At 43.9% G+C, this 144,179-nt stretch overlaps 3 protein-coding genes across 13 annotated transcripts; 2 read left to right on the top strand and 1 right to left on the bottom strand.

The window, feature by feature from the left end:
• Window positions 1–1,351: 1,351 nt before the first annotated feature.
• ESYT3 (extended synaptotagmin 3) lies at window positions 1,352–55,104 on the top strand. Its single transcript, XM_024566166.3, has 23 exons — window positions 1,352–2,013; window positions 21,559–21,600; window positions 23,713–23,847; window positions 27,135–27,211; window positions 28,758–28,824; window positions 29,458–29,547; window positions 29,975–30,030; window positions 31,451–31,571; window positions 33,508–33,678; window positions 34,375–34,457; window positions 36,200–36,248; window positions 36,722–36,811; window positions 37,297–37,359; window positions 37,480–37,542; window positions 38,104–38,172; window positions 38,737–38,823; window positions 39,807–39,956; window positions 41,746–42,242; window positions 42,929–43,027; window positions 43,530–43,661; window positions 51,303–51,408; window positions 52,229–52,278; window positions 52,603–55,104. The coding sequence occupies exons 1-23, from the start codon at window positions 1,669–1,671 to the stop codon at window positions 52,637–52,639; spliced, it is 2,679 nt and encodes an 892-aa protein (XP_024421934.2). The 5' UTR covers window positions 1,352–1,668; the 3' UTR covers window positions 52,640–55,104.
• Window positions 55,105–62,871: 7,767 nt separating this feature from the next.
• Window positions 62,872–127,878, bottom strand: CEP70 (centrosomal protein 70). Of its 7 annotated transcripts, XM_024566157.4 has the most exons (18): window positions 127,741–127,878; window positions 120,012–120,216; window positions 103,132–103,254; window positions 100,942–101,032; window positions 100,695–100,818; window positions 100,214–100,394; window positions 99,272–99,441; window positions 96,014–96,070; window positions 85,563–85,647; window positions 85,384–85,472; window positions 84,181–84,255; window positions 75,076–75,181; window positions 71,870–72,040; window positions 68,025–68,171; window positions 67,681–67,849; window positions 67,391–67,505; window positions 66,370–66,449; window positions 62,872–63,418 (listed from the first exon to the last, which is right to left on the bottom strand). In XM_024566157.4, exons 3-18 carry the CDS (start codon window positions 103,144–103,146, stop codon window positions 63,357–63,359), a joined length of 1,737 nt encoding a protein of 578 aa, XP_024421925.2. In that variant the 5' UTR covers window positions 103,147–103,254; window positions 120,012–120,216; window positions 127,741–127,878; the 3' UTR covers window positions 62,872–63,356. The 7 variants fall into 7 exon arrangements, with proteins under 7 accessions (XP_024421925.2, XP_045056004.2, XP_045056002.2 ...); XM_045200069.3 differs by lacking the exons at window positions 120,012–120,216; window positions 127,741–127,878 and adding an exon at window positions 118,835–118,955; XM_045200067.3 differs by lacking the exons at window positions 120,012–120,216; window positions 127,741–127,878 and adding an exon at window positions 116,598–116,699.
• A 62-nt stretch (window positions 127,879–127,940) lies between these two features.
• On the top strand, window positions 127,941–143,950 carry FAIM (Fas apoptotic inhibitory molecule). Of its 5 annotated transcripts, XM_045200079.2 has the most exons (6): window positions 128,008–128,067; window positions 131,779–131,837; window positions 133,197–133,329; window positions 133,684–133,912; window positions 140,680–140,729; window positions 143,489–143,950. In XM_045200079.2, the coding sequence occupies exons 2-6, from the start codon at window positions 131,794–131,796 to the stop codon at window positions 143,633–143,635; spliced, it is 603 nt and encodes a 200-aa protein (XP_045056014.1). In that variant the 5' UTR covers window positions 128,008–128,067; window positions 131,779–131,793; the 3' UTR covers window positions 143,636–143,950. The 5 variants fall into 5 exon arrangements, with proteins under 5 accessions (XP_024421969.1, XP_045056014.1, XP_024421968.1 ...); XM_024566201.3 differs by lacking the exon at window positions 131,779–131,837 and having other exon boundaries at window positions 127,941–128,067; XM_024566200.3 differs by lacking the exons at window positions 128,008–128,067; window positions 131,779–131,837 and adding an exon at window positions 128,170–128,489.
• The last annotated feature ends 229 nt before the right edge of the window (window positions 143,951–144,179 follow it).

The following is a 144,179-nucleotide window of genomic DNA, read 5'->3' as shown; positions in this document are numbered from 1 at the left end:
ATGTGTATTTTATCAGAATAAAATTTTTAATTATACAGATAACGCAGAAATACATTCTTTCTGTAAAATCTCAAATAATACAGACAAAAAACTAAAGTCTTCCTTAGCAACTTCCTGGTTTGGCTATACAGCTTTATACACACAGTGTCTTACTTCATCCTCATAACTATCCTATGATTGAAGTATTACTCTGACCTCTGTCTTAGAGATGAGGAAACTGAGCTTCTGAGAAGCTAATGACTTTTTCTGGAGTCAGTAAGTGCTTGGGTCTAGATTAAAACTCAGGCAAACGAATCACAAAGACCCTGCCTTTACCCAGTGCCCTCTTACTGCCCCCTGCCTGTCAGACTCTGCACCAGGCACTGAGAACAGATGTATGAGATAGAGCCGCTGCCCTTGAGGAACCCCCAGTCTGACAGAGATGGCAGACACAGATCGCCCTCGCTGGACAGCCCTGCTCCCCACACCAGGCGCTGTCTTCACAGCCCTCTTCCTAGCCTGCTCTTCTCTTGTTCTTAGACCGACTGTGGTCTGTCTTCCCCTGGTAGAATGTCAGCTCTGTGAGAGCAGGAAGCCTGTCTATTCTGTTCACCCTGAATCTCCTGTGCCTGAATCGTGCCTGATGCTTAGCTGGTGACTGTTAGTTTCCAAGGGCTGCCAAAACAGTGTACCACAAACTGGGTGACTTAAAGCAACAGGACTTTATTCTCTGCTGTCCTGGAGATTTACTGTCTGAACCTGGAGATTCAGACCTCCACCCACTCTGATCATTCACAAAGGATTGGATAGAAACTCTGGGCTTCACGACTGACCCTCAAGCTCCCTGGGGCTCGCTCACCATTTCTGTTATCGTTCCCCCATCACCTGTGGTGCTGGGTGCCTCAGAGATGAGCAGGACTGGCCTGGCCCTCGGAAAGTCCTGGTCTGATGATGCGAGGAATGAAGATCCAACACAACACCGGCACAGAGGGTGGGGAGTGCGGAGGCAGAGGCCGTTCTGGTCACAGGAGGGTCCTTGAGCCAGGTTGGGCTGGGGACTAGGTCTAAGATTTATAGTTACTAGAAAAGGGGGTACAGGCCTCTAGGGCCCACCCTGGGGCTGGGAGGCCTTAGAATGCCCAGCTAAGAGTCTACACGGGACTGTATATTGTAGACTGGGTGTAGGAAACAGGTTTTAGGTGATGTTTATCTATGGCAAAACATTTGCCGACACGCCTCGGTGAGTCATATACCTCCTGGGGCGGCACCTGGTTCACCCAGGGTTCTAATTGGGTGTTGCCACTGCACCCTCCGCTGACGCCTGCACGGGGTGTTGAGGTCCGAGGGCACCCAAGAAAACAGTACCATTTTTAGTACGAATCGCCCGCCCCAGGGCCTGACCTCGCCCCCTTCAGCCTGGACCAGCCCCTGGGGGCGGAGACATCATCATTGGCTGGCTGGGAGCTGAGAGGCACTGCTGGCTGCGCATTCCCAGGCCCCCTGCGCTGGAGTGCGCCTTGCAGGAAACCAGGAGCTCAGAGCACCAGGAAGGCGACAACGAGTCCCGCAGGGCAGGTGCGGCTTGGGAGTCTAGTACTTGCCCTTGAAAGACAGATGTGCCCAGGCGTCCGGGCGCGCGGATCTGAACCCAAGTGAAGCTTTTGGAAAAGGCAACACGGCAGCGATAAGATGCGAACTGAGAATCCCTGCGCCCCTGGCGCTCCTGGTGCTCCAGGTGCCCCTGGCGCCCACCGAAAGCAGCGCGCGCCGGGCCCCGAGCCACGCCTGTCCAGCCAGCTGCTGCCTGAGCTCTACACCTTCGTGGCGCGCGCACTGTTCTACCTGGTGCCCGTCTACCTAGCCGGCTACATAGGGCTCAGCATTATCTGGCTGCTGCTGGGCGCCCTGCTGTGGATGTGGTGGCGCAGGAACCGCCGCGGGAAGCTTGGGCGCCTTGCGGCCGCATTCGAATTTCTAGAAAATGAACGCCAATTCATCAGCCGCGAGCTGCTGGGCCAGCACCTGCCAGCCTGGGTGAGCCGGGCCGAGCTGGGCGGGAGTCGGAGATGGGGTGGATGGTCTTGGAGGTTCGGAAGGAATCTGCGGTCCACCGCAGGGCGGGAGGCCAGTGACCCGCACACCTGGTGCCCCACTGCACCCAGCTCACATACTCTGGGGGTCGTGTCCCTCAGTCTCATCCCCACCTCTGATTCGCCTCACTGCCCCTCAGTCTCATCCCCACCTCTGATTCGCCTGTGCTGGCAACCTGGGTTTCATTTAGGGGCCCATAGCCTGGGAGAAAATTCACAATTGGGCCACACCCAGGAGAAAAAAACAAGGGCGTCTGGGACTGCGGAGTTACCCGGAGGGAAGCAGAGGGCTTTTCTCCCCACCACCCACCTGTTGATTCAAAGAAGGAACGCGGGGCGCAACACTGATTGGCAAATACAGTGACAGAAACTTCAGATTAGTTGACTCACAGAAGTCGGGACAGAGGGAGGGGCAGGGCTAGAGATGGGAGTGCGGCAGTGGGCTGAGAAGGGGCTGGGAGAGGCTGGCAGGGCTGGATCACCGCGGTCTCTCCCACCCTCTGCCCGGTAAGGATGCTCAGACACCAGTGTGATGCTCAGAGGGTGTAGCTGCACGCACACACCCCCACACTCCTCCTACAGCCCCTCTACAGCTACGAACCTGTCTCCTTGACTGGGGTTGCCTGGACTACGGTTTCTCACACCCTTCTGGTACTGAGAATCACCTGGCCCACTTAACAACTCCCAGGTGGGACTGAGGCACCCTGGCCTGTGGCAAACCAGCCCCTCTGGGTGCTGGGGGCTCCCGGCTTCTCTAGGTTCTTCCAGATGGACTCAGGCCCACAATGGGAGGTGGTCAGTGGCCACCAGACCCCTCGTGTCCTCTGGCTTGGGGCCCATAGTCTAGTCAGCCAGGCCATCAGTTCCTCACACCTGCCCATGGCGGCAGCATCCAACGAGGGTGAGAAAAAATGTTAGAAAGTCCTGTAAGACTTACAGCATTAGTTTGTAGTGTTTCTGTGGTACATAAAATACCACAGACAAGGTGACTTAAAAACAAATTTATCAAGATCAAGATGCTGGCAAGGTTGGTTTCCCTTGAGGCCTCTCTCCTGGCTGGTAGACGGCCATCTTCCCCTTTGTCTTCACTTAGTCTCCCCTGTGTACACACCTGTGTCCAAATTTCCTCTTATCAGGTCATTAGACTAGATTAGGGCCCACCCCAATGGGTTCACTGTAACCTAATCACTCCTATAAAGACCCTGTTTCCAAATACAGCCACATTCTAAGGCGCTAGGGGTGAGGACTGCAACATATGAGTTTTGGGAGACACAGTTCAGCCCATAACACTAATATTTAATATATGGATTGACTGTAAACCTTTGTAAATAGATTTACGCATATTGGGGATGAGAGGCCCAAAGACTTTTACCGTTAAGTGTGTGCAGTCCAAAGACACGGTGACCGCTTTGCTAGGGCAGCGACCCTGGGGTCAGTGTGTGGGGCCTGTCTCCTCCAGACCTTGTCATCCTGGTGGTTCTGCAGGGCTTTGCGTGGGCCCAGAGAGCAGGCCATCTGTCCACACTCCTTGCTCACTGTTGAGGGAACCCCGGTCACCTGTCAGACCTTTGCTGTGACCCCCATGGTGGCCTCAGACCATGAGTGTGGGCCCGTGAGACCTCATCAAGGGACAGCCTGTCTTTCTGCCCCTTTTTGTATTGGGGAGGCAGTGTTTCTGAAATCGGGGCAAGAATCAGATCTGGTAGGGGCATGACACCCACCCATCCTGCCCCATCCCGACGCACACAAACACCATAGAAATTATTCTGGGTTTTATTGGGGGATGGAACCCCGCCCCCCCTCCTCCCAAGACTACATGTCCCCAGCCAACAGGGTGCTCAGCCTGATAGCTAAGACAGAATACAAAAAGGTACCTCCTGGGTTTTCATCCCATCAACCTTACGGCAGGCCTGACCCAGCTGGATGTTGGGACACAGAGAGGAAGGCAATGATGTGTCTCCAACCTACAGGGCAGTCTGGGGCAGGCGGCAGATGCATAACAGGTAACCGCCATGGAGGTCTCAGGGAAGCTGGAGATAGGAGTCTGAACAGGGTCCAGTCAGGGGGCACAGGCCTGAAGTGAAGGACACCATGCCTGGTTTCCATATCAGATTGTGCCCAGACCACAGCCTCCTGCTTGCTGGGCAGAGTCCTGGGAAGGCCTGGCCTCAGCCTGCATCTCCAGACTCCACTGGCTGGCATGGCTGACTAGTTTGGCATCCCAGGGCCTGGATAGCCTTTTGGATTGAGGCAGTGCTGCTGCACTGGGCCCCCAAGCAGGAGGAGGCTGGGGCACATCTTGAAGGTGGCGTGCCCGGTATGTGAGGGAGCCTGGTGTGGTCTGGTCTGGCGGAAGTGTTCGGGATTGGCGCAAGCTGGATGGAGGTTGGGCCTGATTCTGAAGACCACAAGGAGCCAGTGGAAGGTTTTGGAAAGGTCCTGTAAACACAGCACAGGGGGAGGGGTGAAGCTGGAGGAGAGAGACCAGTTGAAAAGTTGATTTGAGCCAGCAGGCTGGTAGTGTCCCTGAGAGGAGGGGACGAGACTCCCGGTGTTTAGTGGCCTCTAGCGTAGGGTGAAGGAGGGATCCAGGGGTCTTGCGGGCACCTTCTCATTTGGGGAGCTGGGTGCCCATTACTGGGATTAGGGATTCAGAATAAGAGGCAGGTCTGGGGAGGTCGGTTGGTGCGTGAACACCCGTGAAGAGCATGCAACCTGGACATAAATGTGGGCTTTCTGACCTGCCTCATGAAGGTTCACAAGCTGGGAGATGATGTGGAAAACCTGAGACCTACTCGGTCGAGTAGCCTCCATCCTCCCCCTGCCTCCCGAGGAACGCATACTGTCTACACAGGCGAAGAGAGACGTGGCTCTGAGCACGGTGCGGCAGCGTGACCCTCGCCCACAACTTTGGAGCCCAGTAGTCTCTCTCCTCACATCGCACCGTTCAGCATGCCGTCTTGCCTATTTCGAGAACTGATTTCCTCGCATGGAAGTAGGGTTGATGGCTTATGACCTCCTTTGATATTGAGAAATATTTTTACAAATTCACATGGCAAACCTAGAGCTGGCAGAGTGAAGAAGAACTGAGGGTCTCCAGGACCTTGGGTGTGGCTACCACACTCGGGCCTCACACCGTGTGTGAGTCATCCCTGTAGAGCGGCACCCAGGGAGTGGGGGAGGGTATCCAGCCCACCTGCTGCTTGGAAAGCACACCTCCTGAGTCACACCAAGTCCCCGGGAGGGGCAGAGGCCAAGGCCAGGTGGAGTTGAGCAGAGACACCGTCGCTCTCCCCTGCCAGGACATGGTGGTCAGTTCTCAATCGAGCAGGCTTTCCCGCCCTGTCAGGCGCCTTTGCCAGACATCGTTCCAAGCTGCTGCCTCTGGGTGATCTTAGACATTGTTTTCCCTTGTTGGGTCTCAGCATCCCCACCTGTAAAAACCTGTAAAAGGCGGTTGCTTCTAGTCAAATTTCAGACAGCCCTCCTGCTCCTCCCTTGGTTCCCTTCCATAGAACATACAGCTCAAGGAAGGGATTCTTAGCCTTAAAAAGGGTTGGGAGTAAAGAACCTGTGGCCCTCCTTGTCTTATGAATGTGGCTGGGATACATGGAGAGAGAAGGCGGGGTCCCTCCACGAGAAGCGGTTGCCATGTTTCCATGTGAGTGTTCCTCACAGTTTTTAGGTCTGTTTTTGAAAAGAGTTAAGAGCTGCCTCAGTCAGCCCTTCTTGCCAGGGCTGGGGACTGTGGGGACAGCACAGTGACAGGAGTGGATTCCTTGGTGCTGAAACCCGGCTCACCCCTCCTCTAGCTACAGGCCTCCGCAGCTGTTGCCACACGCAGTCGTGGTGAGTGGAGCGTCAGCAAGGCTGCTTGTTCAGAGCCAGGCACAAGTAAGGACTCAGCGGGGACTGTTGCTGTTTCTCAATTTCCCAGGCCTCCTAACTCCACCTTTTCCTACTGTGAACCTATCTCCCAAGTGTCCGAGCAGTGAATGTGTCCTTCTGGAGCTGGGTGACCACAGCCGGTGGAGCAGGGGCACTGCCTGGGACTGCCCTCTGGGTTCACGGATTCCTGCTGCGGCGCTCGGAACCCACTTCCCTTCTGATCTTCAGCGCCGCTCCTCCGTGCTCTGGGCTCCTCACCTTGTGGGGCAACCTTGGCTGCTTCTCTGCCCCCACCTCCCGTGGCAGGGCCCTGGTGAAAGCTCTGCAGGCCGCACTCCTGGACTCAGGACTGCGTGCAGAGACGGGCATTCAGCAAGCCCTTGGCAGCACTCAGGTGCTGATTGTTTTGTTTATCAGACGTTTATTTGCCCCTGCGGTGAGTGGGCCCATGTGAGGTGGGCAGTTTGATGAGAGCCTTGCCTAGCTCAAGATCAGGTGGGAAGCGTTTGGGGGATAAGGGCCTGAGGCCAGATGGAGAGAAGAAAAAACTAGAAAACTTGGCATTTTGTCTGTCTGTGGTCTCAGGTCTGGCCAGGCTGGCTCTTCTGCCAGCTGATAGCGATCAGCTGGCAGCCTTGTTAGGGACAAATTAACCCTTGTGTATCTGCTGGGGTGGGCTGATGTGATGTGGCAGGTCTGGACTTGGAGTCTGTGTTCATTCACTGGGTACCTTGCCAAGGCTCCCTGTCTTCTCTGGGTTTCTGATTTCTCTCTGGAAATGCTGAAGATTTAGGAGGTGTCCTATAAAGTCTTTTTAGCTCTAAGTCTGCCGTGATTAATCAGTCCCCAGTTGGCTTTTCTCTGGTGCCCACAGGACCCTTTTTGCCCCACCTTCTGCCTACCCTCCACCTGATTGAGTGCATCTGAGGGGTGATAGCTGAAGGCTGAACTATCCCCCAGAGCGGTGAACCTTCTGAGATGCTGGTCCCCTGGGATGGTCCCTGGAAGCCTCTGTGCCAGCCGTTCAGGCAGACAGCCAGGGTTGGGTGCTTTCCTGTCCTGAGAGTTTGGCATTCCTTCTATGGGAGGAGCCCCAGTCTTCCAGGGCCCAGGCTCTCACCGTCTGTCCTGTACTGAGACTTTTGTTAATTAGGGGAAGTAAATGCGGTGACAGCTCTGAGCTCGGCCGGGCTCTCTCAAGTCAGATTACAAAGCTCAGTTCTTGGAGCTAGTGTGTGGAACCTGGTTTTAAACATCAGGACTGGTTGGGGGCCACTTGGAACTGGGGGACTTCCTACCCGTGAAGTCCCCGAAGCCCTGTGAGGTCGTTCATATGGCTTGGAGTCAGGCCTGTCCTCAGGAAGCGGGAGGCATGGCAGGTTTGGGTCATGCCCCTGGGTCTCTGCCCCATGTCTTAGTGATGCTTCATGGACTTATGTCCTGGGCCAGAATTGGGCAAGAGAGGGACAGAATGTGGGCCTCCCTCCCTCCAGGCCCAGCACAGGGATCTCAGGCATCCTTTACTCAGTGGGCAAACATCCGTCGAGGGCCTGCAGTGCGTCAGGCGCAGCTCCACAGGCTGGCCCACAGCACAGGTGACACAAAGTTCCCGCCCTGGAGGAACCCTCGGGCTAATTGAGATTCAGAGCCTCAGGAACAGCCTCTTCTGACACAGGGTGATTAGTCCTATAGGGCAGTGGTGCAAGGCTCTGCAAAAGCCTGGGGGAGGGCATGTGACCCAGCTGGAAGTGGCCCAGGTAGTCTCCCCCAAGGAAGTGGCACTTTGGTGTTCCTGGCTGCAGTAGGAGTTGGGGGTTCTGGGCCCAAAGTTTCCCACAGGTCTGGCCCCTTGAGCTCATCATCTCGTCCTGGGGTGAGCAGATTCTAGACAGCAGTGCCTGATACCCACACTCACATGAGGATGCCCAATGCTTAATTTTTAAGGGCTGGATCTTTCTGGGACAGTAGTGTCCATGACAACCTTTTCTCCGAGCCAAGTGCCTGAGGACCTGAGTAATTGAGAGGTTACCTGGCGGGTGAGGATCAGGGCCAGAGGTGGGACAGCCCCTGTCCTTCTCCTCTGTGTGTGCCCCTGTCCAGTGTGGAGAGCTGATCTCCAGCTCCCATTGGCCTCTGGCCTCCTGGACCAGAGCTACAATAGCACCTCTATGGAAATGTCCCCAGTGACTTTGGGGTAGGCATTGGGAGGTGTGGGCTGGCTCCTGATGGTTATGGGGCCACACGCAGCTATATGGAGGAACTGGGGCCCAGCCTTCCCTTCCTCCTTCCGGCCCCACGCCCCCCATTCAGCATCACGTCTGGCAGAGTTCTAGGGATTTTTAAATCTCAGGAAACCTAGAGTTTATAGCCCCAAAGTGCTCACATGTGCTTAGGGTAAATGATTTCCCCTTTCTTCTTCCTGCCATACTGCAAATAGCAGAGAGAAGTTAAGATGCCTTCCCCATGGGAACTGTTAAAGGGACAAAGCCCCATACTCTTTACATACCCTGTCGTTTCAAGCCAAGGGTCTGAGACTGACTCCCTCCCACCACACTGGGAGTCAGAGCCTAGCTCCTGCAAGCCCACGCTCTGTGGGAGTAAAGGGTGTGCGGTCCTGCCTCAGAAGTCCCTCCCACTGTGCCAGGAGTCAGTCAGGAGTCCTCAAACAGGCAGAGTAAAAAGCCAGGGGACTTCTCTAGGATAGGATATTTCAAGACCCCAGAATTGCCCACTCCACTCCTTTGCCCATCTTGTGTATGCTTTTTAAAGTAACTGGTTATAAACTGATGAAAAAAATAGTCTTTCTGGTTATAAAAGTACAAATATTCCCATTGTAGAATATTTGGAAATGGCCTAGAAATGAAAATTAGAATAAGCATTTACAATCCCTCCATCCAGGGAGATGTTGTATTTGAGTGTCCTTCCATCATACAGAAGGCATATACCAAAGCAGTTTTCAAAAATTGTACCCTTTTTTCATATTTTATGTCCTTAACATATTACAAACATTATTCAAAAACATGTGTGAGGATTATGATACCCTTAATATGAATCTACCATACGTTGCTTAGCCATCTCTCTAATGCTGATTATTTCAGGTATTTCCAAGGTGGCCCTATTCACATAGCTGAGGTGGGTGGCGTTTTCTCTGTCTGGAAGTTCTCTTTCTGATCTGCCAGTCTGGCTCCCTTGCCTCTTCCTTCAAGTCCACGTTCAGACACCTGCTCGAGGACCCTTCTTAGGCCCCCACAGTACCCTGAGCATGTCTGTATCACTGCACTTCCCACGCTGACTTGCACCTGCCTATTTTTGTGCCTGCCTTTTTCCTCCAGACCAAATGCTCTTTTACGGCAAGACACATTTCTTGTTCATTGTTGTACCGTCAGCTCCTAGCTCCGTGCCCAGTACTTAGCAGGCTCTAACGAAATGCTACAGTCAGTGCTACGGTCAGTGTCCCTGTATAAACCTTACTTCATGGTGCTCATGCTCCTTACTGTTGATTCCTATTCATTAAATTGATGGGTCAAAGCTTATGAGCATTTTAAAGATTCTTGTTCCTACTTCACTGTGGCCTTATCACCTTGTGTATTATTATTATTATTATTATTATTATTATTATTATTATTATTAGCCTTCTAGTGGTTTGATATACAAGAGGATAAGTTTGTTAACTTCTAGGCATTACCAAAGCTAACCGAATCATTGCACTGTCTGGCAGTTTACCAGTGTACTCAGGCGTCCTTGACAAGATGACGCTGTGGACAGCTCCATGCCCTTATGCCTCAGCGAAGGTGACAGGGGGCTCCTGGCACAGGTCTTCTTGTCTCCGATGGCCGCCTTTGGGCTGTTATCCGCTCAGCTGTCCTCCTGCTGGGTCCGGCCGACTTAGGCCAGTTTGTAGGCTGGGTGTGCTGTTAGCGAATGTAGATTCCAGAACAGCACTGGAGACTATTTCAAGTTGGCAAAGCAATACTTTCCCCTCAAAGCCCTGTTGGGCTAATTTCGAACGGAAGAGTGGACAGATTTAAGAGCAGTTTTCATGGTTGAATGCTTACCTCTCAAGGACAGAGGAAAAAGAACAGAAGGCTGAGCTTCATCAGGAGAAAAGGGAGTGAAATGGAGGGACTGTTTCTGGCGGAAGAGAAACTGCCCTCTCAGGAAGATGGGAGCCCGCCTGGGGTCCAGTGTGGCCTCCCTGTGTGAGGCATTCCTGCGGGACACCCCAACTGAGGGCTCTCCCCTGTCCTCTGAGCCTGGGGAGGACGAGTCAGCAGGTGTGTGTGAGAGAATGTCCTTAGGAGCAAAGAAGGGCCGTGAGGCTTTTTGTTCCCCCCAAGAAAGAGGGAGTGTGGCTTGTGTGAGATTCTGAGAACGTCTCTCTAGCTATGTGTGAGTCTGTATGTGTCCATGTGTCTTTGTGAGTGTGTGTGTCTGTATGTCTCTGTATCTCTGTGCCTGTGTGTCTGCTCGTGGCTGGGAGGAGCTACCGTGCCTGTGAAGGAGCAGGATTCCCCTAGTGACATGACCTTTAAGTGCAGCTCTCCATCCTCTGCCCCCCGTCCCGAGGGCCTGGGGGCAGGAGCTCCTGCCAGGGCTCCCAAGCCCAGCCCACGTCTGGGCCCTGCCTGGGCCTCTGCCCCCGTGCAATGCCACCGTCACTCTGGCTCCACGGTGGAATCATTTTTCCTAAATAAATAAAAGAAATAAACACATAGCCACCTAAAGATTGATGGGGGCCTTGCTGGTGGCCTCTGCCAGCCAGGAACTCTGACTTAGACTTGAGTTTGCTTTTACAGTCTGTGTCTCGGCTCTAAGTGCTCACTACTGCCACTTCCATGCCAACGTGTGAACACGCTGTCACTGAAACAGGAGCCCGCTCTGTCCGGGAGGCTTGGGCCCAAGCACACTAAGAGCAGAGAGAGGTGCATGAGTTTAGGGAGGCCTCAGGTGCGGGCTGAGCCCTGTCCTTTGAAGCTTCCCCGGGGGAGACTGCACCGGCACTAGCAGGCATCGGAGATCCTGGCAACTTGACCTGCCCACTTGGCAATTTCCAGGCTTTCTTTGGGGACATGCTCACACCTGTAATACGTCAGTCAGGATTCGTTCATGTTCCACAGGAGGAACCTTGAGAGACGTGCTGAATTTGTCTCCATTTAGAAGTGGATTTGCGTCCACTGTCTCTCTTGATCGCAGACCTGGGCAGCACAGGAATTGACAGTCAGCGGGAAACCTGAGGCTGAAGGAAGTGAGTCAGGACCAGGCCCTGGTCCTCAGGCCCCGGTATACTTCCTACTCCTGCTGCCTGGCTGCAGAAGGCACACGTGGCGGGGGCGGGGGGGGGGGGGGGGGGGGGGAGGGGGGGTGTTGCGGGTAGTGACTCAGCTTTTAGGGGGAAGGGCAGCAGAATCATGATGTTGTGGCTTTTTTCTGCCTGCTAGCTCTGTATCCCACCCCCACCCCCTTGCTTTTAGTGGCACAAACGATACTCCTTTTGCAGAAGAATTGAGGTCCGTAGACTGCTGGTAAGAAAGTAGTGTTCTCCCCGGAGTGACAGCTAGAGACCCATTCTGTGACTTTGGAGCCCTAGTCAGGAGCCCCAGAGGCACAGGGGCCACCTTCACCCAGGGCCGGAGCCGGCCCTCCAGCCTGGAGCCCTGTGTACTCACTCCTCCGCACCCTCCTCCGCCACCCTCAGAATGACCTGCAGAGCTTCTTAAAGATGTATGTTTCCAGGCCCCGGTCCCAGTGCTCCAGAACCAAATCTTCTGAGGGCCCTAACCAAGAACCCGGGCTTTTATGAGTGCCCCAGGTGGTGCTTTTGTGCAGAAAGTTTGAGAACCACTGCCTGAGTCTAGCCCTTCGCATTGCCAGGGGGTGCGGGTGTCTTCCCCTTGCTGGTCCCAGATGCTCCCCACATTGTGGGGAGCTGGAGCAGAAGTGCAGTGACTTGAGGTGTCACTCTGACCGTGAGCAACTTCTCTTCTTTTTCTGCCTTCCCTTAGTTTGCCTGGTGAGGGAAAGACACAAGACAGAGAGGGCCTGGCTGGGCACCTTTGCTGCACCTCACTATGGGGCCCCCCACCCCTCGGGCAGACTTTCCATGGACACCTCACAGGCATTGGGCCCAACTAGTGTGTGGCTGTCTTTGTCTGGGGCACAGCTCCCTCAGCCAGTCAGCGGAGGCCAGGGATATAACAATCAACTCTGGTGCTGCCTCTGTGGCCTCAGCCACTTTCTCTGTATCATGCTTTCCCATTCCCATATATATGTGTGTATGTATTTATATATTTATAGAGGGGAAGGGACAGAAAAAGAAAGGGAGAGAAACATGGATGTGTGAGAGATACATCAATTGGTTGCCTCTCATGCACCCTCTACTAGGGACCTGGCCCGAAACTCAGGCATGTGCCCTCACTGGGAATCGAACTGGCAACTCTTTGGTTCACAGGCTGACAGTCCACTGAGCCACACCAGCCAGGGCAGATTTCCCATTTTCTATTCTCCTGTCTCAGTGGTCTTCCAAAGTGCAGAGCTGCAGGCACCAAGAGACTCAATAGAGAATTTGCTGGGCTTTGTTTGGGTCAGGCAGAAATAGATGCACAGCCCAGGTAACTTTGTTCTTGGCATGTACCTGAGCTCCAAGGGGTCAGAGTGTCAGAGGGTCTGTTCAACTTCCAAAACATCACCTCTTCTGGAGCATTTACTCCGAGTCAGGAAGGGTACTCAGCCAGGAACACTGTAGAGTTGGCAGTACTGTATACCCATCTTGTGGATAAGAAAATGGGTTAACAGGTTACATTTTAAATGCACAATGAATAGGTCAACAAAACACTAACAAATGCATTTCAAATGCTGACATCTCAGGTGGAGGATGGGGAGGGGAAATAGATGAGAAAAACATTTGAAGGCTGGACTCAAATCACACACAGGTGAGGAGATCTGATCTCTAGTCTGAGTCTTTCATCTGTAAAATGTAGATAATTGTATTTTTGCTGTTCACTTTATACAGCACTAGGAAGATCACATAAAATAGCCTTTGTAAGTGGTAAAGCTTGGCCTACCAGTGAGAACTCAGGACCCATGAGGGAATTACCCCCCTAACCTAGACTTCTTGTCCAGGAGGGAAACACAGTATGTAAAGAAGAGGAGTGAACGGGGTGGAGTGCAAAGCACAGGCAGCCCTGGGTCTGGGTCTCAGCTCTAGCACTCCACAGCTGGTGATCTTAGGTAGCCTCTGAGCCTTACTTTTCTTAACCTAAAAATAAAGGCCTTTCCACGTGGGAGGCAACAAGCATTTATTTGAGATCAATGAATAGCTATTTGGGAAGCACTGATTCAGGCAGAAACCCAAATAATGTTTAGATTAGGAGAGAAAGGCTAAGGGTATTTATGAGAAAGGGAAGAGGAACAACTACATCAATGGAAGGAAGGCACCCTGGCTGGTGTGGCTCAGTGGGTTGAGTGCCAGACTGCAAACCAAGAGGTTGCCAGTTCGACTCCCATTCAGGGCACACGCCTGGGTTTTGGGCCAGATCCCTGGTGGGAGTGCATGAGAGGCAAATGATCAATTGATATTTCTCTTGCAAATCAATTTTTCTCTCCCTCTCTTCCTCCCTCCCTTCCCCTCTCTCTAAATAATAAATTAAAAATCTTTTTAAAAAATAGAAGGAAGGCATTTCTGTTGATGCAGATAAATGAATGTAGTGACGCTAATTCCAAACAATGTTTTTAACTTTTAGTCTGGTAGTTATCTGTCTGATAGTCATAATATCTCCTTTTTGTTATCTTTGCAACAGTTTTGGGGGGGTATAATGCTACTTTGGGCCCAGTCCAAAGGTGATTTTGCCCTGTTCTAACATTCCAAAGGTTTGAGGTATAAGATGTGCAAGTTTCTTCCTCCGGGATGGCAGCTCCGGCCCCATTTATTAGTTTTTATAATCTAATACGGGATTAAGGGGAGTGTTAACTGACATGAGATGACATGAGCTCAAAAGGGTTGAAAATACCGTTGGAAAAGATACGACTCGGCATCTTTGGAACAAAGAGAGCTAGAGCAGCGATTTTCATATTAGACAAAACAGAATATAACCCAAATACGTTTTAAAGACACAGAAGATGTTGTATTCTCAAGAGTAGCCATCATTAAGAAGATATAATAATCACGGCCTTACGTATCATGCGGTATATATTCCAACAATGACAAACAGCACGAAGAAGGAGATAAACCAATGGCTGAGCTTGAAAGTTTTAATACGCTCTTCTCTGGAAATGAAAACTCACATAGACAAAGAGTAAGCAAGGATAAGGAATATTAAAAGGACATGATTAATAACTTGATCATACATGGAACAGAGAAATGGATCACGGACTAAAGCCACAAAGACATGACCAGTATATTCCAATGAATTGTCCCCATACAGGCTGTTTAGACCTCAAAGATGTGAAATTAGAAAACAATAATTAATAGGTAGCTATAGAAATCTCACATTTGAAAACATTACTATTAAAAAAACCATTGTTTAAGAGGAAGTCACTTGGAAATTATCAAAGAAACGGAGACTGGAATAACAATGAAAACACTAGGTTAAAAGTTGTAGGGGAATTTATAACAGTATTCAACAGCAAGATTAATAAGGTTCAACTCTAAAAACAAAAAAGCAACAGATTTGTGTTTGAATTACACTTACGTTCAGTGTTATTTTGTATTAGTTTCAGGTGCACAGCAGCGGCCAGGCAATCAGACACTTCACAAAGTGAGAGCAACAGATCTGGATCAGAGAAATAAAGAAATAATAAAGGATGAAGATAGAAATGATAAAATAAAGGAAAAGGGGACAGAAAAGTATTAACAACAAGAGTTAGTTTTCTGAAGAGATTAATATAACAGGCAAAATCTTTGTCAAAGTTTGATTATGAAAAAACAGAAAAGATGAAAATATGGAATGAAAAGGAATAGATATGGATATAACAGATTTAAAATAATAAAATATTATAAACAACTATACATCATTAGATTGGAAAAGCTAGATGAAATACATTTCTAGAATGATATAAATGCCAAAAGTACCATGACAAGAGATAAGGAGACCTTGAATACACCACTAACCACTAAAAAGAAAAGTGGTAATTTACCACCCCCAAAAGCCCCAGGCTAAGATGGTTTTACTGGTAAGATGCCCTAAACTTCACGGATCAGATAGTTTCTATATTTACAAGTTTCTCTAGGAAAGAGGAGGCTTAGCTAAGCTGTCTCACTCATTTGACGATATATTGTAAAATCTTCATACCAAAACCAGATACGAACTATCGAAGAACAAAAACTGTAGGCATTGCTTTGAATCATGAGTGTATAAAACCTAAATGAAGTATCAGGCTGACTAAATGTCCTACAAAAACGGGTGTCTAGCCCAGGAGCTTGAGATGCTTCTGCGTTACAAAGAAACATCAGTTGACCACATTAGTGGATCAAAGGGAAAAAAAAATAACATGATTACCTCAATGGATATATGGGAAAATATTGAATAGAGTCCCATACTTGTCAATAATGAAAGGTCTTGGGAACTTAGAAGTTGAAAAGAACTTTCTCAATCTGATAGAGGCTGTCCTCTAAAAATCTACAGCAAAATCATGTTTGATGGAGAAACTTGCCTTTGAGGCAGGGGCAGGATCGAGATGCCTGCTGTCGCCACACTGTCCCGGCACAGGATGAGAAGTCTCGGCCAATGAAGTCACACAAGAGAAATAATAGGAAAAGGGCAGGGAGCAAAAGACAAAAATGGTTATTATTTGAAGATTATAAATGTATGTAAATAACCTCTGAGAATCAATGAATGATTACAACTAGCAACAGATTTTAACCAAGTTGCCCAGAAAATGAAATTTCTAACCACAAAGCCCACAAAGTAATCTAACAACAACAAGAAAATGTACAGGACTTTAATAGAAAGCAGTTTGTGATCCTGTGTGGATACAACCACAATGACTAAAGGGAGGTATTCTGTTCATGGATGCACACTTAATATGGTAAAGATGTCCATTCTCCCACAAATTAATCCATAAATTAAAAAAATAGAGCAATCAGGAGAACCAAGATGGAGGCATAGGTAGACACACTGCGCCTCCTCGCACAACCAGAACTGACAGAAAATCGAACAGCAAGGAAGTCCGACACCAAGTAGATAAAAAAGAGACATTCGTCCAGACCGGTAGGAGGGGTGGACACGGGCAGCCAAGGCAGAGCAGACTCACGGACCGAGACTGGCGGAGTGTGGGACGAACGGGGCAGGCAGTCCGACCACTAGCAGACCCTGCAGCCTGACATTCGCGCACAGATAAACCGAGAGGGCCGGACTCAGAGTGGCGGAGAACAGGGCAGGCAGAGCAGTGGGTAGCACCCCGCAGCCCCACATTCGCTCATAGATAAACCAGGAGGAACGGTGAGGGAGCGAAGCAGACCGCGCAACCCAGGGCTCCAGCGTGGGGAAATAAAGCCTCAAACCTCTGATTGAAAACACCTGTGGGGGTTGGGGCGGCAGCAGGAGAAACTCCCAGCCTCACAGGAGAGGTCGTTGGAGAGACCCACAGGGGCCTAGAGCGTGCACAAGCCCACCCACTCAGGAACCAGCACCAGAGGGGCCCAGTTTAATTGTGGGTAGCGGAGTGAAGGACTGAGGTCTGGTAGAGAGGGGAGCTGGTACCAATGTTCCCTCTCGGCCCCGCCCCCACGTACCACATCATAGCGCAGTGATCAACATTACCCCTCCCCGGGGAACACCTAAGGCTCCACCCCTTTAAGTAACAGACGCACCAAGACAAAAAAAAATGGCCCAAATGACAGAACACTTCAAAGCTCCAGAAATAATTCAACTAAGCAGCGAACAGATAGCCAACCTGTCAGATGCACAGTTCAAAACACTGGTAATTAGGACGCTCACAGAATTGGTTGAATTTGGTCAAAAACTAGATGAAAAAATGAAGCCTATGCTAAGAGAGACAAAGGAAAATGTACAGGGAACCAATAGTGATGAGAAGGAAACTGGGACTCAAATCAACACTGTGGACCAGAAGGAAGAAAGAAACATCCAACCAGAAAAGAATGAAGAAACAAGAATTCGGAAAAATGAGGAGAGGCTTAGGAACCTCCAGGACATCTTTAAATGTTCCAACATCCGAATTGTAGGGGTGCCAGAAGGAGAAGAGGAAGAACAAAAAATTGAAAACTTATTTGAACAAATAATGAAGGAGAACTTCCCTCATCTGGCAAAGGAAATAGACTTCCAGGAAATCCAGGAAGCTCGGAGAGTCCCAAAGAAGCTGGACCCAAGGAGGAACACACCAAGGCACATCATAATTACATTACCCAAGATTAAAGAGAAGGAGAGAATCTTAGAAGCAGCAAGAGAAAAGGACACAGTTACCTACAAAGGTCTTCCCATAAGACTGTCAGCTGATTTCTCCAAAGAGACCTTACAGGCAAGAAGGGGCTGGCAAGAAGTATTCCAAGTCATGAAAGGCAAGGACCTACATCCAAGATTGCTCTATCCGGCAAAGCTATCATTTAGAATGGAAGGGAAGATAAAGTGCTTCTCAGATAAGGTCAAGTTAAAGGAGTTCATCATCACCGAGCCCTTATTATATGAAATGTTAAAGGGACTTATCTAAGAAAAAGAAGATAAAAAATATGAACAGTAAAAATGACAGCAAACTCACAGTTATTAACAACAACACCTAAAACAAAAACAAGAGCAAACTAGGCAAACAACTAGAACAGGAACAGAACCACAGAAATGGAGATCACATGGAGGGTTATCAACAGGGGAATGGGAGGGGGAGAGAGGGGGGAAAGGTACAGAGAATAAATAGCATAAATGATAGGTGGAAAATAGACAGGGGGAGGGTAAGAATAGTGTAGGAAATGTAGAAGCCAAAGAACTTATAAGTATGACCCATGGACATGAACTATAGGCGGGGAATGTGGGAGGGAGGGGGTGGGCAAGATGGAGTTGAGTGAAGGAGGGGAAATGGGACAACTGTAATAGCATAATCAATAAATATATTTAAAAAATAGAGCAATCAAAATCCAAGGGGGATTGTTTTGGAAGATTGACAAGATGATTCTAAGATCATATAGAAGTATAAATACTTACTATTTTCTAAAAATCAGCCTGTGAATGAAAAGCAACAAGATGGGATTCACCTTACCCCAGGGAATGTGACAAAACCAGAGTGATTGAACCAGAATGGTACCAGCTCAGGAACAGACCGTGGAGTTCAGTGCCAAGTTCAGAAATTCGCAGAAGCTGGTTTATGAAGGAAGTAGCCTCACAAGTTAGGAGAAAAGTAGACAGCTTCTTTTAGGCGGGAGCGGTATGTGAGCTTAGAAAACTGCCTTAGAGTGTAAGAGAAATGAAATTGTAAGCCTACCTTACCCACTATTAAATATGCCAGACCGTGGACCTAAATTCAACAGCTGAAATATGAATCCAATAGATAAAAACAGAATAACTGAGAATTTGGAGTAGGGAAAGATCCAAAACAGACCCATGATGATGGAAAAATAGACTGATTGGTCTACATCAGACTGAGCATTGGGCACGGGGAGCTGCTCCATAAGTGTCGGTCTCTTAACTTCATTCCCTGGATTCAGAGCCCACTCAGGGACCCAGAGCAGGTGGCCTGGCTCTCCCATTGGCTCCCTGGGGAGAGACGGTAAGTGCTGAGAGTCAGACCCAGGCAGGGCCTTCAGGGGGCCCGAGGCAGAGCGGGGCGACCCATGCTCTCTTATTTTCTTGTTCTGATTTGCTGCTCTGTCTGGGAGTTCAGGCTCACTGTCTGTATAGGATCTCTTAGCAAGAAGCCTCAGATACAGGCGTGGGCGGCCCTGAGACCCGGGGCAAAGTTCATCAGTGCAGGCCCTGGGCATTCTGTTGCTGTCCTCACTGCCAGGGTGAGTGTGGGTCACTCTGAAGCAAGAGATGGGCTGGTCAGTGATCCCTCCCAACCACCCCTGACTGAACTCCAGAATCTTGTTCAAAATAAAACGGAAGGCCCGCCCTGAGGCGCTCTGATTCAGTAGGTGTGGGGCAGGCCCGGAATCTGTCTGACTAGCTCCCAAGTGTGGCCAGGGTTGGACCGGCCAACCTGGATCCCCTCTCCAGGTCCAGTAGATCAGAACTTCTCAGCTCCCAGGGGCACAGAACCGCCTGGGGCAAGGGCTATGCATGTGGTTTACGCTGGGGTAGGATGGGTGGGAAGTGCAGTGGTTAGGATGGGAGGAGAGGAAGGGGTCCATTCAGAGGTGCCCATGAGAGCCCAGCTGTAGCCAAACTCTCCTCTCTGATGTCCCCCTCTGCCTGCCCCTCTTGGCTCTGATCCTGCACTGGAACAACCCGTGAATTGCCTGCTTTCTTCACTGGCCTGGGAGCAAATTGAGGGCAAGCACCTTGCGTTCATTCATTCATGCATTCATTCATTCCACAAATATTTATTAAGACATTCATATGCCAGGGACAGGCCCTAATAGAGATCAAGGCTGAGTCAGCCCACTGGGGCTTCCAGTCTAGTCAAGAGGCAAGACGTGAGAGCAAGCAGCTCTAGTAATGTGGGTGAAATGCTGCGGTGGAGACACCCAGCCCCCACGTGAAAGATCTGAAAAGGCTGCCTGGAAGAAGTGAGTCTAATGTGGTGATGAATGGATCCATCAAAGGGGTGCAGGGAAGTGTGTTTCAGACCCACAGGGTGGTATGTGCGGGCCTTGGTGGGAACGAAGAAGGCCAAGGTCACTGTACTGAAAGCTGGGAGGGGGTGAGGCCATGGTATGGCTGCGGCCCCTCGCAGGGCCCACGTGCAGAAGTTTTTGCTGTAGTGCTGGGCCTGGGGTGGGGGCAGTGAGAGGGTCCCACCCTCCACTCTCCAGATAGCCTGCCTGGACCCTGACTACAGGGACTGTGTGGTGAGCAGGCTGGTGGGCCTGACCCTACTTCCCCCTCCTCCCCCTCTGTTCCTGGGGGCTGGGCCAGCGCTCCCTCTGGGAGCCAGGTATTCCTTCAGCACCTTGGAATATGGGATGCTTCTCCAGGTTAGTATGGGCCACTGCCCAGGGCTGGGGAAACGGAGGCTGGGCGAATGGCATGATGGCCCAGGAGTCTCAGAAGCACTGGGCTCCTCTGACCTCTCAGGCTGTTCTAAACTGTGTTCCAGCAGAATTCGGTTGCTCCATCCCTCCTTTGGGAACCACTCTCCTCCTGGGCAAGAGGTCTCGGCCAGCATCTGAGTTTGGGCCTTTGGGGCATCCCGGGGCTTGAGGGTGCTCATTGGGTGTGTGAGCTGCATGGGCACCTCCCTCAGCCCCTGGACAGTGAGCCCCAACCTCCACTGGGAAGGTCAGGCCCTTTCTCCACCTTGGGAGGTCCCAGGCCCATCTGGAGCTGGCCTGTGCACAGGGCCTTGGGGCATGGCGACAGCGATGGCCATTGCTGACATATTATTGATTCATGTTTTGTGCCAGCAGCCCATACACTCTTCGTCCTTGGTCCATCCCAGAAACCCTGGGCGGGGGGCGGGGGGGAGGGCTGTTTAAAAGTTTGGCAAATACTTTTGGAGATGGAGACTCTTGTGGGGAGGGTGTTAAGCTCCCTCAGATCATGTCCTGCAAAGGATAGACAACAGGATTTTCACTTTGTCTTGGGGAGCCCCGCCCCCCAACCCAGGATGTGTCAGGACTCACTGGGCAGGCAGTGGCTGGGGGCTGTGACGATGGGGGGTCGGGGGAGCAGAGCTCTGCTGTGGACCAGCCTGAGGGCCTGCGGGCTGGGAAGGGAGGGCTTGGGGTTCCGGGAGCTCAGCAGGGTCCCCCAGCAGCCCCACTCCCCACTCCCCAGTGTAAACCACGTGATGCCCTTTTTGATTTTTCACACAGGCAGCAGGTACCTTTAGAGTCAGCACCATCACACTGTATCTTTAGGTCAAAAACAGCACGCTACTCAAAGGGCACTGTGACCTCAATTTCTATAAAAACTACACGTACTTGTTTCTGGAAAAGACTGGAAGGAAATGTATCAACTGGCTAGCGACCGTTACCACTGGGTGGCATTCTCTGTCAAAATATTTTCCCTTTTGCTCAGTTACATTTTTTAATTTTTCTACTGAGTATTACTTGTGTCATTAAAAGGAACAAGGGGGACAGAATTTGCCAGGAGCAAGCTCTGGGGGAGGCCCAAGTCGGGGTCCCTACCTTCCACTGGGAAGGAAGGCCTTACGTGCACAAGTGAACGAGAGGCTTCCAGCCCCTCTTCCAGCCTGTGCACTCAGGTTGGGGGGAGGGGAGAAGTCTCCCCAGAGCCACCCACGAGGGTGCCCCGCACTGTGTCAGTGTCACAGCCGTGCGTGGGTGCTGTCTGGTCGTTTGCAGTCTGCCCCACTGGACGGTGTGATCCTTGAGGGCAGGGCTGGCTGAGTCGCTGGCCAGGTGCCGTGGGTGCTGGGTGGTGGAGGGGGTGGGGACCCGCCCCGCAGCACTGCCTGGCTTACCCTGGCAGCCGGTCTGGTTCCCAGGGGCGTGCAGGTCTCAAGTCTAACTTCCGCTCGGGCTTCTGTTTCCTAGATCCACTTCCCAGATGTGGAGCGGGTCGAGTGGGCCAACAAGGTAAGGCCAGCGTGGCCCCCAGGACTGGCCTCCCCAGGACTGGCCTCCCCAGGCCTGGTCCTGCCCTGCTGTTCGCTTCAAGTCACCTGCAGGGATGGGGGTGGGGCCGCATGTGGACAAAGGCCCTTGCTGGGGTCGCTGGGCTTGCTGGGGTCCCTGGGCTCGAGGCCTTCTGCCTGTCTCTCCCCTTAGCCCTTACCACCCTCGTGGTTCTTCTCATCACCAGGCCATGACTTTTCTTTGAAAAAACATTATTTTTGACTGTGCAATTAATGCACGGGGGCAGCAGAAAGGTTAGAAAATACTAGAGAGCAAAGTGCAGCCTCCAGTGGCCCCCAGGCCCAGATTAGCGCCTCCTCAGGAGAGGAGGGGGCTGATTCCATGACTGCCTCTGGCTGTGGCCTGGCTCCCACCCCCGACCCACCAGCGCAGGCTGGATGACCTGGGCAGGCCACCTGACATCCCAGAGCTGGTTCCCTCCTCTGAGCAGTGAGAATAATTGTGGTCCCTGCCGGCGCAGCTCTTGTGAGGGTTAACGAGGTCACTGACACACCACAGTGCCTGGCGCATCGTGGGTGTGGGGTAGCTGTCACCACAGGCTGACTGCTGTTGTTGGGTCACTCGGGGAACTCCCTGTGGGCTCTGCTGCCAGATGCCCCAGGGCTGGGCTCTGAGGCTCTAGGTCTGCCCCTCACCCCCAATACAGTGAGAAATCAGCCTGATTCCCGCCTGATCTGCCCAAACCTGCCCCTAAATGTGAAGTTTTGCACAGTTTTACGTGTCTCCTCACTGTGTCTACCACAGAGCTTGCCTCTGTTCTGGGTGCAGGCTTGGCCCAGAGCAGGAATGACTTAGGTTAGATATAAAAAGGACTTTCCACTAGTTTTTGACCTACGGTTGCTATGCTTGTGTTACCCCCAATGCCGTTGTGAGTGGGTCAAAACCTGTTCTCAGCCGCTGGGTAAACTTTGGAGGAAGTGGTTTGCCCCTTCAGGAGGTGTGAACAGATTTCTGTGGAAGGGTGCAGGCCCGGGCCACACAGACACACCTTGTACCGTGCCCGCACGGTGCTGTTCTTCTGTGTGCGTGCCCGTTCCCAGGCCCCATGTGCGTGACATCTTTCTTGCCCCAACACAGAGACCAGTGGGGTGAAGCTCCCAGAAGGGGGAACAGTGTGCAGTCGAGCCACACACTAGGGCACCAGATATGTCCCAAAGAGCTGAGTGCTCAAGAAGCACTCAGCAAATGGTAAAGCAGCGAGACAGGAAGATGAGACAGGCCTCTGAGAGAGGACAGGGACAAACCTCATGTCTCCAGGCTCCTCCAGTCAGGGGTTGGAAAGGGGAGGCGCATCTTTAAACTGAGGCCCAAGTCTGAGGGAAGGAAGAGGAAGGAAGAAGCCTTCGTTCCAGACAGAGCCCATCGGCTGGCTCAGCCTCCCTGCGCACCCCTGTCTCATCACCACCCCGGCCACCAGGCCGGTCTCTGCCAGCCTCCCTCCCTGCCCCCGGCCCTGCAGGTGTCCCAGACCAGCGCCGTGAATCATTCTGCCCTAGAAATCTGCTGCAGAAGGCAGCCTTTTCTGACTGCTAGAAAAGAGCTAAATCCACAGGAAACAATTCAAGTTTCTTGTCTGTGATTTTTTTTCTTAAACCTCTAGCCAGCTGCTAGTTATTTATCCCACATTGAAGGCTCAGATAATTTGTTTTTAGCACAGAACTGAAGGGCGTGGTAACGTTAGGTTCGGGGACTGACTATTCCATGGCGCTCCGCAAAGCAGCTCCAGGCCTTGGGGGTCCGCCACCTGCATGCGAGGAAGAACCACTGCTGTAGCTGTCCCACGTGTGACGGACAGACGGACGGACGGGTGGGCAGGCAGGCAGTAGCAAAGAGTAAGGATCCCATGGTCCTCCTTGGTATATACAAGTATTTAAAATAGATTTTTTAAATATAACACTTTAATGTTAAATTTTTGCAGTGAAATTTCAAGTTAGATTTCTAGCAAGGGCTGCGATTAGACCAGAGGAGGCCGTGCTCCACGGCCTAAAAGCTGCAGACAGTCTGGGGTAGGGGCACAGGCCTGCCCACCAAGGCCTCTTCCTGTGCTCACAGATCATCGCCCAGATCTGGCCCTACCTGAGCATAATTATGGAAAACAAGTTCCGGGAGAAGCTTGAGCCCAAGATCCGGGAGAAGAGCGTCCACCTGAGGACCTTCACCTTCACTAAGCTCTGCTTCGGACAGAAGGTCAGTGCCGTCTCTCTCGGGAAGGGTGTCCTGGGCCTGCTGTGCAGCCTTCTCCGTCCGCATCCCCTGCCCCAGGTCACTTGGCTCTGAAAAGATCCCACTGGGCTTCATGGGGGCCTGGCCCCCAGTTGCACTTTCCAGCCCCTGGGCCTCAGTCTAGACCCCTCGGCTTCAGGTCCCTGCCCCACCACCCCTGCAAGCTCTAAGGAATCCGAGCCTGGAGAGAACAAAGAGGAGGGGTGGGAAACAGTCCCACACGTCTTCAGCCAAAGTTTGCAAAGATGTCACGTGGGATGGAAGCCAGCCAGATATGAGATGCACAGGTCACATGTGCTACCCTCAGGCTTCGGCTGGGACAACACACCCCCACGCAGTGGACGGTGTGGGCCACTGTGCTAATGGATGGGCTCTGGCAGTCGGTGTCAGGAGCCCAGGCCAGTTCTGTGAAGATAATAGGTGGCCCGGGTAACAGAAGGTTCAATTTCCCATGCATAACATTCCTATTCTAGGCTGTGCATCTGATTCCAGCCTCCTGCCCCACTCCTCTTGCCCCAAAGTGCCCCCTTGGTGTGAGTCTTTGATCATCTGCAAATGTGCCCCCCAGGCAGAGAGCCACGGTGATGTCCATCACCCGGTAAACTGGAGGCGCTGGCCTCTGACCTGCTCGGGAACAAGCAAGTGTCTGCCAGCTGCAGGGCGTGGGCTCAGCTCTAAACCACCAGGCCCTGACTGAGCCCTTGCCTGCTGGACATTCTGGCCCCTGTCACTCGGATTCTACCAGGGCCGGCCAGTTCCAACATCCGCTGGTTCATTTGTTCATCTCCTGTTTCACTCACTCATGTGCGACTCACCCGAGCAGGGCTGCGTGGGAGGCACCACAGACAGAGGTGGGCGTGGCTGTGTCCCTGCCTTCAGGAAGGTCACTGTCCTGTTGTGCAGGCAGATGCATATACAGGTGGATGACAACATGGTAGTGTAGGCAAGGTGGTGGAAGAATGCATGAATTCAGGAGTGGAGGGGCATGGGCACTGTGGTAGTCAGGGAAGGCTCTCTGGAGGGAGTGCTATCTGAGGGCATTTGTAGAATTCAGCAGGCTAAGAGCCAGGCAGCCTGCACACTGCTGGGTTTATAGCAGAGTCTGCTCAGCTGGGCTGATAGCCTGGTGGTGCCTATGGGATGTGGCACTGCTGGAAAGTGGTTCCCTGCTGGCAGCAGAAGCAGGCCTCACAGTGGCTGGTCCTGAGGAATGATTTTTATCACACCAGGAGCACCTGTCCAGGGACCTGGAGGCTGACTAGACACCCTGGCCCTGTAGGAGAGATACCTGACTCCTGGCATTCAAAGCCCCTCCCATCCTGTCTCCTCCCACTTGGCTTTACCCCCCCCCACTCTGCCCCATTGTGGGGGTCTCAGAGGACTCCTCGGTGATCTTCCTGGGCTTGGCCAGGACCCAGTGCACTCACCACACCCCCTTCCTTATCCCCAAGAGTGTTTACAGCTCCCTCTGATTCCGGGTCCATGCCCTCTCCCCTCTGTGCAGTGATGACCTAGGCCAGCGACATAACCTCTCTGAGCTTCAGTTTCTTCACATGTGAAAGGAAAGGACCCACTACTAAGGGTGGTTGTGAGGCATCACTAACAGGCCGGCCTCAGGGTCGCTCTGCGTGGCTGTGTGAGCAGTGGTGCTTAGGTAGGCACCTGGCCGAGAGCCCCAGAGGGACCCAGTTCCAGCCTTGAGCCCCTCACCTTACCGTGAGCCCTGGGCTGGGAGGGCCGCCCCGCCAACACAGCGCAGACTCAGAGTCTGTGGTTCTCCTTCCTTTGTGGTAGGGTCTCCAGATGGTCAGCCCTGCCCAGGACTGGGCTCCGCACATGGGGTCTTGGGGCCAGCTGAACTGTCACAGGTGCCCAAAAACTGACCCTTGCCTCGGGGGCACAGCAGGCTCCAGGCCAGTCAGTCACCTCCCGCCCCCACCACACAGGCTTCCACTGGCTTTTCTGGGTCTCTAACATCAAGGCCCTGGAGCCAGGGTAGAGCCAGGTGCTGTGGGCCTGAAATTTCTGCAAACTTCTGGGAACCCTCTTAAAGAAAAAGAATGTAAAATATAAAATTAGAAAAAATAAATATAAAATAAATATGAGAATGAGAAAATAAATCATAGCAACTTACACATTAAACATATCACACATATCCAAAACTCTGGGAAAACTACATAATAATTTTAATCAACTGCTCCCCATTTCCCTGTAGTACCTTTTCCTCCCGCATTTTTGGCTCTGTACTCTGATAGCCTTTTCCTGTGGCAGTGCTTGTGTGAAGATCACTTTCTGTGGGGAGAACGGAAAGACGATGGAATGTTTCCTCTAGTAGGTGGATTGCATTGTTTCTTTAATATTTTATTATGAAAAAGTTTTAAAGCCAAAGATTGGGAGAAGTAACCATCCGGTTGTACAATTACCCTTTTCTGTATTTGCTTTAGTTCGTATCCGTGCCTCTATCGCTCTTGTCATCTTTTTGTAAACGTATTTCAAACTACATTCCCAACGTTAGCGAGTTTCACCCCAACCACTTCAGCATGCGTTTCACTTACTCACATTCAAGTGAAATTGATTTTTCACTCTTGATAAATGACACCCAGGCCCCACTGCAATGCTACTGGATGGCAGGGGAAGAGCCTGGGCAGAGGCGGGGAAGAAAAACCATCTAGGGACTCCGCCCTTGGCCCCAGGGGCTGGGGACTGTGGTCCTGGCCTGGGGCACTTGAATTCCCAGAGTCCAGTCACCCAGCCAGGGACTCTGCCCTCTTCCTGTACCCTCAGGGGACCAATCCCTACTCATCTGCCAGAACTGCTTAAATGCCAGCTCCTCCTCCCGGAAGCCTTCACTAACCTCCACCCACCCCAGGCTGGGTTGGAAGGTGCTCCCAAAGTCCCCAAATGCCCATGTGATAGCATAGTATGCCCCCCACACCCCTGCTGTCTCCTTTGCTGGGCTGTGAGCCCATGAGGGCAGGCTCGTCACCTTGCTCCTTGCCTTCTCCCCAGGCCAGCACCTGGTGCAGAGTGGGTGGTAGGACAGAGAGGTACAGAGATACACCTTCTAGGCTGGGAAGTATTGGGGTGACAAAGGCGGACAGGGGCTGTGGGTTGGATTTCTGAGTTTGCACCTCATCCCAGGAGCGCAGGGCCATGTTGCTTGCAGTGGACAAAATCCAGGGCTGGGAAGGGGCAGCGGCCACCCGGGCTGCAAGGCCTTTGCTGACCGCGCCCCCTGGTGTCTCTTCCAGTGCCCCAGGGTCAACGGCGTCAAGGCACACACTAACAAGCACAACCGGAGGCAGGTGGTGCTGGACCTGCAGATCTGGTGAGCCCTCGAGCCCGTGGGGGCCAGGTGTGGGGCGCAGGGGCACACTCTGTGGGAACAGCCAGTTTAAAGCTGGGGTGGCATATACACACTCTAATTTGGAGTGTGAAAGCCCCTCAGAGCACAGCCCCCCTCCCCTGTCCTGGGCTGGGCTGGAGCACAAGTTCCCTGCTTGGGACGGGGAGGAGTGTCAGGAGAATGGGTGGTCCAGGGGAGCCACCGCCCTCTGACCCCTCAGCACAGGCCCTCCGCATGCTCGGGTACCAAGGCCCAGGCAGCAGTGCTTCCTCAGAAGCCAGGGCCAGGTCACCTGGAGGTTCAGACCAGCTGCCTCAGGGAGGATGCAGCAGGAGGGAGCAGGGGGGACAAGAAGATGCCAGGACTTGTAGTAAGGCCCAGGGAGCTCCGAGCACAGGGCTCTGTGTCACCTCAGAAAACCAAAGGATGTGAAGACACATGAGTGACTAGTTCAGTGGGTGGGGCAAGGGCACCTTTTTTGAATGAGGTTTGTAATAGGTTTGAGTTCGTGAGAAAGGAGATTGAAACCAGGAAGTCTTCCTGCAGGTGGTAAGATTTAAATTGTGTTTTAAAGGAACAAGGATAGCTCCTGAGGTTCTAGAATGTTGCCGTTCCTCTCCAGTGTCTCATATTTCCTGTGCTTAGCCCAGAGGCTGGCACAGAGGGCACATTGGGAAGACAAGGAGTCAGCTCTGGGAACACCCTCCCCATTTGGGGGCTGGTCTCAAATGTGTTGGGATGGGATGGCTACTGGGCATCCTGGCCCCAAGGCACTGCCCAGGCCCTCGTGTGGATGCTTGGGGCCCATCACGGTCATCTGGCCCACCCACCCCGCTTCCCAGGCAGCTCCCGGAGTCCCCAGGTTTCTCCGAAACCGTTCAGGGGGTGCTCAGCATTTCTGTGACATCAGCTCCCCTGCCTGTGTCCTGCAGATATTTGATGGCCTCCTCCCCCCTCCTCTTAGTCTACTCGAGTCCTTTCACGGGGTCTCCTGATCCTTGGTCTCACAGGCACTCATTCTGGGCTCCCTGTGCCCATCTCTTGGCAAGAGCCGCCAGCAGGACTCAGGCTCCTGAGAACGTTGCCTTTCCCCCTCCATCACCCCCAGCAACACCCTGGGCTGGATGCAAGCAGTGTGGCTGCTCTGTCCTGAGGAAGAGACCTGGGCAGAGATGGGACAAGAACACAGCAGTGGCAGAGGGGTGGGCACTGTGTTCACCAAGAGCCCCTCCTTCACATCCACGGGGTGTCGGGGGACAGGGTAGTGCCCAGAGTCGCCATCATCATGGGTAGAGGTGGAGGTGTGCTTGGGACTCCCGGTGCAGGGCTCTGCCTCCTGGGTCTGGGCCTAGGTCGGTGTCTGCATAGAGCCAAGAAAAGCTGAGGCTGTGAGAGAGACCGTGTCCGGGTGAGGCAGGGCTCAGGCTGGGCGGCCGCCTGGGCTGGGGGTGCTGGGCAAGTTTCACAGCCTCTCTGAGTGGTGCACTTCCCCCTCTTTCCCACCTTCCTTCTCCCTCCCCACTTCCAGCTACATTGGGGACTGCGAGATCAGCGTGGAGCTGCAGAAGATACAGGCTGGTGTGAACGGGATCCAGGTGAGTGGAGCCCGCAGGACTGCCCCCCATTCCTGTCCCTGGGGTGGGGATTAGAGAAGGGGAAACAGGCTCCCACTAGAGCAGGCTGCGGAAGTGGGTGATGACACCGAACCAGGCTAGTAATGACTAAGGGACTCCAGGCCAGAGGTCACATGGCCAGGAAGTGATGGCTGGGCCTCACCAACCTGCTGCTCAGCCTCACAGCCTGACGCTTGTCTCTGTAAAGTCCCCCAGAGAGACTTTGGTGGCCCAGGGAGGACAGAGGTTCTGTTTACGGGGTAATACAGACCCCGTGCTTAGAAACTAAGGTGGATGAGAAGGTGGAAATATCTTGTAGGAGTACCAGAGCTGAGTGGGACCCACTCCTGGGCCCCTGCTGGCTGGGCCGGCGTGAAACGTGGGCAAGGCTGCAGGCCCCTGGGTCCATTGCACTGGCTCACGGCCCCTGGGGAGCTGGCAAAGGAGTGGCAGGTTTCTGCTTCTGCATGTGGTCCCTGTTATGATAGCAGGAGGCCCTGGCATTTGGGGGTGGCATGGGCATGGGCCTGAGTGAGACAGCAGTGGCCTCAGCCGAGTGCAGCAAGCGCAAGAGGAAGAGGCTGAGGTCCCTCACGGGCCCCCTGTGCCATCCAGTTGCAGGGCACGCTGCGGATCATCCTGGACCCCCTCCTGGTAGAAAAGCCATTTGTGGGAGCCGTGACCGTGTTCTTTCTTCAAAAGCCGGTGAGCCCCTTGGAAGCGAGGCAGGCCTGCTGCTCCCTGGGAGTGAGCACGTGCCTGCTGGGCCCCAGGCACTGGCTGGAGCCAAGAATGGAGGCTGCCCAAGCCCACCCAGACCAGGGCGCCCCACACACCTGTCCGGTGTACTCTAAGGCAGCCTGAGGTTCCCGACTCGGCTCTCTGCAAGGCCAGAAACAGCTCAGAGAGGAGTCTTGCCAGGGTCACACAGGGTCCATGAGCACCGGCCACTCTTGTGGTCATCCTGGCAGGGAAGCAGCAGGGCTGAGCAGGACTGGGAGGTGCCCTCGCCCGCCTGACACCCCCAGCAGGCTGGGCTTTCCATGTGGGTGGGTGTGAGGCACTTGGCAGAGGGTTCTCAGTCCTGGGCTTCTGGCTCCTTGCAGCCTAACAGCCTCCCTCTGCCCCGCAGCACCTGCAGATCAACTGGACCGGCCTGACCAACCTGCTGGATGCACCGGGAATCAAGTAAGTGCCTGAGCACTGCCGAGACCAAGCACGGGGCCCTTGGGGGCTGTGCTGTCGGTGACTGGAGGTGCACAATGGCTGCCCTCCCTCCAGGCTCCCTGTGTGGCAACGGGGAGGCACCGAATTCTCCCTGCTCCGAGGGAGATGCGTTGGGGTGTAGGGGGCTAACAGTGTTGTTTGTGCAGACACCATGCCTGGAACACACACACACACACACACACACACACACACCCCCAATGTGCAAGCACACACATTGTAGGTAAGCAGAGGAGATGATGGGATGAGATGTCCTAGAGGAGCCGTGCAGGCTAATGAGGCTCCTGGCTCTGCTGGCCAGCAACTGTGTGACTTTGGACAAATTACTTCACCTCTCTGGGCAGTTCCTCAGTAAAAGCAGGGCCTGGTTTCTCTGTCTTGGGGTTCCTGGGAGAACACTTAGGAGTGTGTGGTGGTGGCAGAGTGGGTATGGACACATACGAGTGACTGCCTCTCATCCTCAGTGTACAGACAAGCCCATGTGGCCGCCCCCAACCATGGCCCAAACACAGGCTGGGCCGGGGCCGAGGGTGGGGGCTCTTACAACAGGCGCCAGTGAGGAGGAGCTGGTCTGGGAAATCCCACCTTCCTGGGGCTGGTGGGGAGGGGCTGCCGCACTCAGAGTTGCAGGCCCCCAGCAGAGAGGGGCTCCAGCCCATGTGACACACCCCCAGCAGGGAGGGACAGTTGGGCTGGCCAGGGCACGCACCTGCTGGTTCGTCGGCTCGGGCAGCTGCCCCCACCTGTGGGGAGGACCTGTTGCTAGCTCACCAGGGACATTCCCACTGATCTCGGCCCCCTGGGACCAGGATCCAGTCACAGGTTTCTTCACCCAAAAAACGTTTACTGAGCATCTGCTGAGACCAGTCCTCTTCCAGGAACTGTCCCTGCTCCCCCTGGGGGGCAGCCAGCCAGCCAGTAGACCAAGAACATCTGGGTGCGGTGTCAGGGCTGAGGCAGCAAATGCCAGCTGGCACCTACTGTGTGTGCACTAGGCACCGCTCTCAGCACGTTCCACATGTAAGTCAGTCCGTGAAAATGCTAGGAGGCAGGTATGACGGTCCTTGGTGTCGATACGAGGAAACTGAGGTCCAGAGAGTATCAAGCTACCCAAGGTCACATAGCTTCTCACACAGCTTCAGGTCCTCACTCGCAGCTCCCATGCTGTGGTGCCTCAGGGCAGAACACAGCAGGACTGGGGGTGGCAGTGGTCAGGGGCTGTCGGTAGGTAACGCCCACAGGCCTCTGTCCAGACAGGCTGGGTCAGGGCTGTGCCCACCCTGGCGCTCTGCTCCTGTGCCAGCTCCCAGGATGGGTGGAGGGGCAGGTGGCCTGGGGGAGGTAGTGCCACCCCTCCACAGCTGGTCACGCCCACTGTCCCCAGCGAGGTGTCAGACAGCCTGCTGGAGGACCTCATCGCCGCCCACCTGGTGCTGCCCAACCGCGTGACCATGCCCGTGAAGAAGGACTTGGACGTGACCAACTTGCGCTTCCCTCTGCCCTGCGTGAGTACCTGCATCGGCTGCAGAGCACAGGGCCCAGTGTTGGGGGAGGGTGCTGCATTTTTACAGGGCAGTCCTTATTTCTGCCCTGGGGGGGCCTGACACCTCGCTTTTACAGGGCAAAGACTGAGTCACAGGAAGGTGGAATGACTTGTCCAAAGTCACCCATCCAGGGAGGGGCAGAGCCCAGGTGGCTTTCCCTCCCCAATCCTGGTACCCCTATGTGGCCTGGGCTGGGGACTGTGGGCAGTCACCGCCTCCGCCTCCCCCAGGAAACTCCAGGAGCCTCTCATCCTCCTTCAGGGACAGGAAGTTCCTGACTCCATCCTTGGGGTCTACCGAGGAGAATGTTCAGTAGAGCCAGACGTGGGGCTTTCTTGGGTGCTCGGCACCACTGCCCCCTCCATCCTGGGTCCAGCTAGGGAGGCCGAGGACAGTCATGAGGTCTCCCTACAGAAGGTTGTGGCCCAGAGCCCTCTGGGCTGGGAGTCAGGGCCTCAGGAGAGGAGAAAGCGCCCTTTTCACCATCAGCACCAGGTACGGCATCAGCCTACGGAGGCCATGTGGGGTCAAGGGGCCGGCCAGCAAGGGAACCCATAGGTCCTCTCAGCCTTCCCATATGGTGCCCGGGCTCCATCCCACACTACGGGCTAGGCAGTCTCAGAATAACAACACAAAGCCATCGCCTACGTCATAACTACTAAAAACATCGTCCTTAGGGTATACCCCACTCAAGATGCAGTGTCAAGCGGCTGCTCTTTAAACTCACTAGGAACAGGTCTTCTGTGTGTGACACCAACTGCCTGTGAATATTTATATTGATCTGTTTCATTCCTTTTTCTATTTTTTGGGTTTAGTTTTTACCTTAACTTCCTTTTACAATCATGTAAAAACATGTGTATGCTTCCAAAGTCCAATATAATGAAACAAATTATATTTTAAGGAGTTCGGCTTCTATCCCTTGTCCCTCCCCCTAGTCTCCACCTTCTTCCCGTATGTAATGGTTTATCCTTGTGCTATTTCCACCATTTGTTTTCCAACGTGAGCAGACCCGTACATGTGGTGGTGTGCGCACATCTGGTTGTACCCGGATACCCCCTCTTCGGTGGGCGGACGCACACTCCCGCTCTCCCCGCCTTGCTTGGGTCGTGTCAGTCGTCCTGCGGCTTGCCCATGACCATGTCAGCGGCCCCTCCGCGTTCTGGCGGCTGCACTGTTCTTTCACCAGATCTTGATTGACAGACAGTTGAGTCATGTCTGGTTTTTTGCTCAATATACTGTCATGAACAGCCTTGTATATCTTTTTATATTTTTGCGGAATGCCTTAGGGCTAGAAATGGGATTGCTGGGTCAAAGGGAAAATGCATATGTACTTATTTATATTAAAAAAATAATGATTCTAGGCAGGAAGGCTACTAGCCCCTAAACTGCATTTTTTCCAATTCTTGCCTCTGTTCCACCTTAAGAATGTGCTGGGGCCTTTGTGAGCACAGGAACCCACCGCCAGCAGCGAGCAGTGCCCCCAGAGCTGTCTACACCTGGGTACTGGGAAGAAATGACCCTGGAAGTCAGTCTACATGTAGGTTAGAGAGAGGGGCTGAATACAGGAAGAGACCTTCTCAAGTGACTGGGTTTGCCATGTGGTTGGCACAGGAGGAAACGGCTGCAGTTGGATGAGCCATTCACTTGGCAGGTTGGAAAGGCCAGCAGTGTGGGCGGGGCCTTGTGACACAGTGGACAGGGCCCTGGGCCCTGCCCTCGTGTGCTGCGTGGCCCTGGCCAGGAGACTGCTGTCTCTGGCCTCTGTCTCCCCGTCCAGACCATGGAGAGGGTGAGATGCGCGGGGCGGTGTCTGGTGGCTTTGGCTGTGGTACTGTGGGCCTTGAGGGCTGGTGCAGCCCAGGGAGCAGTGGTGAGCCTTGGGCTGGGCCTTTTCCAGGGGGTGATCAGAGTCCACTTGCTGGAGGCGGAGAAGCTGGCCCAGATGGACCACTTCCTAGGGATCCGAGGCAAGTCAGACCCCTACGCCAAGGTGAGCATTGGCCTGCAGCATTTCCGGAGCAAGACGGTCTACAAGAACCTGAACCCAGCCTGGAACGAGGTGTTCGAGGTGAGGGTCTGTCTCCTCAGACACAGTTGGCTACTTCAGTGTCTTCCAGGCTCCACTCAGGGTCACGCTGGGTGCAGACGGGGGCCTTGTCCTCGTGGGCCAGTGCGGCAACACTGGGCCGCAGGAGTGCGGCTCGGGCGCGGGCAGGGTGTTCTGTGGAATCCCACTTCACAGACCCACCAGGCTCCCAGAGTGGGCCGCTGTGGCCCCGCTGGAGGGAAAGTCTATAGATGAGTTCCCACCAGTCAGCTGCATTGTTGGAAGTTTTCAAATCAAAGCAAGAGAGAAAACTCATGCAGTTCTGCCCCAATCCTCTCAGCCAGAGCCAGACGTCAGGAACCTGAAGCTCTTCCTTAAGTTCAGCCACAACCCCTACTACGGGAAGGGTCGGCCCCACAGCCTGTTAAGGGCTCTGGGAGCTGCAAGCCCCATGCGGAACACGCAGCAGCCCCCGCCTCTGAGCACCCACTCTGCCATGGGCTTGCACCTGTTGCCTCTAATTGCTGCACCGTGCAGGGGGGAGCATGTCTCCCTTCTTACAGGAGGGGTTTTCCAGGCACCGAAAAGGGCAGGAACCTTCCCAGGGCTCCAAGCTGGCGGGTGGTGGAACTGGAATCCGGCTGCCCTTGGGTCATGTGTGAGGTCTGCTGCATCGGCTGTTGTGGCCTGCAGGTCAACTTGCCTCTCTCCTTCCAGTTCATAGTGTACGAGATCCCTGGGCAGGACCTGGAGGTGGACCTGTATGATGAGGATCCCGACAGGGACGACTTCCTAGGCAGGTGAGGAAGGCTGAGCCGGGCGTGGGGGTGCTGGGCCTTCTAAACCTCCATCCTAGATGTCTCCTGAGTGTCCAGCCCTGGGCTGGGGCCTAGGGGTAGAGAGGACCCCAAGGTTTGTGTACCATAGGCTCTGCTTTTTCTGCTCTTAGTAATGTACCCAGAGTCCCCAGCTGGAGCAGTGGGCGGGGGCAGAGCTGGCCTTGGTGGCCAGGTCCCCAGTGTCAGGGACCCTGGCTGCTCAGTGGGGCAGAACACAGAAACTCAGCTGTGTGAGGGCCAACATGGCTTGGCAAGGGCTGCCCATCAAAACTGTACACTTACATGTCTTTTGGTCCTGCAGTCCCACTTCCAGACCCTATGAAAGCTATACCTGACATGTTTATTGCAGAACTGTCTGAGGTGGCAAAACAAAAAAGCTGGAAATAGCCCTGGCTGGGTGGCTCACTTGGTTGGAACATTGTCTCATACGCCAAAAGGTTGTGGGTTCGATCCCCAGTTGAGGCGTGTATGGGAGGTAACCAATCGATGTTTCTCACACACTGATGTTTCTCTTCCCCACCTTCCTTGCTCTCTCAGAATCAATAAAATATACCCTTGGGTGAGAATTAAAAAAAAAAAAAAAGCTGAGAGCAATTTGAATGTCCAGCCTCAGAAGACACTGGATGAATGTTTGAGTAAATTTGCCATTGCCGAGCTAGAGGGTACGCTGCAGCTTTAAAAAACGATGAGTGGGGCGTGCGTGTCGACTTGGAGGGCACCCGTTGTGTTTCAGGACGGGGGAGAAAGCCGTCGGGAGGGGCCTGTGCAGTTCGATTCACCTTTCCAGGGGGGACCCTGGTGTGTGTGTGTGTTCGTGTGAGCACGGGAAAAGGTGTGGAAGCTACGCAGCAGGCTGCTGACATTGCTCATCTCAGAGGGTGGAGTGGGAGGCAAAAAAGAATTTTACACAAATCTTCATACTCCTGCAGCTTGATCCCACAGACACAGAATTTTAGAAAGTTTGAACAAGATAAAGTGGGAGGGGCACAATCCCACAGCCTAAGAAACAGCCCACGAGCAAATGGTGCTTATCTTTTTTCTCATCTTAACAAAAAAGTTGCAACTTTTGTAATGTTGTAGATTTGAAATGTGGCTTGTGATTCCTATTTTTTGGTAACTCATTTCAAGTGTGTTTTGAGCTCAAGCACACTTCTAACAATTACATAGAACTAATTGCCCCTCTGGCCCGAGTCAGGGCAGGTGGGAGGCAGGCTGTGAATGTGGGTGTTGCCTCCTTTCACACCCAGCCAGCCATCTATCCTGTGGAAGGCCTGGGGGCGGTTTTGGATCGGAGAGGCATTTGGTTGTTGCAGTGACTGCAGGAGGTGGTGTCACTGGCACTCGGAGGACCCCAGACAGGGAAGCTGAGTCCCTGCGATGCACGGGCAGTTTTGCATGACAAAGAATCATCCCACTCAAGTGCCAGTAGCACCATCACTGAGAATCCGCAGCCGATGCGTCCGGCAGTGTCTGCTCCTTCCCCTAGGGGGACGGCAGCACGTCCGGGGGAAGCAGCACTGATGGCTGGGCAGTCCTTCCTCTGCTTGAGCTGAAAGTGGTCTCCCATGGGTTCCTTGGCAGGAATTAGATCCTGTCTTGAGGGCACCACTAGGATGTTTGACAATAGTTCCCAGGGTGGGCCTCCTGGCTGCCCACTGCTTGCCTCCTGGCAGCTGAGCTGACCCCACTCCTGTGTCTTCCAGCCTGCAGATCTGCCTCGGGGATGTCATGGCGAACAGAGTGGTGGATGAGGTAGAGTTGGTGCTCACACCCCCTCCCCGTGGACAACTCTAGCAGGTTGCTGCAGCCCAGCTAGTGCTGTGAAATGGGCCCCTTCTGTGCTGAGCCACATGTGCGGGCCTTCAGGGGCAAGAGCTGGGGCAGATGGGTCCAGGGAACCTGCCAGGGCCTGGGTTGGGAGAAGCTTCCCTGGAACGCCCACAGAACAAAGACCTCCAGCAGGGAGGGGATGGTCACATTACAGGGGAGAGCAGGCTGGGTCTGGTAGGAGGGTTTTTCCCACCCAAAGTGTAGCACTTCAGCCCTGTGACCCCATCTCCCAGACCCTTAATCCCCGAGTCCACCCTGCCTGAGCTGGTTTCCCTTTTCCCTGAGGCCTCTGTTAGGGGTCCACCGGGTCCCAGAACTAAGCTGCCTGCAGAGGGTCAGTAGCGCCTCAGCAGCCCTTTCCCAGAGCTTTTCTTTCCCTCCTGGTCTCCCCACAGTGGTTTGTCCTGAATGACACCACCAGTGGGCGGCTGCACCTGAGGCTGGAATGGCTTTCACTGATCGCTGACCCTGAAGCTCTGACTGAGGTGAGCATGGGGGTTGGGACTCCCTAGCAGAAAGTGGGGGAGGGGAGGTGCAGTGGGACTGGTCATGTGTGGGCTGTGTGTGTGGAAGGAGGAAGGGGGTAGCTGAGCCCCGACATCTTGCTGAGTCTTCAGGACAGCCCCACCTTTTAGAGAACGCGTCCCTCAGCCCTGTCTCCACAAAGGGCAGCTCCTGATCTCTTTCAAGAGCTGGCCTGAGGGTCTCAGCCATCTTCAGGGAAGCTGGGCTCCTTAGAAGCTGCACGTTAGTACCTGTCAGCTCAGACCATAGGGAAAAGCCACCCTGTGTTTGACTTCAATCTGCCACGCTGCAGTCGGAGGCGCAGCCTGAACCAGCTGGATTGTGAGGGATCACGGCCAGTCTGGAGGGCTGGCTGGCTTCCTCCTGCCATGAACAGGCTTCTTTCTAAAACCGGTCTGTCTGCCAGTGCTGGGGGCACCTAGTGAGGGTCTGTGTCTGCTCACAGGACCATGCTGGCCTTTCCTCTGCCATCCTTGTGGTCTTTCTGGAGAGCGCCTGCAACCTGCCGGTGAGTGGTGGGTGAGTGGTGACACGGTCAGTGTCCCACGGCCCTGCCTTTCGCCCCACCCTAATGCTCACTTGAAATCCACAAATGCTGTGCTGCTCATTTACCCTTCCTGTACCGCAGAGGAGCCCTTTTGACTACCTGAATTGCGAATACCGGGCCAAAAAACTCTCCAGATTTACAAAGGTAAGTGTGTACACGGCTGGAAACTGGAGTGAGAGCAAGTCCTAACTCCTTTCCCCAGAGTGACCACAGCCCCCATCTTCCGGGCGGCAGGCTGTGCACGCACAGCCTGGGGATGACGAGCTGCTGTCACCAAGACTACTGTGTGCCACACACCAGGCTTGGCAACTTGACCCCACATTCGTGTGCCCCTGTCCCATCAAGACTGTGTCCAATTTCACTGCCATTTTACAAATACGCTCCCGAAAGTTAAGTGCCTGGGTCACACACCTGAGGGAGGAGCTGGAACCTGAATCCACCATGTGTGTCCCCGTCACCCCAGCCAGGCCCAGGTCCGGCCCGTCTTACCTGAACCTGCCCCTGGAGTCAGCCCTGCGCAGGTGCCTGCAGTGACGGCGGCCCGGGGGCCTGGAGCTCCCGGGTAGTCTTCACTCGAAGGGAAGCGACTGGCCGGCCCCCAGTCCCACTGATGCTCCCGAGGGCTGGGAGGTGGGGGTGAGGGTGTGGTGTCTTGATGGACCCCGATGGTGCCACCCTCATTGCTGTGGATTTGCCCCCTCACAGAATAAGGTCAGCAGAGACCCTTCGTCCTATGTCAAGCTATCTGTAGGCAAGAAGACATACACGAGCAAGGTAAGACAGCTCAGTGTGTCGCTGTGGGGAAGTGGGGGCCCCAACCCTTCTCAGGTAGAGAAGCAAAAGACAAGAGAATTAGCTAACACCGAATGCCAAGTAGGTGCCAGGACCCTTCCTAGGTACTTTGTATTATTTTATTTAGTCTTCAAAGTAACCTCATACATAGTGTTATAGTTCAAGAATCTGAGGGTCAGAGGTCAGTGGCTTTCCCAAGGACACATGCTAGAAAGCAGAACCAGGGTTCAAGCTTAGGGATGGCTCTAAACTTGTGTCATGTTGTTTCCGCCACCCCACCAGGAGTCCCAGTCCAGCAGCAGAAATGCTCCCCTCCCGAGTGAACACTAATGCTCATATGATTTTCAGCCCCTGGCAAAGCTCTCTTTGCCTTTGAGTCTGGCCGCCCCACCTTGGTACCTCCCACAAGCTGATGTCTGTGGGGGTCTGACTCCTGGGCAGACACAGACAAGACTGCCAGCAGTGCCGGGAGGCCGGGCTGAGAGCAGAGGGTGCAGCTTTCATGCCCAACCAGGCCCTTTAATGCTCTCCCTCTTCTGTCCCCAGACCTGTCCCCGCAGCAAGGACCCTGTTTGGAGCCAGGCATTCTCCTTCTTTGTACACAGTGTGACATCTGAGCAGCTGCATCTCAAGGTTGGCCTGAAGTTGGGCTCTTGGAACGAGCTGAGACGTGTCTAAGCTGGGAGGGGTGGGAGCTCAAAAGAGCCTGATAAGATTCTGCTGGAAGGAAGGTCAGCACCTGTGTGTGGGAGAGGATACTGGGGCCCCGCATCTTTACTGAGGCCAGTGCGCGAGGTCACTGGGTAAGAGGCTGTGGAAGGACAAACCCTCCAGTCCCTTGGCCCTCTCTTTCTGGCTGTTACGCAGCACTGAGTGGCCTGTGTTGAAATCTACTCAGGGCATTAATGATGATTTTTTTTTTTTTTAATCCTCTCCTGGGGACATTTTTTTCATTGCTTTTGAAGAGAAGAGGTGGGAGGGAGGTGGGATGGGGGGAAGAGAGAGAGAGAGAAAGAAACATATGTCACTGGCTGCCCTCTCACACGTGCCGGACAGGGGATCAAACCCACAACCTGGGTATGTGACCTGACTGGAAATCAAACCCACAAACTTTTGGTCCACAGGATGGTGCTCCAACCAGCTGAGCCATACCGGCCAGGGCAATGATGATTTTTAAAATTAGATTTAATCTTCACAAAAGATCTGTAGAAGAGAAGTATTTTTATTTTACACATGAGCAGAGGCTTAAACAATGACTTGTCTAAGACCTCACACCCAACAGGTGGTAGACCTGGGTGGGATCTTTGGGTGGTGGTGCTCAGCCCTGTCTGGATGTCTCACCATGGAGCAGCACAGCTCCCCAGAGCCCCCTCGTCCCTGGGCATTTGACAGACCTACCTCACACAGGTCACAACTGCCTCTACCCTGAGTCTCTCTCTTCCCGACTGAAGGCAGGGACCGGGCCTGGTCCCACTCCCAGTTTTCAGAACAGGACCAGAGGCCACTAGCAACACAGGACATACTTAAGTGAATTTTGACTTGGCTGGGACCAAGACAGTGGTGGCGGTGAGGGTGGAGTGTGGTTATTCTCATTTTGTGACTGGCCCACTGCCCAGGTGCTTGACGACGACCGGGAGTACGCTCTGGGAGTGCTGGAGCTGCCCCTGTGCCAGATCCTGCCCTGTGCAGGCCTGACCCTCGAGCAGCGCTTTCAGCTGGACCACTCGGGCCTGGACAGCCTCGTCTCCATGAGACTGGTGCTTCGGGTAACTCTCTCCTCTCGGCCCCCAGGGGAGGCGGGGGGTGGAGCTCTGGCTCTGGAGCAAGGGAGACTGGCCCAGCACTAAGTGCCTGCTCTATGTTGGGAAGAAGCTAGGAGATGGATTCATATTTTCCATCAGTTTTGGAATACTGTGAGCCATTACCTCTTTAAATATTGCCTCTCCCATTCTTTTACTCCTTCCAGGCTGAAGCCTCTCGTCTATCTCCTCCATGTCTCGGCCTGACCTCATCTTCATATTTTCTATTTCTTCATCTCTTGGTGCTACATTCTCACTTCCTCGGATCTGTCTTCCAGTCCACTCACTCTTGCTTTGGCTACGCCTAGCCTGCTGGTTAACATGTTCATGGTCTTTATTTCAAAGGCTGTTTTTCATTTCTAAATACACCTTATGTTTTGCATTGTATTTTATAATCTTTTCATGTTTCTATTTCATCTTTAATCATTTGAAAATACTTATATAATGTCGGCCTGTGAAGTCTGTTATCTGAAGATCTTGGCAGCTGAATTTTGCTGTTTGTTGTGCCTGTTGATGCTTTTTCATGGTGACTCATTTCTGTGTTTGGCAACTCGGGCTGCAAACAAGTGGTCGGTGTCCCTTTGTAACCTGGATGGAGGCTGTTCACTTCCAAGGAGACTCTGCTGTTGCTGCAGCCAAGAACCTCAGGGGCACTACAAACCTGGGTTCTTTCTCATGCTACTTTTCCCCTTGGGGTTTCAGACACAAGTAGTATAAATTCATAGGGGACGACCCAAATGCATGTGAGAGAGGCCTATAGCCCTCTTCTCAGGAAAGACTTTATTTCCCCCACCCAGAGTTCAGGCTGAGACAGAAATGCTTCTGGCCATCATTCTTTGCTGGGTGGAATGTTTATCCTACGCTACTTTTTCACTAACGAGACTGCACTTCCTACGTCCTCCTTCCACTCCAGCCTCACATTGATCAAGGCCTCTTCTCCTAACTCCCTGGAGTCCAAGGTTGATAAATGACTCTAGGAAAGCTTAACTGTTACTTTTCAGTTTTATCCCTTTTTTAAACCGCATGGATTTTACTTACTTTCTTGTGAACTTGGCTATGCATTTAAAAGGATGTTTGTCTATTTTATTGGGGCATTCCTAACAAGATGTTTTCCAGACTATTTTAACCACCACATCGCTGGCAATGGGGGCCTTAGAAGGGTCCTGATAATGAATGAATGGGGGGGAAAGGAAAGGAGAAACACAATGGCTGAGGTCTGAAACTTCGGTGCTAGGACCACAAGGGTGTGTCTGGATAGGAAACACATTTTAGGGAAAGCAGTGGTGTGATTCACTGTCACCCCAATTGGTGACAGCTGGAAGATGATCATTTCTAGAAGGCAGCTGGTGATAGATGTGAGGTAAAGGTGAGGACAAGACCAAAGGTGTGGCTCTGGGAGTCCTCTGCACAGACGGAGAGTGCGTGCTGAGAGTGGCCAGGTCTCCTGCCGCCACTATGAATACAGAGAAGGGACCAGGACTGAGTCTTCATGAAGACCCACTGGTGAGGCAGGAGGAAGGGAAAAGATAGAGAAGCACTGGTCAGAGGGGCTCAAGGGCAGAGAAAGGTTAAGGAAAATATGGTCTAGGGGCAAAATTACATTGGGTTGATAGGAAGGAACTGAGAGTTTGAGAAAACTCTTCCTCCCAGAAGAAAAGGAGAAGGAACCATTTCCCAGAGGTTAAAGTGAGAACACAGGAGGAGAAAATAAGAGTAGTGGGCCCAGCCCATAAACGTCCCTGTCATCTGCTTGCAGTTCCTACGTGTGGAAGAACGAGAGATGGGGAGCCCATACACAGGACCTGAAGCCCTAAAGAAAGGCCCTCTGTTCATTAAGAAGGTGGCCACCGACCAAGGCCCCAAAGCCCCACCCCAGGAAGAGGGTCCTATAGACTTGCCATGCCCCCCAGACCCCACTTCTGACCACAAGGAAGCCTCCAAGAGCACCACAACAGCCACCAATGCCACCAATGCTGCCACCGAGCCCACACCCCGAGAGGCAGGCCCAGAGCCGAAAGGCAAGGACAATGCCAAAGGTTTCTGTGAGCCCGTGGGGGAGAAGAAGAGCACGCCCACCATCTTCCTGACTGTCCCGGGCCCCCACTCTCCAGGGCCCATCAAGTCACCCAGACCCATGAAATACCCCGTCTCCCCACTGGCATGGCCGCCCACGAGGTCGGCTCCCAGCATGTCCTCGCTCAACTCCCTGGCCAACTCCTGCTTTGACCTGACAGATATCAGCCTCAGCATCGAGTATGCACTTCTCTGCTTAATCTTCTCTAAAACTCACCTGCATGAAAAATAACTCCCTGGACGGAAAAGTACCCATGAACTGGCTTTTCTGTTCAAGCTCTGGTTTTTCAGAGTGGCTTTATGAGAGGCAGCACGGAGTGGCAGAAAGCACACAGGCCGGGGTGGGGGAGGGGAGCTCGGAGCACGTGTGCACCGAGTAGTCTGTGTGGCTCTAGTTACACACCGACTGTGAGGGCTCCTGGACTTGGCTGGTAAGTCTCCTTACAGGAGAAAACCTTCCTAAATTCTAAAGAGTTATACTGATATAATAGGGAAAGTTTAGAATATGGAATTATGCTATCAATGACTGCCACTGAAGTGTTTACTATGGGCTTTAGCATGTTGTGAGATTTAACTTGTTCTTCACAATAACCTTATGAAATAGACCTTACTATACTAAAGGTCAAATAACTCACCTAAAGTCCACAAGAAATCATAATATAAAGGCAGATCCCACTCCAGGCTTCATGCTTGTCCTGTGGTAAAGTAGGATAATTATACGAGAACGCTGGATGGGACCGACTTCCAACTGAAGAATTTTAAAATTAACCCATGTGTTCTGAACGCTGGAAGTGCTCTGTCGTAGGGGTTGGGGGAGAGGCCAACACCTGTAACGGTAACAGAAGTGACAAGCCCTTTCTTTACAGAAGCAGGGATCTCTGGCAGCACAGGCTGGGTGAGATTCAGCTCACCGTGCGCTACGTGTGTCTGCGGCGCTGCCTCCGCGTGCTCATCAACGGCTGCAGGTAAAGGATGCTGGGGCCAGGGAGGGTTCTTGGGGAACATCAGGTGACCAAAAATCGGAGTGGGGGCACTTGGAACAATGGCAGGGGTGGGCAGCCCCTAGGCAGACAAATAATATAGTGAGAACGAGCGAGCTTTGAAGGCTGGCATGCTGTGAGTGACAAGGTCCTCAATGGCGCTGATGGGCTCCAGAGCCAAGGGCTGTGCTCCGACGTAAGCACTGGGAAACTGTCTGGGGTGGTGGGAGCCAGCCCATTTTCTCAAGTGGGAGTCAACCTCCTTTAGATGGAAAGTACTTGGCTCTACTCCAAACTTTACAGAAACGCATGTTTTTGAAACCATGCATCTGATGTTTTGTCCTCCAAATTCTAGACTTTTGTTCTGTTGGTCACCGAGCCTAGGGGGCACTTTTGTCCTCAAGGCCATCTAAAACTGAATGGCTAGTAGAGCTTTCTCCAAATGAGTATTTTCAATGTTTGAAAACCAGGACCTTTTTTCCTTCAGAAACCTGACACCCTGTACCAGCAGTGGAGCTGACCCTTATGTTCGAGTCTACTTGTTGCCAGAGAGGAGGTGGGCAAGTCGTAAGAAGACCTCAGTGAAGCGGAGGACCCTGGAACCCCTGTTCGATGAGACGTGAGTGGGCCGGGTGGCTGGCCTGCCTAGAGTGCCTCGTCCATGCAAGCGCTTGCCGAGCATCTGTTGTGTGTCTGGCAGCCCGCCAGGTCGCGGGAAGGGCTAGGGCTGAACAGGGTAACACGGCCTATGCCTTCATGAAGCTTCTGTGTACTTTAGTGGAAGAAAAGGACTGCCAGGCAGTTTAGCAAAACAGCTAACTCTTTTCTTGCGCACGGGGGCTAAAATCTTCACGATTATGTAGTGTTCCATACCTTTTCTCTTTGAATGAAGCCTCTTTGGCAGTAAAAGGATTTGAATCTGGTCAAATATATTTTCGCTGACTCTGTTTTAAAGCAGCAGTTCATACATACACCTTGAACCTAAGGGCCTAAAATTTCCTCCAAAGCTGGAAGCTCTTTGGCCTGTCCTCCCTCCTGCAACAAAGCCCTTCACTTGGAACCCATGTTTGTGTTGGAGCCAAGATGAGTCTCCTGCAGGCAACATATAATTGTGTCTTGTTTTTTAATCCATCCTGATATTTTGGTTTTTTAATCCATCCTGATATTCTATGCCTTTTGATTGGTGAGTTCAGTCCACTTACATTGAGGGTGATTACTGATACATGAGCACTTACTACAGCCGTTCTACCTTTCATTTTCTGGCTGCTCTGTATCTCTAGTGTTTCTTTTCCCTTGTGTTTCTGTTGGCTATTTTGATTTGGTGATTTGGTGATTTTTCTATGATTTTTTTGGTTTCCTCTTTTTTCTGGTTTCCCCTTTTTTCTGTTACATCTCAGCTCTAGAGTTTTGTTTTGTTGATTATCATTAGGTTTATGTAAGAAAAGTCCCAAACCTCCAATAGTCCTTTTTCTTCTGATTGTAGCTTATCCTCATTCACCTGTGCAAGCTCACTCCTTTTCCATCTCCCCTTTTGTTTTTCTTTTCACAAATTACCCTTTTTATGATGTGCACTCAAATAATTACTTGTTTTAAATACCTATACTTGAGTCTTTTTCGGACCAAATCTAATAACTAATATATTCCTTCAAGAGCTACACTTTGAGTTTATCATTATCAAAAAAGTGTGAGAGAATTTACTTGTTCAATACTTTTTGAACAATTTATGCCAGGCACTATCCTATATTCTAGAGCCACCCAAGAAAGACACTTTGCAATCAAAGAGAGCTCTGACAGAATTATAAAAAGATGCCAGAATTGCTATGTGGAAACATAGGAAGGAGAGGTTTGACATTTGTGATGAACCTAATCTGTTAGTAATTCTCTCTCAAAACTGTGTCAGCAAGATATGTCTGGATTATCTGGAAGGCAGACCTGGCAGCCTCCACCCTAAACCTAGAAGTAAGGAGTCCAGAGGCCTCTTGTGAGTACATAACCCATACCACACATATTATAATTAAAATGTCAAAAGTTAAAGGACAGAATTTTAAAAGCAAGAGGAAAAAACTTGTACAATGGAACCACTGTAAGAGTTTCAGCAGAAACTTTGCAGGTGAGAAGGGAGAGCCACAATAAATTGAAAGTGCTGAAAGGAAAAGAAAAAATACTTCCAACTAAGAATACACTACCTGGCAAACTTATCATCCAGAACTGAAGGAGAGGTAAGTTTCCCAGATAAGCAAATGCTAAAGGAAATGATCATCACTAAACTGGCCTTGTAAGAAATGTTAACTTCTTTAAGCCGAAAAGAAAGGATGCTGATTAGAAACAAGAACATATATAAAAGTTTAAATCTTATGGAAAAAGGTAAACATATAATGTAGGTAATGGATTAATCATTTATAAAGCTCGTAGGAAGGGTAAAGCTCGTAGGAAGGTTAAAAGTATTAAGTATAGTTATAATAATTAGTTAAGGGACACACAAGATGTAAAATGTGGCACTCCAGGCAAAACGTGGGGTGAGAGAGTACAACTACAGAGCTTTACAATGTATTCATTCTTAAGCTATTATCAACTTAAAATAGACTTTTCTAAATATAAGTTGTTATATGTAAGCCTAATGGGACCACAAAACAAAAACCTATAGTTGGTACACAAAAGATAAAGGAACCTAAGCATACCACTAAAGCAAATCATCAAACCAGAAAGGAACACAGAGAGTAAAGAGAGCAGCAGAGAACTACAAGACAGTCAGAAAAAAATTAACAAAATAAGTATCAATAATTAAATATAAATGAACTAAATTCTTTAATCAAAAGACAGAGTGGCAAGGGGATGTAAAAAGATATACCACACAAATAGAAAACAAAAGCAAGCTGGGTTAGCTATACGTGTATCAGACAAAACAGACTTTAAAACAAAGACTATAGTGAGAGATACAGGGATCAACCCAACATAGGAACACCTAAATATATAAAGCAAATATTAACAGATCTAAAGGAAGAAATAAACAGCAATACAATAATAGTAGGGAACTGTAACACTCCACTTTCATCAACAGATAAATCACCAAGACAGAAAATCAATAAGGAAACATTGGGCTTAACAAATATACAAAACATTCCATCCAAAAGCAGCCAAACACACAAATTCTTAAGTGCAGATGGAACATTCTTCAGGATAGATCATGTGAGACCATGAAGCAAGTCTTAATAAATTTAGAGAGACAAATCATATCGAGTATCTTCTCCAACCAAATGGCATGAAATCAGAGATCTTTTTTATTTTTTAACTTTTATTTTTATTGTATTTTTCCATTACCATTTAGTCCCCTCATACTTCCCTCCCCAATCACCATACTATTGTCCATGTCCATGAGTCCTTTTTCCTTTTTGCTCAGTCACCCCCCACCCACAACCTCCTTAGCTTAGCAGTCAACCTGCTCACTAAGAGTCTGTCTCTATTTTGCTTGTTAGTTCAGTTTGTTCATTAGATTCCACATAGAAGTGAAATCATATGGTATTTGTCTTTCTCTGACTGGCTCATTTCACTTAACATAATGTTCTCCAGGTCCAGCCATACTGTTGCAAAGGATAAAACTTTCTTCTTTTTTTTTATAGGTGAGTAGTATTCCATTGTGTAAATCTCCCACAGCTGTTTTATCCACTCATCTACTGAGGGACACTAGGGCTGCTTCTGTATCTTGGCAACTCAGAAATCAATTTTTATGTGGAGATTACACAACTTGCTATTGAACAACAAATGGGTCAACAAAGAAATCAAAAGACAAATTAAAATATCTCAAGACAAAAATGAAAATGCAACATAGAAAATGCAACATACCAAAACTTATGGGGTCCAGCAAAAACAGTTCTAAGAGGGAAATTCATAGCAATAAATCTCTAAATCAATAAACAAGAAAAAAATCTCAACCTAATTTTACACTTCAAAGAACTAGAGAAAGAAGATCAAAGTCCAAAGTTAGTGGAATAAGGAGAAAACAAAGATCAGGGTGTAAATAAATGAAATAGGGACTAAAAGGACACTAGAAAAGACAAGTGGAACTAAGAGCTGGTTCTTTGAAAAGAAAAATAAAATTGATAAACCTTTAGTTACACTCACCAAGGAAAAGAGATTCAAATAAGTAAATCAGAAAGGAAGGAGGAAACACTACAACTGATAACCACAGAAAGGATCATAAAAGACTACAATGAACAATTACACACCAAAAGATTTAATAAGCTAGAAGAAATGGATGAATTCCTAGAAATATACAACACACCAAGGCAATCATGAAGAAATAGAAAATGTGAATATACCAATTACTAGTATGGATATTGAGTCAGTAATCAAAAACCTTTCAACCCTACTTTCCTTGTTAGTTCACTTCGTTCATTAGATTCCACATCATATGAGTGAGATCATATGGTATTTGTCTTTTGCTGACCAGCTAATTTCACTTAGCATAATGTTCTCCATGTCAATAGACATATGAAAAGATGCTCAACGTCACTAATCATAAGAGAAATGCAAATTAAAACCACGATAAGATACCATCTCACACCTGTCAGAATGGCTGTCATCAATAAACCAACAAACGACAAGTGATGGTGAGGATGTGGAGAAAGGGGGGGCCCTTTCGCACTGTTGGTGGGAATGTAGACTGGTGTAGCCACTGTGGAAAGCAGTGTGGAGATACCTCAAAAATTTTTTTAAAAATTAAAAATGTATCTGTTTTCGATCTAGCTATCCCACTTCTGGGAATATGTCTAAAGGAACCCAAAACAATAATTCAAAAGAATATAAGCACCCCTATATTCATTGCAGTGTTATTTACAATCGCCAAGATATGGAAGCAGCCCAAGTGTCCATCAGTGGATAAAACAATTATGGGACATTTACACAATGGAATACTACTCGGCCATAAAAAAGAAAAACTTAACCTTTTGTGACAGTATGGATGGACTGCTAGGGGATAGGGGAGGTTAAGGGGTGGAGGGATTGGGCAAAAAGGAAAAAGGACCCTTAGACATGGACAACAGTGTGGTGATTGCTGGGGGGAGGAGTAAAAGGGGACTAAATGGTAATCCTCAACAAAATATTAGCAAACCAAATTCAACAATACATTAAAAGGTTCATACATTGTGATAAAGTGGGTTTAAATCCGGGGATGCAAGGATGGTTCCACATCTGGAAATCAATCAAGGTGATACAACACATCAGCAAAATGAAGGATAAAAATATCTCAACAGATGCAAAAAAAAAAAAAAAGTGTTTCACAGTTTTTCATTCCTGATAAAAACTCTCAACAAAGCAGGTATTCTTAGCATAAAAAGACCATATATGACAAGCTCACAACTAACATCACACTCAACGATGAAAATCTTACAACCTTTCTTCTAAGGTCAGAACAAGACAAGTTTGCTATGCCCGTTCTTGTCACTTTCATTCAACATATTGGAAATCCTAGCCAGCACAACCAGGCGACAAAAAGTAAAGGCACCCAAAGTGGAAAGAAGTACAACTGGATACTATTTGCAGATGACATAATATTATACATAGAAAACCCTAAAGAATCCACCAAAAAAAATGTTAGAACTAGTTAACCAATTTAATAAAGTTATAGGATACAAAATCAATATGCAAAAATGTTGCATTTCTATATACTAATAATGAACTATTAGAAAAGAAAAATTAAAACAATACCATTTACAATTTCATTATAAAGGATAAAATGCCTAGGAATAAATTTAACCAAGAATGTGAAAGACCTGATAATTGAAAACTGTAAGACACTAAAGAAAGAAATGAAAGAAATTATTGAAAAAGACATATAAATGGAACGAAGTTTGTGCTCCTGAATTGGGAAAGTTCATATTGTTAAAATATTCGTACTACCCTAAGCAATCTACAGATTCAACTCAATCCCTATCAAAATTCCAATGGTATATTTCACAGAAACAGAACAAACAATCCTAAAATTTGCATGAAACCATAAAAGACCCAAAGCAATCTCGAGAAAGAACAAAGCCTGGGGCATCATACTCCCAGATTTCAAACTATATTACAAAGCTACAGTAATCAAACAGCATGGCACTGGCATATAAACAGATGCATAGATCAATGGAATAGAATAAATACAGAGTCCAGGAATAAACCCACACATGTATGATCAATTAATTTATAACAAAGGAGCAAAGAATATACAATGAGGAAAGGACAGGCTCTTCAGTAAATACTGCTGGGAAAACTGGACCACTGTCTTACACCATACACAAAAATTAACTCAAAACAGATTAAAGACTTGAATGTAATATCTGAAACCACAAACTCCTAAGAGAAAACATAGGTGGAAGCTCAAAAACGTAGGTGGTAAGCCCCTTGATATTGGTCTTAGCCATAATTTTTGGATGATACAAAAAGCAAAGGAACAAAAGCAAAAATTAAAAAGTGGGACTGTATCAAACTAAAAAGCTTCTGCACAGCAAAGGAAACCATCAACAAAATGAAAAGGCAACTTTATGGAACAGGAGAAAATACTTTCAAATCATATTTCTCCTAAGAGGTGAATATTCAAAATATATAAAGAACTCATACAACTCAGTAATAGTAAATCTCCCCATCCAATTAAAAATGGGCAGAGGAGCTGCACAGACATTTTCCCAAAGAAGTCACACAAATGGCAAAAAGGTCATGAAAAGGTACTCAACATCACTAATCAGAGAAATCACAATGAGATATCCCCTCCTGGGATCCTTTGTGCACTGCTGGTGGGAATGTAAATTGACGCAGCCACTATGGAAAACAGTATGGGGGTTCTTTAAAACATTAATAGAACTACCATATGATGAAGCATTTCTACTTCTGGGTACTTATCCAAAGCAAACAAAAACACCACCTCAAAAAGATATATGCACCCTGCTGTTCACTGCAGCATTATGTACAATAGCCAAGTCATGTAAACAGCCACCCATCAGTGGATGAATGGATGAAATGTGGACGCGCGCAGTCGCACATTATTTAACCCTGAAGAAAAAGAAGGAAATTCTGCCATTTGTGAGAACACGGATGAACTTTAAGGGCATTATGCTAAGTGAAATAATTCAGACAGAAGTTGTTAATTACCATATGATCTTATATGTGGAATCTAAAAAAGAAAAAGCCAAAAACAAACAAAAGGACTGAGCTCATGGGCATAGAGAACAGTCTAGTGTTTGCCTGAGGTGGGAGGTGGGCAAAATGGGTGAAGAGTCAAAGGGTACAAATTTCTAGTTATCAGTAAGTCACGGGGTTGCAATGGACAGCTTGTGACTATAGTTACAGTGTATTACATATTTGAAAGTAGCTAGGAGAGTGGATCAACATTCATCACAAGAAAATTTTTTAATAACTATGTATGGTGACGACGTTTTAGACTTATTGTGGTGACAATTTCAACATATACAAATACTGTATCATCATGCTGTACACATGAAATTAATATGTCACTTATACCTCAATAAATATTTTTAAAAACCTCAGAAGTAAGGAGTCCAGAGGACTCTTGTGAGGACATGGCAAAACTTTTACACTAAGATTTCTCTGCCTTACTCCACAGGCATAAATGGAAATAGGCTAGTATTTTCCATACAACTCCAGAAAATGTTACCTATTCAGCATCCTAGCCCTTACCTGGTCAGAAAAACTTAGAAGCATTTGAGGTGGTCCTATGAGCAGGCACTTTCCAGAGTGAGAAGAGGCAACTGAAAGAGTGGCAGTCAAGCCCTGGCCAGGAGGGTCAGCTGGTTGGCGTGTCACCCCGTACACCGAAAGGTTGCTGGTTCAATCCCTGGTCAGGGTGCATGTGGGAGGCAACCTATTGATGTTTCTTCCTCACATCAATATTTCTCTCTCCCCCTTACTCTCTCTAAAATCAATAAACATATCCTTCAGTGCGGATTTAAAAAATTTTAACAAAGAGTGGCAGTCATGGTAGAGTCTGAGAAAGCAAGAAGCAAATCACAAAGCATAGTGTCCGAGACACTTGAGAGAGGCAAACGGGCTCCTGACACGCCCTGGGTGTGTGAATACCACAGGACAGTCATTACGTATAATAGTGACGCAATGAGTATCTACATAAGCCAACACTATTCTAGATCGTCTATACTCTCAATCGTCTATATCTTCTGTTTTAAAAGTAGGCAAATGGATGAAACACTTCAGATTTTAAACAGAAATGCTGAAGATATGTAAATCTGATTTCCTTACTTTTTGCTTCTTAAAGATTTGAATTTTTTGTTCCCATGGAAGAAGTACAGAAGAGGTCACTAGATGTCGCAGTGAAAAACAGTAGGCCCCTTGGCTCACACAGGAGAAAGGAGCTAGGAAAAGTAAGTACAAGAACTCAGTACTCTGTCCCTCCTAGTACTCTAGCTGGAGCTCACTGGGGGAACACACCCTTGTAGAATTCTGACAGGATCATTTGACTATTACTGGAGCAGACTTCAAGGAGGGTACAGCCTCATTGGTTTTTTTTTTTTAATAATCTTGATGCCAAATAACATAGATGTATAAATTAATATGATAAACTATGTAACAAACTCGAGAACACACAAACTCATTACTGCACAAGTAGCTGGACATCCACTATGGTACTAAGTATTGTTTTGACATATACAGCATTGTTGTGAAGCCTGGATCTCACTGCATCAGTATTTTTGTGATGACAGGATTTTACTTAAAGTAGAAGTAGAGGAAATACAATTCTCAGGAAGATGCCAAAGAGAGACAGGAGTATCTGTACAATACTTAGTAGCTGTATTCTAATAAACACCTCCTTATGCTCACCTTTTTAAAGCCCACTTCTGTGAAGTAGGTGATATCCCCATTTTTATAGTTGAGGCAGTTGTGTCTTGCATTAAATTCTAAATCAGTTAATGAGTAAGGCAAGGCGTTCTCTCCTCCTGTAACACTCATAAATGCATTCCTGAGGTATACAGCAATTCACCTTTTTCCAGGACAATGAGGTCAGTGTCCGTGCACCCTTCTGGAGAGGTCCCATGTCGAAAGCCAAAGGAAAAAGAGCCCCTGCTCAAAACTACCAACGCCAAGGAGGCCCCTTTTATGATCAATTCCATTTATCCCAGTATGTTCCCATTTAATGCAATTATTTTTTTTTGTGGAAGGGAACTGATTATTTGTGATTTTTAGGTACTGATTGATTTATCCAAAGAAGATCTGATTAGGGGCTTCTCACAATGGTAAGTGAGCCCTTTCATTCTATCAAGGTAACCTGCTAGTCAAGACATTGTCTCAGTTGCCCATATTCTCTCTGCAAAGTTTTTCCCTTTACAGTACATTTCAGCTCCTTTGGTTATCAAGGAGGGAGGCTGGTTACCACCTTTACTGCTTGCAGATCTCACTTACCTACAGGATCTCTGTCAGCTCTACCCTTAATCCTGGGCTGGCCAACTTACAAAGACCGGGGTGCTGCTGGTCCCATACAGGCCCAGGCTGGCTAGACTGTCCTTCTCTACCACCACACACTCTCGGTACTAACAAGTCCGAACCCAACTGTCTTACAGGTATGAGCTCACTCCAGACGGGCAGCCCAGAAGTTGATGATGAGCAACAGTATCACCTTTATTTATTTTTTATTTATTTTTTAATCCTCACTCAAGGATACCTTTTATTGATTTTAGAGATGGAGAGGAAGGGGGCGGGGGGAGAGAGAGACATCAATGTGAGAAAGAAACACCTATTGTTGCCTCTCACATGCGCCCTGACTGGGGATCAAACCTGCAATCCAGGTATGTGTCTCGACTAGGAATCGAATCCTCAGCCTTCTGGTGTATGAGATGATGCTCCAACCGAGCCACCTAGCCAGAGCTGAACATTATCACCTTTATATCAAAATGTGTACATATGTATATTTTGTAATTTAAATCAGAACATCTATTTGAAAATCTACATATACATACATTCTTGTGTGAATTTAACTGCATGACTGGATGGTATCAGTAAAAGCAAGTACTCTCTTAGTGGGATTTAATTGTTCAAATCCTGTAAGAAATGAGGTATTTGTGGCTAATAAATTATCAGAACCTCAGTGGTGATTTTGACTTTTGATAGGTAATTACAGACCACCTGACTTAGGACTTGCCTGAATGCATGCCAAGGTGTCCTGTCTCGGACACTGTGGGTGCGAGAGGTCTGTTCCTGGAACAGCTAGTGCTATTCCTGGGGCAATGACTGACCAAAGGATACGGCTTCTTTTATGGGACTAAAGGCAACCCACCTCCGAACTGCTAAGAGCTAGCTTGACCTAAGCCCTCTGGCTGCCGCTTGTGGGATGCCTCTGCCTGGGGACTTGTTCCTGTATCTGAATCGGAACTAAAATGGATTTTTCTGATAGCAACAATGATACAGTGATATGCCTAAATACCTTGAGTTCAGCACTCCAATGTGGGATGGGCTGGGACCAAACTCCAGCACGTGGCATTATTTCCATGGGAAAACGCAAGCCAAGTTCCAAACCCAGGTCTCTGCCCACACTCCCTTGGCAGAGCTTGGAGACTGCGCGGAGTCAGAGCCAGAGGGCCAAAGGGCTTTCTGTAACCCCTCAGACAGGCTGGGGAATTTGGCTCCGCTTTTCTAAGAGAAAGCTAGTAAATAACATGTAAAAAGCAAACCATGTAAGTTGTATATTTAAACAAGTGCCTCCTTCACATTTCAAACTTTAGAAAACCAAATATTCTTGTGCTCTGATGTTCCTAGCGCTGTCATCAAGGTCACACTCGTCTCTCTTATCCACTCACGCATTAACCCCTTGCCTTCAGTTTCCTGTCCCCACCACTGTGCTCACTGCAGCTTTTCTGAAGAATGATACCACCTTAAAGTGATACTCTCTCACTCTCCCTTCTAAATTACCTTTTATTTTCTACTTTTACTGGTGATACTATTATGTAAGTCCCCACCCCCGGCTTTTGCCCAGCTCCACTCAGCCCCCACCCCCCTTCCATCTGGCCTTCCCACTCTGTTGTCCGTGCCCGTGGGTCATATATATGTGCGCTTCAGCCAACCCCTTCACCTTCTTTCACCCAGCCCCCCTCTCCCACTCCTCTGGCAGCCGTCAGTCTGTTCCATGTATCCATGTCTCTATTTTGTTCATTAGATTCCACATATAAGTAAGATCATATGGTACTTGTCTTTCTCTGACTGGCTTATTTTACTTAGCATAATAATCTCCAGGTCCATCCATGCTGTTGGCAAAAGGTAAGATTTCCTTCTCTTTTCAAGGCCGCATAGTATTCGATTGTACTACAGCTTTTTTATCCATTCATCTACTGAGGGGCACTACCAACAGATGAGTGGACATCATTTTCTCTTTTCTATAAGACTAAAGCCCACTCTTTAATTTACCTTTCAAACCTAACATAATCTGGTATCCAGTTTTTTGTTATTTTATTTATATGCAGATGCTCTATCCCAGAATAGTCCAAATATTATATTCCGCCTATTAAAGTCCTACTCAGCTCTTAAAGGCCTACCTCAAATCCACCTCCACCACGAGGCCAATCTGCTCTGAAACGGCCTCCTCCTACCATCTACAGCATTACTGTAATACTGTGCATTTTTCATTTTAACAATTCCCTGTCTTGTAACATTCAATTTTTTAAACATGTTTGTTAGGTATCTACACGCTAAGCAGCTACTTGTAATGTGTTTGGTATTTGTTTGTTTACTGTCTCCAATTAAACTATAAGCTATTTGAATTGAGTTTCACCTTCGTCATCCAAGATTATGCTAAATACGTGGTAAATGTGTAATAAAATTGGTTTCTGGCTGAGATTTCTATTTTGAATGACAAATTCTCATAATAAAATGGGGCAACTGATACCTGTCATACCTACCTCACAATGGCACTGTCATGTTCAAGGGCCTTGAAATGGTAAAGTACAAAAGGAGTAAAAGGGGTGTTTCATGTATCATATCCTGAAACGCAGCAACCTGCAACTGATCAAAATGGCAGACAAAGCAAACATGTGAAACTCTTAACATTCCTCTTCCAAGCACGTTGAAAACCTAGTTAAAGCATGAACATTTATTAGAATTAAAAAAAATTATATGTATTTTTTTAGAGAGAGGAGAAAGGAAGGCGAAAGAGAGGGAGAGAAACATCAATGAAAGGGAGAACCACTGGACCCGGACCGGGGACTGAACCACAAGCCAGGCATGTGCCCTGACCAGGAATCCAACCAGCGACCTTTAGCTCTGTGGGACGATGCCCAGCCAACCGAGCCACACTGGCCAGGGCGGCATGAACATTTATTTTAAACACAGTTGACTAAAAAGTCACACAGGTAAGGTCGCTCGTGGTCCTGAGAATAAATCTAAAGCAACGCAGAAGAGCGGAAGGAGTGTTTCAGTGCTGGAGGGAGCCAGACGTTTACACCAGACGGGGCAAGGCCACAATGTGAGGAACAAGGAGCCTGAAAATTCAGTGTCATCAGGGAAACACCTTGGTGGCCGATAAAGACAAGGAACTGGTTGTCAGCAATGAGTGAAAACAATCAGCTCATCTCCCCTTAACTGGAGCACAGGATCTAAAGTTAAACCCAACTGACTTGATGTGGGAACCCCAAAACTTGAAACTAATGTGAAACTTGGTCTAAACCTGGAACCATGTGAAGCCCTGCAATAGGGGAGCACAAAACTGGTGCGAGGGTGGCCATGCCCACCCAGGGCACACGTGGGACCCCTGCAGCAGCTAATTCCCACTGGAAGGATGCTCACCAGTAAAAATTATAAAAAGTAGAATTTTTTAACTATGAAGCACATGGGAAGATCAAACAAAAATGGCCAGTAGATGTATTTCAGCAAAAAGAAAAATGTAACATCAAGTCAGAAGTGGTGTGTGGGAAACAGTGGAGAGCAAAGAAATCTGTAAGATATATCAGTTAACTTAAGTCAGTCTTGATGGACTAAAACATATACACAAATAAGTGACCAAAATTTTTTGCAAAAATTGAGTTCAAAAACAATGGCACTAAACTGCTAGAACTAGCCCCAACCAGTGTGGCTCGGTTGGTGGCATCCACAAAAGGAAAGGTCATGGGTTCGATTCCCAGTAGGGGCACATGCTGGAGTTGCAGGTTCAGTCCCCAACAGAGGCACAAACAAGAGGCAACCAATCGATGTTTCTCACATCAATGTTTCTTCTCTTTCTCCCTCCCTTCCCCTCTCTCTAAAAATAAATGAAATCTTAAAAAAAAAAAAAAAAAAAAAAAAAGCTAATACTAACATCTAAGAAGGGACATGAGGCTGGTTCAGAGGAAAATTAAAGTGTTCAAGTCCTTATCTTATTTAGAAAGCGAAAGACAGTTTTATGTTTTTTTTTAAATAAATCATAAGTGTCAGTTACTAGTTCATCGCCTCGCAGCTCCAAATCAACCCTTCTTCGGCTGGCTTCGACACTGCAGAACCAGACTCCTGCCTTTGCCGGGGGGCTGCCTTGCCAATAGAGGGCACTGGGGAGAGACTGCAGCAAAAAGAGGGACTTCTCTTCCTCCCACTGATGAGCTGTTTTCCACGGCAGCTAGCAAAGGGGTTTTTGTCTCCTCACTGGATACTGACTCATAAAGTATCCATTTAAAATTTAAGATAAACAATAAAATGGAGTAACAACAGGAAATAAAGCTTCCAAATCAACAGTGAAAAAGAAATGGTAATAAAGAAAAGCCAACCTCCCAAGAAATAGAAAAGAAGCACAGAAAAATATAATAAATAAAAAATACAAAAGACGGTCCAAAGACTTCTAACTATATTTGTAATAAACCCACTATTAAAACCTAGAATATTAAAGTCCATGAAAATAAAAAATATTACTATATACTGTTTACAAGAGGTTAACTTCAAATACAAGTACTGGAAAATGAAAGGATCACTCACACTCACACACACACACACACCCCGCGAAGGGTAACTTAGCTGTCTGTTCACAGTAATGGTAGGAAACACCATGTTGAATGGTGAAACGGTAAAGGATTTCCTTTTGATGTTGGGAACAAGAAAGGGCCGCGTCCTATCACCCCTTCTACTCAGCACTGTATTGAAGCCTGTATAGTAAGGCAAGAAAAAACAAGTATATCTGACCAAAACTGTTGTTATATGCAAATGATATAATCATGAGCACAAAAATCCAAAATAATTTAAAGATGAATTGCTAGAATTAATCAAAGTTTTTAGCAAGGTTGTTGGATATAAAGTAAGTATTTAAAAAAGCAATTGTAGTACTCTGTCCCTGAAACAGTTAGAAAATGAAATTTTAAAAAGATAACTTATAAATGTATAAAAGATCAAATACTATGAACATATCCAACAATTAAAAAACTTTAAGAAATGTTAAAATGAACCTAACCAAATGGAGAATTACGCCATATTTGCAGTTGGAAGACCCAACACTGTAGGTGCTGATTTTCCCCACTGAACCTATGTCTGATGAAAATCCAATAAAAGTCTCAACAGGGTGCGTTTGTGTGTGTGTAACTTGATAAGCAGATTCAATGTACATGAAAACACAAAGGCTGGGAAGCCTTCAACTGGATACCAAGGTTTATTTTAAAATTACAGTAACAAAGACAGTGTGGTGCTAGTGCAGGGAGACAGCTGGATCAAAAGAACAAAGAGAGCCCATCCACATCCGGATATTCAGTTTATAACAGAGGGTGCATTGTGAGCAGAGGGGAAAGGATGGGTTTTCTAAAATAAATGGTGCTGAGACAACTGGGTATCCAGTTGGATAATATAAAAGGGAAAATATAAAATGGTCCAGTCACAAGGGAAAATATAAAATGGTCCTTTTCATACCACATTCAAAAGTTAACAACTCCAGGTATGTTAGGCTAAATGTGAGAGGCAAAACTATACAGCTATAAGAACACAGTAAAACAATATTACATCTTGTGACTGGGGAAAGATTTCATAAGACACAAAGAGCACTAACTAACTATAAAGGAAAAGACCATACATCACTACATTAAAATTAGATTCTCAAGATCATAAAAAAAACTATAGGAGCCCCAGCTGGTGTGGCTCAGTGAACTGAGTGCCGGCCTGTGACTCTAAAGGTCACTGGTTCTATTCCCGGTAAAGGCACATGCTTGGGTTGTAGACCAGGCACCCAGTGGGGGGCGTGCGAGAAGCAACCGATCCATGTTTCTATTGCACGCTGATATTTCTCTTCCTCTCTTTCTTTCTCTCCCTCCCCCTCTCTAAAAATAAATAAATGATTAAAAATTAAAAAAAGAAACTATAGGAAAATGGAAAGAAATGACAAAATTGAAGACATTAGCAACACATGTAACTGTCAAATGGCTTGTGTCTATCAAATGGCTTGTGTCTAGAATATGTAACTTACAAATCAATAGGAAAATGTCATAAAAGCACTTCAAAAAAGAAATACAGATTGCTAATAAATGGAGGAAAGATGCTTAACTTTATTAGTAACACGGGAAATAAACATTAAAACCACAATAGCTCTATACACTACTTTAGAAAAAAAATTTAAAATTGATTTACTAGGTATTGGTCAGTATGTGGAAAAAGCAGGAACTCTCATACAGCCAGTGAGAGTATAAACTGGGTGCAACCACTTGGGAAAATAGTTTGGTGTTTTCTTCTAAAGCTGCAGATACACATTCCCTGTTAAAAGTCACCACACTGTGTAACCCCAGAGGCTACGTTCAAACTGTTATCTACAGAAATGGTATACCTCCATACACACAGTACACAGCCTTTCTGGCTATATACAGAAGTGTTTTCCCCTGGGATACAGCAAGTTTACCCCTTAGACATCTATTCTAGAAAACTTGCACACAAGTGTACAAGGATCCATGTACAAGAATGTTCACAGCAGCAGTTCATAATAGCCAAGACCTAGAAACCACCCAAGTATCAATCTCCGGTAGAACGATGGACTGTAGACTATTCAGAGGAATACCGGAGAGCAATGAAAATAAGTGACCTAGACCTACACACAACACAGATGTACACACAAATATAACAGTGGCCAAAAGAAGAAACACTGAAAATACATATAATACGATTGCATTTTTATAAAGTTCGAAACAGGCAAAATTCAACTGTCTTGGTTTAGGCATACACACAAAAGTGGCAAAATTATTTCAAAAAAACAAGGAAGTGATCAACATGAGTTGGTTAACGGTTTCCTCTAATGGGAGGTAGGGGAGGCCTTTTGGAGTGCTAGTGAGGTTCTATTTCTTGGTTGTTGCATGGGTGTTCACTTTAAAATCATTTATTACAGTGGACATTTATGGCTTTTACCATTTTTAGCATATATTTTATACTGTACAATAAATAAAAGATTAGTGAAATAAATGAAGAAGATAAACTACCCAGCTATTACTGATTAAAGGAAGGATAACATGGCATTCAAGGCAGAAAGCATGAGCAGCAAAAATAATCAGGAGGATATTATCACCTACGAATTTATAAGTACTTATAACATAGGCTTGAAATATATAAAACAAAATTTGACAAAACCACAGGTTTCAGTATTGCCCATAAACTAAAAAATCAAGCAGACAAAAATACTGATAGAAATAAAGTAGATTTAAACAACACAATAGATATATATAATATATATTAGAAATGAGATTTTTTACTGTAAGTGGAACCTAATCAACAGAACAAATGAAAACAGAACCAAAGCCTTGGAAATAAAGAACAAACTGACAGTGACCAGGGGGCAGGGGATAGCAGGGTAAAGGTGGGGAAGGGCAAACAAAGGCACACCAGTAAGAGGACTCAAGGGCACAGACAATGGGGGGATTGACTGTGGGAGTGCAGGGGTGGGGGGGTAGGGGTGAGCAATCGGGGAAAAGGCGGGACAACTGTAAGTGAATAAATTTAAAAAATTAATTTTTAAAAGCACATGTGAAATAGTATATATCACATAGAAAGTCTCAACAAATTCCAAAGACTCAATACCCAGAAGACCATGTGCTCTGACTACAATGCGATAAAATTAGAAAAAATAAAAATAAGACAATCACCTAAGATACCCTACATATTTTCTTCTAAACTTCCACTTTTAACCAGGATGGACTGACAGAAACCAAATTTATCCTTCTGCCTGTAACAACCAAAATCAAAACAAAACACCAAAGAGACAAAAGACATGAAAACAATAGTTTCCAAGACACTAGACATCAGGTGTATGTCCACACAAAGACCTGAACGTGAATGTTCGTAAACGTTTTATTTGTAGCAGGAGCCAGAAACTGGAAATAACCCACAGTTCCAACAACAGGTGAATAGATAAACAAATTGTGCTACAATGGAGTACTACACAGCAACCAAAAGAAATGAACTGTTAATAAATGCAGTGACATGTAAGCATCTCAAAATAATTATGCTGAGAGGGCAGATGAGAAAGAGAATGCTTTGTATGATTGTGTTTATACAAAATCCCATCAAGTGCAAACTAGTCTACAGTGATGACAAGCAGATCGTTTGTTGCCTGGGGATGGGAGTGTTGAGAGCTAGGAGAGAGGGCTAGACAATTATAAGCATTGCTAAGCAGAAAACCTCTTGAAGGTCACTAGAATGGATAAGGAAGAGAAACTCCTCCAGAGCCCAGAGCTATGCAGAGATAACAGCAACTCCCGCTTTTGTAACTTGCTTGCTTGCTTCTCACTGTATAAAAGAGCTAGCCTGTGAGCGTTCGGCGCGGCTCTCACCTGCAGCTCTTCAGAGCACCGTGTCTCCGGGACACATCGAGAGTCCGCCCCTGCGCAGGTTAAAAGAATTGGCCATTAAAGTAACATCTCTGAAAACGTCCTGAAAGTCTCCGAACATCTGTTTCTTGCGTCAGTGGGTGCAACAGGAGGAGAGTAGAAGGACCACCAGGGCAGAGATAACTTTTGGAGTGATAGATATGTTTATTATTTTGATTTTGGTGATGGTTTCGTAGGTGTATGAGGGGGGACCCTCCCCCCAAAACAGAATTATCTTCTGGAGGGCGGGACCCTTGTAGTAGAGGCTTCTCACACTAGGTGAGTGTTCTAAGAACCCACCTGTATCAGTGTACCAGCTGGCACTGTTGTGAGAGGCTGTGTTCAACTTCAGTGAATTCTTTTGGAGACTCAACACGTTTGCCCTTTTCATGATGGGTGATTTATGAGTGCACCTGCCCACACTGCCCTGAATGTTCAGCAGTTTTTGACCAAAAACGGCATGACCCCCATGCCCCACCCTCCCTATTCACCTGATCTTGCCCAAGCAACTTGTTTTTGTTTCCCTGGATGAAAAAGTCCTCAAAGGGAATTGTTTTGCTAATGTGGAAGAGGTGAAACCAAAAACAGCAGAAGCACTATAAGGCTTCAAAATTGATGAGTTCAAAAACTGTTTTGAGCAGTGGGAAAAAAGTCACGATAGGTGTGCTGCATCAAATGGAGAGTACTTTGAAGGTGACTGAAGTTTAAACATGTAAGAATAAATGCAAACTTTTTACAAATAAATTCCAGGGGTTTTTTGCTCCTCCCTCATATATGTATAACAGAACTTAACAAAACTACACACTTTCTATATGTACAGTTTATATGTCAACTACACATCAAAAAATTGTAAGAAAATCAGGAGCTAAATAATATTTGCAGTACTTATATTTTAAATAATTAAAATTGGATTAAAGTAGATCTGACAAAGAGGGCTAGTGGCACCGTCCCTCTCAGTGGCCCTCCTAGGCCTCTGAGGAAGAGTCTGAAAAACATCAGTTTTAAACTAAGACTTAGCCACAGGCTCTTAAACTACCTGACAAAATTTAGATTAACATATTTTTTAAAGATTTTATTTATTTACTTTTAGAGAAGGGAAGGAAGGGAGAAAGAGAAGAGAGAAGCATCAATGTGTGGTTGACTCTAGTGCCCTCCACTGGGGACCTGGCCTGCAACTCAGGCATATGCCCTGACCGGGAATTGAACCAGTGACCCTGTGGTTCAAAAGCTGGCACTCAATCCACTGAGCCACATGAGCCAGGGCACATAAACATAATTTTTAAATTATATTTCTTCCTTTCAAATATTGTTAAATTTCCAACATGTCTCAGCAATTACTTGGAGTAATCTAATCAACTCAGAATATTTATATTATTAAATACTCAAATATTTTTTTCTATCCAACCCTTAAAGACATGGATTCTTTCACAAATTATGGGCCAGTGTTCGGAAATATAATTGCAGGATAACAAAACAAAGAATTTTAAATCTAGAAAGAACTTTATGTTTAATCCCTAAGGTCAAAACCAAAGATCTGGATGCTTATCTATTGATACTTATTCTTTCCATCCCCCTTGCTGTTTTCTAGAAATTCTTTAGAATATTCTACACAACAACAAACAAGAATAACTGAGAAGTCTTCCTAGGGCTACTACTTACAAAAGTGAGGGGGTGGGTGCCAGGGCTGTGGTGGTGGGGAAGCAGCAGTAACTCAGTGGCTTGTACTCAGAGATGTGGGGCAGAACACTACCAGTCCTTTAAGAAAATCAGACTTGACTATTGACTATTGGCAGCAAGGGTGAAGTCACTGCCCAAGGAAGGCTCAGCCTGGGAAGAGAACATGACTCAAATTTGTAAGATAAGTAAGTCACTGAGGACACTTGTATTTGAAAATCCTTCACAAAAATTTTATTTAAGATGTCATGCCCTTATAAAGAGTACATTACATCAAGATTGCAAACAAAGACACTTTTTAATGAGACTTTTATCTACTTACCTACATTACCTGGTAATTCATTTCCTACTCTTAACACATTTCCTTCTTTTTCCTCCTGCTTCGATAGGACAAGTGCCATGAGGGACATCCTAACAGAACATGCCATTTCCTTGCCAGGAAAACAGTAACTTCCTACTGGCTGGACTTAAGAGAGTCACTGGCATTCCTTGTTCCCAGAATAAGAAAGGTCACTAAACCCTGAATTTAAATGTGACCTTTTTATTACTCTCAATCTCTCCATTGAGTTTCTCTTTTACTCACTCATTATACTTTAAAACAATCCTAAATTTTGAGCACTCGAGAACTGCTTAAGAAATATTGTAATTAAAGGGTCTAAAGTTAATTTACTTCTCTAACTTAATAACTGTTTCCTACATAACAATCTCAAAGTTAATAAAAATTATTAGTGGGGGATCCAATACTAAGAAGGGGATGAATTCTGAGAGTAAACACATTTTATAACCCTTGTCTCGAAAGTAAGATCAATCCTACAAAATGCTTAGAATGTTAAGAATGCAATTTACACAGTAAAAATGATTTGTTTTCAGTATGAAAGTACTTTTAATTTCTTTACTGCAGGTACAATGGCATCCAAGTCGTCAATTTCTGTAATAAAAAAAAAAGCAAGAATAAGAAAAGAGCAGCTTTATCTAGTGATAGGATCAGATGAAGCGAGAATCTCTATGCAAAGGCAAACCTTAAACCAAAGGCACACTGGTGCTTTCAAGCACACGAGACTTTTCTCCAATAGTGTGATAGGAGTATCACTAATTCACAGGGCATCTTGTTTGTAAAAGCTACCACATGCCTACAAGCATTCACTGACTCTGATATTAATGCCATTAACAGTATGCTCTTATTAACAAATCCTACTGGCTACATTTATAATATCATGTTATTACCTCTTTAAATCTGTATCATTACACAGGTGACCCTACATGGTGAAATCCCAGGTAGAGGCTGTGTCTCTCTCCGGGCCCCTGAGGATTTCTTTGTATGGAACACAGTCCTAGACTTAGTTCTGTTGGAAAGACTTCTCATTAATACCTACCTAATAAAAGGTGTAAAGCCTCCCAAAGTACCAATCTCAGATGCAACATATTATAGAGCTTTGCCTGCTCCAGCTTACTAGATGAACCAGTTCAGGTTTTTCTCTGCCGGGTTCTTTCTGAATCTGATTTTTCTTCCCAAGACTATCTTTTCCCAGTCAGCCTGTGAGAACTCTGTTTGAAAGCTCCCGGCTACTGAGGAAGCGAGGTCCTTCCTCTCATATTCCAGACTCTAGCCCTACTTAAGGTAAGCCTCAGGGACAAGTTCTCTAGAGGCTCACCACTTTTTCCAGATTATTCTGCTAGGCCACTGTTCATAAACTCATTTCCTTTACATGAAACATGCTTCCTTGTGCCCTGGCCAGGTAGCTCAGCTGGTTAGAGTGTCATCCCAATACACGAAGGTTGTGGGTTCAATCCCCAGTCAGGGCACGTACAAGAATCAACCAATGAGTGCGTAAGTACGTGGAACAACAAATCTCAATCTTTCTCTCTCTGCCTCCCTTCCTCCTTATCTCCCCCCGCCTCAAATCAATTAAATTTTAAAAATGAATGAATAAATAAATAAATAACAAGCTTCCTTGGAATCCACCTCTCTCCCTCGATGCTTAGCTGGATTTGATTGTTCTTCCTTTTGCCTAAATACATGACCCATGTTGTTTAAGCTCCTGATTTCAGTCAGAATACTTGTCTGGAACCAACTATAAAGCATCAAGATAAGAGAAAGGAAAAAATATACTGTATTTTTTGGACTGTAAGATGCACCGGACCATAAGACATACCTAGGGTTTAGAGGTGGAAAACAGGGGAAAAAAACCCTGCTCCACCACCACCGCCACCTTCCCCTGTCAACCCCACCTGCCAGGTAAACTACATTCAGACTGTAACACATGCCGCCCATTTCCTCCCAAATTTGGGGGGGGTGTGCCTTATAGTCTGAAAAATACAGTAAGCAAACCAACAACAGACAATTTGGTTCACATATTACATCATAATAAGGTTACGAGATCAGGCTATTCCCTGACCCCATTCTGAAATCACACCTGTTTTCTCACTGAATGAGAAATCCACATTATAAATGAACCTCACAGAGAAGAATCCTGGCTGATATGAGAATTTTCTCAGCTTATATAAAAGAAAAAAAGTCCTTCTCCACAGCCGGTATTCAGTACACAACTCTAGTTCTAGATGCTTATTACTATGATACCCAGTAATAAAAGAAGATAGTCATGTTTCCCAAAACAGATTCAACTCTCCCAATGTTATAATATTTAACTCCGTAATTTCAACTGTGACTAAAATGCAGAGCTCATCTGCGGGCAGGGAGACTTGGCTTCTTGAAGCAAATGATCCCACATGAACCATGCTGGTAACATTTGAGAGGAAGTTTCTATAGAAGGATTCTGAAATAAGTGTTACCAGCACATCAATTAAAATATTTATTAAGAATGAGAACTTCACTATTTAAGTTAATTGCTACCCCAAAGCAAGTAAAATCATGTTATTCTATGAGACAAGCCTCTTCAGGATACAAGGCAACGCATTTCTACAATTTCATGTCTCATCCTAAGTTTAACTTTCAAATTACATTTTCCCTTTGCAAACATATGAGCATGCCTAGAGCACACTCACTCAGTTTCCTGCTTCCGGTTTATATAAAATTGGCCCTAAAATGTCCATTTTGTTTAATAGGCTACAGACGCCAGTTGGATACTTCTCTCATTTATTTATCTTCTTACCAAATTCTATTTTACTCATTCCCTCATCTTCTACTAAACCTCATTTCCTTCTAATTTGATTTCTAATGTCAAAGAGCCATTTTTAAAAAACAAAAAAACCCCAAATCTTTCAAATGAGCTATATAAAAATAACTAGTAAATAAATCACTTTAAACTTTAAGAAGTGTTCTTAAAAGTAAGAAATTATTTTTATAGCTATATATAATCACACAAAATAAGAGCTTTAGGTCTCCATTTTACCTATAATTCCCAAGCAAATTCCCCTCAATATGACCAAGAATAGATATGTATCTCTCCCCTTCTAGAAATTTATAAATTTATCTTTCTTTCTAGAGATCTTTAGTTCTTATCACCAGAGTAAAAATAATTAGTATATTTGAATAACACAGTAGATAGGTCCTATTTTTAAAAAGGAGGAGGAAGAGCAAGAGAAAAAAACACCTTACAAGGCCATAAATTCTACCAAGATTTCTCTGTAATGACAGAGTCAGGGCCTGGCCAGACTAATTGCCATTTCTCCTCTTAAGGTCCCAGCACAAAGGCAGCCCCTTGCTCCTTACCGGGCACGTGCTTCTCTGTTCTGTAGCCTAATCCCAACCACTCTAACTGCATGTTAGGAGTGTGTTTCTAGAACTATGAATGGTTTCCGAACACTTTCTACCAAATGTTTTACGTAAAAACACCAACCCAGGAACTAATGAACATTCTTCCCTCCAACCCACTGACACCTTAAGACTTGAAATGTAAACACCATCAACAAAGATCTTACCTAAGATCTCAAGCAGATCATTAGTGAATGCCTGAAATGCTGGAAAAAATTCCTCATGTTCTTCCAATTTGATGATAATGCTTTAAAAAAATGCAGTTTACATTGAATTTCCAGCTTAAATTTCTTGCATCTGATTGAATATAGAACATTTTCAAAACAGAAATTTTCCTAATTTAAATATAAATTAATCATAATTTACAACAATTCTTCCTTTTGAGATCTTTGTTCATTGAATACCACTTTTCTAAAAAAAAAATCTATCATCAGTATAAATTTATATAAATTTATATAAAGGTTCCCTAACATGGGAAACTTTTTATTTAGCTCAAGGATCCTTGATACCATGTTTTTATAACATATTAAAGATAACTGGCTTTTATATCCACTATTCTATTAAACAATAAGTATCAGTTGTCAGTAAAACTGTGCGGAGGGGAAAATGGCCAGTGGTGATAGAAATGTTCCTTTTAAAAGCATCAAGTACGAAAATTCAAGTGTCAGAATAGTAAGGGTTCTTACGTGCAGTTCATACGGAACAGTGTATGTGTTTCCCTGCCCATATGCTTCAGTATAAATTTGTGTATAGAGGTTGGAGTGGGGAGGAAAAGTTATATATTAGAAATGCTTAGTTTAAAAAAAATCCTTAACATTTTATGTGCTAATCAAATATGATAGTATGCTAAAAATAGAACTTGCTTATGCATTCTAAACTCACATGAAGTTGCTAACAAGGCTTGAGTTTCTCCACATATAATTTCCCTGGGAACAGACTTACAGCAATAATGCTGGTAAACTTGTCCACCTTATGTAAACTTAGAGGCCCTACAATCTACTTTTATCTTTAAAATACCTGGCATTCTCTCCATCCCTAAGGTGTGACTTTTAAGTTATTTAAAAGATGCTATTTAAGTTATTTAAAAAATGAACAGGAAAGGTGAGTAACTTATGAAGTTGTGAAAGTTTTGATTTCACCACTCCAAGCATTCTGGAGAGTATTTTGTAAGCTATTTAAAATAAATACCTTTGAAGGTCTTCAGGTCCCAATACCTGCATAACCTGTTCATTCACATCCTCATTAATCAGCCTACACAATTTTCCAACTGTGCTCACCAGCACACACAAGGAAGACGAACTATCTGCAAAAGAGATGTAAAAGAACAGGATATTTTAAAAGAGAATTCTCGAAATCACTAAATCAAATACTTTATGCTTCAGTTATCCTCAATTTTTTTACTTTAAAAAATTTTACCTACTTTTTGTTGATTAGGAATAGTTCTTAAAGGGGGGCCCAAAATGAAAGAGGGTCATCACCTAATTCTAAGAGTTCTTGGAGGTTTCTCACAGCATTGTTCATTTCTCCAAGTCTAGTATAAACTTCATTCATTCGGGGATAGACTCCATTTAAAGAAGGAACATCAAATAATTTTTGGAAGTGAGAAACAATAGCTTGAAAAGTTTGAAAGTTCGGCAAATTGCTGTCCTGTCCAAAAGAGAGAGAGAAAGAAAGATAGTACCTTATAATAATCCCAGATCTTTAATGAAAACTTTTAAAAGAGAAAGAGACCTAGTAGAACAAATATTAATATCCACATTGTTATCAGTTTTAAGGTAACATTAATTAAAATGTAAATATTTACCTAAGTGTTAAGCATTACCTTTTCCTTATTTTCAACTTCTTCCAACATGGTATCTACTATGAACAACAGATCTTCAACTTTGATACCTTCATTTTCATCCTGCTTCTTTAAATTATGCCAGGGCACCAGCTCTGCAGATAGTGTTTTCAAGGACTTATACAGATCCTTTATAACAAAAGAAATGACATATTATTGATTGAAAAAAGTTTCCATAATAATGCTAATAAAATGTAATTATGTTTCAATATCTTTAAAAATCAGGATTTATGTTATGGTTTAATAAATCCATTAACCAGTATCAGTATTTTTGAAAATACCATTACCAGTTTAGAAAAAGTCTGTTCAATTAGTGTTCTCCAGGTAAATACAGGCTTTACTTTAAAACAATCCATATTAATTATCTTGAATCTGGATGTTTTAAGTAATTATATGTTGTTATTAGCATGTGTTATTTAAGTAATTGGCTTGAATTATTGATGGATAAAATATAAGCTGCTTCTTTATATTTTGGCCTTAAATGTTTTATAACACTCATTAAGATGTAATTCACATAGAATAAAATTCACCCTCTTTAAGTGTACAAGTCAGTAGCTTTCGCAGATTTACAGCGATATGCAACCATCTCCGTTACCTAATTCCAGAACACGGTCATCAACACAAAAGCAAACCCGCCCCTCCTTGAAGTCACTCCCCGGTCTCCCCTGGCCCCGGCCCCTGGGTAACTGCTAGTACTTTGTTTCTATGGATTAGCCTATGGTAGGCATTTCACATAAAATGGTGTCATACAATAAGTGGCCTCTTTCACTTACGACAATATTTCCCAGATTCATCTATATTATAATATTTATCTCCTGGAAGGTTTTAACTTGAAAGGATGCCTAAATTATTTCTACTTAATCTTCACGACGGCCTACGCAGTTTTCTTGACCTAGACACGTTGCCCTGATCAATTTTAAACTGTGCACAAGAGGCAATGCTACGGCCAGTTTACAACTCTGAGGCTGGGAACTGACACACATGTACTGAACATCTCTACGTGCACGGCACAGTACCTGGCCCTTTAGAACAGTGCTGCCCCAAAGAAATGCATGTGAGTCCCAGGAATTTTAAATGATCTAGTAGCTGCACGTAAAAAAGTAAAAAGAAAGGAGGTAACATTAACTTTGGCAATATATTTTATCAATATATAAAAAATTTTATTATTTAGTACTTAATATTTTAATTACTTTCCCATACTAAATCTTCCAAATCTCGTGTTTCATACTTACAGCGCATCTCAGCTGGAAGAGCCACACTCACGTGACCAAAGCTGCCTGTGGGGGGGTTACCGTACGAGGCGGTGCAATGCCAGAACACAGGAAGAAGTACCTAAGAAACTCTTTTCCAGCCTCTTTCAGTCCTCCACTTACTTAACACTTTCCAATTAATTAATGCTCAGATCTCACATATGGCATCTTTAACCTTTCATTTGCCGAGAAGGCGATTCCCTATTTTGGCAACACATTCAGTGTCAAAAGAATGTTTTAAACATCAAATGCCACCAGAATTTGGAGGAAAGTCAGCGGGCCGCAGCATAATGATACTTTCATTAACTAGTGCTCCATCAACAAGGTGCGATCATGAACAAATGGTCTGTGGTAAAACCACACTAAATGTAAGTTTTTGCTGGAGAATAAAAGTATTAACAAGATTAAGAAAAAAATGATGCTCTGATGTCCTTCGCAAGGCAGAATGGTTGCAGCACAGTCCATCAAGTAAGCCCTGGGAAATCTAAGAGAGTCTCCTAGGCTCTCCACACTGCTCGGCTGTGGGGATGCAGAAGCGCAACCAAGGTCCCGCCTGACTTTGGATGACTGGCCTTGAGCACTGGAGAACAAGAAAGCCACAGCACACCACAGCGTGCCGGCCTAGGACGGCTATGGAGCCGGGAGAGGAGGGTAGGAAAGACGGAAGGAAGGAGGCAGAGAGCTAGCTAGCTTCATGCTTTTTCCATCCTTCTCTTTTATGCCAAATCAACCTGAGGAAAAAAACTAATTTGGGAAAACAGTTGTCCCAGACTTATAGGCTGCTACGGTTTGGAAAACCTTAGATATGGGGAGGCATCAAAGAACCTCATATAGTTTCTCAGTTTGGCCCCCGAGTCTGTAGTAATAGGGAAACATCTGAGGCACTGCCCAAAACCCATGCGCCACTTCAGTGCAGAGCAACTACATTCCTCCTGGGTGTCCTCGGGGTCTTCTAACCATAAAGCCAACTCTCCCCGTCTCCTCCCACACTATACAGTAGCAAAACCTCTCCACCACTGTAAAGCTTTTCTTGAGGGGCCTTTCCTCCTCCAGAGCCTGGAGGACAAATTCCCTGCATCATTCACGGGGCACATCATGGCCTATTTTCATTTCATTTCATTTCTTCCAATGGTATCTTGAATGGTTCAATTTTATTTCCTGTATTTTAGAATGCTTTGTCTCTCCAATTAATCTGAATCTTGTGTTACCTTTTCTGATATCTCCCACAATGCCTTGAACATAGTAACTAATCAATAACTATCCATTTATTTGATGCTTCGCTTTGTCTCCTTTCTCTTCTAGTCTTTCCCTGGTCTTGGGAAGGCCGGGGCATGTTCTAGCCCATCTGCCCTGAGGAGAAAAGTAGAGTCAGCACCCACCCGCCTCCTGCTGGAGGAACCCTCTGACAAGGGGAATGATTGGGGAAATGCCATGATTTACATAATTAACCACTATTTCACCTCTTCCAAATAAAAACTGGAGGAACTCAGGCCTATAAGATAGGTATACTAATCCAAAACTGCCACTCAGTCAAAAAAATGTTTATAGCTCTATCTGAACCCTAGTTAAAATGGAAAGAGAAATTAGGCTGAATGTGAAGATTCTTTCATCAGTTAGAGGTGTGTTTTCATTAAAAAATTTTTTAATTCAGTATCATCTCCATTTTGTTGCCTTGAAATGTATAATTCTGCTTTATTCTTCTGACAAATATTGAGCACTTACTATGTGTCAGGAGGTTCCTTGGAATATGTCAGAGAACAAAGACAAAACTCATGGAGCTTACACATTCTTACACGTATCCTCTGCACCATTTAACCCCACGTAATAAGGCTTCTATTGACGGATACTATTATTACGTCACACCTCCAGGAGCAGAGGTATGCTACGTCTGTGTTTGTTATGGGAACATCTAGAATTTAAAGGGAACAGAAGTTAAATACCATTGACTTTAGCAATCCACTTTTCAGTGAGCTACTCAACAAAGACCAAAAAACCCGGAAGTTAATAAAGAATATGCAATAACTCTATAAAGTGAAGAAATTTTCATCTTTCACGGATAGACAGAATAGGTATCAGTGTTGGCTGCTGTCTGACCACCATCTGCTCTGCAGTATAAACAGACATGGAGATAAGCTTTGAAAAAAGGAAAATAATTTGAAATATGAAGAGGAAAAAAAATCCCCAATTAAAACGGAATAAAGGATAAGACACTGACTGCATCTGAAGGGAGACAAGGGCCACGACAACCTGTAGGATGAGGACACCGAAAGTGGGAGATGAAGGTAGACCAGGGAAGGACCTACAAGTTCGAAGTGGACCCACTACAGATTTTCAACAAGGCAATGGGCCTAAAAACGTTTTGTTTGGTAGAACTTCACAGGAGGCAAAGCTAACAGTAAAGACATCATATGGGTAATACTTAAACCAATATGTAAGTAGCGAGATTCACATGTAGATACGCTAAGCCTTTTCAGTTTTACAGTTAAAACAAACAAAACAAATTAAGCCGAGTCCTATTAACAAAGTTCACGACTCCAGTAGATTTTCAAAGCAGGTGAAGAATATTAAACCCCCTACCTTTAGGGAAGTCAGCTGATCTGCCCACATTTCTATTACAGGAACAAGGTGCTCAAATCCACAATCTTGAATGAGATCTTTATTAAAATGTTGGGTTCCTCCTTTACTCTGTTTATAAATTATTACTGGAGCTCTTGGATTGTGAATAATAGAATTGATGCTATTCAGCACCTTAAAAAAAAAAAAAGACTGTTTTTAGTTGAAATGTTTACCATAGTCCTATAAAAGTGACCTATGTTAAAGTAGGGCTATAAATATGTCAATGGAATGTCATTTTCAGAGTTAATTTTAGGCATTAAGATCTTTAACGAGACCAACACTTGTAATGTTGGGGAAGTACAATAGTTTCATTACCATGATTAAACATATGAGTTCTAATGAGAAGCACAGACTTCACAAAAAAAACTAAAATGTTTTTTTAAATGATTTAGACTTGAAAGTAGTTATGATCTATTATAATCCACAGAGAAGAGTAATTATCCAGATATCCTTAGCTCGAGTCCCACATTTTCCTATTTCTTTTTCTTTTTTAAAGATTTATTTATTTTTTCAGAGAGATTGGAAGGAGGGAGAAAGCAAGGGAGAGAAACATTCAAGTGCGAGAGATACATCAATCGGCTGCCTCTTGTATAGCCCCTGCTGGGGATCTGGTCTGCAACCCAGGCATGTGCCCTGACTGAGAATCAAACCTGCAATCTTTCAGTTTGCAGGCCTGCACTCGGTCCACTGAGCCACACCAGCCAGGGCACATTTCCCTGTTTCTATCTCCTCATATTTAGGCCAACTGAGATGTTCAATGTTGTTTCACAGCTTCAGCTGAAGTTGAGAGTAAAGACAATGAATTATAAAATCCAACACATTCTGAAGAGAAACCCTGGAATCATGCAGGTCTTGCTAAGAGGTTATCAAACTGATCCTGGAGGGTGACCAGCCCATTTAAGAAAACGCCTGATTCATTGGACAGGATTCACCAAGACGAGAGCGTTTTAAAGTAATGTATAAAACTAGCAAGTGAAAAATGATGTGCTGTTTTTCTTTTCTCCCCATAAAAGCTACAGGTCTCCTGAGAATTTGACTTCTGATGCTTATTTACAAGCAGTTTTGTTTGTTATTTTAGTGCATTTCAATATTTCACTTGTATTATATTTAAACTCTTTGAATATCATTTTAATGGAAAAAAAATTGCCCTCCACTACATTATCAATAAGAGCACAGTCCTTCTCCCCCTGCTCAGACAAAAGGTAAGGAGGCAACAAAAGCCCCTCAAGAGGCCAGAGAGTTGACGCTAGCTGTGCTTCAGAAGTTCACAGGACAATCCTCTTCCATGACTGAGGTGATGAACCAAGGGAAATTGCATGTATGCCTAGCAATATGTATCCAAACGTTATGGTAGATGGCTTGCAAAAATTACTGCAATTGTTTCTCTTCCTTATATCTTCCCCACTTTGCAGTGTGCCAGTGCAGGTTCTCGCATCAAGAAGTGGAGTCTATTTTCTGCTCCTTGAATCTGGACTGGTCTTGGGCCTTGCATTGGCCCACAGTAAAGGAATTGATGGTGTGCCAGCTCAGAGCCCAATGCTCTAGGCACCTTGATTATTTCTGTTCTCTTTGAACTCTACTGACACATGGACAAGCCCAGGGTAGATGGTAGATGATAAAAGACACATGGCTCAGTCATCCCCAACACCCTGTGCCAATATCTACCCAGATCCCAGAGGCAGAGCCACTAAACCTACTTGTATCTGACAGCAGATGCATGAGGGAACCCAACCAAGATCAAGAGAACGGCCCAGCTCTTTAATATATTGTCCAAGCACAATATATTAAAGGGCTGAACCAAGTTTCAGGAGGGCTTGTTACACAGCAAAAAAGAACTCATACATATGTAAAAATAAAGATAGAATAGAGCAAGGAGAAGAGGCAGAAACAACAGAAGCCTGCCCTTCCACACTGTAGTAGGGTAAAAATACACCCTGTGGCAAAATGAACACTGTGGAGGGGAATTAAGCTTTCTTTCATGGGATTAAACTAACCCTGACTGAAGAACCCTAGGGGAGTATCATGTGAACAGGGGAGGAAAAGGATTCCTAAGAGGTCAACTGGAAAATGCACTGCCCAGAGAGTGAGTAATACATGGCCAAGTCCCTACACTGGTGGAGAGGAAATAACTACGCACACGAGCTGTTCATCCAGAAGAATAAATGTGCTAACAATATAGCAAAGGAGAAATTGTAACAGAACAATGACAAGATACTTAACCTAAAAGGTATCAAAACTACAAAGATTGAAAGAATGTGGAAATAGTGTAGAAATGAAACAGACTAGAGTCTAGAAACAAATGTGTGCACACAAGGGAACAGGGTGCACACTAAGGGTTCCATTTCAATGGTCTGTCGGGAACTCAGATGCCCAGAGAAGCCAGGGAAGAACATAAAGGAGTGAAGCAAGGACGGGTGGGGACCTACTGAAGGGCACATGCCCCTATGTGACGAGGAAAGGCCTGATTCTGCTCTGACAATGGCTGCGCAGGATTTTGTTGCCAGATTCTCTTTTCAGGGGAAGCTACAAATAAGGACTTAGCAAATAAAATCTCTTAATTTAAAAAAATATTAGTAATAAATTCAGTTTTTTAAAAACCCTGCATGGGTCCAATAAAATAAAAATGCAGGCCCAGTTCAGTCAGTAAATGACCAGGTTTATCTGCACATCTATTCAAAAAAGGCTCATCTATCTATTCTATAAAATCAGTAAGGTGAGATCTCTGCATCACACCACACAGAAAGTTAAATTTCAGATGAACTAAGTATCTAAATAAAAAACAAAACCATACAAGGACTTTAGGAAACAGATTTAGTTATACAATAATAATAATAATACCAACCATAGCAACAACAAAAACAATAAAAAGGGAAATGGCTTAAGGGAGGAAAATAGGGAAAAAGATAAAATCTTTCCAAAATCTCACCAGCTTTTTATTTTACTACCCTGCTTTGAACAAGGCTAACGTCTCTTAAGGGCTAAGACAGATTCTAAGTCAAGGTAACTGCAATGTTTTTAGCCACATAGGTATTCCACGGCAAGACAAGACAGGGTAAGCACACACAAATACAGGATGCAAGGATTCCTCACCAACCGACAATTTGTTACACTGCGACTGAAACCAAGGTCGACTACAAGCCCCAGTCTCTTTGCCAGCCATTCAATACCTGAAAGTATCTCTGGTCAATTAGGGCCTGCTGCTGGTTATCTTTGCTGGGATCATCTTTTTTCTCTGGGTCCTCAGCCTTGTTCTGACTGATAAGATCCTGTAATCTAAAGGGGGAAAAGTCAAGATAACACAAAATGCTTTCCTAGACACTGGATTAAGATAGCAAACTGAGCCAGTGATCCAGCCACCCTCCCCAAAGCTTTCTGTCACTTTCTATTTGTGTGTGGATGTGCACACACATGCACATGTGCATTTTTACAAATTTTAAGCCATACTGTCTCTGGAAAACAAGAAGATCCTCTCAATAGACCACAAATTATAAGGAACTGCTGAAAACAAAAGGGATCACACTGAAGAAGAAAGTTCTAACCACTCCCCAACACTTGCAAAAAATAAATAAATAAATAGAATAGGAAAGAACTACAGTGAAGGACGGAAGCAACTTCCTAGGGATGCAAGCTAGGAGGTACAGGTAAGGGGCGCAAGAAGCAATGGGCAGGGCAATTGGTAAGGGCACGTAACAGCAAGAGCTAGAGCAAGGACCATTTGGAATGGTCCTTCCTTCCCCACATTCCAAAAACAAATAGTGATGCCTGGCCCAGTCAAGAGGGCATGAAAACCCAAGAGATTATTGGACTTTCCAGGTAACTCCTGGAAAGCTAGGGGGAGAGTCTCTTTGCCCAGAAACCTAACTATGCATGCGTATCCACCTAGTAGCAAACTGTTGCCCTTCCCCAAACATCTCTGAAGTCAGGCTGTAGTAGACATTCTTCCTACCACCCACCATACCTTTGAAAAAAGTGGTCCCTTATTAGACCCACTTCAAATTAACCATTTTACCAGTAACTCTGAGCATGCCTACTGGTTTCCTACAGAAACCTGACCCATCAAATTGATTCTATGACTCATTAATGAACTTGACCTGCTATGTGTAAAATAGAATAGCAATGTGCCATCATGTCATTTGCCTGCTAAAAAACAATCAGTTGCTTCCCACTGCTTTGTGAATTAAATCTCATGTCCTTGGGTTAGCATTTGAATCTCTCCATGATGTGAGCCCTAACCCAATATTCTCCTGACTCCTTTCTTACCTCATCTTACTACTACTGACCTACCACTATCTACTCCAGTCACAGGTATTGCCCTTGATCTTCACTCAGTTGCTCTTCTCTGCTCTCTCGTGAGAATATGACCAAAAAAAGTAATAAATGGAATAAGCTCTAGGTAAAAACTCAACCTCTTTCCTCTAGTAGACACAAAGACCTCATAATCCATTTTCCACTTGATTTCCCACCTATTTACCACATTAACACATTGTACTTAGGGGTTCTGCTGAAAGGCAGTGCCAGGAGCACGTTAGCTAGAATACCAGAGGCATAGAGAAGTCAATATGCTCTCCAGTGGGAGTACACGTAAACTGGTATGTCTGAATTTAAATGTTAGTTAACCTTGCGGTCTTGCTCCTTGAGCCTCTGGAACGTTTAAACTGGGCAAAATAACGTTTGGACTGGGCAAAGCTATTTCACACAACTGTATTTCACACAACTATTTGGAAAGCTAAGAGGAAAGCAGACACTCTGGACTGAAAATTAAAGACATTCTTTAGAATCAGCACTATCAGGTTTAGCTAAAGAATATCTTAGCTTATATGCACCTATAAAATTCCTTCTTTTACTTACTAACACCAATAGAAATGCCTTCTATTCAATTATTCCCCTTCCCTTTCTCATAAAAACCTATTGCCATTAACCCCAATGTGAACACTATTTGGGTTCCTGCCAGAGCCAGTGCTTCCTGAAGAGCTATTCTTTTGAATCGTAAACAAATGCTTGTTGCCCCCCACGTTGGCCTTTTATTTTTTAGGTTAATATTTCTATTCACATAATTGTTCTCTTCCTTTTCTCATAAAAAACCCTTGCCTTACCCTGTAATTGGGACACTATTTGGGTTTCTGTCTCAATCTGTTTTCAATTCTTTTTGATCCTAAATAAGTGCTGTTGCTTCTCATTTTGGCTTTTTAAAGAAGTTCTTAGTTTATTAGTCCTCTCATGAAAAACCTGCACAATCGCCACAGATGAAGGCACTGAAGAGTCTTTACTCTCTCTCTTTGCCAGCACCCACACTGGCCTTCACAGCCGGACTTTCGGCATTCTCTTCCCGCACTCCTTTTGCTGTTTTCTGTCTTGAGGTCTTATCCTTCTCATACAGGCCATGTCTGCTAGTTCTATATTTGGGCTCATTTTTCTTTATGTAATTCAAGGAATCATAAATCATGCCAAAATCAGTTGTCTTGACACCACCAATATGTGCTTTGAATCCAAATACAAAGATAACATCTAGTTTTTCTGGAATTTCTGTCTTAGGTACTGTTGCCTTCCCAGGGTGAAGGACATCAGTGACCATTGTTTCTGTGCAAGTCATAAACTTTCTGGTCCAGAAGGTTATTGTGTCATTCGTGATGGTGATGACCTTCGAGCAGCCCGACAGGAAAATCTCCTTTTTTTTTAATTAACAGCATTTGAGAAACCAATGTTGTAGCAGAACGGGCTGTACTCAGAAATATGCTAGGGTTGTTGTAGTTTCCAAGGCAGTGAGCAGGGCCTGAAGGCCATAAAATGCCCTAAGATGGCTCAGGAATACTTTACATTTCTTTGTGGAGTCTAGGAAAACCAGAAAACTTCCCTTTCAACCTAAAATATGCTGTGCTACCTCCACAAGATGAGTTTCTATTTACAGACACTTTAGAGCTTTTGTGTCGGCTGAAGCCTTTCCATGGTCTCATGTGACTCCCATTCTGAAGACGAGGAACGAGTTGAAAAGTGGAAGGCCAGTTTTTTTAAAAATCATGCTAATTTAGCCACAATGATACAAAACACGTGTACCCACCAATGTGAGCCTATCAAAGTTTTATGTTCCCTGAGTCCTTTTCCCTACATTCCTAGGATTTTTCTTTTTTTTTAATGTTTTCTTTTTCCCTAGAATTTTTTTAAATTAAGAGGATGAAAAGAGGGGTGGTTCCCTTCAATCAAGCAGTTACAGCTCTGAAGGCAACGTTTCTCTAGGAGGGGCGTCCAGCTTCAGGCCCAAACCCTGTGCTTTATCTTTGGGGCCCAAACCACAGGCAACTACACCGGCTTTGCCTGGAAAGCCTCATGAGGTAAGCTGCCCCTCTCCACACCAGACCGGGTGCACAGCCTGTGCTTCGCAATCTCTAGAGGGAGTTGCTGTTAGGGATTCAGTCTACCCAACCTCCCCCCTCCCTCTAGACTCCCAGCTGGCCATGCTCACATGCACGTCAGAATTCCCAGGTGCCTCCATTCTTAAGCCCTTTTTAAGGGACGCTTTGAGAGAGGCAGTTTTCACTTCTCCTAAAGGGGGGATGGAGAGTAAGCCTTAACTGAAACACTTTTCTCCAGTCTGACTCTATTTTTCCACTCTTGGGCCTTCTACGCCCATGAACTAGTAAGTCTTTTGTGCCAGGCTCCTAAGGCAGTGAGATGCTCCCTCCCATCTGTATTACATGTCACTGGCTCACCTTTGCCTGGTGCCAATCCCTGGGGAAAATGGAACTCTGAGGACCTGGCCTTTTTCTTTTTGGCTCCTTGCTTATACTATTGCAGTAAGTGAATGAAGCCTTGATTGTTCATTTCAACTTGGCTTGTTGGACTAACCGACCACCTTAATGCCTATCATCTCAACACCAGGGCAATGGGATTCTGATTTTGTTTCCTCCTACCAAAATAAAAATAACATTGAAAAATTAAATGGAACTGTGCTTTGGTTATCTTGCACTAACAAACCTATTTGGTCACTTCTTTGATCACTTCTTAACAACAGAATTTTTAAAAAAGATTTTATGTATTTATTTATATTTAGAGAGAAGGGAAGGAAGGGAGAGAGGGAGAGAAACATTGATGTGCGAGAGATACATCAATTGGTTGCCTCTCGCACGCCCCCAACTGGGGACCCGACCCACAACCCAGGCATGTGCCGACTGGGCAGAGAACTGGCAACCTTTCAGTTCGAAGGTCAGCACTCAATACACTGAGCCACACCAGCCAGGGTGAACAACAGAATTTTATAATTGACCTGTTTGTAACATTAACTCAAACAAGAGGAATCCATGTTAATAGCCTCATCTGATATTGAATATTGGTAGTTGAAAGGTAACTACAAATCTAAAGAAAAAAAACTGAATTTTCTCTGATTCTAAAAAGGAAAGAGATTTCCCCTCCTTTCCTTGTAGCATTTCTTTTGGGAAACTTGTAGCTGTAATTAAGAAAAATGTAAATTTTTAAGATTTGCATAAGCCCTGGCCAGGTGGCTCAGGTGGTTTGAGCGCTGTCCTGTGCACCAAGAGGTTGTGGGTTCCCAACCAGGGCACATAGCTAGGTTGTGGGTTCAATCCCTGGTTGGGGTGTGTATGGGAGGTAACAGATCAATGTTTCTCACATCAATGTTTTCTCTCTCTAAAAATCAATAAAAAACATATCTTTGAGTGAGGATTTTAAAAAGAAGATTTACATAAGCCTCTTGCCAATTTTACATCCTGGGAAAGTCTGCCTTGAGAGCCTTGGAACCATCTCTTTGAATGTGGACATCAGGGAGGACTGTGCCTCGTCTCCCTGGCTCAGCGGAGGTAAGCCTAAGCTCCTGGTCCTCAGCTGCAACTTCCTGCTTGCCGAAGCGTACAAGAACTTTTTTCCCTCTGGATAAAGACAATTCACACGTATGTAAAGGACAGCACCTGTGTGGCTGTATAAAAGGGTGAGATCTCTTTCTGTCTTTGCCATCTCTTTAGCAGATTGCCTGTAATGCACATCAGTCTGGTTGAATGTTTATTCAGTAAGGAAACTGTTCCTTTTTTCCTATAGATGTAGAAAGGATTCACTGGGTTGACAGGAGATTTTATTCTTAATTATTTCCCTAACATCAGGTCTTTGAAAAACATTCTAACTCTGACACTTAAGAAAATAAAATTTTTAAATGTTTTACCTTAATTTTTTTCACTGGGTGTTTTGTTTGGTTCTGATTATTAGTGTGGTAGTTAAGAATGTGAGCTTTGGAATAAGAATGATTAGATACGGATCTGATTTCTTTCAAAGTCCTTTCCCCTATCACCTGTGTGATGTGGGCAAGTTATTTAACATTCCTAATTCTGTTTCCACATCTAGATACTACAAAAATTCCATACCTAAAAAAATAAAACTAACAAATACATTTTTTTAAAATTCCAAATTTAAATTTCTAAAAACACAAACAATTTCTTCAAATTCAGCAGAAAAATATAGCAGGGATTGGTTCAGAATCATAATTTTAAAGGCTAATAGTATAAAAATCAATCTAAAGACTAGACCTAAATGAACATCACAAAATATATTTAATAAATTCTTATCTGTAGTAGTTATGTTCTTAAAGTTAGCACGAACACTTAATTAGCAGACTAAACCACTGCTCCTCGGGGAGACACAGGGTCAGGTTCCTGCACGCATCTGGTCGTATTTCCTCAACTGACCTCAATCCATTCCTCAGTACATAACCTAGTTTCATGCATGTTAACATTTAAAGAAATGGCTAATAGCACTATAACTCATGCCTACATGAAGTTTACCTAACACATGTTTTTCTGTAAGGCACATCACAGGATTCTGGTGTGTAGGGACACTAGATGGCACACTTCAACACTATACTTGGGGACCATCTTGGAGAAATCACCAACATAAAGCAAAAAAACGCAAAAAAAAGAGAGAAGGTGGCATTGTGATAACAAAAAGGATGCTAGTTGAGAGCATGAGGGGTGAAAAAAGAGGGACGAGCCTCATCTGGTTCAGCAGCTGGAAATGTTTGTGGTGGGCATGTCCACGAAGGATTATGAAAGTGCAGCAAATATTAATTTGGGGATTAAAAATAAAACTTAGCAAGTAGGCAAGTTCACAAATATGGAATCTGTAAATAATAAGCATTGACTATGTTATCTCTGTATATAAAAGTACAATAATGTGTGAGTGTATCTTCACTAATATACTTGCCTTGAAGTCAGTAAGATCTCTTTAAGGGGGATCAAGATATGCCAGTTCGGCCCTAGTCAGGTAGCCCAGTTGGTTAGTGTCATCCCAATACACCAGGGTTCCGGGTTCAATCTCCAGTCAGGGCACATGCAAGAATCAACCCATGAATGCAGAAATAGTGGAACAACAAATCCATGTTCTCTCTCTCTCAACCCCTTCCTTTCTCTCTCTAGAAAAATCAATTTAAAAATACACCACTTTTAAAACTCCCTGGCTGGTGTGGCTCAGTGGATTGAGTGCCAGCCTGTGAACTGAAAGGTCACTGGGCAGCTTGACACAGCTACTGTGGAAAATAGTATTGAATTTCCTCAAAAAATTAAAATCAACTGCCTTTTGACCCAGCAATTCCATTGCTGGGAATATACCCTAAGAAGCCTGAAACACTAATTCAAAGAACTTACACACCCCTGTGTTCATAGCAATGCTATTTACAACAGCCAAGTGCTGGAAACAGCCTAAATGCCCATCGGTAGATGAATGGATTAAAAAACTGTGTTATATTTACACAATGGAATACTACACAGCAGAAAGAAGTAAGTCCTACCTTTTGCAACAGTCGAGTTGGAACTGGAAATTATTACACTAAGTGAAATAAGCCAGCTGGTGAAAGACAAATACCCTACCATCTCGCTTTTAAGAGGAATCTAATAAACAAAATTAACTAACAAGCAAAACAACCAGAGACATGGAAACATAGAACAGACTGAGAGTACCCAGAGGGGATGGGGGAGGGAGGGATGGTTGACTAGGAAGGGACTAGTCAAAGAACATGTATGACTGACCTATGGACACAGACAACGGTGGTGTGGGGACTGACTGTGGGAGTGTGGGGTGGGTGGAGAAGGGCTAAGGGGGAAATTAGGACAACTGTAATAGAATAAATGAGAATAATAATAAAATAATTAGTAAAGTAAAAAAATAAATAAATAATGAAAATTTAAAATATGCCACTTTAAAATAAGAAATATTTTAAGCTGAAGGAGTCTGAAAAATGGCAGGTACAGGAAAGACTCTCTGACCTCCCCCCTTCTTTCCTGAAGCAGATGATAAGACCCTCAGGTGACAGGTACCCTCCCTGTAACAGAAGGAAAGGAGATCTTCATCTGTGAAGACAAAGACACAGCAAGGAGAATTGGAATTTCCCCCAGTTTACTACCCTTAGCTCATACTCTTTTGTCCTATCCCATTTTCCCATAACACTCCTCTCTTCATCAAACCTAGTATAAAAACACTCAGGCTTAACTGCTCGTTCAGGTCTTCACTTCCTATGGAGGCTCCTACGTCACGTAAAACTTACGTTCAATATATTTGTGTGCTTTTCTCATGTTAATCTGTCTTTGTCAGTTTAATTTTCAAGCCTAGCCAGAGACCCTAAAAGGGCTGATGAAAAGTTTTTCCTCCCCACACTTTCTCCTCTGACTTTTTACCTCCCTGTATCTCAATCAATTTTACCATCTTGGTTATTAAAGCACCAACAATTACCTAGTTATTCAGGCCTAAAACTTAGGAGTCTTGATTTTTCCTCCTCAGCTGCCTATATTCGATCCTCCGCCAATCCTATCAGTTCCACCTCTAACATTCCAAACACTCACCGTCACCACTACTGCCACCTTCGATCATGTCGCCACCACCTCTTGTCCAAAAACTCACACAGCAGCAAGTCCTGTGCTATTTTACATGCAAGGACGTCTATATCAAAGCTGTCTTATGTGTCTATTTTCACTGTCCTCCTCCCTTCACATCATCTCCCTGAGGGCAGAGACCTTTTCTACTTGGTGCAGCACTGTAATTCCAGTACCCAAAATGCCCAGCAGACAGTGGGAGGTATTATAGGTACCCAAAATGTCAAGCAATAGTATAGTAGGAAGGAAAATAAATAAAATATTAATTGAATGAATAAATGCAGCTTTTCCAAATTTTCCACTTCTCTCTCTTAAGTTTTTCTTCTCTACTATTTTAATTTAACTCAATATGTGATTCTTGGGTATCCAGAAAACTTGCCTTTCACCACAGCATGTGTTGCCACAGAAAGAAGGAAACACAGCTGTGACTAAAAACTGAATCAACTTATGCCAATACATTTAATGTATCAAACACTTACATAGCTCATAGTTTTCAAAATATTTCATCCCAGTGCTCCCTCAAGTCCCATTTCCTTGAACCAAAGAGGGCACACAGAATCTTTAGAAAATACTATCACTATTGGAGGACAAATTTTCTGAAACTCCTCTGAGTATATGTTTCCAAAGTCAAGAAAGATACAAGTGGTGAATATGAATGGCTGGCTGCATTCATTCTGGTACTTTTAAAGTATGATGAGGGTATATATTCTTCAGGTCATGGCTACTACCAACAAAATTTGGGGCGTCATTTCTAATTTCAGCGATTCTCTTAAAATTCCTCCATGACTTCCAAATATAATTATCTAGTTAAAATCTTGCCCTTTATTATATTAGGCAAGTAACTTTTTCTTGTTCTTATTTAAAATTAACGTATAGCTAAATCAAACTGGAGAGCATTAGGCTAAGTGAAATAAGCCAGGCGATGAAAGACAAACACCATATGATCTCACCTATAAGCGGAACCTAGTCAACAAAACAAACAAATGAGCAAAACATAACCAGAGACCTAGAAATAAAGAACAAACTGACAGTGACCAGAGGGGCATGGGGAAGGGATAACGGGGAAAGAAGGGGAAGGGCAAGCAAAGGAATATGAACAGAAGTCTCATGGGTACAGATAATGGGGGGACTGACTGTGGGAGTGCGGGAGGAACAGGGCAGGGGAGAGCAATAGGAAAAAGGCAGGACATCTGTAACTGAACAACAATAAATAAAAATAAACAAATTAAATTAAAATATAGCTAAATCCAACACAATAGAAATGTTTTTAAACTGTGGGACCAGAAATATCCCTTGTTAGTATCATTTGCCCCCATCAGCCTCGTAATTTCAAGCCAAGCCATATAAGGTAAGCTAACAGGTAACAAAACACAAAAACCTAATAAATTTGTAACTTTGGTAAAGTATAATTACTTGATGTTTTTCTTTAGGGCTTTCTCCAGTTTCTTCACTTGTTGTTTATAAAGTCTTAATTCATGCTGTGTGGGCCTGTAGAAAATAAATCATGTTGAACACATTCAATTTATTGAATGAAGCTATAAGGTTATTTAATAACGAACAATAGAGTACACCTTGTTACTTATCACAACTATGCTTGTTAAGTCTTAAAATATTCCATGACTGCTACTGAAGTGTTTATTGGCCACTGGATTTCTTCTTCTCTGCATTCCCTGTTCAAAACTTTTTACCCATTTTTATTGTTATTAACCTATTGCTTGTTTTTATAGTGAGATATTTCAAATACACAGACCAAGAATAGAAAATATAAAACAAATACTATTTGTTTTATAAGTAGTTTTACTATATCAAAATTGAATATTAAGATTTGTTTCTAATCTTATTTTTAACTAAAACATTATGTATATACTTAAAACTCCATGTGTGTCCCTCATTAATGTCATTCCTCTCCTTTGCATGACACAGAAAATACTATCCCGAATTCACTGCTCATGAGTCCCATGCATGCTTTAAATTTTTACTTTAGGTTACATAATCATAAATTTACATATTACTATGTGGCAAGCTGTTAAAATTTACTACACAAGTGGCTTACACTGTAGGTATCAGTCCTCCCTCCATTAAAGTATAAGCTTTATGAGAACAAGGTATCTGTTTTGTTCATATTATAGCAGAGCTTAGGATAGTGTCTTAACTTACAATAAGTGACCAACAAATATGTGTTGCTCATTCCTTATTACTCACTGTCAACACGTAGACTCTCATCCTTTTGTGGCAGGTACGCTGTATATTAATGTATTTGTCTGTTGTATGCCATTTAAACTTTTTAGTTTTCTTCTCCTCCCACAACACACGGATAAGTTGACATAAGATGTTCTAAAGGAATTTGGAAACCTGCTAGTATAAGACTGAATCTACTGAGTTCCTACCCAGTTTTATCTTTTCAATGTAGACTCCTGTTTTCTCACTTCACTTGCCTACTTATGTGTTCTTGTTCCACCCATCATATGAAAGACTTTGGACTAAAATGATTATAAGAGTATGAATTTCCCCAAGATTAGCTTTACAGTAAAGGGCTAGAATGACTTATTTAATGTTCCAAATTCCAATATGTTTATTTTCCAAAGGTTACATAAAAATGACTTAAGTTTCTCTCACCTGGTTTCCAAATCTTTTTGGAGATTCAGCTTTTCAATTAAAAGTACATCAATCTTAGCTTTTGATTCCTTCAGTTGATTCTGTAATGACTGCAACACATTTCACAGAAGAACAGTTAACTTTCCTAGATGCTTACTTTACTCGATAAAAAAGCACTCATGAGTCGCACAGCCCCGTACCATGAGAAGGCCTTTATAAGTTGGTGAGGCCTCGAGACTTCTGTAGTCGTCGTCTTCTGACTGGCTTTCATCTTCTCTGTATTGCCTGTGAAAAACACATGCAGTACGCTTCTTATGAAAAAATCTAACTTCAAAGAAAAAAATCTAGCTACCGTGAACTAAATCAATCCAATGAGGGTTTGATAATATACATATGAATTAAAATTTAAGCCATATTTCCTACTTGTTCTCGCAGAGAATGGTATTAGGAATTAGGTACTACTGTTATGTATCTGTTCACTATCACCTTAATTAGAATGTCAGAGCCACGCAAACCAGAACTCTGTCTTGTTCCCCACGGTATCTCATTGTCTAGCAGAGTATGGGGCATAAGAATGAGTGAAAAAAAAACACCTGTTGGCCCTGGCTTGGTGCAGCTCAGTGGATTGAGCGGCGGCCTGCGAACCAAAGGGTCGCTGGTTCTAGGGCACATGCTGGGCTGCGGGACCAGGTCCCCATGGGGGGCACATGAGAGGCAACCACATATTGACACTTCTCTCCCTCTCTTTCTCCCTCCCTTCCGCTCCCTCTAAAAATAAATGAATAAATAAATAAATAAAAACACTTGTTGAATGAACTTAGTTCAGTGGCTAGAACTTCCAGGCAGAAAATCAACAAGGAGAAAGCAGCTTTAAACACCAATCTAGATCAAACGGATTTAATTGATTATCTTCAGAGCATTTCATAAATAAACAAAGCATACTGTTTTCTCCTTCTAGTACTTTTAAGTCACCAAAAGAACTATATGAAAAAATGTAGAGTGTAAGTGGACAAAGCAACAGATTTAATAGTCCCAATTCAAGTCGTGCCACCACCATTAATCAGCTGTGTTATTTGAGTAGTAGATCAATCTCTCAAGTTTGTTTTTGCATCTGTCAAATAGAGATAATATCTGTCATATATGTCTCACAGGATTGGTGTTAGAAGTAAACAAAAGATATTAAAGCACTCCGGGAACTGCAAAGTACTACTATGAAATCAGTATTATTATTAACAATCCTGATGCATTATCTCTGGGCTAATATGGTAAACACTAACACATGTGGCTAACGAGCACTTGAAATATGGCTAGTGTGACTGAAAAACAAAATTTCTCATTTTATTTTAATTAAAATAAACATTTAAAACCTGAAGTAGTACAAAAGCTCAAATGAAGCTCAGAGAGTTCTAAACAAGTTGGACCCAGACACCTACACCAAGACATATCATAGGTAAAATGACTAGGTTTAAAGACAAGGAGAGAATACTAAAAGCCACAAGAGAAAAGCAAGTAGTTACCTACAAGGGAGCACCAACTAGACTGTCATCTGATTACTCAGCAGAAACATTTCAGGCCAGAACGGAGTGGTGTGAAACATTCAAGGTGATGAAAAGCAAGGACCTACAATGAAGGCTACTTTACCCAGCAAGGCTATCATTTAAAACCGAAGGAGAAATAAGGATCTTCCCAGACAAGAAAAAGCTGCAGGAGTTTGTTAATACCAAATCAGTACTACAAAAAAAATGTTAAAGGGCTTGCTTTAAAAGAAAAAGAGAAGGAAAAAAAACACAGGAAAACTGTGTAACAATAAAACGGCACTACATATGTATGTATCAATAACCACCTTAAATGTAAATGGCTAAATGCTCCAACCAAAAGATGCAGGACAGGGCAGCTGAATGGATAAGAAAACAAGACCCATATATATGATGCCTCTACAAGACCCACCTCGGATCAAAAGATTCACACAGACTAAAAATAAACAGTTGGGAAAAGATATTTCATGTAAATGGAAAGGAACAAAAAGCTGGAGTAGCAGTACTTATATTTGACAAAACAGACTTTAAAACCAAGACTATAATAAGAGACAGAACAGGACAGTACATAATGCTAAAGGGAACAATCCAACAAGATAATATAACCCCAGTAAACATTTACGCACCCAACATAGGAGCACCTAACAATGTGAAGCAAATCTTAATGGACATAAAGGGAGGGATCAACAGAAACACAGTCATAGTCAGGGATTTTAACACCCCATTGACTTCAGTGGCTAGAACTTCCAGGCAGAAAATCAACAAGGAGAAAGCAGCTTTAAACAACACTCAGATCAAACGGATTTAATTGATTATCTTCAGAGCATTTCATCCCAAAGCAGCAGAATATACATACTTTTCCAGTGCGTATGGAATGTTTTCAAGGATAGACCATATGTTAGGACATAAAACAAGTCTCAATAAATTTAAGAAGACTGAAATCATATCGGTCTTCTCTGGTATCAAATCAAGGATCTTCTCTGATCACAATGCTATGAAACTAGAAATCAATCACAACAAGAACAGTGAAAAACACCCCAAAACATGGAAGCTAAATAACATGTTATTAAACAATGAATGGGTCAATAACAAGATCAAGGAAGAAATCAAAAGATACCATGAAATGCTGAAAATGAGGACACAACAATCCAAACTCTGTGGGACACTGAGAAAGCAATATTAAGAGGGAAATTCATAGCATTACAGGCCTATCTCAAAAAAACAAGAAAAAGCTCAAATAAACAGTCTAACTCTATACTTAAAGGAACCTGAGAAAGAACAACAAAGTCCAAAGTGAGTAGAAGGAAGGAAATAATAAAGACCAGAGCAGAAATAAATGACATGGAGTCTAAAAAAATTATACAGATGAAAACAAGAGATGGTTGGTTCTTTGAAAAGATAAATACAACTGAAAAACCCTTAAGCAGAGTCATCAAGAGAAAAAGGGAGATTACCCCAACAAATAAAATCAGAAATGAAAGAGGAGAAATAACAACTGATACCAGAGAAATACAAAGGATTGTAGAAAATATTATGAACAACTATATGCCAACAAACTGGAAAGCCTGGACAAAATGGATAAATTCCTAGAAACATACAATCTTCCAAAACTAAATCAGGAAGAATCAGAGAATCTGAATAAACAGATTTCACCTAGTGAAACTGAGGCAGTAATCAAAGAACTTCAAACAAACAAAAGCCCTGGACCAGATGACTTCATGGGGATTTTACCAAACATTCCAGAAGAATTAACACCTCTGGCTCCTTGAACTATTTCGTAAAATTCAAGAGGAGGGAAGACTCCCAAACTCATTTTGCGAGGCCAGCATTATCCCAATTCCAAAACCAGATAAAGACACTACAGAGAGAGAAAATTACAGGCCAATATCCCTGATGAACATAGATGCTAAAACCCTCAACAAAATATTAGCAAACTGAACATAGCAATGCATCAAAAAGGTCATACACCACGATCAAATGAGATTTGTTCTGGGAATGCAAGGTTGGTACAACATTTGCAAATCAATAAATGTGATTCACCACATAAACAGCGTGAAGAATAAAAATCACATGATCATATTAATGGATACAGAAAAGGCATTTGATAAAATCCAGTACTTATGACAAAAACTCTCAGCTAAGCGGGAATACAGGGAACATACCTAAACACAATAAAGGTCATATATGACAAACCCACTGTCAGCATCATACTTAATGGGCAAAAACTACAAGCATTCCTCTTAAGACTGGGAACAAGACAGGGACATCTACTTTCACCTCTCTTATCCAACATAGCACTGGAAGTCCTAGCCACAGCAATTAGACAAGAAGAAGAAATAAAAGGCATCCAAATTGGAAAGGAAGGAGTAAAACTGTCTTTATTTGCAGATGACATGATACTGTATATAAAGAACACCAAAGATTCCACCAAGAATCTACTAGAACTGATAACTGAATTTAGCAAAGTAGCAGGATACAAAATTAATATTCAGAATCAGTTACGTTTTTTTTTTTAATTTTTATTGTTATTCAATTACAGTTGTATGCCTTTTCTCCCCATCCCTCCACCCCACCCCAGGTGAACCCACCTCCCTCCCCCACCTCCACCCTCCCCCTTGGTTTTGTCCATGTGTTCTTTATAGTAGTTCCTGTAATATCAGTTACGTTTTTATACGCCAGTTATAAACTAACAGAAAGGGAAATTAAGAAACCAGTCCCATTCATAATTGCTTCAAGAAGAATAAAATACCTAGGAATAAACCTAACCAAGGATGTAAAAGACGTGCACATGGAAAATTATAAGACACTGAAAAAAATAAATTGAAAAAGATACAAATAAGTGGAAGCACATAGAGTATTCATGGATAGGAAGAATTAACATCATTAAAATGTCCACACTACCCAAAGAAATCTATATATTCAATGCAATTCCTATCAAGATTCCAATGACATATTGCATGGAACTAGAACAAATATTTCAAAAGTTTACATGGAACCACTAAAGGCTCCACATAGCAACAGCCATCCTGAGAAAGAAGAACAAAGTTGGAAGAATCATGCTACCTAATATCAAAATACACTACAAAGCCACAGTAATGAAAACAGCATGGTACTGGTATAAAAACAGACACAGATCAATAGAACAGAATAGAGAGCCCAGAAATAAAACCACACCTTTACAGTCAATTAATATTTGAAAGAGGAAGCAAGCACATGCAATGGGCTAAAGATAGTTTATTCAATAAAATAATGTTGGGAAAATTGGACAGGTAAGTACAGAAAAACTAAACTAGACTACCTTCTCACACCACACACTAGAATAAAATCAAAATGGATCAAAGACTTAAATGTTAGACCCAAAACCATAAAAATCCTAGAAGAAAATATAGGCAGAAAGATCTTGGACATTGCTCATAGAGATTTTTTATCAGATGTATCTCCCCAGGCAAGGGAAATAAAAGAAAAAAAATAAACAAAAAGGACTACATCAAGCTAAAAATTGTTTGCACAGCAAAGGATATCATCAACAAAATAAAAAGATGACCCGCAGAATGGGAGAACATACTCTCCAACACATCTGCTGAAGGGTTAATATCCAAAATTTATAAAGTACTTACAAAACTCAACACCAAAAAAACAAACGACCCAATTAAAAAGTGGGCAAAGGACCTGAACAGACAGTTCTCCAAAGAAGACATACAGAAGGCCAATAGACATATGAAAAGATGCTCAATGTCACTAATCATCAGAAGAAATGCAAACTATCACCACAATGAGATACCATCTCACCCCTGTCAGAATGACTGTCAACAATAAATCAAGAAACAAAGGCTGGCAAAGACATGGAGAAAGGGGAACCCTTGTGCACTGTTGGGGAGAATGCAGACTGGTGCAGCCTCTGTGGAAAGCAGTATGGAGATTCTTCAAAAAACTAAAAATGGACCTGCCTTTGACCCAGTGATCCCCAGTGTCTGAATTGAGCTAAGCTATGTTAAAATATTCATATTTCAATGATTTAATATGAAAAAAGAAATAACTGAAAAGAAATATGAATGAAATAGCTCATTAATATTGTTCTTTCTGATTACATGTTGAAATGATAAGATTTAGAATGTTAAATAAAATATTAAAATTCATTTCATTTGTTTCTTTTCACTTTTTATCTTGGCTACCTGAAAATGCAAAATTATGTCCGTGGCTTGTACTACTCTTCTATTGCAGAGTGCTGTGCTAACACATCTCCTAGATCTTCTAGAGCACATTCTAGCACATCACTCCCTACAGATACTCCAAAACATCTGCCACTATGGGCTACGCTTGTTCTCAAGAGAAAGCTAATATGGAGGACACTTTCAAATGCATGCACACCTAAAGGGAAAAGGGTTTCGGTAAAGTACTCTCATGCTGGGGTGGGGTGGAGGAGTGGGGAGAAAAGGCAAACAACTGTAATTGAATAACAATTAAAAAAATTAAAAAAAAAAAGAACTCTCACGCTATTTTCCTGTAGTCCTTTACTTATCATTGAAAGACTTTCCTGAAGTAGAAACGTAATTCTAAGCATGTTCCCAAGCTCTCATTTGGACCTGCAATCCCCACAGCCAAATTCCTCCCCATCCTTTCTCCAACAGCCTCCAGAAACTTCAAAGAGGGGCTACATGTTGAAGATGCTGCTGCTTAAGGATAAAGAGAAAAAATAAAATTAAAGAAATCCTATGTCTTATTTTCTTCTCTAGCCCAAATGTGACCACGTTCAGAAGATCAGAAGTGAACCTCAAGGCCCTGCTTTCATTTCCTAAGACCGTCTTTAAAATTTCTATCTAAAGAGAGAATAAAATTAGACATGGGAATTTCACTCAACTACTAATTCCCTATAAAACTATTTTCCTGCAGGTTAACTTTTCAAATGCCTCTGACATCTCAGAAGAAACTCCATCTGAGTCTCGTAGGTTTTCTTCCTTTGTTGCTTTCTTTGGCTCTTTCATCCTATCCACCAAGCCACAGAAACACTAATGCAAATAACTAGCAACATATTCCTATACATCTATACATCTAATACATCTATACACCTAATACATCTATACTGATGTATTAATATTGGGTAAAGAAAAGTAGGTAAAGTAACACAGCTGAAAGCCCATCATTTTAAAATTTACTTTTCCTTTCTCAGAGGTTGTAGCATGTTTGCAGTTTTCTCAGACTTCCAGAACACCACAATAAAGTGAAGTCTTGCAATGTTTTTGCTGATGAAGGGTCTTGCCTTTAATTTGTAAAAAACAATGCAACACCTCTGTGAGGCACAATAAAGAGAAGTGCAACAAAACAAGGCATGCTTGTATTCACACTTCTGCTGCCTTGACCGCTGCTTCCTTTGCCTTCCCTGAGCCTTCTCATGCATGGAGACAAAAAGGAATACCAGTCCACAGTGTTCAGTAACTGCCCTGCACAAGTCCCTCTGGGGAGGCCTTCTCAATCCTGTGCCCTGGAGCACAGCCCCCAAATGGATGCCACAGGCGTGCTGTGCAAAGGGCTACAGTCGTACCAGGATATTCATCCCCCTCAGCCCTCAGGACAACTGGGTAAGGCTTGGGGTGTTCAGGGTTCCAGCCAGCTGCTTCCAACTGCAGCGTTGTCTGGTTGCCCCAGTGTGGCACACAAACATCACTTTCCGTGTTTCATGGTGAGAAAAACAACACTGACTCTGCAAGAGGCCCATGTCCCGTCTGTCTCCTTCCTTGGTGCTGCTCCTCGAGCTCTGCAGTACGTACCTCCTTCTCCTGTGCTGTTTTTATCCCAGTTAGACCTCCAACTGTAGCCTGCATTCCCTCGTGTTCTCCTCTTCCACGTCTCTCATCTCTAAACGCTTCCGTCACCTCTTCTTCAGTGATTTAATACTTGTACTTTATTATACCCTCCTTTTACAGTACTCCTGCTTCTCCAGGTGATGCTAATATCCTATTTACAGATCTCAAACTCCACTTTGAATTGCTACAGTCTCACTGTCAAGTTAGTACTCACTCTTAGAAGGAAGGCTGGGCTTACAAACTCTGTGCAGTCCTGAACTCTGAAAACCCTCTCCTTAAGAAAGGCTCTCTACTGCTGCAAAGTTAAAATGACTTTGAATTTTCTCATCTGTAAGAACAGTATTTATTATGTAGCCCCCATTTTCTTCCTACCTCCTTCTCCCTTCATGAGAGACACTCAGTCCAAGTATCTGACCTAAGCAGTTAGTACAGGCCAAAACAGTTCACTTCAGCTAGACAGCGATGATGGGATTAAGTGGAAAAGTCATTTCCTCCAAACTTCTCATTCTTCAATCTCAGATTTTCACTACAAATTCATGACAACCAAATTCAACACTACCCCCACAACGGCATCAATCCTTTTGTCATTTTTGGCCAGAGAACCCCAGTCTGCACAACTTCGGAGGCAACCCCTCACATCATATTCTACATGAAAGGCTTCAGTGATGGGTATCCTAATCTTCTCTACTCTTACTAAAAATCCCAAACTCTCTTCACCATCTAGATCAGCAGCTACAAACTGCTGCCTGTGGCCTACATCTAGCAGCCCATCGGTTTTCGTAATTAAAGTTTATGGGATACATGCTCGTTCATTTGTACATTGTTTATGGCTGACCTCATGTTACAACAGTAGAGTTGAGTTGTTGCCAGAAACTATAGTGTCTAAAATGCCTAAAATACTTACTGTCTGGCTCTTTAGGGAGAAATCTTGGCCAACCCCTGAATCTAGATTCAAATTTACTAAAGACATAGGCCAAAGGTTGTAACTGATATTTGGTTTGGACCATATATTTTTTTTAAAGCATTGAGTTAATGGTGAACATTAAAAATCTTATTTCATTTATAAGTCAAACCTTGTAGCTTCTCTTGAAAGCCAGCAGATCTAGCCACACAGGGCACACATTCCTGCACGGCATCAACCGGTTAGGGGTGCAGCAACTGCCCCCTCGAGACAGATGTGCACAGCTCCCCACGCTGCCACAGGCCCCACCTAACTACCTTCAGTCATTTTCCTCACTCCCGACTCTGTGAGCATACAAGTTTGAGGCCACTTCAGCCATGAAATTCTTCATTTTCCTTCTCTTCACGCTTACATATTGTCATTCTTCATTGTAGTGTCAACTTGGCTAGGCTCCGGTGCCCAACGGTTTGCTCAAACACCAGTCTTGATATTGCCGTGAGGTTATTTTTTAGATGTGATAAACATTTAAGTGAATAGACTTTGAGTAAAGCAGATTAACTGCATAATGTGGGTGGGCCTCATGCAATTAGTTAAAGGCCTCAGGAACAAAGACTGAGACCTCCAAAATGGACAGTGTTGTGCCTCCTGAATATCTTCAGTCTCAACACTGCAACATCGACTCTTCCCCGGGTCTCCAGCCTGCAGGCCTGCCTCACAGATTTCAAGACTTGCCAGTCTCACAATCACATAAACCAATTCCTTTAAAATAAATCTTTCTCTCTATATAAATGTACATCTTACTGGTTCTGTTTCTCTTGAGAACCCCAGTACACGTACCTATAACCCCATCACCTAGTTTTGCTGTATGAAAGGAAAAAATGCCTTCCTTCTTTCCAAGGCAAATAATGTCTTTTCATTCACTCACAGCTTCCCCTTGGTCCAGCATTTGAATGACTGCTCTCTATAGGTTATGACTCTACCTATGAATACACCAACAAATCCCCTGAACTCCAGCCAAACTGGCTTAATTATGGTGCCATTAAGAAAATCTATACTTTTATATCTAGGCACTATTGTTCATAACATCCAAGCAGTCTAAAACGGCTTTACCTTTTTTCTCCTTCCGCTTTCCCAAATTTTACTTATTCTTCATGCTCAAGCACAACCCCCATATGCTTTGCAAAAGCTTCCCTAGCCACTAATTTGTTCTTGTTTTATACTGCTATATTACTATCTGTACAATTTTTAGTAATTATTATGACATTATTAGTGTTTTTTAGTTTCACATTATTTTTCTTAATTATTATGTGGTTACATTTTATCTCCCTTAACAGACTGTAAAATCCTAGAAAGGAAGGACCATATCCAAAACTCTGTCCTATCTCTAGAATCTGTCTAACACCACACCTACCATCTAAAAGATAACAATTTTATTCGAAAATCACAAGGTCCGTGAAGTTACTTATAATACTGTTTTCTGAACAGAATGAAACAAGGAGTTGCTCTATCGTTAGTTGTTCTTTTCTTGTCTTCCCTCCATCCTACTTTTTTAAAAGAGTCTCCAAGGGGCCAGAAGGAGTCAGCAACCAGCACAGCTGTCACTGGTTCTGACAGAAGCACAGTGATTGCAGGGGATGGGTGGAGGTGGAAAGGGGTACAGGGGAGATAAATGATGATGACAAAAATAAAGAATGAAAAAAAAAAAAACACTAGAATGTATGCTTGATGAAAGTGGAAAATTTATCTGCTTTGTTTACTATGACAGCCTTAGCACCTGAAAAGGAACACGGCAAATAAGGTGTTCAAGCAAAGATTTGTTAAGAGAGCTGCTCCATCTACAAACAATGAAACAGAACAGCTACTGTTTTAATGACCTTACATTAGAGCACTATGGATTATTTGGCCTTAGATATTGTTCAGCTATTTTAGGTTAATCGAAGACCATTACTTGAATCTTTACCCTTAATTTCTTTAATGAGAAGTGACAAGTGTGTTTTACTCTGTATGCCTGGTTTTTCACTAGGATATTTTATCTTTATCTCAGGTAAATCTGTATACTAATTAAACTCTTTCTGTAGGCAGCTAGTCCAATCTATGCACTTTGTGCATATCCTCAGTTACTATCCGACGGCTCAGGACATCAGAACACAACAGGGTACCTCAAAATATAAAGCAAATTCTATTTTTTCTGTGACCAATATTTGGGTGAAGTAAATACATATATGTAGTATAAGTGCAACAATACATTTTAACATAAGTAGTAAAATAGAGTCTTTAATCTTTATTAAAAAAAATTCATAGTCCCATATTAGTTAGATTTCCAAAGCATATTTTAAGTTTTAAAAACTGTGAAAACTTTTACTGTGACTCATGACCAGATAACTTTAAAAATTGTAATACAGAATTAGTCATACCTTTGTTTATGAAGCTTCCTAATTTTAGATTCATAGTAATCAATTAGGCAAAGCAACCTAGAAACCAGAAAATAAATTTAATTATTTTCAAAATGTGATATTGTAGCATTTACTATTCTCTCTACATAATTTCAAATTACAGTGACAAATGTATAGATACTGTAGCAAGTTTATAAAAATTTTAAGTGGTTTTGCCAGAAGTATTACACTGAATCATATATATATTATTTTAAAGATTTCTTTTTAATTTTTTAAAATTATTTTATTGTTGTTCAAGTACAGTTGTCTGCATTTACTCTCCACCACTCTCCCCCCCGACCCCAGCTATCCCCACCTCCCTCCTCTGCTTCTACCGCCCCTTGGTTTTGTCCCTGTGTCCTTTACAGTTGTTCCTATTTATTTTTAGAGAAGGTAAGGGAGGGAGAAAGAAAGGGAGAGAAACATCAATGTGTGGTTGTCTCTCAAATGCCCCCTGCTGGGGACCTGGCCCACAACCCAGGCATGTGCCCTAGACTGAGAATCAAACCTGCGACCGTTTGGTTCACAGGCTGGTGCTCAATCCACTAAGCCACACCAGTCAGGGCCTAAATCACATGTTTTATATTACTTTCAAAGTATAGTTTAAAAAATAACCACAGACATTATTATCTCAACATATTAAGTGTATATTCTCCTTGTCACAACAACTCTAGCTCTCTCTAGCATCACTCCCACAGAAGTATTTGCCCAAGGTTGTAACTCCAGACGATCGAAGTTGCTCATTGTACCATTATTAAAGAAAGTGAAAATGCAGAAACAATTTATTCTTCAACAAGGAAAAACTTATATAAATGATAGCCCACCCATACCATAGAAAATGCTGAAGCATTAGCAGAAACAATGTAGACTTCCAGTCAAGATGGCTTGCATCCTCACACAACCACATCAAAATTACAACTAAAATATAGAACCACCATCAATCAGAAGCATCAGTAATCAAGTTGAATGGAAATCTGACAACTACGGAGTCAAATAAGCCACATCCATTCAAAGTGATAGGAAGGGCAGGGACGCAGAAAAGGCTGGTCCCACATCCACACGTGGTGGATAAAAATTTGGGAGGGCTGTCTAGGGAGCAGGGAGTCCCAGCCCCACACCAGGCCCCACAGCCCAGGGTTCCAGTGCCAGGAAGCTAAGTCCTCATAACTTCGGGTTGCATAAACCACCTTGGATTGAGCTGGTGAAAGAAATTTCTGGAGTCCCAAGCAGTTCCTCTTACAGAGCCCACACTCGGACTTAATGAACTCCCTCTGAGCTCAGGCGCCAGCATAGCAGCTTGAAAGACACAAGTGGCATAAAGGGAGAAACTGAAGTGTCTGGCATCAAGGCGAGAGCTGGGAGACAACTTTCAACCAGACAGAAAGGTGGGCAAAGGCCACTGTCCCTTTTCTGAGCCCTCTCCCACAGAGTCACAGAGCGCCAGGTGGGTGCCATATCTGAAACTCCATCAACCTGGTTAACACTGTTTGCCCAGCCCTGGAAATCCCCTGAGACTCCATCCCACCCATCTTGTGGGCCCACTCAAGCTGCTTTTCCATATGAATGGCTGGTCTTGGCTCATGCTTCACAACTTCCTAAATCCTCTCAAACAAGCAACAGTGGGCCTCAGTGAGCCCCCAGCCCCCATCCCGCTTGCTAAGTGGCCTCAGGCCCGGCATTAGCAGCAGCCAGCTGAGATTCACGGCTTGGCTTCACCTGGAAATCTCGAAGACCAGCACAAGTAGCAGCCATTTCAGATTGCTTTATAGCTCAGGCAGGGTGACCCCAGGCAACACACAGGTGGGGTCTGACCTTGGCCTACACCACCCGGGAAACCCCAGAGCGTGTGCACCGGTTGGACAGCTATAGATCACATCAGGGAATCACCACCCTGCCCCCACGCAGCTGAGGGCAGAAGTTGGTGGTCAGTGGTCACAGCCAGTCCTCGAAGTTGACTAGCCTGGGTAAATCCCTCCCTTTGATCTGCCAACAGCAATCAAGGCTCAACTACAAGAGGAGGGTGTACTCAGGTCACGCAAAGGGTGTACCTCGAGTACCCAGTTTGGGTGATAGGGGAGGCTGTGCCACTGGAACCTATGAAAATATAATTTTTTTAAAAAGCGGTTATCTCTAGGATGTGGGAATTAGGAGGGGTAAGCAGCTCTATAACATTTTACTTTAAACACTTTTATATTGTTTGAATTTTTATAAGCATGCACTGCTTCTATAATTTAAAAATCCTCAAAGGAAAATAAAGTAACACACTTTCACATATTATTCTTTTTAAAGTAAGAATTCATACTATTTCCCTTCTATCTTGGGAAACTTACCCATCTCCTCCCTTTAGAACTAATTCAACCAACTGTGCTTTTAATATAACCTTCTGGATTATTCTTTCTCTTCAACCTTTCCCCATCCCAACACATACCAGCTTTCACATTATCCTACAAATATGCTTTAATGTCCTTTATATCCTTAAAAGCCCTCTCACCCCTACTCTTCCCCCTTATGCTACCATTCAGTGTCTACCTTTTTGTTCATAGCCAACTTCATTCATTCTGGGTGACTGTTACCTGCTACCTTCAACAAACTTTTAGGGAGGAATTATTATGTGTCAAACTGGGCATTCTGAGCAAATAAGACAGGAAGAAGGTAAACACATGAACTGATGAGGCAGCATGTAACACTTCTCAACATCTTCTCCTGCTCGAAACACTCTGTTCCTTGGTTATCCTGACACCCAAATACATAGAACTTCTCTTCTGCTGCTTTGTCGATCTGAGATTTGGAAGTTCTCTGGAGTTTAGTCGTCCTAACTGCAGGCCTAATATTTCTACCTGGCTGACAGAAGGTATCTAAGCATGTGCCCATAAGCAAATCGATCATCTTCCCTCCCCGTTCCCCAAACCTAGCATTCAGTCTAACAATCTGAAACTCCTCTCCTTCTTTCTACAACTATAAGCAGTCAGTCTGGACAATTTCTGTCCATCGCTGCAATAGCTTGCTTTTAGCCTGAACACAGCCTTCATTATCTCTCACCTAGACTATCACAGCTCAATACTAACTTGTCGTTCTGTCTCTAGGCTTAATTTCTTTGCTTAGAATTCCTGGGGATTTTTATCGTGCTACGCAGAAAGTAGAACCCAGTTTATGAGATATACATAACCACTCCTAAGATAAAATCAGTTTTTTAAAAAATGATGAATCTACCTACAAATCAATATACGAAGCAAACCTTACTGTCTGTCCAAGATGGTATGAGGAACTCTTTTGCAGAGATAAGAAAACACTCGGTTTTGAGTGACAATGCGCTCTTCCTCCTCCTTTGTTAATCTATAAATATCCTTTTGCAAAGAAGTAATAATCTCTTGTTGCTCCAATCGTTTTTTCTTATAATACTGACATTTTGCCTATAAGAAAATTTTGAAAACACATAATTATGATATGCACACCTAGACCATGCTGTCCTAACAACACTGTCCAGAAAGCTGTCTTCACTGTTTCTGTCGAGCTGCTGCATTCAGGACCTTCAGGACTGAGGCTATTTTTAAACGCTGCTAGCTCCAGAAACAGTGTCAAAAATGTGAAAATGTTAGTAAGTAAAACAGGTATATGGAGGAAATACCACTGCAGAGTTTTGAGCTACGATGTTGAAAGCACATTAAAAAGGTAAGGGGACAAGCAGCAAGACCAAGAGAGAAGAAGCAGGAGAGAAGTGAGGGTGACTTGACCAGAGTGGAGACTAAAAGAAGAAAGTTTGGAGAGGAAAATTCAGGAACTCAGTTTAGACAGGTAAGTTCTAGATGCCTATTAGACTTCCAGCAGAGATACCAAGTGGGCGGTGGGATATGCGTTGGGAACTAAGGAAAGGGGTCTGGGCTACAGGTTTAAATTAGGTGCTAAGAATGAGACTGAGCATCACCAAGGAAGTTATTAGAGTACATACGGAAGAGAAAAGGTCTAGGGATCCCAACACTGAGAGGTTAGAGAGATGAGAAGAACCAGCAGTGGGGTTAAAAGGAAATCAAAAGAGGATATATTCTAGAAACCAAGGGAAGAATCTCAAGAAGGGACAGTAATAGGTCAAGAAAAGTAAAGACCATTGAAGTTAGCAACATGGAGGTCCCTGTGACCTTCATGAGCTGTTTTAGTACAATCATGTACAAAAACAGAACTCAGTACCTGTAACGCTTTATGCTCCTTTTGAAGATCTTTCATTTTATTCTGCTGCTGGCAAACCCTATTTAGGGATTCATCCTCCAATTCGCTGACTTTGGATTTCACACTCTCCAGAACTTGTTCCAAGTCGTTAGCTCGCTGTTCCTGATGTACTACTCGGCACTTTTCTAGCTGAAGTTCTTTTCTAATAATAAACACAAATCACATCAACAAATCCACATCTAACAACATAATGAATTTCTAAAATTTCTTTGCATTCTTAAAATTTCTATCTTATTACACAAACCAAGAGAAGAAATATATGGTACCATTACATATTTAAGCCATTACCAAAAATTACGTATTAAAAGTATTTTTTAACTTAATATTTACTCAAAGTGAAAAATTTAATTTCAAGACTCTTTTCAAGGCAGTTATTTCTAGAATGCATACCACTTGGATACAAAAAAAACTCAAGAGAGATTTTTTTGCCCCATTTTCTTACTTAAGCTGCTGATTAGTTTCCACAAGCTCCTGGATCATGTTCTGTTGACGGGCTGTTTCTTCCACCAGTGTTGTCAAGTTCTGTCTCATCCTTTGTGATGACTGTTTGTCAAAAATGATGAGATCTACATTTTAAAAAATGTAATACAAATAGGTAAAAGTAAAGGTACGGCAAAAAAAATTAAGATAAAAAGTATTTTTTAAAAAATAGCTTTTTACCACAAAGAGCAAGAATAGGATCTGATTACCTTTAAGATCTGTTCTTTTGACTAGACATAAAGGCTTTAAGCCATGTGTCGTCAACAGCACATTTATGCTCTCCCATTCTGCTTCTTCCCGCTACAATTACAAAGGAGAGAGTAGAGAATCAATTTTAGAGTATAAAGTGAAGAAATACACTCTTGCATATAATTTCCTCTGTTTTCAAAAATTTTTATCCAGAAGCTTTTAATATGAATTTTCATGCACATTAAGTGATTAAAATTTTTTTAAAAAATGACTTAACCCCCCCCCCCCCAAAACCTTGTAATTGCAGTGAACCAAGCAGACCCTAGTTTTTTATTTAACTGAACCAGACCAGGTCCCAATCAAAAGAAACAGCTGCAAACTAGGTTATATTAACTGAATAGTGAAGAGAAGACGAGTCACTTGAAAACAAGTATCATTTTAATAATGACTAAGGTCACCAAAAAAAAAAGGAAAAAAATCTGACTCACTGGAGCCAATAATTTAGGTATTTCCTTATATAATGGACCTGGTCTAACTATAAAAAGAAGTCTCTCGCCCTGGCTGGGTGGCTCAGTTGGTTGGAGTTTTGTCCCATAAACCAGAGAGTTGTGGGTTGGATCACTGGTTAGGGCACACATTTAGGTTGCAGGTTCAATCCCTGGTAGGGGCACGTGTGGGAGGCAGCTAATTGATGTTTCTGTTTCTTTCTTCCTCTCTCTCTCTCCTCCCCTTTACCCCCCCTGCCCTCCTTCCCCATCCTCCTCTCCTCCCTCTTTAAAAGCAATGAACACATTCTTGGGTGAGAATTAAAACAACAACAACAAAGGAGTCTGTCCGCCCATCTAGGTAACTGATTCTAGTAGAATCACTCTGAGATACTCTCAAGTCTTGTATCCCTGATTCTAAATATGTATTTATGCCATACAGCTGAGAGGGAATTCTAACTCTCTAGATTGTGAATAAAAACAAAACAATGGGAAAAAAAGTAATAAGGACATAAAATAGGAATAGGAATAGAAATAGGGATGACTTTTTTAAATGACACATTTAAATCCATGATACTGATACAGTAGTTGTATAATGGGCTCTTAATATTAAGTACAGTGATCAATTTTGAAATCACTGTGTGAGGTGTTCTGCTTGTTTTTTAAGGAATTAAAGTATACTTATGAAAAGGCAATTTGAGTGAATTTTCAATGTTTAAATACTTGAAAAATATAATTTATACAATAAATACATTTTTATTAGTTATAGTATGTAAATAATAGCTTAAATGGAATAATTTAGACAGAAAAAGCATGACAAAGTATTACCCCCGACAACCAAATGCCCCTCTAACATTAAAGATTCTATCAAGACAAAAAAAGGAACGAAATGCCCTGACAACTCCTTGACAGCTCTATGACTTGCAGAGCCAAATAAATCTGTCCTTTTGACTGCTGACTTTCTTTCCCTTCTTCATCTGTTGTACACTTCTCCTCCTTCCCACAACCTTTCCTCTTACGTGTGCTGCAGGTCCTCTGCTCGCAAAGATTAATGACACAGAACTAAAATTATTACTGATCTGTTTTAGGAGCCAAATGCTCTGTGTGGGTATCTCAGTGGAGGTCAAGTATCACCACAAAAACAAAATGCTCTGTAAATAATATTGTCACAAATACCGAATGATCCAATTACACGTGGTATTCTGTGATACCTCTTTTAAGAGAACGAGTAACATGATTGTTTACAAGTTCTGAACAGCGCTAAGAATGGCATTTTCCAAAGTATGTGCTGCAGAGCGCTAGTCTGATGAAACACTGCAAGGAGGAGATGCTGCATGCTACAGCCTGCTTTTGGAGACTGATAGTACTGTGAAGTCTCAGAGTAATGAGATCATTCAACAGACTTTAACCCAGCATTTCCCAAAGTTATTTTACTAAAGAACCTTTTTATTTCTCAATGACAGTTTACCTTCAGTATCGTTTTGCATTGGTTTCAGGTGTGCAGCACAGTGGTTAGACAATCATCCACTGCACAGAGTGTCCCCCCAGTATTCCCAGAAGCCAGCTGGCACCATACCCAGTTATACTATTATTGACTATATTCCCCACGCTGCACTTCACATCGCCCAAAAGAATCCTTTTAAAGTAACACTTTTCATATTTGTAGATGTAGTATTCTTTGCCACATACTCTGAGAGACACTGGTTTCAAATATTTCAAGTTTACCTGTTTTTCAGTCATTAGTCTGTTTGATGATTTACTGGACTCCCTGGGCTTTAGCGGCTGCTGGAGATATGGTTTCGTTTGCAGAACCAAAGTGGATATTGGCAATAAAAAATGTTGAGTTGCCTAAATTAAAAGAGAAGAAAGTACAATAGGTGTTGAATGAAATTTTATTTAAAAGAATCCACTACTCTTGAGCAATTTAAGCCGTTCCTGTGTCAAAACTTCTGTAGTGCCTTAGAAAGCTGATTTAAAGAGCGATGAGAACACACCCTGTCCTACAATGCTCTCCTGCAAATATAAAAAATGGGGCTTTACACAAACACCAACATAAAGAAAAATACTTGTTTTAACCAGATAATGTGAAAAGCACATGATGCTAATAAACAACATCTTTTGGAAGCTCCTTCTCAAAAAAATACAAGCATTGTGCCTGACCCAGAAGTTACAGGCCAGTCCGACAGTCCCATATATTCATTAGCATCATGGAATTTTAGAACTTGAGAAGACCTGGGAAACTGTTTAATCCCAAATCTCTAGCTGTTCATAGCTGGCAGAAAAGAGTGTAGGGAGAGCTGTACCAATGTATCAGGTGCTAGAGCCGTCTGAGCCGTCTGAACCCCAGGACTGAGCAGAGGCAGGCCTCCTTGCTGCCAGTTCAGTATTTCTTCCAAAGCACGCTTCTGCCCTCCTCTGTCTGCTTCAGATCATGAAATCCAAATAAACAACTTACTGGCCACCAATAATTTATTTATAGCTAAGCCTAGTAGCATATTGCAATTCTCATATTCTGTCATTTTTGCAATTTCACATCAGAGTCCTTTCTCCCTTTAAACTCTGGTCTCTTTCAATAACTCAATCACCCACTAAATTCAACCCTCCTGCCTTTATTTTAAATAAAGATCCTTTTCAAAAATGTCGGGCAACTGTGGCTACTATCACCTTTCAGCTAGATTTTTTTTTACTTTTCATTAGAGAAAATTTTCAAAAGTATACAACAGTAGAGAAAGTGTATAGTGAACTCACGTATTCACCAATCCATTATAGCTTCAATGATAACCAACATTCTTCCATTGTTACATTTCTTCCTCACCCACTTATATTTCAGTATCTCTCTAACAAATATAGACTCATTATCACACCCAATAAAAATAACAATAATTCCTTACTATCACTTAATATCTAGTCTATGTTCTATTTCTCCCAAGTGTCTGATGATTTTTTAAACAAGGTCCATATGTAGCACTCTTAAGTTTCTTTTAATTTTTAACAGTCCCAGCCCCCTTTTTAACATGCCACATATTTGTTGAAGAAACAGGCCATTTGTCTTGCAGAGTTACCCTCATTTCAAATTTGGCTTATTGTATTCTCATCATTTAACATAGTTTTCCAGCTCCTACATTTCTTGCAAACTGGTTATATCTAGAGGCTTTATTAAATTCAGGTTCAGTATTTTTCGGCAAGAGTAATTCAGAGGTGGTGCTGTGTCCTTCCTACTGCATCACCATTAGGAATCAGCAAGAGTTTCAAAATGGGAGGAACACACCCTGTAAACCAGACATAAGGGTGGTAGCCATCAATGTGAGAGAATCTCCCAAAGAGCCGAGCTTCCTAACAGCCACCCCAGACCTATCTTCTCAAAACCTCAAGTGTCCCTGCAGGTTTGAAGCCTCCACTGAGTTAACTCATACTCAACCTTCAGGTGTCAGCTCAAATTTCCTTCTTCATGGAAATCTCCCCGGATTCCATGACTACATCAAGTGCTCTTGTTCTATGCTCTTGGAGCACTACAAAGAGTGAAGTACAGAGGTTTAAAGTTCAGAGTCGGATGGTCTGAGTGATTACCAGCTTCACCATTTATGAAACTGTGTGACATGGACAAACTCATGACCATCTCTGAGCCTGGATTTCTTCATTTGTGAAAGAGACAACAGAGTAATAACACCTACGCGTCATAGGCTGAATTAAGTCCGACAACACGTGGAAAGTGTTTAGGACGAGCGCACAGAAACTTACAGATAATCCGCCATTGCCGTTACGTGAGTGGGCTGAACCAAGTGGGTCTTACCTCATCGTACCATCATATACTGTCTCAGACCTTTTCCTACAAATTCCTCAGCTAACTATCTGATACAGGTTGTTTTACATGCAAGTGTCTAGGTAAAATTAAATTCTATGAGATAGGTAGTCTACTTTTTGGTATGGTCGAGTAGGCAACTCTGCCTCTAAAGACAATGAAGAAAGCCAAATAAAACATGTTATTTTTTTTTCATATAAGCATTAAAGAACGAACAAGATATGAGGAATTACCAGGCAGAAAAAAATCAAGAAGATGAGAACCCACATTTTCTCTGAAGGCATTTGCCAAATCCAAAGAAAGAGCAGTGAGAATGAGTGGTAACAGGTAAAGCCTGGCAGGGCTACGACTCTCAGGGAAAGGGAGAGCGAGAAGCAAGCCACCTCTCGGTGAACTGAAACCTCATTTCCCCTTCTCTGTGACATTCCAGGGTCTTGAGGATGCCCCAAATTAACAGTGCTTCAGGCACCTAGCAGAGCCAATGAAATCTCTGGAAAAAGGCCTCAAAGTAACCCCACAAAAAAATGTTTCAAGTACAACTTCCAGAAAACAGCTGAGATAACTCAGGCACACAGGAAACAAGGCGTAAGGAGAACAGGCACCACAGTCAGAAGAAAACCAACCGACAAAGAAAGACTTCTAGTATTGTAATTATTAGGCACAGACCATAAAAAACTATGCAGACAGTGTTCAAAGAAATAAAAATAAAACCTGGAGACTTCTGGTAGAGAAGATTTCTTGATCGCAAGAACTGTAGAAAGGAATAAAGAGCAAAGAAGTGGGGGGAATATACACACACTGACTACATGAAATGATAAGCTCTTGTGAAGTTTAAAATATAACTAAAAGGCACAGTGACAAGAATATATTAGTTGGGAGTAGGGTTAATAGAATAGCAGTGTCCTAGTTTTGTTTGTAGTACAGGAGGAGAGTAAAGGTAGGTACTACCATCAGGCTTCTGTAAGTTAGGGATGCTCAAGAATTTCCAGGATAATGACTAAAGAACAGAACACAAATGTGTAGTTTCCTAATAAAAGGGAAAAAGGGACCATGATGATAAGTCAAAGTAATTTCAAAAGGAGAGATTAAACAGAGAACAAAGAGAAAAGTACATGATAAGACAGCAGACTTAAACTCACATCAGTCATTATATTAAATGTAAACAGAGTAAATGTTCCAGTTAAAAAAGATGGGCCCTTGGCTGGTGTGGCTCAGGGGACTGAGCACTGGCCTGCGAACCAAAGAGTCGCTGGTTTGATTCCCAGTCTACAGCACGTGCCTGGGTTGCGGGCCAGGTCCCCAGTATGGGGCACATGAGAGGCAACCGCACATTGGTATTTCTCTCCTCTTTCTCCCTCCCTTCTCCTCTCTAAAAACAAATAAAGTCTTTTTAAAAAAGAAAGATGGTCAAGCTGGATTTAAAACAAAAAAATCAAACTGTATGTTGCTGGAGCAAAAAAGACATCTAAAATATTAAAAAGCTGTAACATATAAAGAATGGTAAAAGTAAAAGAATAAAGAAAGGATTGACGGCATGGTGACAACATAGTTTAATCTCTGAATCCCTACATAAAAACAGAAGCAACTAGGTAGCAAAGACAACAAACAAAAGAACATTTATATCAAAACTTAGTGACAAGTTATTAGTACAAACATCAAAATAGAAGTGGGTGGAGACAAATCACTATCAGCCAGAAAAACTGCTGCGTATCAGCATCTTTGCAGGAAGACAAAAAAGCCACACACACTCTCTAGCAGTTATGAGGACAGGAGGATCCCCAAATCATCGCTATTTGCTAACATGCACTATTGCACTCACATGAAAACAGCAGGTGGAACTGAAAGGGGTTTCGCCCTCTTTTGCCATGAGACGGACTGAAAATGCTGGAGCCCTATAACACTGAAAATTGACATGCTGGGGCTCCAACACAAGACCCACAATAAGCATAAACTTCTATTCTTAGGAATGAAATCAAAATTGAGCCAGACAAACAAGAGGGGAAGGGAAAGTTAAGACCAAGTTGGGATGGAGAACAGGGCCAGGAAATCTTAGAAAAAAAACCTGCCATATTTTCAAACACTACGCAAAAGCAACAGAAGAGAGAGATCTGACAAGTTAGAAATGCTCCCCTGAATTCTACTGCACTGTACAAGTTCAGGAGGTGAGGAGTCAGGGAAGACAGCAAGGTGAGGAGCACCAGGAGGTCTCCAAATACCGAGATCCCGCAATCCGATCGCTGACTGCTGCTTCAGATCTTGGAGGAGCAACGAGGCAGGGGTGGTGGCTGTACCTCTCCCCACTGTTGTAAGTCCCTCCCACTCCAGCTAAAGTGACTTCCAGGGGATTTAAAGGGCTATCAATCTTTCCTTTTCCCCTTCATTTTTCCCCCTTTCCCCTTTTGGGAGCCAGACTTATTAAAGACTAGGACTTTAAAAGCAAATGTACATAGGAGGAAGAAAAAGTTATTGCACACGCCCAAGGAAACATTCAGGCTAAAAAAAATCTGAGAAGACCTTAAGTTTATATCTCAGGCTGATCCTCAGGAGAGAGAAAACCTGCAACAATTAAAAAAGAAAAAAATAAACAAACAAAAACAAAACCCAGCTAATCGTGGTGAAGGAAGAGAATCTTGACTTTTAGAGTTACCACATTATTAGATTCAAATATCCAGCTTTCAATGAAAATAACAAGGTATATACAAAGAATCAGGTAAGTATGGCTTATTTAAAGGGAAAAATATCAACAAAAACTGTCGGGGTCGGGGTGGAGGGGAGGACCTGAGGGCTAATCTATTAAAGATTTTAAAACAACCATCTCATGGTTGCAAGAGGGGAGGTGTGGGTGAAAACGGTGAAGGAATTACGAAGCACAGATTGGTCTTTACCAAATATTCACGGGATGCAAAGTACAAAAGAGGGAATATAATCAATAACATTGCAGTAGCTGTGTTTGGTGCCAGTTGGGTACTGGGACTATCAGGGCGAACACTTTGTAACGTATATGACTGTCTGGCTACTATGCTGTACACCTGAAACTAATACAAAATGGTACTGAATGTGAACTGTAATTGAAAAACGAAACCCAACCACATGCTGCCTTCAGAGCCACATCTAAGCTGCAAAGACAAACACAGACTCAAGGTCAAGGGGTGGAAAATGATTCCACGAGCAAATGGCACCCAGAGAAAAGCAGCTGTAGCCATACTTGTATCTGACAAAATGGATTTCAAAAGAAAAAAGGTAACAAGAAACAAAGGTGGATACTTTATAATGATAAAGGGGGTACTACATGGAGAGGACATAACGACGGGGCTCCGGATCCTCAATGTGGACAGCCCCCAAGCCTCGGCCATTGCGGAGAAGTGGCCCCTAGAGCAGCTGCAGGCGGCTCCCTGGGCTGAGTCTGGTCTGATGGACGGAGTGACAATGACCGATGCTGCCTTGCTGTATGATGCCATCCGCATCGTGTCCGTGTGCCACCAGAGGGGACCCCGGATGGCTGCGAACTCCGTGCAGTGCCACAAGCACAAGGCCTGGAGCTTTGGAGGCCGCTTCATGAATTTCATCAAGGAGGCTCAACAGGAAAGATTAACTGGATGGATTGTTTTCAACAAACCCAGTGGCTTATGAACCAATTTTGATCTGGACATCATCGGTCTGAAGGAGGATGGCCTGGAGAAGGTTGGGGTGTGGAATCCCGCTAAGGGGCTCATCATCACAGAGGTTGCCAAAGGCCGAGGCCCTAATGTCGCCAACTCTCTGACGAATAGGTCACTCATCGTCACCACAGTGCTGCCCTCAGAGAGCGCTGGAACACAGCAACTCTGCTCAGGACCACAGGCCAGAGGCCTCCTAAAGCCAGAGCACTCTGTCCTCATGCCCGTCTGAGACCTGCGTGGCCAGTCCCTTCTGCAGAGGCCTGTGTGCTTGCATGTCACCCCTGCCCACTCCCTGAGCACACAAGTCTGAACAGGAACCATGATGGTGTGGAACAAAGGAGGGTTGACCTGACCTCTGAACTCTTCCACCACAGTCCAGGGAAAAGGCCCTTTCTGCTGGTCTTCCCAGCTGTGGTGGGCGCTCTGGCCACACCTGGAGAGCCCATCAGGTGCTGTGAGCCCACACACATGCCACTCTCCAAAGTGCCCCATCCTAAGAGCTCTAGGCCACTCTCTCCCTGCCATCCTCCCTCCAGTCCCAGGACTGAATAGTGCCATTTTCTTCTGACCATTTCAACCCAAGGAGTGGTATTTGGGGTCTCCTAGGGTCTCTTCCCTTTGGAGCTCAGGATGGGCAGGATGTACTCAGGCCACTGCCCCCCTCTGAGTGGCAAGTGCTGTGCCCACTCCATGTATGCCAGCCCCTCTTGGAAAGCCTCCAGGGTGACCAAGACCCTCCCTCTCAGAGACACAGCACTGCTCTAGGGGGCCCACGCTGGGCTATGTCGGGGGGAGGCAGCCTGGTTGCAGCCTGGTGGATTCTGAGCAAAGACCTTTTGAGGACAATTCTGGCCCTGTTCAGCTTCTCTTTATAATAAAGCAAAATGTTTACAAGGGGAAAAAAGATGACATAACAACTCTCAATAAATATGCACCCAATCAGGGAGCACCAAAATATATAAAACAACTACTAAAAGAACTCATGGGAGAAACTGGCAAAACACCATCATACTACGGGACCTAAATACCCTATTGATAGCTGCAGACAGGTCATCCAAAAAGGAAATCAATGAAGAACGACACATTAGACCACGTGGACATAATTGACATTTAAAGAGCCTTTCGTCCCAGAACACAGATCATGCACCCTTCTCTCGTGCATCCTTCTCTAATCCGTCCAGTTAATCTTTCCTGTCTCAAGGACAGACCATATGTTAGGACACAAAACTAGCCTCAACAAATTTAAGAAGACTGAAACCATACCAAGAATATTCTCTGACCACAATGCTTTGAAATCAGAAAGCAACTGCAAAAAGGAAGCAACCCCCCCCCCCAAAAAAACCATGTGGAGATTAAAGAACATGCTACTAGAAAAATGACTGGGTCAAAGAAGAACTAAAAGGTGAGAACTAAATGAGAAGGACAATACTACATACCAAAGCTTTGGGGATGCAGCAAAAGCAGTAGTAAGAGGGAAATTTTTATCATTACAAGCCAATCTCAAAAAACAAGAAAAATTACAAGTACAATATTACAGTACAATATTACATCTAATACAATATTACATCTTAAAGAATTAGAAAAAGGAAAAAAGCATCTCAAAGTCAGAAGAAGGAAGGAAATAATAAAAATCAGAGCAGAATTAAATGAAATAGAGAACAAAAAAAACTGTACAAATTAATGCAAAAGAACTGATATTTTGAAAAGATTAATAAAATCGACAAACCTATGGCTAGACTCACTAAGGAAAAAAGAGAAAAGGCTCAAACAAAATTAGAAATGAAGGATGGGAAGTTATCACAGACATCACAGAAATACAAAGGAGTATACAAGACTAAAAGACTATATGCTACCAAATTCAGTAACCTGGAAGAAATGGTTAAGTTCCTAAATGTATAACCTTCCCAGACTGAATCACAAAGAACTGGAAAATCTAAATAGACTGATCAACAGTGAGGAAATTGAAACAACCATCAAAAACCTCAGAAGTAAAACTCTAGGACCAAAAGGTTTCACTAGTGAATTCTACCAAACATCCAAAGATCTGATACCTATCCTTCTCAAACTCTTCCAAAAAACTGAAGAAGAGGCAATACTTCCCAATACTTTTATGAGGCCAACATAATCCTGATACAAAAACCTGGCAAGGATAACACAAAAAAACTACAGGCCAGTATCTCTGATGAATATGATGCAAAAATCTTAAACAAAATACTAGCAAATCAAATACAACAATACATTTAAAAATAATACATCACAGACTTCTGGTCAAGATGATGGCACAAGTAAATGCAGTACTGGCCTCCTCCCACATCAAAACTACAGCTAAACTACAAAACAACCATCATTCAGAACTGCTTAAATCTAGATGAATAGAAGTCCTACAACTAGGGAATTAAAGAAGAAACCACATCAAGACTGGTAGGAGGGGCAAAGAGAATGCTGCGAACAAACTGTATGCCAATAAATTAGATGACCAAGATGAAATGAACAGATTCCTAGAAACCCAAAAAACCTACCAAGATTAAATCACAAAGAAATAGAAAACCCTTTCTATATCTAGAAAGGAGACTGAATTAGTAGTCATCGAAACTCTTCAATTAGGAAAAGCCTCGGATCTGGTGGCTTCACTGAGGAATTCTACCAAACATTTCAAGAAGAACTAACACCAATCCTTCTCAAACTTTTCCAAAAAACTAAAGAGATGGAAACACTTCATAACTTATTTTTGGAGGCCAGCGTTTGTCATAAGAAAGAAAGACAATAAGAAAATTAATGACCAATATTCCTTATGAAAATTGATGCAAAAATCTCCAACAAAATACTAGTAAAACCAAATTAAGCAGCATACTGAAAGGATCATGATTTAGTAGGAGTTACTCCTGGAATGTAAGAATAGTTCAATGTATGAAAAATGATCAATGCAATACACTAAAATAATGGAATGAAAGGGAAAAAAACACATGATCATCTCAACTGATGAAGAAAAAGCAGTTGACAAAATCCAATACCCTTTCATAATAAAAACACTCAACAAACTAGGAATAGAGAAGGAAACCACCTCAACATAATAAAAGTCATATATGAAAAGCAGCGGACATCATACTTAGTCATGAAAGGCTGACGGTTTTTCCTCTAAGATCAGGAACAAGGCAAGGATGTCCACATTTACCATTTCTGTTCTAGCCAAAGTTCTAGCCAAAGCAATTAAGCAAGGAAGAGAAATAAAAGGCATCCAAATGGGAAAGAACAAAAATTATCTGATTGCAGATATACCTGACGTGCAGAAAACCAGAAAGATCACACACACATGCATACACACTGTTAGCACCAATTTAGTAAAGTACCAAGATACAAAGTCAAAGCACAAATATCAATTACATTTCTATACACTAACAATAAACAATCTAAAAGGTAAATTAAGAAAACAGTTCCATTTACAACAGCATAATTAAATAGGAATAAACTTAACTGAAGAGGTGAAAAACTGATACAATGAAAACTATAGTAGTCCCCCTTATCTGCTGAGGATACATTCCAAGACCCCCAGTGGATGCCAGTGGGTATTAATGAACCCTATATCTATTGTTGTTTCCTATAAATACGTACCTATGATAAAGCTAAATTTATAAATTAGGCATAGTAAGATATTAATAACAACAACAATTTTAACAATATAGGCAACTCAAATACCCACTTTAAAATGTACTCTATTTATAAAGAACGAAGCTGGAGGTATCACACTACCTGATTTCAAATTATACTACAGAGCTACGATAATCAACACAGCATGGTAATGGCAGGAGAACAGACACACAGGCCAGTGGAACAGCACTGAGAGCCCAGAAAGAAACCCCCATGTATATGGGCAAATAGTTTTTTTTTCAAAGGAGCTAAAAACACACAATGGAGGATAAAAAACCTCTTCAATAAAAGGTGCTGGGAGAATCAGAAACCCACATGCAAAAGAATGAAACTAGATTATAGTTTGTTCCCTTGGACAAAATTAATTCAAAATGGATCACAGACCTAAATGTAAGATCTGAAACAATAAAGTACACAGAAGAAAACACAGGCACTAAACTTATGGGCCTGGGTCATAGAGAACATATGAATTTGACCCCAAAGCAAGGAAAGTAAAGGCAAAAATGAATGACTGGAACTATGAGTATATCAAACTAAAAAGCTTCTGTTCAACAAAAGAAACTGCCCACAAAACAAAACGGCAACCAACCAAATGGGAGAAGATATCTGCAAACAACAACTCCAACGAGGGGTTAATATTCAAAATATACAAAGAACTCACACAACGCAACACCAAACAAACAATCTTGATTGTGGTGATGGTTTCACGGGTGAATATGTATGTTAGAACTTATCAAATAATACTCTTTAAATATGGGCAACTTATTACGTATCACATATATCTCAATAAAGCTGTTTTAAAAATAAAGATTTCCTGAAATTAAAAAAAAGACGTGAGACTGCATACGGAAAGAACCTATCAAGTACTTCTCAATACTGACCTAGGACAACCGACACCAAGACACATTCTGATAAAATTACTGGACTCTAACAAAAAAGAAAAAAGAAACATGACTTATAAGGGTAAGAAAAAATTAGATGATCTTCTGACTTTGATACCAATGCTTTATACCAGAATAGGAGTAATATATTTAAGAAACACATGGAAAAGAAGTATGAGCTAAAGATTTTATATCATCAAAACTGACTGTCAAGTACAAAGGGCACAAACTTTTATCAACATGAAGGAACTAAAGGAATATTTTCTTGAGGAACCTAATAAAAAAATGAGCATCAGGTAATCAAAATGCCTAGAAAGACATCAACATAACACTAAACACTAGTGGTGAGCATTAAATATACCTAAAGAACTAATAGCCTGGCCAGTGTGGCTCAGTTGCTTGGAGCATCATCCCATGCACTGAAGGGTTGTGGGTTCGATTCCCACTTGGGGCACATGCCTGGGTTGTGGGCCAGATTCTTAGTTGGGGGCATGCAAGAAGTGTTTTGCACACTGATGTTTCTTTCCCTCTCTTTCTCCCTCCTTTCCCCTCTCTCTAAAAGTAAATAAATTAAAATAAAATCTTAAAAAGAACATTATAAACACTTAAAAAAACTGGAAACACTATTAAAAAAAGGTGTAACTAGAAAGTACTCATGATACCTGTATGCAAAATAATACCCTGGAATACGATAATTAGTTGTTTCTAAATATAAATAAATAAATAATTGAATTAAAAAATTAAAACAAAAGATTCTTTTCCTGAAAGTTTGGGCCAAAACCGTGGGTGTGCAGCATACGCGGGAGCACACTGTGCACGGCCAAGTACGGTAAGTACGGTAAGTTTCAACAGTGATGATAATCGCAATGCACTGAAACCCAAAAAACATGTTTAAATCCATGACTTGATACTGACATTAAAGTTTTTAAGTTGTCTTCTGAATATAAGGAGTCAACATACAAGATTAATTACTGCAATATTATTCATAAGAACACAAACACTGGAAGGAGACTAGATATTCATCAACTGGGAGCTGGTAAATGAATCCTGGTAACGTACAATGTACTGGATAGACAAGTGAAAATATGTAGATGTAAAAATAAACTATGAAAAATATAAAAGAAAGAAATAAATGATGATACTCTTCATCAACTGGTTATGAATTATCTCAAAGGTATGTATGTATATTAAAAATCAAATATAAATGTACATAATTTCTTGTTTATGTATAAATGTTTTCTTAAACAAAAATACAATAAACCAAAAATATTTGTTGGCTTAGGGGAAGGATCAGTGAATATTTTCAACATATATGCATTCAAATAGGAAAATTCAACTCTATGAATGTCTGATATTGCCAATAATATTTACATTAAATGTAAATTTAATAAAATTTAAACTGTAAAAAAAAGGAAGGAACCAATAAATGGTAGGAATCAAGTATAAATTCTGCCTTTCTGAAAGGAATTATGTATACTGCTGCCTATCCAAATGATTAGCTAAGCGACTAGTATTCCAACTAGGAACTGAACAGGACACGATAGAATTACAATACCGCTATTCTGCAACCTTCAGTGAATAGATATAGGCATTAGGTAGCACCAGCTGCTGAGATCAATAAGAGAAAAATAATACACATTATGTGCCTCCTACAGTCTCATCAACCACCACCTAAGAGAATTGCCAAGGGGACTGACTCTTAAGCTTTATACAGTCTGGAATCCAGCTACCAACATGCAGGAATTACCCAAGGCAGAGAAACATGTGAATTGTACATGATTATACATACAATCAGCAAAACCCAGACTGCAAGACACAGAGGACAAATGACCAAGGTTCTTCATCAGATTAATTATGAGAAAAAGAAAGGAAAAGAAAAAACCTACAAATTAAAATTTTAAAAATATTTTTTGGAGAACATTACGGTGAGTGAAATAAGCCAGACAGAGAAAGACAAGTACCATATGATTTCACTCACATGTGGAATCCAATGAACAAACTGAACAAGCAAAATAGAAACAGCTTCATAGACAGAGAGCAGGCTGACAGCTAACGTGGGGGAGGTGGGGGGGAGAGTGAAGGGATCCACCCATAAAGAAAAAGGACTCAGGATGTAACAGGGTACAGCCAAGAGGGGGCCCCAAATAGGGATTTGTAATGGAGTCCAGAACTCAAGGTGTCCAGGAAATATTAGAGAAATATACATAGGATGTCCTCACCCCCACCAGTCTGAGCGGGGGGGGGGATGGGACACATGGAGCAGGGCCATTCAGAGGTGTTTTGTACAGCAACAGCTGTGCAGCTAACCCCTGGCACGGTCATTTAACATATCTATAACCTTTAACTGGTTTCATAGATATGTTAAATAGCTGTGGCCAAGCTCTGAGCCAGGGAGATGGGAGTGACTTCCACCGAGATGTAACTGGGAAGCAACTCCCCCTGGTTACAGCACCTGCGTGAGAGCTTGGAGAAGATTGGCTCCATGCCATGGGGCCACACCAGCCCAGACTTACTATCGCAGCCCAATATAAAGCTGGAAGAATACAGGAATGCTGGCAGGTGTAACTAACTGTAGGAGGAGTCGGAAATGGGGCTGCAGAGGAAGATTGGCGCTGGGATTTAAACCCAGGCACGGCAGCCATACCCAAGAGAGGACCATGCGGCTTTGGTGGAAAAGGGAGAGAGGATCAGGCAGCTTTGGCAGAGTGGGGTCCCTGTGGCGGCAACACAGCTGATGGTGCCAGGAGCCTGAATCACGGACTTCTACTTCTTTTCCTGAGATATGGTACCCCAGACTGGGTAGAGGGAAAAGGAAGGACTGTGTGTGTCTGTGGGTATTCTAAAGGACTTTAATATTTTAGTACTACAAATACTAACCATCATCTGAGTCTTCAGTGAGTTGCGCAGGGAAGTTAAGCACAGTAAAATAAGGAATGTCTGTAGAAAGGAAACAGAACAGTGCCTGGCACACAGCAGGACGGAGGTGGCGATCAGAGTTGGTGATCAGCTGTGTTATCTTTGTTACTCAAACTCTTTGGGCTTCAATTTCCTTCACTGAATTTAAAGTATCCACCTGATACTCCTGACAGGATTATCAGGAGGTCCAGAGGAAATATATGTATTATACCTAGCACAGTAATCAATAAACAATAGGTTCTTTCCATGGTCTCCCAACATCCACAGAGTAATCTGTCACATTAGGCATACCTCAGTCACAGCACATTCCTCTTGCACTTTTAACCTGGTCATTCAAGTTGATCTCAATGAAATGATCACCCAGTGAATCTTATGTCTGAAACTGGATCTTCATCTAGGTTTCAAAGAAACAGGCCAAAAATCTTTAAATGTCCAGCCTCCTAGTAAGCATGGTCTTGTGTGATTGCCAGAGCAGGCATCCACAGTACTGGTAACCAATGAACTGAAGCTGAACTGAAGTAACTGCTAATGGACTCTGATGCTCAACACCGCAGGCCTTCTCCCTTCTCTTCTTTCCCCTTCTTAACTTTCCTGTCCCTGCTGGGAGTCCAAATCTATCAATCATCAATTCTGACATCTGGCCTATTCTGACAGGTAGAATATTCTCATCTGCAAGGTACTAAAAAGCAGCACGCTCAGAGAGATACCACTGAACACAAAAGGCAAAGGCAGGAAGAAAAACTATCTCAATTCCCCCAGTAACCAAGCCCTCCTTTTTAGAGGTCCAAACTCTGAAATTAATGTATCAATTGTTTGCAGCCTTCCAGGCTCAGGCTCACGGGACACAGCTGGAACTTCACTGAAAGAGATCAAAGGCTTGCCAAGGCAGAAGCTGTAGTTTTAATGAGTCTATTTATTTATTTATATTTTTTGATGCCTCACCTTAAGTAAGACTAAGGGGTTGCAGGGTAGGAGTTGGTTTGTACATGGCATAGAAAGCCAAGTGCAAAAAAGCAAACACAGCTGTATTTTCTGGCACTGTCCAGGTTTCCCAAGGGCCCTTTGGTCCAGGTTTAAAGCCCCTGTAACATGCACCATATGTTAAATGTAATTATTTTTTCACCATGGGGGAGAGGGGCTGGCAATAAACCAAGGTGAGTTACCTATTCTTTCTCAAGTGAATCATATTAAAATCCATAATTACCTTTCTGAAAGCATATGGTTCACTTTACTGCAATAAATGGAATATGCATTGTTTTCAAAGTCTCTACTGACTATTAGGGGCAAAAGCTCTATTCCAGACAAAGGCCAACATGCTGTTTAATGTTCCTAAAAAAGAACTGAATCTAGCACTAACAAGAAAATGGAGTTAGGATTGGATATCATCTCAACCAAACCATTCTGCCCCAGGAGAGGTTACATAAAGGGCCAGAACACACCTCTCCGCCTTTGAAGCAAAAGCTGAGGCAAAACCCTAGTGGGCCCCCTCTTCCCCAAGGTGGGGCTGGGGAAGCCCCGGTCCACTTGGCAAACCGAAAGTAAAACACCATCACCACTAACAAATGGGTAATACGTGCACAGTGTTTAATATTGGAATAGTTAAAAAAATAAACTGGTAGTAGAAACCCTTTCTGGTTGGTCTCTTAGCCTCGCGCGTTTCCACACTGATTTTAACAGAATCAAATTAGACTCCGCATAAAGTCAGAGGAGCCCCGAAACAGGAATGAGAATAATAAACCAGAGAAAGGGATACTCACCTACCCATTCGCATAAAGCGCCCCTTTTGCTCCCAGTCTTCCCTAGCCAAGCAACCTTCACACACTCCCAATTACCTACAACTTATAGAATCCATCTGCCCAGGCATTAAGAGCGATTTCAACAGGTGTGCCACAAGAATTTTTTTAACATTTTTTTCATTGTTGTTCAAGTACAGTTTTCTGCCTTCCCCCCCATCCCAGCCCTCCCCACTTCCTTCCCTTGTTTCCATCGCCCCCCCTTCTTATTGAGAATTTTTTAAAAATGCAATACCTGATTATTTAGTCGGGGTCACTGACCTCTTTGCTCTTAGGTTGTCAAATTTAAAGATGACAACAGCCAACACAACAATAGCCATCAGTGTGAATGAACCAAAATTATGTCTTTTTTTGAGTACCACAGAATTTTAATGATTAGTTTATGTGTGCCATGAAATCAAAAAGGTTGAAAATCGCTGCTCCAAGATTTACACTTACTGCCCCATTTAACCTCCGCAACCACCATGCTAGGCAAGAATTGCCAGCTGTGTTCTATAAAAGAAGAAAATGAGGCGCCGAGAGGCTACATGAGCAGCCAAGCATCACAAAGGGCAGGGAGCCAAGACTCAAACCAGGTTTACTTGGTACCCAATCCTAAAACTGTGATTTTAACTGGCGCGAACCAGTCCAAGGCAGCTCTTCTCTGGAGGCTGCGACAAGGGTCAGTGTGACCACTCGCAAGGCCCATGTGAAGCCAATTCTGGGGGTTCACATGAACCCCAACGCGACACTCACCTAACTCCGCCAAGATGTGCCACCAGCAGCTCGCCCAGCAGGGCCGGCTCAGCTGCCATGGGCCCCGCCTCTGCAACCGTTATGGCGGGGTGGGAGGCCGACCAATCGAACCCGACTACATCGGCTCTGCTCCGCCTCGGGAAAGCCGGGAGCGATTTTCTCCGGCCGCCGCGGCAGGCTGGGACCTCCCAGCACCTCCTCATTGGCTCCGCTGCTGGGGGCGGGGCTTACATTAATAGAGTTGCGAGTGTGCTGTGCTCGCGATGCCTTCTGCGCCTGCGCACTTCTACTGCACTTGCAACAAAGTCTTATTTCGCAGGTGTTTTACCACCTACCTGAGCTCAATTTGCCGGGATGACTTAAGATAACCGAGGGAGTCCGTCCGTGAAAGTGAGGCCCGGACTACGTGGACACCACAGACTACCTTCCAGACACAAACACCCTCCTTAACTGCGAGCTCTTGCTGCGGAACCCATAAGCTGTTCTCTCTGTTCCAGACCTGGCTGAGCATTGCACCGCCTGGCATTTGGAGGACCCCAAATGTGTTTGTTTATGACATTTTACCCTTCTATTTAGCATTTGTCAACTCTTCACAAAGTGTCAGGACCTATATATCAGAGATGCAGAGGTGGCTGACAGGAGCAGCTCAGTCTAGTTAGGAAGAATGGGTATACACTCTGAAATTAAGATCGTGTAATATCATCAGAGAAGGATGTGAAGGGCGCAGAAGGGAAAGCGAAGGAGGCTTACTTAAGTCAGTCACCGCAGTCTTCCTAGACCAGTGGGTCTCAACCCTGGCTACACATTAGAATTACCCAAGGAGCTTTGAAAACCCTTGCTACTTAGGCCTCAGACCAATTAAGTCAGAATCTCCAGGGTGGAACCCGGAGATTCTGATGTGCAGCCATGCTCAAGAACTGTAAACATGGAGGAATACTTAAGAGAGATTCTGAATGGTGAAAAGAGCTCCTCAGCAATGCAGGGAAGAAAGGTAGAGAAAACTTCATGTGTGAATGAAGTAATAATTCAAAAGCACATTATTATAATGCCTAGTTTACAAGTGCTCAACAAAGCCAATTTTTTTTTGTAGTTAAACCTGGGTCCCTTCCAGACAGTTCATATCTGCCTTCCCATGAAACATAAGTCCCACAGCCTTTGCAAATATAATGGAACTTACTGAGGGCTTCCTTTGGAAGCTGACGAATGTGCTTCATCACTGTAGAGGCTGAGGAGGAAAGCCTTAGGAGGTATACTAAGGAGCTGGGACTTCATCCAGAAGGTGATAGGAAGCAATAGACAAGTCTTCAAAATGGGTATTAAATGGAAAGGTGTTTGGGTGTCTGCCAGCCCAATTTTCTTGTATCCTGATATGTCGGTGAAAGCTGTAAAACAAACAAAAACAAAAACCAGCTCCACAGTGTACAAACAGGATTGCTGCTTTACTTTTTTTTCCACAAAAGAAAATCGGCTCAATTCTCTACTCCTCAGTTTAGTAAGCTGAGGATATACAAATAGGGTCCATGCCCACCATTTTTTAAAAGACTGGTAGGGGGTTAAGTGATCCAAAAATTCCTAAGGGAAAATCCAATTTCCACACACATAAAAAGGGAGAAGGCCAGGCCTCTAACCTGCCTACCACTGTCATTCCATCTTATAGCCACAGGGTGTCGCTGTTGACAACCTGTATTTTCCAACTGGCTAAATGATGCAGGTCTGTAGCCCTGCAGGTCCCGCAAGGGCCAACAGGCTTGTCCAGATGAGACACCAGCCACAGTGTCTCTCACAAGAAGGTCTCGGAGTCACAGCAATTTGGGTACAATACTTTCAGACCCACACTCATCCTTATACCAAGCAGCTGTGTCTGGCCCCCATGCAAACAGATGTGGTTCCTGCCTTTGGGGATCTTACAGTCTAGTTGGGAAGAGAAATATGAAACAAATACAAAGAAGTATGTAATTATGGTAAGTGCTATGAAGGAAGAGAATGGGAGTGCGTGGTGGAGGCCTCTCTGAGGAAGTGACATTTAAGCTGAGACACAAAGCCTGCCTTCTTTTCAGCTTACAGCTTACTTACTTTCCTCTGTGGTTTGACTTCCCAGTATAAATTATAGCCTTCGTTAGCAATTAAAACAGACCTTTTCATCCTAAACTGCTAAACTGGGCTCCAGAAAGGAAAAAGGGTTACCATGATTGGAATTGGCAGTGGGGTGGGTGCTCCTGGAATCACGTGGGTTGGAAGGTGGAGACTTGATGACAAGTAAAACTGGAGTCCTGAGCGCAGGGAGAGGACAATGGATGCTAGATGAATAGATCACCAGCATCCACAGTCTTTGAAGCACAAGAAGTCTCCCCATCATCACTCCTGGACTTCGTGTGTAGCAAGTGGAGAGGAGGAAGCTCTGTGGCACTGGCCTCCAAAGAAACTCCCTTCTGACCCTGGCTGGCGTAGCTTAGTGGATTGAGTGTGGGCTGCAAATCAAAGGGTTGCCGGTTCAATTCCCAGTCAGGGCACATCCCTGGGTTGCAGGCCAGGTCCCCAGTGGGGGCCACATGAGAGGCATCCACACATTGATATTTCTCTCTCTTTCTCCTTCCCTTCCCCTCTCTCTAAAAATAAATAAATAAAATCTTAAAGAAAGAAGAAACTCCCTTCTTACGGACCACCAAGGTACAGCCTGTCCAGCACCTCGCTTTGCTGGAGAAGGAAAAATCCTGGCATCCTGATGCATTGGTCTCGAGAGTTTTCTATGGGCCTCACTCACCCACCAGGATTCTAATGGTTCTAAACACTTATTTAACATTCAGCCATTCATAAAAAATTTATTAATCAGGTTATGTATTAGGCATTGAACTAGATGCTGGGGTTACAGTTGTGAGTAAACCAGATGTGGTTCCTGCCTTTGGGGATCTTACAGTCTAGTTGGGAAGAGAAATATGAAACAAACACAAAGAAGTATGTAATTATGGTAAGTGTGTGAAGGAAGAGAATGGGAGTGCATGGTGGAGGCCTCTCTGAGGAAGTGACATTTAAGCTGAGACCCAAAGCCTGCCTTCTTTTCAGCTTACTGCTTTCCTCTGTGGTTTGACTTCCCAGTATAAATTGTAGCCTTCGTTAGCAATTAAAACAGACCTTTTCCTTTCTAAACTGCTAGACTGCTTCTCAAATTTTCTCATGGGTATTGAACTGTGAGGTTTCTTCCCACCACTAGGAATACATTACATATGAATGGCATTTGGTGATGAATTATTGGAGCTTCTCTGATTCACAAGTCTTTTCAAATCCTTTATTACATTAATACATTTGTTTTTGTTTCCCCCACAAGAATTCAAACTCCTGGGGAAATGGATCACATCTTACTTTTTCCAGCATCCAGAATAGTCCCTAGCACACAGTAGGTGCTCAGTGCAGTGTTAAATTTCATTGTTAAATCTGAATTAGATCTGTACAGGTGGCATTCACCATCAATAGCCATTTTCTACTATGGAGGACAATAAGCAAAAAGCTCAGGCAAATATGTTAATAACAGATACTCAAAAGTCTATACAGAATAACAATGTTATATTATTTGAGCTCTTAAAATGTGCCAGGCTCTGGGCTAAGCACATTTTCATCTTCTAATTGTTGACTCTTCACAACGACTATAATGTAAATACTGTTATTATCTTTACAAATTATGTTATGAATTATGAAATTAGGAAATAGAAGAGGGGAAAAAAAGACTTCAGAGCCAGGATCTGAAGTTAAAATTCTGGCTCCAAAGCCTATTTCATTAACCACTTGCCCATGCCATTTATCATGGGCATCTGCTCTAGCATAAGCTGGTGTATGCACTTATTTTCATTTGCAACTATTTCATCTGTCTCTGTGTTAGTTATCTATTGATGTATAACAACAAATTATCCCTAACCACAGCAGCTTAACACCAACATTTACTATCTCAAAGTTTCTGTGAGTCAGAAATCCCGGAGTGGCTTAGCTGGATGGTCTGACAGAATCTTTCATGAGGTTGCAGACAACCTATGGACCAGAGCCACAGTCACCACAAGGCTCAGCAGGGGCAGAAGGATTTACTCCCAGATCCATACATGTGGTTGTTGGCAGGTCCCAGTTCATTCCTTGCCAGGTGGGCCTCTTCACGGGCTGCCTGGCTGTCCCACAACATGGCATTTCCCACAGAGGGGGTGGTCTAAGAGAATGTGTGAGCAGCTACAGAAGATGAAGTCTTTTTTTAGAGCCTGTTGCTCCTGATCACAAGACCAACCCTGGGAAAATGTGGGAGGGACTGCACAGGGTGTGGATACCAGGAAGCAGGGGTCGTTGGGAGCCATCTTGGAGGCGACTAACCATAATCTGTGTGCTCGTTTTTTTGTGACTGTCCCCTCCACTAGCATGTAAACCTTATGAGTGAGGAAAAACCAGCAGTGCGGCTCACTGTTATATTCCCTGTCACAGTGCCAGCCGTGTAGCGGTCAATAAACACTGAGTAAATGTAGTGATGACGGTGAAGTGAGGTCGAAAGGATGAGATCCCTACGATCCTGTCTTACATTCACACAAACTCCCAGCTGCCATTCATGGTACCACTTAAATAATTTTTAAAAGCAGGACTCTATCATGCCCAAGAACATTTACATACATGAGGTCTGTCCAGAAAGTATCCAGCCATGTGCAATGAAAAAGAGGCATTTTATTGAAGAAGATAAAAAATACAAGAAACACTGTATACAGGATGATGACACCTCTGTCCCCTTCAAAGTAGGCACATTGGGACCTCACATAGTTCTCCCAATCACCATCATGTGCCCTATCGTATTTTCCTTAATCTCATCATCGATGGTCTGGAATCTCTTCCCATTCAAAGGTGATTTTAGTTTTGGGAAAAGCCAGAAGTCACAGGGCACCAAATCTGGGATGTAGGGGAGCTGAGTCACCTGGGGGATTTGATGTTTTGTCAAAAATCACGCTAGTCGTGATGCATGAGTGAGCACGTTGTCATGATGAAGCTGCCAATCACCACTTGCCCATAGCTGTGGCCTTCTGAATCATCCGAATAGTTTCCACGGGGGGATGTTCAAACTTAATGCAAAATTTGATGCAGATTTTTGCTCTACTCAGTCATTTTGAAGATTTCATTTATTTCTTTTTAGAGAGAGGGGAAAGGAGGGAGAGAGAGAGGAAGAGAAACATCTGATGTGTGAGAGATACATCAATCAGTTGCTTCTCACACGTCCCCAACTAGGGAGCTGGCCAGCAACCCAGGTAGGTGCCCTGACTGGGAACTGAACCAGCAACCTTTTGGTTTGCAGGTCAGCACTCAATCCATTGAGCCACACCAGCCAGGGCTGGCTCAGTCATTCTGAATGTGACAGCCACACAGTACACATAATCACTCAGTGGTGTCTACCGCCCCCACAGACTAGTACAGTGAAGTCGTGCAAGCCATTCTTGTTATAATGGCTGGACTTTTCCTGGACACAAATATAGGAGGTCTGTCCGGAAAGTTCTACAAAATCACCTTGGTTTGCTGCTTCTCCACTTTCTGCACTTGTGCCACAGCCTCCCTGAGCTGAGGGACAGCCTGGCCAGCAGTTCGAGACTGTAGTCACTGCCACCGGTTCTGACACACAATCCTCTAAGGCCAGAATCCTGGGCCCTGGGCTCTTGCCTAAGGCACTGGCGCCTCTTCCTTGAACACAGAGCCAGTAGTCACACTGGAACAACGCTGGAGAGGCACATGAAAATTTTAAATCTGTAGGTATCAGACTATGTAACTTTTCCTTTTATTTTGATCTCTATTCATGCTGTTCAAAAAGTAAGTTCAGAAAATCAGTCAAACCATTAACAATTCCCTTTTCAAAAGGAGGCTCAATAAAAACATGGACTATTGTGAATGAAAGAATTTTTAGCTTCTCTTTTAAAATAAATCACTGATATCTATGGGCAAATTGGTGAGAGGCCATTTAAGAAGAAAGAGTGGCATCTAGATACTTCCTGGGAAACAAGGAAACAATCTGAGAGTGAGAGTAAAGTCAAAGGCAGGATCAGTCTGAAAGAATGAATATGTTTTGTACTCAATTTCAATACCTTTCACAATGTTTTGTTCAGCTTTCTTTCTTTCCATAACAATCCTGTCTGGTAACAACGTACTATTCCTGCCTCCAGAGTCCTGGGCCCAGGGAATGAGTAGGTGCAAAATGCAGCCCAAACTGGTATGTTCCTTAATCCCAGGTATCCCAGACACTATACCCAAAGAGAAAATAGTGGCACAAAACAAGTCACCTACGAAATCACAAACTGCCTTCTTGATTCTGGGTGCAGACCCAGGTGTATCTTATGAGCTTGCCCTGGTGTCCCGGGGCAGGGGAGCTTTCTAGGCCTCAGAGACAGGGCTCACATTTTTCTTCAATCTTAATGAACACTTTTCTAATAAGGCCCTGTTAATGTGAACTTTTCAAATTACACAGGCCTGGCCCCATATACTGGCCCTACAACTCCTGAAGGGCTTTGAGTATCTCTGTAATTTGGTGTAAATATAATCAGTGACTGTTGTAAGAACTATAGGCAATGAGCCTTGGCTGGTGTGCCATCAATGTTTCTCTCCCAGCTCAGTGGATTGAGCATGGGCCTGTGAACTAAAGGGTTGCTGGTTTGATTCCCAGGCAGGGCACATGCCTGGGTTGCAGGCCAGGCCCCCAGTAGGGGGCATGAGAGAGGCAACCACACGTTGATGTTTCTCTCCCTCTCTTTCTCCTTCCCTTCCCCTCTCTCTAAAAATAAATCAATGAAATCTTTAAAAAAAGGGGAAAAAAAGAAAAAAGAACTATAGGCAATGATATAAAGGCACATAGAAAGCATTCAATAAATTACCCCATTGGTTTTGTTAAAGATAGCCCAATTCCTGAAGTTTTATAAGAAAATATGATCCTTCATTAACACATCTTTGATCTACTCCCTAACTAGGATTTCCTGGTCCTAACCCAACAACTCAGGATTGTTTCTAAGAAGAACTAAGGACCAGGGAAAAAGGATTAAGATGTCTTCACCTAGCCTTGTCCCAGCTCTGGAAATTTCACCACTCTGGAGCCTTTTATCTTTTCCCTTTTAATTCATTCTTCCAACAATCACTTATTTTAAACTCCCTGTTCAAGATACTGGTGCAGAAGAAAATACAAATATGAAAAGTCTTTGTCTCAGGGGGCTTTCAGTACGGAGAAGCAAACAAGAAACCAGCACTCACTAAGCAGAATTCCTGTAATGTAATTTGCTTAAGAATTCAGTTATTGCCCTGGTTAATGTGGTTCAGTTGATGGGAGCGTCATCCTGCAACCTAAAGGCTGCCAGTTCAATTCCCAGTCAGGGCACATACCTAGGGTGTGGGTTCAAACCCCAGTCTGGGAGCTAAATCCCAGGTCCAGGCACTTACGATCCCAGCTCTGGGAGCATACAGGAGGCAACCAATCAATGTGTCTCTCTCACATCTGTGTGTGTGTGTTTCTCTCTTTAAAAAAAAAAAATGAATTCAGTTATTACTAGTTTGTAGACTATATAATCTAATCAACAGATTATTCCCTATTGCCTCCCAACTCCCCCTTCACTCACATACTGGCCTAGAATGTAGAAACAAATCCACCCTATAACCCCAATGGTGAGACAGTCCTTTACATTGATATCAAGCTGCAAGAAGAAATTACGTAAGAGGTCTGGATGCCTCTCTGCCCCCAAATCTCCTGGGCCCTCAGAACTCCTCCAGAACACTTTGCATGTCTCTGCTTTGTTGCTGGGCCCAGTCTCCACAGGGAGCACTCACTGCTGTCCTCAGATGGCCCACTCAACAACCTTCCTTCTCTGCAGGTGACTTTGTCCCCTCCTTAAAGTGAAACCCAAGGCCACCTAAAACATTACCCAGGCCGGATCTTCATGTGGTCATTTCACAAATGTTTATCAGAGCCTACTCTGTGTGAGCTTACACTATGCAAAGGTGGGAGATAAAAAGTGACAGCTAAGCAACCATGGTCCCTGTCTTCACAGATCTCTGTCTACTAAGATACGTTCAGGCCCTGACCCTGTGTGGCTCAGTTGGTTGGGCGTCCTCCCACAGAGCGAAAGGTCACTGGTTTGATTCTTGGTGGGCGCAAGTGCCTGGGTTGGGGGTTGCAGTTCCATCCCCTCTCGGGGAGCTTAAGAGAGGCAACGGATCAATGTTTCTCTCCCTGTCTCCCTTCCTTCCCCTCTAGTAAAATATTTTTTAAAAACAGATACACATCCAGCAAAAATTACACACAAAAAGCCCCCTGCACACCTTGAAAGGGACGAAGAATTACAGGTGCTGCAAGTCATAGGGGCCAGAATAGTTTTCCCTAAGAAATGATCCAGGGGTGTCCAACCACAGCCTGTGGGCTGCATGCAGCACAGGACGGCTCTGAATGCGGCCCAACACAAAACTGTAAATTGACTTAAAACAGTGTGAGATTTTTATTTTATTTTATTTTATTTGTGATTACGTGTCGCAATGTATTTAACTGTGGCCCAAGACAACTCTTCTTCCAGTGTGGCCCAGAGACACCAAAAGGTTGAATACCCCTGGAATCTCAACAACAAAATGGACATTACCTAAGGGAAGAGGCCAGGAGCACTGGAGAGGCCCAGAAGGGAGAAGGAGCTTGCATCATCTGCGTTTCTAAAGAAGCCAGGTAGGCAAGAACTACAACATACACGGGCCTTACGCCTCCCATAAGGGGTTTGCATCTCTAAAGAAGTAATCAGAACCCATAAAGAGGTTTCAAGAAGAAAATGCCACAATCAGAATGACCTTCCCGTTGATTTCAGCGCAGGCACAGGGTCCGTTTTTGCCCCACCAGGTTATCATCCCCAGAGTCCAGCCCAGCGCCTGCCACCGCTGGTTCTTACCAACACTGTTGGCACGGTGACTGGACGCAGCGCGGGGCTGTGTTTCTCTGGAAGGGCCTCTGCAGCGAGCGAAAAGCCGTCCGCGGGGCGGCGGGCGGGGCTGGGCTGCGGTGCGGCGAGGCGGCGGGAGGCCTGCGCTGGGCGCCCCCGGGGGACCTGAAACGCGACAAACAATCCGCGCGCTCGGTACTCGCGCTCGCCGAGCTTTAGTTTCTGCGGAGGCGGCGTCTGGTTCTCGGCGAAGGGAGAAGCCTCGGCCGCGTACGTGCCCGAGGCCGCACCGACCCTTCGCGTGGCCCAGAGCCTCACACCGCCCACTGCGTACAGGTGAGACCCGTGGCCCACGTGCCGCGCCGTGGCCCGGCCCCGGATGCCCCTGCGCGCGGCCCCGGGCGCCCCCTCTGCAGCGGGAGCGGCCGCCATCTCCGAGAGGCGGCGGGGGCGGCGGGCGCTGTAGCTGTGGGGCGGCGTCTACGCGGCCGCTTTGAGTCCGCGGAGAGGCACCGCGCCCCCCGGGGTGCGTTTCGGGCGTCTCCTAACGGCCGGGCCGTGATCAGAGGCGGGGACCTGAGGCCAGCGCGCCCCTGCCCGACCAGGCCGTGCGATCAGCCGCTCCAGCCTCCGGCCTTGTACCCCAACTGTAAAGTTAATATTGTACTTGTCGAAGTTGAATATTATTGTTGAAAAAGTGGAAAAGCACAAGGAAGGAAGCACATGAGCCGAATCCCTGCACTCCGGAGACAACCCGGGTTAGCATTAAGGTGTATTTCCCTTCTTTAACCTGTAAGCACGATCGGACTGTTTTTGCAGGACCTGGATCAGAAAGTGCTGTAACTTGGTTTCTTTCTCTTAGTACATCATGGGCATCTTCCTTCGGCTTTAAATGTTTCCCCACGTTTCTTTTTATTGACCACACTAGACTGTGCTCATATGTGCCAGGTTGACCTCTGCATCCTTCCCTGGAGTCTGGCCAGGGCTTGACCTTCAGTTTGTTGAGTGACAGGACTGATTTACTTAATGGATTCCGTCCCTGATGGTGAACAGACAGGCGGTTTTCAGTTTATAGCTGTTACGAAAGCAATTCGTTAGCACTGTTCCGTCAGGTTTCTTGAGCATCATTGCTTACAGTGACTCCTGTATAAGGCTTATAGTACCTATACATTGCAAATTGCTTCTTGGTAGAGTTATTCTCGGTTTTTTGTACCTTCACTAGCATTTGGGAATACCTGGTTCAGGGAACTTTCTAACCAACTTCGTTGTAGGTCCCAGTGGGTCGCAGGGGACAGGGGGCAAGATGTTAACACCAGTTTATTAAGGAGTGACCTGCCTTGTGGCTGGCCTTACCCAGAGCCAGAGCTTTAGCTGAAAGGGGAATTATGTGTATCTTTGTAATTTTAAAAACTGATTTAAGTTTAGCTTGGACAAACCACTGTAGTCCCCAATACAGTTAAGTCTAAGTTAATGCAAAATTCAAGCTGGGGTTAGATGAGTCGTGGAAACCTTTTAATGTTTAAGTCATATGCTGAAACATAGGTGTTGGGTGGCAAGGGAAGGGATTTTAAAAGATTATGCTGCCAGGTAGTCACTAGATACTCAAAAGCTTTCTTTAAAGACTTATAATAAAAGACTTTGAGTGAGTGACGTTGTCCTCATCAGTAAACATGAATGAAATTTGTTTTTCCATCCTTTTCATTTACAAAGTTTTGTGCTAAAATAGAAGGAATCTTTCTTCGTCATGATCATTTTATTTTTTGGTGACATGATCCTGAAAATTAAATATATGTATTAGAGTTTAAAAATGACAGTGCCTTGATTCCTTTCCTCCAGGCTTTTACACCAAGGCCTTCCCGGGCCTTCCCACACATTTGACAGGGTTAGGGTCCTTTCTCCGTGGGCCCCTTCTGTCCCTTAGTCCCTTTAGAAGACACTCCCATGGCTGTGCTGTCATCGTCTTTCCGTCTCTCTGGAGTCCCTCACTCTGAGCTTAGTGCCCAGCTCGGTGCCTGGCATATAAGTGACTGATAACTGCTATCATGGTGGATGGATTTCGAACATGACATGTGTTTATTAAGTTCAGTTTGTAAGCTAGACATCTGTGTGTGACAGTGATTTCTCACTCAAATGAGTAAGGTAGAGATCAGGGACAAGGACAGCTGTGATCACCCCTCGATTATAAGTGATACCACATTCCGAGAAACACTACAGACAGGGCACCTGGGTCTTTTGTTTTTAACAACTTCATGGATATATAATTCATATACCATATGAGTCACCCATTTAAATTGCACAATTCAAGTTTTTGGTATATCACAGTATTTTGTAAAGTGATGGCAAAATATATATGACATAAAATTTGCCACTTGAACTGTTTTTAAGTGTTAATAATTTGGTAACATTAAATACAGTCACAGTGGTGTTCAACCATCATCACTATTTCCAAAATATCTTTACACCTTAAACAGATACCCCATAAATAAATGTTGTCCATATGAATGAATGTAGAGAAAAGTTTTTAAATGTTATCTTGATTGCTAACCTCCCTTTTAATTGGTTGTGTTGGATTTTTATACCTATCTGAAAAGCCATTATAGTTAAGATAGTACCACTGCTTATCTTAGTATGATGATACTTGAAGTTCCTCATAATGGATAACTTGGCGATTCTTTCAAGTTTGAATGCTGAAATTACTCAACTATCTAGAGCCTCTAAAAGTTGTAGAGCAAAATTTGAATAATTTCCCCAAGTCCTCTCTGCCGCGAAGGATGCCTTATCCAGGTTGACATTCTGCTGTTGGGCTTACTCTATTGCTTAGTATGCTCTTTGCTTTCATAGTTGTAGGATACCCTCCACTTTCATAGGAGATACGCTAGGGCTTAAGACTAGAAAAATCTACAAATTTTTAAGGTGCTAATAAAAAAAAGGGAGTTTATTTTAGGTACAAAGTATTTTGAATATTCACCTAGTTTTCATTCTAAAATTGTTGGCTTTTCTTTGCCTTTTATAGTGCTTTTATGGATGCTAACCTCTTCCTTTAAAAACAGTTTGTGGTTTCTGGCTATTCTTAGCCAAAGAAGGTGGATGATCTCCGTTTTTTAACAAGGAGTGAGCACCCTTGGGCATCCGCAGGGAGAGGACTAGGCTGGGGTAGATCTTGGGAGCAAAAATTAGTGAGCCTGTTTTTCAGTAGGTTTGGGAGGGTTACCACCATTAATCCCCAAACTTCAAATGTGGAGGGTTTCATATGTATGTGAGTATATCTGTGCTTCTGGTCTCAGTAAAAAGAAGCTCAGTTCGCATTACAGCCCAGTTACGGTGTAGTTCATTGCACAGGAGCACTGGGCTCTAGTTTTGGCTTGGGCCTTGTAGTGACCTGAGCAAAGCACGTAACGTTCGTGGATTCATTATTGGCACTAGTAAATTAAGTGGGCTTGAGAAAACGGATAAATTAACTTTGCTGTTATAAAGCGAACTGGCATATTCTTGGCTGCTTCCTGCAAATTCAACATTTCTTTCAAGTTATCTACAATTTTTTAAATGATATATTCTACCATAATGTAGCCTTCTAAAATTAATGTAAACATTGCATTTTAAATTTGTTACTGCCTGTAACACTGATACTTCCAGAAGATGCATTCCACCCATCCTGGAGTTTTAGGTACTCTGACCCACTCACTGCCTCGTACCCGCGGGGCTTCTCCTGCCCCAATCAGGAAGCAAGGGACCCAGAGGACCTCTAGGTCTCTTGAAGCTCTGGTGTGGCCTAATCCTTAAAATAAACTGGAGTTTATTCTCTAGTTTTAGGAAATTATAAATCCATAACAGAAAAATATGACTAGCCAATTTGCATGACTTCTTTTCCTAAAAATTAGCGATTGCAATTCTATTGGATGTAAAAGCTGTTTCATCAGAAACTACATGCAGTTTAAGAAACGGATCGCAGAGTTAGAAGAACCCTTTGCAGATGTCATCTTTGTTGCTCTCAATCTTTCTTGCCTGCAATTCTGCTTTTTTCTTTCCTGGCTGCTAATTGGATTAAAGACTGTTTTGCCAACCATGGCATCTGGAGATGACAGTCCTATCTTTGAAGATGATGAAAGGTAAATGTGTTGTGTTGCAATAAAGCTAGCTTTTGAAACTTTCAAGATTGTTTTAATCATTCAGAAGAGTTACTTGTCCAGGCTCCTTTTTAAAGGACACATTTTGTAAATTTGCACAATGCATGGTTTTGCTTTTCTGTGATGTAGAACAAGGGTAGTAAACACCTGACATGAAGGTGGCCATCACTAACGTGGCATCTTTCATAGGACCGGAGGTAGGATCTCCAAATCCCAAGTTCAGCACCAAGTTCTTGGCAATCACTTCCACATGATGTAAAACCCATTTGGTATCTCTGATATAGAACACACAAAGCAGATTACAGGGAATGAAGAGTAGGATGTAGTTAAGAGAATAGCCTCTGGAGCCAGAGTCCTAAGTTTAAATCCCATCTGCCACTTACTGTCATTGTGACCTGAGACAAGCGCTAAGCCTCTCTGAGCCTCAGTTTCCTCATCTGTCAAATGGGGATAATAATAGTACCTGTCTCATGGTGAAGATTCCACGAGTTACTACCTGTAAAGCCCGTAGAACAGCGACTGGCACACAATGAGCACTCACCTGTTAGCTATGATCGTCAATGCTGTAAGGTGACTTCTCAAAGCTAAAAACCCGTATGAATGCGAAAATATTATTTATCTGTTATATTCGTATTATACATGTCATGTACGTAGGACACACATTTTATATTAAAATGTTTATATTATGTTTTAATATGTGTTCTATATTGTGTTCAAATTGGTCCAAAAATGTCTGACTAAATAGAATCCTTTACTTTTTTATACAGTTTCCTATAGTAATGATGAGTTACTGTTTTCCGTAACATATTAATTTTTATTATAGGACATTTCTTCCATGACTTCTCAGTCTCACGTTAATGAATTAGAACCTTTTTTTGGTTGTTGTTAAAATTAATTCCTAGTCATTGGTTTAAGTATGAAAATTTTGTAGAATTCTTGTCTTGGAGTGATTAGATCTGGAGCAGGAAATCCAAAATTAAATGCTGTGCTTTTGAAATGAGGGGAGGGAGAAGTCGAGACTTCTTACTGACCTTTCCCAGCATTGTTCTGTAGCCAAACTTAGAATACTTTCGTGGATAAACTGATAGATTCTTAATCCTATTACTATTAAGGTGACTTTGTTTGGAATTATCCGACTGTGTACCCTTATAGAGCAGTTTTATCTTAAAGGAGGAGTGTCTAAGAGGGAGACTATAGTTACATGTACATGTAGGATTTCTTAGGTAATATCCTTTAATATTTTGTAATTTCAGGGGGTTTACAAATCTGTTTTCATCTTGGAAGGATTGCTAGTCTTTTATTGTCTTTGGCCCATTGTAATTGCTGTTTTTATTCCCTTAGCCCTCCGCATAGCCTGGAAAAAATGACAGATCTTGTAGCTGTTTGGGACGTTGCTCTAAGTGATGGAGTCCATAAGATTGAATTTGAACACGGGACCACATCCGGCAAACGAGTAGTATATGTAGACGGGAAGGTAGGAAAAAAACATGTTACTTTGTAAATATGGTAAACAGAGGTTGATTTTGTTAATGTAGATGCTTCATATGTAAATTCAGGCTTTTCTCTTACTAAAGTGATTATCTTTATATTTTGGCTTATATCATTTTGCTGTACAAAGTGATCTAATAAGTTATAGAATTCATAGACTATAACATCTAATATTTAAACTTAAAATGCCTTTATTTTCTAAAACCTTTGCATCACAAATCAATAAAATTATATCTAACTAGCATTGTCATTTGCTCACTTTAATTATATTATTTCTAAAATTAAATATTAAGGTTTCCCCCATTCGTGCTTTTTCAGTTTTTTCTATTTTATTACTTAGGAGGAGATAAGAAAAGAATGGATGTTCAAGCTAGTGGGCAAAGAAACCTTCTGTGTTGGAGCTGCAAAGACGAAAGCAACCATAAATATAGATGCGGTCAGTGGTTTTGCTTATGAATATACCCTGGAAATTGATGGGAAGAGTCTCAAGAAGTATATGGAGAACAGATCAAAAACTACCAACACGTGGGTATTACATTTGGATGGCGAGGACTTGAGAGTTGTATTGGGTAAGTGATTGCTGTTTCTTCAGAATTTATTGGTTTTTGTGATGGCTGTTCAGTTAGTTTCCCGAACTGTCCAGACCTTTTATGGAAGCTTTGAGTAGCGAGAGCACAGTGTAGGTATATTTGTAATGTGTTTTATGTGAATAAGGTATTCATTAATCAGTTAATTTATATATAAAATGTGAGGCAGATTTTATAGTGATGGATTTCAGGATTATAACGTGGGCTTAAAAAAACAGATACCGGCATAGACATTTGTTCTTTGATGTTTCACTTTAAAAGCATGTCTAAAGGTAGTTGGAAATTTAAGATTCATCAGTAAGAAGGGAATTTTTCTCTAGGGGCAATAGGGTTAGGACTGCAGCAGATCAAAATTGTCAGAACCCAGATAAAGTGGATTAAAAAGTAAAAAGTAAAGAGCTGTTGAGCTTTAAGCTAAGTTCTGTTCCAGATTCAACATCTGTGTTCTCAGTTTCTATTGGCCCTCAAAGCTTGCGGGACAAATATCTACCAATTACTACCTTTTCTCTCTTGTGGTTTCTCCTAGTTTTCCTCTTCATGTCACTGAAGTTCAGACTGTTTAGATCAGCTCATTAATTCACTGACGTATTTACTTAGAGAATACTGAGTACCTATTAAACAGCAGCTAGTGTGCCAGGCACTGAGATATAGAGATGCAGAGACCTTGTCCATGCCTTCAAGATTCCACAGTCTAGTCAAATAAAAAGATTTTTTTAAGAATGAAAGATGTTTATCAAGTAATAAATGCATGTAGTTAGAAAAAACCCAGAAACACCTGTACACCTTATGTATCGAAGAAACGGGGTCGGTTTGTCTTGAAGAGTTTCCCGTGGTCTGGATTTTGTTGATTGCATTCCTGTGATGTTCCTCAGTCTTTAATATTTCTTGTAAACTGGTAGTTTACTCTGAAGAATGGGTCAAATGTAGGTTTGTTTTTTATTCCTGGCAAGACCACTTTATACTTCCTTGTGTCAAGAGACACAAGGTATTGTCAATTGTTAATGGCATTTGTAACCATTAACACCTAGTTCCCATATCCATTAACTCATTAGCACTTACCAAATGCGGTATTCTGATTCTATCATTTATTCATTAGGTGACATACTTTTGTGATAAGAAACTTCTTGTTATCTACTATTTAGTTACGCCAAGGTAAAATTTGTATAAGAAATTCAGGAATGCCCTGGCTGGTGTGGCTCAGTTGGTTGGAGCCCTGACCCATAAACCAAAAGGTCATGGGTTTCATTCCCAGTGGAGGGCAAATCGCTAGGTTGCAAGTTTGTCCCCAGTCGGGGCATGTATAAGAGGCAACAGAACAATATTTGTCGCTCACATGGATGTTTCTCTGTCTCTCTATCTCCCTCTCTCCCCCTTCCTCTAAAATCAATGAGCATGTCAACAGAAGGAAGGAAGGTAGAAAGGAAGGGAGGGAGGAAGGGAGAAAAGGGAAGGAAATTCAGGAACTGCTTCTTTTCCCTTTATTTATTAGTTTTCAATATATTGAATTGGCTCCTTATTTTCCTCCAAAAGGTTATCATTTAGGTTTTTTTAAAATCATTAACTCATGGATTTAAACAACTTTTAAGCATTTCAATACATTTCAGGTATTATGTTTACTGATGCTCAAAGTTTCCCCTTTCTGGCCAGTGGGATGGGTGCCCCTTAGATTGGCTCCTGGCTCCTTTTGACACATCCTTGGTTGACTTTGGCAGCTTACTTGCTATCTGGTATGACAGGATGTCCTAGGCTGATCATTTGGAACATTTTCTGCCTAAACCTGGAATCAACACATTTCTCCAAAAAGACCTGATTTTTGTTAGAGGAAAATAGTACTATTTCAAGAGCACAATATGGACATACCTTAAGGATGCACATTCACTATTTTTAGGTTCTCAGTGTATGGAGCAAGGAAATTATACAGATGAATGGATGGATGGATGGATGGACGGATGGACTTCATCTAACATCTGTATGTGCTTTCTTCCACACTGAGAATCCTTCTCAAGGATACAGAGGAGGATGCAATTAGCATATGACATAATTACTTATTTGCTTTGTGCCACATAACGTACATAGTAGTTTCCATTAACAGCACAAATACTACCACCATTAATATGATTACCAAAAAAATTTTAAACATTTTTTGCATCATTTTTCAATTCTATCTATGAACATAGAGCCATTATACACTATGTTCTGTTCCTTCCAACCCATACTTATTCTGTAAGTCATTATATTACTCCTCTATGATCATTTTGCTTGTCTGAAACTTGTTCTCTAGCACATTCCTTAGGAATATTAACAACATTGCCTGAGCTTGACATGTTGATGACATTAGTATCACTTACACTTGGAGGTCAATTTGGTTAGATATATTCTTGGCTCACATTTTCTTTCCTTAAGTGTCGTAGAGCCCTGGCCAGGTAGCTCAGTTGGTTACCCTGATACACCAAGGTTACAGGTTCAGTCTCCAATCAGGGCACATACAAAAAGCAACCAGTGAATGCATAAATAAGTGGAACAACAAAATCAATGTTTCTCTCACTCTTTCAAATCAATACATAAAAATTTAAAAAATATCTTAGGTATATTACTCTACTTTCTTCAGGCATAATCTGTTACTGTTAAAATGTCTGGTGAGCACTGGCTGGTGTGGCTTGGTTAATTGGGGGGTCCTCCTGTAAACCAGAAGGCTGCAGGTTCCATCCCTGGTCAGGGCACATACCTGGGTTGTGGGTTCGATCCCCGTGTCGGGGCTTGTATGAGAGGCAGCCAGTGGATGTTTCTCTCGCATCACTGTCTCTCTCTCATTCTCCCTCTCTCCTTTCCTCTCTCTAAAAGCAATGAAAAAGTGTCCTCTGGTGAGGATATTTTAAAAAAGGCTGATGACAGTGTGATTTTCTTTCTCTTAAAAATACTTTGTTGCCCAGGCTGGTGTGACTCAGTGGATTGAGTGCTGGCCTGCAAACCAAAATGTCACCGGTTCAATTCCCAGTCAGGGCACATGCCTGGGTGGTGGGGCAGGTCCCCAGTTGCGTGTGTGCAAAAAGTAACCAATCAGTGTTTCTCTCACACATGGATGTTTCTCTCCCTCTCTTTCTCCTTCCCTTCTCCTCTCTCTAAAAATGAATAAATAAAATCTTTTTTAAAATACCTCTTTTTTTTTTTTTTGCCTAATTTTACTAGATTATATCAGGATAATTCTTGGTTGATTTTCTCAGGTATATGGTGAATATATATTTTCAATGTATAGAATCAAATTTCTTTTTAAAGTGTTCTTGAATTATAGTTTTAGTATTAATTCTGTTTCTTTGCTTTGGTTTTCTTACCTATGGAAGTCTGTGGCGTATGTTGGATTTTTTTTTTTATCTATCTTCTAAATTTATAACTTTGTCAGTGTCTCTCATATCCTTTCTCTCTCTCCCTTCATTTTGTCTGCCTACCTTCCTTCCTTCCTCTCTCCTTCTTTTAAATGGACTTATTTTCTAGAGCAGTTATAAGCTTAAAGAAAAACTAAGCAGAAAGTACAGTTTTCCCATGTACTCTACGCACAGCCCCTCAGTTTTCCCTATTATTGACATCTTGCATTGGTGTGGTGCATTCATTACAATTAGCAAATCAATATGGATACCTTGTTATTAACTAATATCCAAGTTTATACTCGAGTTCACTCTTACATTGTACATTCTGTGGGTTTTGCCAAATATATAGTGTCATATTCCACCATTACAGTATCATACAGAATAGTTTCAGTGCCTTAAAAATCCCTTGCCCTTCCCTATTCATCCCTCTCTTCCTTCCTCTCCCAGCACCTAGCAACCCCTGATCTTTTTGCCATTTCTATAGTTTGCGTTTTGCAGAATGTCACATAGTTGGAAAACTTTCTGATATATTCCCAGAGGTGGAATCGCTAAGTCATAAGGCAGTTTCATTTTTAATTTCTTGAGGTAACTCCATACTGCTTTCCACAGTGGCTGCACCAAACTGCATTCCCACCAACAGTGCACGAGGGTTCCCTTTTCTCTGCATCCTCGCCCACACTTGTGGTTTGTTGGTTTATTGAGGACAGCCATTCTGACAGGTTGAGATGGTATCTCACTGTGGTTTTAATTTGCATTTCTCTGATGACTAGTGACATTGAGCATCTTTTCGTATGTCTATTGGCCATCTGTATGTCCTTTTGAAGAAGTGTCTATTAAGGTTCTTTGCCTATTTTTTAAGTGGATTGTTTTTTGGTGTTGAGTTTTATAAGTTCTTTATAAAATTTGGATAGTAAGCCCTTATCACAAGTATCATTGGTGAATATGTTCTTTCATTCAGTGGATTCTCTTTTCATTTTGTTGATGGTTGCCTTTGCTGTGCAAAAACTTTTTATTTTTTTACTTTTACAATTTTATTTCATTTATTTTTTAAAAGATTTTATTTATTTATTTTTAGAGAGAGGGGAAGGGAGGGAGAAAAAGAGGGAGAGAAACACCGAGCAACCCAGGCATGTGCCCTGACCAGGAATTGAACTGATGACCTTTCGGTTTGCAGGCTGGCACTCAGTCCACTGTGCCACACCAGCCGGGGCTGTGCAAAAACTTTTTAGTTTGATGTAGTCCCATTTGCTTATTTTTTCTTTTGTTTCTCTTGACTGAGGCAATATATCAGAAGGAAAATATTGCTATGAGAAATGTGCAAGATAAGATAGCCACTTTTAATAGAATCCTTCTAGTGTTTCTTCATTCAGATTGAAGCAAATATATTTTATTACTTCCTTATTACATAAAATCATCTTTATTATTGATTTATTGGTATATTCTGAAAATCCTTTCATATCAGTACATAAAGAACATTCTCATTCTTTTTTTGTAGCTGTAAATTTCAATAGTAAATAAAATAGTTTATCTAACTCATTCCGAACCGATGGGCACTTGGGCAGTTTCTGCTGTTACTGTCAGAAGCAGTACTGAATGACCTTGGTCATTCCCACGCCTCCTGGAATGTAGTGCACATCTCTCTTTAGGACCAGTTCCCAGACGTGGGAAAGTAGTGTGGCCGGGTCAAAGATTAATTGTTTGTCTTCTTAGATTTTGCCCAGTTGCCCTCCGTGATGCTTTTACCATTTTGTACCCACATACCTAGTTCCCCACAGGTTCTCAAGACAGAGCGTGGTGTTGGATTTTGGGATTTTGGGTATTCTGCTAGGTGAAAAGTAGTATTTCAGTGTTACTTCCATGTGCCTTTCCCAAAACTGAGTGAGGGCGAGCACCTTTGCATGTGTTTAAGGCCCTTTCGAGTTTCTTTTCCAGTAACACCTGTTCGTGTTCCTTGCCCCCTTTGGGGGGATTGTTGGTCTCTTCCTCCTTGATTGCGAGGGAGGGGTCCTTATGTTACTAAGTTGAGCCCGCTGTCTGTGTTGTGAGTTTTGAGTACTTTTCCCAGGTTGTCATTTCTTGCATGACTTGACTTATGTGTGTGCATGTTTCTGTTTATGCAGAAAACTGTCCTACTTTTATGTAGTCAAACTTATGCCATGTTTCTTTTATGGCCTCTGGTTAGTGGTGCTCCTCAGAGGCATGTTAATAATAGCTATTACAGAAATGTGGGTACTTGCACACGTGCGGTAGGCACACTAAGGGAAATTCCAATCTCACCACCACCATGGTTTATTTTAGCGCGATGTGATCTGGTCATGTGTTGGGACAGGCTGGGTTTCCCTGAAATGGTGGCTGCAAGTGCTTCCTACTCGGGCTGCCACAGGGGCGTCCCTGCCCATATCTCCTGCGCCCCTCTCCCTCTAGCCCAGCTCAAAGTCCTTTCTCCACTCTCAAAGTGAGGCTCCCATCTCCAGGTATGGGGAGAAAGGAATCCCCTTAAGACCATGTTCCAGAGTGGATGGCCTGTCTGTATCACGCCAGACTGGTACCTCGGCCTCGACCCCCTGGACTCCTTGTGCACACACAGGTTGTGCATAGCTCTAGTCTTCATCATTCCCAAAGCTCATCTCCTCGTTGCTTGTTGAGTGCTGTTTTCTCCCCTGCCACTCGCCACCGACATTAATAAGTGGGTCTGGGGAATCCTGTCTCCAAAATGCATGTACGTTTGTGCACGCGGGCACACACACACACACACACACACACACACACACCCCTCCTGGAGTGAGCTGTGGCAGCCTAACCAACGCCCGGGTGACTCATGGCAGCAGTTGGCTCTGTTGTGTTAGCACTGTACTCGGCACAGTCTACCAGGCATCCCTATATTTTTTTTCTTTTTCCCAAAAATGAAGAGATTGCTTCGCTATCTAGTAAGGAATTTCAGGCTCAATTTCTAACCCTGACATGCTGCTCTCTATCCGACGCGAACCCTGTGGGTGGTCTTCTTGTGCCATCATCCAGCTGGGCCTGTGTGAGAGGCGGAGGGTGGTCAGCTAGTCACTGATGTTAAAGGACGTTCTGTGTGGGAAAGTCCCTCCTCGTAGTGGTTTGTATGATCCTCCCTCAAAGACTGTGCTGCAGTATTTCTTTTGTTTGAGTCTTCATCAGTTTGTATTGGGACTAGGATTTTCTCTTAAAAGTTTGTTTTGTTTCATTTTGATTTTGTGAACAAAGAATAATCAGTTTCTTCAAATTTAGAAGAATTTGAAAGCTATGAAAAGTTAATGGACTTTTAGGAATCCAATGTATTACACCTTTCTAAAAATAATACAGAGTTAACTTTATCTTTAAATCATAGATTATAATTTTTTTAATTTGTGACTTTTACAGAAAAAGACACCATGGATGTCTGGTGCAACGGTAAAAAAATGGAGACGGCGGTAAGCGGACCTTTTGATTACTCTCCGCGCTGTGTGTGTGAGTTACTGTTGAAATGCTGCTATGTTTTCTAATTACAAAGATTTTATAATTTGCCACCGTCCTTAGTTGAAAACAAAAGAGATGAATGACTCTAGACTCCAAAATCTTAAAACCTTTCCCAGAAGGTGCCTGGGCAGCAAGCGTTTGGAAACAATTTAAGTCATAAACCTGCACCAACCTCACCCTCCACCTTCCTGTTCCTGGACCGGGCTCTATCCTAAAAAAGAATTCCCACATTAGAAGAGTTTTCCCCTGCAAAATTGCGCCTCCCTGAAGTGGTGCTTTATACCACTGCTTCTCAAACATGCGTGCATAGAAACCACTTAGGATCTTGTTAAAATGCAAATTTTATTATTTCCCCAGGTGATGCCAGTGCTGCTGATCCACAGGTCACACTTTGAATAGAAGGCGTTTTTTGTTTTTTTTTTTATGCCATATTCTCAAAACAGATGGTACTTTCCTAAAAGCAAAGTTTTTGAAAAAGAAGTGGTGCACACAATGTCAGATGACAACACAAAGGCAGACAGGAAAGGGCACTGTCACAACCCCCAGCAGGCAAGTGGAGTTTGGAGACTGGCTGTGCCAAGAGGCTACCCACTCATTGTGGCCAAGCAGGATGAGGCCCCCACCTAAACCCCAGTGTGTCTGGCTTTTGCTGTCAGCTGCTTGCGCTGTCAATGCTGTGGGTGGGTTGAACATAGGAGTGAATTTCAAGCTGGCATGAAATAATAGTGGTGTAGTACATACAACACAGGGAGAGAGTGGAAGCAGAGGAGACTATCTTGGAGAGCAGGGAGTGTGGGACCAGGAGCTGAAATCACTGGGTGGAAATTCCCCTCTGTTATGGGGGCAGCTGGCAAGCAGGGGGTACCTGCCCTTCATGCTGGTGCACCAGGGCTACAGAATGAGATGGCCTCTTCTCTAGTCACATTTGTAGCAAGTTGCACAATTGTAGCTGCTGCCATTAGCTCCTCTATTTAACGTAGGTACAAGGAGGTGAGAAGACGAACTTATTCAGACTACGTAGAACCTGCCGGGTCTTGTAGCTGTCTGCTTCTGAGGAAGTACCCAAGCCAGAATTCTAAAGTTACAAAGATGAATGCTCTTCTTTTTCTTAATTGTATTAGTTCTTGAAGGGAAACTGAACCAGGATTAAGCAAAATTGATCCTCAGAGCCTGAGCTACTCTCCAAGTTCAATCTACTGAGTAAGACTTCTTTTATGCAGAGGCTTAGATAGCTCATCAGTGTTTTACGACTGCTTTTGGAACAGCTCTGGTTACCATTAATATGGATTGAGTACCTACTGTCTCCAACACCACCTCTAATGGTCCCTTCTGGTCTTACTTTCCGACCCTAGAATTCTCTGCATGGAGAATAAGCAGTTTTGAATCACATTCCCTCCCATCCTCAAGGAATTCTCCAGTGCAAATGTGAAGAGAACATAGTTTTATGATATTAAGAATGTGGTTGTAAATAAGAAGCTGAAAATAATGTTAACCCATGATGGCCATTTCTCAATAATTGACCAGAAACCACAAGTGTGTGGATAATAGCCCCTTATGACTCAGTTGTCTCCTCATTGTTAAGTACAGCCTAGTTTGCAGGGCGATTTCGGCAGCTCTGTGTCTGGCAGCCTCCGTGGTACTATGCACACCCGCTCTTGCTGCCTGTGAGTTACAGCTTATTTTCCCCTCTTCCTTTTTATCTGCAAGTTTCATGACCAAGGTTATGTATCTGTCAAATTGCCAAGAAGCTACTTAGAGGGACTGTATTGCTCAACTATTGCCCTGCCCTCTAAATTGATCTTTACAGAAGCACAACGTAAAGGCATTTTTCAAGGCTCAAAATAAGAGAACAGTGCGCTCAAGGCCCAGACCCGGCCCTTTTAGAGGGGTTCAGTACACCTCCCATAAAGACCCATTGGCCAAATTCCTCTCAAGAGCTAGGAAAATGCTTCTCTCCCTGATGTATCCTGTGCTTTCTTTGGGTAATTAATGTTAGCTACAGGACCTTTCTCAGTCTGCTTCGGCTGCCGGGAATCTCACAGCCAGGTTTTGAGGCTGGCTGGGGTTTCTTTGCTTTCTGGCTCTTTCATTTCAATCTTCTAATCCTCCTTTTCATCCTTCCTTCTCTATACTACTTGGCCCCCATCTTTTGACTCCAGATCAGTAGTACCCTTCAGTCTAGATTTAGTCGTGTTTGATTTTATGTTATCTGTGTATTTTACTGTAAAGCCACTTTACATTCTGAGGAATCAGGTTTTCAGAGTGGTTAAGAACACTCCATCCCTTACTGACTAGTAAGCAAGTTATTAACCATTCCATGCCTGAAGTTCCTCTTCATTTACTTCTCTGGGGTTATCGTGAAGATGCAATGAAATGATGCATGTAAACTGTTCTTGGTATAAAACAAGTAACTGATGTTTCCTATTATGTTTTACTTTTGAAAATACCCTGTCTGCGCAGTACGTGGTATAGACACAGAGCCGTGAGGTGCGTGTTTGTTTTTTCTCTCTGAAACAAGATTCTTACACTGTAGGAAGTACAAATAAGAAACTTTCAATCCGTAGCAGAAGATAAAGGCATCTGGATAGTTTTGCAAAGCTTAACATTTAACTAATATGTACAACTAATTATGCCACCCTTCTAGATGGTATTAATGCCCTGGACAAAGATTAATGTTTCTGAGCACTAACTCATCCTTCTTTTGTTGGCCCAGGGCGAGTTTGTAGATGATGGGACGGAAACTCACTTCAGTATTGGGAGCCACGACTGTTACATAAAGGCTGTCAGTAGTGGAAAGCGGAAAGAAGGGATTATTCATACTCTCATTGTGGATAATAGAGAAATCCCGGAGACTTCTTGAATGACTTCATGTTATTGAAAATATTAAGAAGTGACGATCAGGACTTTTAAATACTGTGGTAAATAAATATGTTCAACGTGTACTTCTCAGTACATGTAGTCTGCCATGTTTATGGTTTGGGGTTTTTTTTGTTGTTACTTGAAACTGTAATGTTCCAAGGGTCAGAGGAAAAAATTATGTACAATTGAAAAACCTGCCATTTATTTTGTAAATAATGTAAAAATGTTTCAAAGCCAAATGAAACATAAGATATGGACCAAAATCATTAATGTTTTACAAAAGGAACTTTTACTATAATAAACACTATAAAAATTGGTGCTGCTTGATTAGTGTCTCTAAAAATGGGTGTTTTCATATATTTCTAACTTCTACAGAAGGCTGTCTCTTTAGTTCAAAGCACTTGGTACATAAGGATATAATTATTAGTTTAATTGGAGAAAATGAGAAACATTTTCTATCTGGAAACTTAATATTAAGAAAATGTCGAATAGTGTCACATTTACAGGGGTTGGCAAAAGGAGGTTTACAGTTTTGGGTACACAAA

Source organism: Desmodus rotundus, chromosome 8 (assembly GCF_022682495.2).
Source record: "Desmodus rotundus isolate HL8 chromosome 8, HLdesRot8A.1, whole genome shotgun sequence".
Lineage (NCBI taxonomy): Eukaryota > Metazoa > Chordata > Mammalia > Chiroptera > Phyllostomidae > Desmodus > Desmodus rotundus.
The sequence above is the reverse complement of the archived record's forward strand: the minus strand, read 5'-3'. Positions and strand labels throughout refer to the sequence as shown.

Bases quoted from the DNA above. Each gene is read 5' to 3' on its own strand.
- ESYT3 (XM_024566166.3), top strand. From the start codon at position 1,669: ATGCGAACTGAGAATCCCTGCGCCCCTGGCGCTCCTGGTGCTCCAGGT. The intron at 31,572-33,507 runs GTGAGTACCTGC...GGCCTTTTCCAG, and splicing joins TGCGCTTCCCTCTGCCCTGC to GGGGTGATCAGAGTCCACTT. The intron at 51,409-52,228 runs GTAAGTACAAGA...TGTGATTTTTAG, and splicing joins GGAGAAAGGAGCTAGGAAAA to GTACTGATTGATTTATCCAA.
- CEP70 (XM_045200067.3), bottom strand. From the start codon at position 116,639: ATGACCAGGTTAAAAGTGCAAGAGGAATGTGCTGTGACTGAG. The intron at 100,395-100,694 runs GTAAGAAAATGG...GTTTATTATTAG, and splicing joins GAAACTAATCAGCAGCTTAA to AAAAGAACTTCAGCTAGAAA. The intron at 85,648-96,013 runs GTATGACTAATT...TGTTTTTCACAG, and splicing joins AGGAAGCTTCATAAACAAAG to GCAATACAGAGAAGATGAAA.
- FAIM (XM_024566199.3), top strand. From the start codon at position 128,455: ATGAGCCGAATCCCTGCACTCCGGAGACAACCCGGGTTAGCATTAAG. The intron at 133,330-133,683 runs GTAGGAAAAAAA...TTTATTACTTAG, and splicing joins TAGTATATGTAGACGGGAAG to GAGGAGATAAGAAAAGAATG. The intron at 133,913-140,679 runs GTAAGTGATTGC...TGACTTTTACAG, and splicing joins GGACTTGAGAGTTGTATTGG to AAAAAGACACCATGGATGTC.